Raw genomic sequence first — 144,179 nt, forward strand, 5'->3', positions numbered from 1 at the left:
TAGTTCCCATATACTGTTTAATACACTGTTATAATATCAGTTTAATCCCCACTATTTTCTCCCTGTGAGGAAAATCTGATCCTTGTAAATAAACCCTTTAACTGTTGATCTGTCTCTGTTCCGTGGTGACATACTCAGTACCTGCTCATTATTACACTTGGTGTAGTCGGCAGGATGTCACACGGACGGTAACGCGGAAAGGGCACATCAAGCAGTTGGGGAAGGCCCCAGGTCTAGTATTTCCCTGGGAGCCATGTTGAATAATTTGCCAAAGTTTACTGGGAGCAATGTGATGTTGTGGAGTTGGACGGAGCGTATCCGAAGAATGATGCGGATGCATCCCATGACACCGGCCCTGGAGGCAAAGATTGCATTGATAGCCCTGGAGGGTGAGGCGCGGGATTCTGTTATGCTTAGGTCCTCCCAAGAGAGAGATACCCTGGACAAAGTGCTGTGCATACTTGAGGAGATGCATGGGGATCCCACTGACGAAGGGGACTGTTTCACCGGGAACAAAGAGAGGGGGAAACCGTGACACAGTTTATGAACGCCCTGCAAGAGCTCCATACTGCCATCATACAGAAGGATGGCGTAGGTGTAGGGTCAGTTGACGTTGTGCTCTGGGATCAGCTGGTGACGGGTTTGCGCAATGTGTTGATGAAACAGGCCCTGCGAGAGCGCTTGCAGGTAAAGCCAGATATAACTTTCTCTGAAGTTTGCAGTGAGGCGCACGCATGAGAGCAAGATCAGGGAGTGACAGGGCCAGTGGGGAAGGTACGGAGGGGGAGGTAACCACCACCACGGACACTGTCCCTCAATGCGTGGAAGACCTGAAGACAAAGATTAGACAGGTCCGTGAAGAAATGGTGGCCTCAAGAAGAACTCTGGTGGTAGAGTCCGGCCCTTTGGTACGGGACAGAGAAGTTGCCCCCCGATGGGGGATTGATGCCCTCCTATGTGTTATACCTGTGGAGAACCCAGCCACGTCGCCCGGTGGTGTCCTCAGCGGACCATCCCACCAGCTGTTAAACTAGGTGGCTCCGAGCCTGAGGGACGCTGCCCAGAGCGTGAAGATTGGAGGAAGAGTAGCATAAGTCCCACCAGCCTTGTTTCCACGTGCCCCCTGGTCTGGGCTGAAATCAATGGAAGAGCAGTGCGGTGCCTGGTAGACACCGGCTCACAAGTGACCACCATGCCTGAAGGATATTTCCGCAGTCTCTTCACAGAGGCACTACGGACAGAATGGGGCCCAGTTATCAAACTTATGGCGGCCAATCACTTAACTATCCCGGTCGCAGGGGTGGTATGGATGAACATAGAGGTCTGCGGTAAAGATGTGGGGAGAAGAGGACTAGTACTGGTGGATGAAGAACCAGCCAAGGACCATACTGTGACCCTGGGCATGAATGTGCTTAAAGATCTTGGGAGCCTTCTTTTCAACGAGTCCCCGGAGCAGTTCCTGCAACAATGGAGTGACCAAACCCCTCAGAGAAGGGTCTTCTAGCAGCTGATATGGACAACTCAGATCCGGGAAGCATACAGTTATGGTAAGGAACTCGGCAAAGTCATCGCACCCGCCTCCGTTAATCGAGTGTTGCCCCCTGGACGGACTGTGCTTCCCCTGCCTATTCGAGATGGTATTCCCCTGGAGGGGGTGGAGGTCCAAATTGAAACCAGCCGAGTCTACCAGCTGCCGAATATTGGTCGCATGAACGCTGGCTGGTGTGCGGGATGGCACTGTCCTTGCACGCTGTATAAATTTAGGGGAAACCGATGCAACTTTATCCCTCAGCAGTAAATTTGCCCACGTCTTGGGTCTCCCAGACGAGCTGATTCCATTTGAGACTGTACAGCTGATTGCAAGGCCAGAAGATCCGTGGCTGGTGACCGTCAAGGCGGAGGCAGCCCCGGATCCCCAATTGCTGCAAGAAGGGCGATGGATACTGGAACACATGAGGGCAGAGCTCTCAGAACTGACCCCACAGCAGGTGCCCCAGGTGGAAACCTTAAGAAAATACCAGGAAGTGTTCACCAAAAACGAAGACGACTTTGGGCGCACCACGGCCATCACCCACGTGATACCCACTGGGGATGCGGCACCAATCCGGGAACGGTACCACCAGATACCCCCACAGATGTACTAGGAGGTAAAGGGGATGCTGTCACAGATGTTGAAGAAGGGAGTCAAATGTGAGAGTCAGAGCCCGTGGGCTGCCCCCATAGTTTTGGTGAGGAAGAAGGACGGGTCCCTACCCTTCTGTGTGGACTACCACCGGCTAAATGCTTGCACAGTGCGAGACTCGTATCCACTGCCAAGGATAGAGGAGTCCCTGTCGGCACTAGGGAATGCCAGGTACTTTTCCACGTTAGATCTGGCCAGCGGTTACTGGCAAGTACCAATGTCTGAACAAGATCGAGCCAAGACAGCTTTCATCCTTCTGATGGGATTGTATGAGTTTGACCGCATGCCCTGCGGCCTAGACAATGTCCCAGGAACGTTTCAACGCCTCATGGAGAGATGTCTGGGAGACCTGAACTTTGAAGCCACTTTGATTTACTTGGACGATATCATCGTCTTCGCCCCCACCTTTGATGAACATCTGCAGAGACTGGAGCAGGTTCTGAGTCGGCTACAGAAGTAGGGGTTGAAAGTAAAACCCCAGAAGTGTCACCTATTCCGGACTGAGATTGAATACTTGGGTCACGTTGTCTCTGCTGAAGGAGTGAGGCCTTCCCAGGAGAAGATCGCTGCGGTACAAGAGTGGCCGACCCCAAAAACTGTGAAAAATGTGCGTGCATTCTTGGGACTCACAGGATACTTCCGACACTTTGTAAAAGACTTTACCAGCATTGCAAGTCCTCTTCTGGAGTTGTTGAGGGGAATACCCTCTTGTGCCAAAACCAGGAACATGCAGTGGGAAAAGCGTCAGGAAGAAGCATTCCTAGCCCTGAAGAAGGCTTTGACGGAGGCCCCTGTGCTGGCCTATGCTGACTTCTCGCAGCCGTTCGTATTACACACCGATGGGAGTCTACAGGGGCTCGGGGAAGGGCTATCATAAATGCAGGACGGAAAAGAGCGCGTCATAGCATACGTCAGTCGGTCTTTACATGACTTGGAGAAAAATCCAGAAAACTACAGTTCATTCAAGCTGGAGCTGTTGGCGCTGGTGTGGGCAATGACTGAGAAGTTTGCAGAGCATTTGACTGGCTCAGAAGTTCATGTACATCTGGATTACAATCCGTTGGCTCATCTCGAGACCGCCAAGTTAGGGGCTCTAGTGCAACGTTGAGTAGCCCGGATGGCCAGGTTCCGATACAGGATCTCCTATAAGAGAGGAGCAGAGAATGTTCCTGCTGATGCCCTTTCTCGAGTGAATTATCGCAAACCAGTGCCCAGTCAGGATGAAGAGCTGGAGGCCGTAGAAGTCCCAGACTTTGAGACTTTGGAGAGACTGCCAGGACGGTGGCAACTACGTGGGAAACTGGTCAGCAGGAGGCCAGTGTGAATTTGCTGGAGCAGTCCTGCGATGAGTGGGTCTGAATGCAGCAGGAGGATCAGGAGATAGCCCAGTTGAGACTGTGGATCGCTTATAGACAGGTGCCCAGCCATCGCGAGAGGAGGTCTGCCTCACCTGAAATACTGAAGATGCTGCATCAGTGGGAAAGACTTCGGTTGCGGGATGGTATCCTGTACCGAAAGATGTTCCTCCAATCACAACTCAGCCTTGCCTGGCAGATGATTGTTCCCTCGACCCTGGTAGACCAGGTGGCTACAGAAGCGCATGAAAAAGGAGCACACTTTGGGGCAGAAAAAACCTTCCAGTGGTTGCAATACCTATTTTGTCATCCCAATCTGAGGAACATCGTGGAAAGGGCCTGCCAACAGTGCCGGAGTTTTGAACTGGTCAAACCACCAGAACAACTGGCCCCCACAGAGACGGTGAAGTCCTCTGGCCCTATGGACCTACTGGTCATAGATCACCTGACGATTGGATCAGCGCACCAAGGCTATGAGCACTGTTTAGTGATGATAGACCACTACTAAGTTTGTGGTAGTGACGCCTGAATGGGACCAGACTTCCGAGTCTGCTGCTCATGCAATCTGCAAACACTTCATTCAGGTCTACAGGTGCCCCAAACGCATCCATTCTGGTCAGGGGGCCTGGTTCCTCAGAAAGGTGATGGAGGAACTCAGGGCCGCCATCAGGGAATTACTGCCCTGACTGGCGTATGGGGCCTGGTGGGCAGAGGGGGCCCGCATCGGGCCCGGTCTCCTCTGGTCACCGGGCCCCTACGCGTAGGTATACCGGGCCCTCGGCACTGCCGCAGCTAAACGCTATTGACAATGCGGGTCCGCCGGCCCGCACGTCAATAGTTAACATCCACCAGCCAATAGGAGGCTGGCAGCTGTCACTGTCACGTCACTGTCAGTCGCCGACTGGGATGCGCTGCAGTGTGGAGGGAGCATGAGCGTCGCCCGCCGCTGGACCGCGGCCAGGTAAGAAGAACTTTTTACAATTTTTTAAAATTTTTAAAGAGTGGCAATCTGGGGGGCCCGGGAGAGACTGAGACATGGGGTCAGAATGCTGGACATGGGCAGAATGCTGAACGCTGGGGCAGATTGCTGGACATGGGGCAGAATGATGAACACTGGGACAGATTGCTGGACATGGGGCAGAATGCTGGACATGATGTGGCAGATTGCTGGACACGATGGGGCAGATTGCTGGACACGATGGGGGCAGATTTCTGGACACGATGGGGCAGATTGCTGGACACGATGGGGCAGATTGCTGGACACGATGGGGCAGATTGCTGGACATGGGGCAGAATGATGAACACTGGGGCAGATTGCTGGACATGGGGCAGAATGCTGGGCACGATGGGGCAGATTGCTGGACACGATGGGGCAGATTGCTGGTCATGATGGGGGCAGAATGCTGGGCACGATGGGGCAGAATGCTGGGCATGATGGGGCAGATTGCTTGACATGATGGGGCAGATTGCTGGTCATGATGGGGCAGAATGCTGGGCACGATGGAGAAGAATGCTGGGCATGATGGGGCAGATTGCTGGACACGATGGGGCCGATTGCTGGTCATGATAGGGGCAGAATGCTGGGCACGATGGGGCAGATTGCTGGACACAATGGGGCAGATTGCTGGACATGATGGGGGCAGATTGCTGGACACGATGGGGGCAAATTGCTGGACATGATGGGGCAGATTGCTGGACACGATGGGCCAGATTGCTGGACATGATGGGGCAGATTGCTGGACACGATGGGGCAGATTGCTGGACATGATGGGGCAGATTGCTGGACACGATGGGGGCAGAATGCTGGACACGTTGAGGCAGATTGCTGGTCATGATGGGGGCAGAATGCTGGGCACGATGGGGCAGATTGCTGGACACGATGGGGCAGATTGCTGGGCACAATGGGGCAGAATGCTGGAGACAATGGGGGCAGAATGCTGGACACGATGTGGCAGAATGCTGGACACGATAGGGGCAGAATGTGACAGTGAGACACAGGAGGGGGCTGAATGGACACGGGGGCAGATTGTGACAGTGAGACACAGGAAGGGGCAGAATGTGAGGCACGGGGACAGAATGTGACAGTGAGACACAGGAAGGGGCAGAATATGAGGCTCGGCGGCAGAATGTGACAGTGAGACACAGGAAGGGGCAGAATGATATACGGGGCATGATTGGAGATATGGGACATGATTGGAGACACGGGGCAGGATCAAAGACATGGGGGCATGACTGGAGACACTGGGGGCAGGATTGGAGACAGATGGGGCAGGATTGGAGACAGATCGTGCAGGATCATGGGGCAGGATGGATACGGTGGAGACAGATGGGGCAGGATGGGGAGATCATATGGAGCAGAATGGATACTTATGAGGGCGGGATGGGAGAACGGATGGCTGAAGCCAGGAATGAGACACACGGGGGCTAGAATGGGGGATATTATTACCACAGGGTCTAATTAAGGGATATTATTACTGCAGTGATGTATTTATTTTATTTTTTGAGTATACTTTTTTAAATGGGGGGAGGGCGGTCCTGTTACTGTGTAGAGTGACACTATGTTGCCTTTTTTTCTTCATGTGATGTAATGTAGAGGTTGGGAAAATTAAGTAATATGTTCTGCAAGCGGAGCTCTAGGTAACTGTTTTATTTCCTGCAGAGACGAACCCTAGCTGGAAGACGTGATGGCGGTCTGTGCTGGATGAAAGATGAAAAGCAAAGATGAAGGACTTCACCTAGAGACGTCACTGGTGAGTTAGTGTGTCACCTATACACCGACACTATACACTGTATAGAGGCCTTGTGTATAATGTCATTGATCACTGTATTACCTGTACACAGACTATGCATACTAAGTACAGATCTCCTGTGTATAATGGCACTTATGGTGATAGTATCGTGTTTTTTTTATTACTGTTCAGTATTGTAGTATTCAGTCACTGTGGTGGTAATATCTGGTCTGGTCATGGTGCGGTGCTGTTCCTTGTATGTGATATTATTCGGTCACTGTGGTGGTAATATGTGGTCTGGTCATGGTCTGGCGGTATTTGCTCCTTGTGTGTGGTATTATAGGTCACTATGTGGTCTGGACATGGTGCGGTGGTATTTTTCCCTTGTATGTGATATTATTGGTCATTTTAAAAATTGAAAAATAGAAAAAACCTAAATTGTATCACATATTTTAAATATTTAATAGGCTACAGTAGAATAGAGCTCGGCAAAAAGAGTCTACCCTGTTATGGTGACGGCTTAAAAAATCTTTTGGCCAAAACAAAATCTGCAGGCTATATGTGTGATCTGGTGATGGGAACTGTTAATGTGTGATTGGTGAGAAGTGGAGTTTTTCCAAGAGAGAGCGGTGGGACTTTGGACAGTTCAAGGGGTGGAGGCGGGGCTGGGGTGGAGCCTGGGCGGAGTCTCAAGGGGGCCCCAAAAATTTTACCAGTATGGGGACCCAAAATTCCTAGTGGCAGCCCTGGAGGAACTGCACCAGCTGTACAAGATCAATAAGTCTCGAACAACTCCTTATCATCCACAGGGAAACAAAGCTTGTGAGAGATTTAACCGCACCCTGATCCAAATGCTGAGGACTCTGGAAGAGGACCAGAAGGCACGATGGACTGAGTTCTTCCCAGAATTGGTGTGGGTGTATAACAATTGGAAACACAGCACCACTGGCTTCACACCCTACTCTCTGTTCTTTGGGCGGTCCATGAAGGAGTTGGCAGAGTTGGAGTTGGAGCCCAAGGAGGACTACCCACGGACGGGGGTGTACTCCTGGGTCAAAGAACACTGTCATCGGCTATGGACCATCCATCGGCTAGTGCAAAATCGGCTGCAGAAATTGGAACATCCTAAGTCACTCCTCAAAAGGGGTCAGCTATGCGGCCTGGAGACTGAGTCTTGGTGAGGGAAAAGCGCCCACACAACAAATTGGAGTATTGGTGGGAGAAAAGGCCATACAGGGTTAAGCGACGGCTTGGCAACCAGGGTCCCATCTACGAGGTCCAGCCGGAAACAGGAGAAGGGACCCCCATTCGCATACTGCATCGGAATATGTTGCGTCCTTGTTTGTCTCGAGATCCTGAACCAGTTCAATTGGCTCCAGTGCCCCCACTGGCCGTACCAGTGGTCAATGTTGATGTTGAAGATGAGGAAGACTTCCAATTTCCTCCAGGGAACCCAGAAACAGGGCTGGTGCCTGAAGCTACCAACATGCCAGGAGTGGCTCCGACTCCCGTTCCTCCCACAGCAGCTGACACCGCTGCCCCTGTTGATTTGAGAGGCTCTGAACGTTCAACAGCTGGTGTACCACCGTTCGCTACAATCAGGATCAGTTCATCTGGCAGAAGATTGTGCAGGGATTGGCAGATTGTCAGCAGGAACTTCAGAAACTCTCGCCCGTGCAATGGCGAGCAAAAAGAGAGTGGGAATGTAAGGGGGTGAAGCACAAGAAGAGACAGAAGGGGGTTACCTCCTCCGCTCTGTGTCCGGAACCATTTAAATGTACAGCAGGTTGCCTGGGGGAGGGAGACTTTCAGACCGGGACAGGAAGCAGGACAGACTGAGGATGGGAAAGCCGGGTGCGCGGAGCCCAGAGCAGCGTGTGCAGCAGACAGAGCAGGACACAGCCGCGCACAGGAGACGAGAGCGAACTCCCGGTCAGAGGGCAAGGACAGGAGGACGTGACATACAGTAGATATTGCTGTCTGTGAGTACATGGAAGCAGAATCCTCAGTGACAGGAGAAGTGTGCCCTATTGACCGTACAGAGACAGTGACCCATGCATGCAGCCCCGATACCCGCGGTGATAGCACAGAGCCCCTGATTCCTGCTGTGAGATTTATCAAGAGACTGAGCATCATACCTGTGGAGAGACTGTTCGTTTTAAAGCAAAGACTCAGAGCAGGGGAGTCCCAGTCTGCCTTGTGTCCCCCCTGCTTACCGCTGTAACCCCCGAGACCCCGGTTGCGGGTTAATAGAGTCATCAGAGCCTACAGAGACTAGAGAGACTACAAGTGCCGCTGCTGATGGCACCTATGTTGGAGAAGACGACCCTTCAAGCAAGATTTCATCAGACTGATAAGTTCCAAGAATTCCCGTTCATTACTGTTATTCTGCTTGACTGTTTGATTACTTGTTCTAGTTCCCATATACTGTTGAATACACTGTTATGATATCAGTGTAATCCCCACTATTTTCTCCCTGTGAGAATCTGATCCTTGTAAATAAACCCTTTAACTGTTGATCTGTCTCTGTTCCGTCGTGAGTACATGCTCATTATTACACTGTATACAGACAGTGGATGGGGTCCTGTGCTGTAAACAGGCAGTGGATGGGGTCCTGTGCTGTATACAGGCAGTGGATGGATACAGACAGTGGATGGGGTCCTTTGCTGTATACAGACAGTGGATGGGGTCCTGTGCTGTATACAGGCAGTGGATGCGTTCCTGTGCTGTATACAGGCAGTGGATGGGGTCCTGTGCTGTATTCAGACAGTGGATGGGGTCTTGTGCAGTATACAGGCAGTGAATGGGGTCTTGTGCTGTGTACAGACAGTGGATGGGGTCCTGTGCTGTATACAGGCAATGGATGGGGTCCTGTTGTATACAGACAGTGGATGGGGTCTTGTGCTGTATACAGGCAGTGAATGGGGTCATGTGCTGTATACAGACAGTGGATGGGGTCCTGTGCTGTATACAGGCAGTGAATGGGGTCCTGTGCTGCACAGATAGTGGATGGGGTCCTGTGCTGTATACAGACAGTGGATGGGGTCCTGTGCTGTATACAGGCAGTGAATGGGGTCCTGTGCTGTATACAGGCAGTAGATGGGTCTTGTGCTATATACAGGCAGTGGATGGGTTTTGTGCTGTATACAGGCAGTGGGTCTTGTGCTGTATACAGGCAGTAGATGGGGTCCTATGCTGTATGCAGGCAGTGGATGGGGTCCTGTGCTGTATGCAGACAGTGGATGGGGTCCTGTGTGGTATACAGACAGTGGATGGGGTCCTGTGCTGTATACAGACAGTGGATGGGGTCCTGTGCTGTATACAGGCAGTAGATGGGTCTTGTGCTATATACAGGCAGTGGATGGGTTTTGTGCTGTATACAGGCAGTGGGTCTTGTGCTGTATACAGGCAGTAGATGGGGTCCTATGCTGTATGCAGGCAGTGGATGGGGTCCTGTGCTGTATGCAGACAGTGGATGGGGTCCTGTGCTGTATACAGACAGTGGATGGGGTCCTGTGCTGTATACAGGCAGTGGATGGGTCCTGTGCTGTATACAGGCAGTAGATGGGTCTTGTGCTGTATACAGACAGTAGATTGCTCTTGTGCTGTAAACAGGCAGATTTAATTGGTGTGCAGGCCATTCTTTGCTTGGTCTTTTTTCTCTTACATTTCATGGTTCTCTCCATGCAAGGCTTTTGCACCCTCATATATAGAACCCATTGATTGTTTGGTGCACCCCACACCTTTTCATACAACACACTGTGCTATATGTAGGCAGTGGATGGGTTTTGTGCTGTATACAGGCAGTGGGTCTTGTGATGTATACAGGCAGTAGATTGGGTCCAGTGCTGTATACAGGCAGTGGATGGGGTCCTGTGCTGTATACAGCACAGCACAGGCAGTGGATGGGGTCCTGTGCTGTATACAGGCAATGGATGGGGTCCTGTGCTATATACAGACAGTAGATGAGGTCCTGTGCTGTATACAGGCAGTGGATGGGGTCCTGTGCTGTATACAGACAGTAGATGAGGTCCTGTGCTGTTTACAGGCAGTGGATGGGGTCCTGTGCTGTATACAGACAGTGACTGGAGAAGTGTGCCCTATTGACCGTACAGAGACAGTGACCCACGCATGCAGCCCTGATACCCGCGGTGATAGCACAAAGCCCCTGATTCCTGCTGTGAGATTTATCAAGAGACTGAGCATCATACCTGTGGAGAGACTGTTTGTTTTAAAGCAAAGCCTCAGAGCAGGGGAGACCCAGTCTGCCTTGTGTCCCCCCTGCTTACCGCTGTAACCCCCGAGACCCCGGTTGCGGGTTAATAGAGTCATCAGAGCCTACAGAGACTAGAGAGACTACAAGTGCCGCTGCTGATGGCACCTATGTTGGAGAAGACGACTCTTCAAGCAAGATTTCATCAGACTGATAAGTTCCAAGAATTCCCGTTCATTACTGTTATTCTGCTTGACTGTTTGATTACTTGTTCTAGTTCCCATATACTGTTTAATACACTGTTATGATATCAGTGTAATCCCCACTATTTTCTCCCTGTGAGAATCTGATCCTTGTAAATAAACCCTTTAACTGTTGATCTGTCTCTGTTCCGTTGTGAGTACATGCTCATTATTACACTGTATACAGACAGTGGATGGGGTCCTGTGCTGTATACAGGCAGTGGATGGGGTCCTGTGCTGTATACAGACAGTGGATGGGGTCTTGTGCAGTATACAGGCAGTGAATGGGGTCCTGTGCTGTGTACAGGAAGTGGATGCGGTCCTGTGCTGTATACAGGCAGTGGATGCGGTCCTGTGCTGTATACAGGCAGTGGATGGGGTCCTGTGCTGTATACAGGAAGTGGATGCGGTCCTGTGCTGTATACAGGCAGTGGATGGGGTCCTGTGCTATATACAGACAGTAGATGAGGTCCTGTGCTGTATACAGGCAGTGGATGCGGTACTGTGCTGTATACAGGCAGTGGATGGAGTCCTGTGCTGTATACAGGCAGTGGATGGGGTCCTGTGCTGTATACAGACAGTGACTGGAGAAGTGTGCCCTATTGACCGTACAGAGACAGTGACCCACGCATGCAGCCCTGATACCCGCGGTGATAGCACAAAGCCCCTGATTCCTGCTGTGAGATTTATCAAGAGACTGAGCATCATACCTGTGGAGAGACTGTTTGTTTTAAAGCAAAGCCTCAGAGCAGGGGAGACCCAGTCTGCCTTGTGTCCCCCCTGCTTACCGCTGTAACCCCCGAGACCCCGGTTGCGGGTTAATAGAGTCATCAGAGCCTACAGAGACTAGAGAGACTACAAGTGCCGCTGCTGATGGCACCTATGTTGGAGAAGACGACTCTTCAAGCAAGATTTCATCAGACTGATAAGTTCCAAGAATTCCCGTTCATTACTGTTATTCTGCTTGACTGTTTGATTACTTGTTCTAGTTCCCATATACTGTTTAATACACTGTTATGATATCAGTGTAATCCCCACTATTTTCTCCCTGTGAGAATCTGATCCTTGTAAATAAACCCTTTAACTGTTGATCTGTCTCTGTTCCGTTGTGAGTACATGCTCATTATTACACTGTATACAGACAGTGGATGGGGTCCTGTGCTGTATACAGGCAGTGGATGGGGTCCTGTGCTGTATACAGACAGTGGATGGGGTCTTGTGCAGTATACAGGCAGTGAATGGGGTCCTGTGCTGTGTACAGGAAGTGGATGCGGTCCTGTGCTGTATACAGGCAGTGGATGCGGTCCTGTGCTGTATACAGGCAGTGGATGGGGTCCTGTGCTGTATACAGGAAGTGGATGCGGTCCTGTGCTGTATACAGGCAGTGGATGGGGTCCTGTGCTATATACAGACAGTAGATGAGGTCCTGTGCTGTATACAGGCAGTGGATGCGGTACTGTGCTGTATACAGGCAGTGGATGGAGTCCTGTGCTGTATACAGACAGTGGATGGGGTCTTGTGCAGTATACAGGCAGTGAATGGGGTCCTGTGCTGTGTACAGACAGTGAATGGGGTCCTGTGCTGCACAGCCAGTGGATGGGGTCCTGTACTGTATACAGACAGTGGATAGGGTCCTGTGCTGTATACAGACAGTGGATGGGGTCCTGTGCTGTATACAGGCAGTGAATGGGGTCCTGTGCTGTATACAGGCAGTAGATCGGTCTTGTGCTATATATAGGCAGTAGATGGGTCCTGTGCTGTATACAGGCAGTGGATGGGTTTTGTGCTGTATACAGGCAGTGGGTCTTGTGCTGTATACAGGCAGTAGATTGGTTCCTGTGCTGTATACAGGCAGTGGATGGGGTCCTGTGCTGTATGCAGACAGTGGATGGGGTCCTGTGCTGTATACAGACAGTGGATGGGGTCCTGTGCTGTATACAGGCAGTGGATGGGTCCTGTGCTGTATACAGGCAGTAGATGGGTCTTGTGCTGTATACAGACAGTAGATGGCTCTTGTGCTGTAAACAGGCAGTGGGATGGATCTTGTGCTGTATACAGGCAGTGGATGGGTCTTGTGCTCTTTATAGGAAGTGGATGGGTCCTGTGTTGTATACAGGCAGTGGATGGGTCCTGTGTTGTATACATGTAGTAATGGCCCGGATTGGGGGGTAGTCCACTGCTTACCACGACCAGACGATGCAAAGACGAGACGGAGGCAGATTTCAGTTGTAACAGGTCCGAGTTTATTGGCTGTCCTCCTGATGACCGTTGCCATACACCGCAGCACCATTACAGCTCTCCGTATCCAGGCTCGGGTACCTTCACCTTTCCTTCAGTCGAAGTGACGTTCCTCGTGGATCTTTCGCTGGGGCTGTCCTAGACCAATCTAACGCCAGCGATTCAGCTGCTTGAGGTCGTCGTCCAATCGGTACCCCCGGGGCCTCATCTGTCCTGCGGTGCTTGATATCAGGGCCACCCCACTGACTGTCTCTTCCTGTCAGTCCCCCTGGTCAAGCTCTCCACCGCTGTCAGTCTTCTGCTCCTGAGCTTCTCCTGGGACTAGACTAGCCTGGAACCCTGTCCTGTCCTATTTATCCCTTTCCTTGGGAATTCCCCTCCTGGGTTCCTATCTCCCCGCCCCCCATGACTAAGCGGTTTCCTAAGCCCTAAGCTGATGTCAAGTCCTGAACTACACTCCCCCCTGCCATCTTGTGGTCAAATCTAGGTATTGCACTCCCTTTTCTACCTTCCCCAGCTGTAACCCTTCTGTCATTGCCAATCTCCGTCTATTGTGCACAAGCCATCCCCACTTCCCTCAGTCAAGTCTGTCCGTCAAGTCACCTTCCCCATATACACGCAACGGATAGGGTCCTGTGCTGTATACAGGCAATGGATGGGGTCCTGTGCTGTATACAGGCAGTGGATTGGGTCCTGTGCTGTATACAGGCAGTGGATGGGGTCCTGTGCTGAATATAGGCAGTGGATGGGGTCCTGTGTTGTATATAGGCAGTGGATGGGGTCCTGTGCTGTATACAGGCAGTGGATGGGGCCTGTGATATATACAGGCAGTGGATGGGGTCCTGTGATGTACATAGGCAGTGGATGGGGTCCTGTTCTGTATACAGACAGTAGATGGCTCTTGTGCTGTATACAGGCAGTGGATGGGTCTTGTGCTGTATACAGGCAGTGGATGGGTCTTGAGCTGTATACAGGCAGTGGATGGGTCCAGTGTTGTATACAGGCAGTGGATGGGTCCTGTGTTGTTTACAGGCAGTGGATGGGGTCCTGTGATGTATACAGTGGATGGATCTTGTGCTGTATACAGGCAGTAGATGGGTCTTGTGCTGTATACAGGCAGTGGATGGGTCTTGTGCTGTACACAGGCAGTGGATGGATCCTGTGCTGTATACAGGAAGTGGATGGGTCCTGTGTTGTATACAGGCAGTGGATGGGGTACTGTGATGTATACAGACAGTGGATGGGTCTTGTGCTGTATACAAGCAGTAGATGGGTCTTGTGCTGTATACAGGCAGTGGATGGGTCTTGTGCTGTACACAGGCAGTGGATGGATCCTGTGCTGTATACAGGCGGTGGATGGGGTCCTGTGCTGTATACAGGCAGCGGATGGGTCCTGTGCTGTATACAGGCAGTGGATTGGTCTTGTGTTGTATACAGGCAGTGGATGAGTCTTGTGCTGTACAACGGCAGTGGATGGATCCTGTGCTGTATACAGGCAGTGGATGGATCCTGTGCTGTATACAGGCAGTGGATGGGGTCTTGTGCTGTATACAGGCAGTGGATGGGGTCCTGTGCTGTATACAGGCAGTGGATGGGGTCTTGTGCTGTATACAGACAGTAGATGGCTCTTGTGCTGTAAACAGGCAGTGGATGGATCCTGTGCTGTATACAGGCAGTGGATGGGTCTTGTGCTGTATACAGGCAGTGGATGGGGTCCTGTGCTGTATACAGGCAGTGGATGGGGTCTTGTGCTGTATTCAGGCAGTAGATGGGTCTTGTGCTGTATACAGGCAGTAGAAGGGTCTTGTGCTGTATACAGGCAGTGGATGGGGTCCTGTGCTATATACAGGCAGTGGATGGGGTCTTGTGCTGTATTCAGGCAGTAGGTGGGTCTTGTGCTGTATACAGGCAGTAGATGGGTCTTGTGCTGTATACAGGCAGTGGATGGGGTCCTGTGCTGTACACATGCAGTGGATGGGGTCCTGTGCTGTATACAGGCAGTGGAGGGGTCTTGTGCTGTATATAGGCAGTGGAGGGTCTTGTGCTGTATACAGGCAGTAGATGGGTCTTGTGCTGTATACAGGCAGTGGATGGGGTCCTGTGCTGTATACAGGCAGTGGATGGGGTCCTGTGCTGTATACAGGCAGTGGAGCGGTCTTGTGCTGTATACAGGCAGTGGAGGGGTCTTGTGCTGTATACAGGCAGTGGATGGGTCTTGTGCTGTATACACGAATAGAAAGAACACCGTGAGCACAACTCAAGATGATGCTAAGGTTAGGTTCCCAAGCAACAAATATAAACCTAGCACTCAACTTAAAGGTATTTGCAAAGAGGTTTATTGTAGTACACGAAAAAAGACGTTTCGGTCAATGTGACCTTCAGTTATGAGGAGAATAATCTCTCTAAGGTAATGAGCTTGTCAGAATATAGGAGAGGGGCAAACGTGCCTCCAGATGCGGTGTCCAGATGGCCGATGGATGCCGCATCTGGAGGCACGTCTGCCCCTCTCCTATATTCTGTCAAGCTCATTACCTTAGAGAGATTATTCTCCTCAAAACTGAAGGTCACATTGACCGAAACGTCTTTTTTCGTGTACTACAATAAACCTCTTTGCAAATACCTTTAAGTTGAGAGCCAGATTTTATATTTTATATTTATATTTGTTGTGCTGTATACAGGCAGCGGATGGGTCCTGTGCTGTATACAGGCAGTGGATGGGTCCTGTGCTGTATACAGGCAGTGGAGGGGTCTTGTGCTGTATACAGGCAGTGGATGGATCTTGTGCTGTATACAGGCAGTGGATGGGTCCTGTGCTGTATACAGGCAGTGGAGGGGTCCTGTGCTGTATACAGACAGTGGAAGGGTCTTGTGCTGTATACAGGCAGTGGAGGGGTCCTGTGCTGTATACAGGCAATATATGGGTCTTGTGCTGTATACAGGCAGTGGAGGGGTCCTGTGCTGTATACAGGCAGTGGATGGGTCCTGTGCTGTATACAGGCAGTGGAGGGGTCCTGTGCTGTATACAGACACTGGAGGGGTCTTGTGCTGTATACAGGCAGTGGAGGGGTCATGTGCTGTATACAGGCAGTAGATGGGTCTTGTGCTGTATACAGGCAGTGGATGGGTCCTGTGCTGTATACAGGCAGTGGAGGGGTCTTGTGCTGTATACAGGCAGTGGATGGATCTTGTGCTGTATACAGGCAGTGGATGGGTCCTGTGCTGTATACAGGCAGTGGAGGGGTCTTGTGCTGTATACAGACAGTGGAGGGGTCTTGTGCTGTATACAGGCAGTGGAGAGGTCCTGTGCTGTATACAGGCAGTGGAGGGGTCCTGTGCTGTATACAGGCAGTGGAGGGGTCTTGTGCTGTATACAGGCAGTGGATGGGTCCTGTGCTGTATACAGGCAGTGGAGAGGTCCTGTGCTGTATACAGGCAGTGGATGGGGTCCTGTGCTGTATACAGGCAGTGGATGGGTCCTGTGCTGTATACAGGCAGTGGAGGGGTCTTGTGCTGTATACAGGCAGTGGATGGATCTTGTGCTGTATACAGGCAGTGGATGGGTCCTGTGCTGTATACAGGCAGTGGAGGGGTCCTGTGCTGTATACAGACAGTGGAAGGGTCTTGTGCTGTATACAGGCAGTGGAGGGGTCCTGTGCTGTATACAGGCAATAGATGGGTCTTGTGCTGTATACAGGCAGTGGAGGGGTCCTGTGCTGTATACAGGCAGTGGATGGGTCCTGTGCTGTATACAGGCAGTGGAGGGGTCCTGTGCTGTATACAGACACTGGAGGGGTCTTGTGCTGTATACAGGCAGTGGAGGGGTCATGTGCTGTATACAGGCAGTAGATGGGTCTTGTGCTGTATACAGGCAGTGGAGGGGTCCTGTGCTGTATACAGGCAGTGGATGGGTCCTGTGCTGTATACAGGCAGTGGAGGGGTCTTGTGCTGTATACAGGCAGTGGATGGATCTTGTGCTGTATACAGGCAGTTGATGGGTCCTGTGCTGTATACAGGCAGTGGAGGGGTCTTGTGCTGTATACAGACAGTGGAGGGGTCTTGTGCTGTATACAGGCAGTGGAGAGGTCCTGTGCTGTATACAGGCAGTGGAGGGGTCCTGTGCTGTATACAGGCAGTGGAGGGGTCTTGTGCTGTATACAGGCAGTGGATGGGTCCTGTGCTGTATACAGGCAGTGGAGAGGTCCTGTGCTGTATACAGGCAGTGGATGGGGTCCTGTGCTGTATACAGGCAGTGGAGGGGTCTTGTGCTGTATACAGGCAGTGGATGGGGTCCTGTGCTGTATACAGGCAGTGGAGGGGTCCTGTGCTGTATACAGGCAGTGGATGGGTCCTGTGCTGTATACAGGCAGTGGAGGGGTCCTGTGCTGTATACAGGCAGTGGATGGGTCCTGTGCTGTATACAGGCAGTGGAGGGGTCTTGTGCTGTATACAGACAGTGGAGGGGTCTTGTGCTGTATACAGGCAGTGGAGAGGTCCTGTGCTGTATACAGGCAGTGGAGGGGTCCTGTGCTGTATACAGGCAGTGGAGGGGTCTTGTGCTGTATACAGGCAGTGGATGGGTCCTGTGCTGTATACAGGCAGTGGAGAGGTCCTGTGCTGTATACAGGCAGTGGATGGGGTCCTGTGCTGTATACAGGCAGTGGAGGGGTCTTGTGCTGTATACAGGCAGTGGATGGGTCCTGTGCTGTATACAGGCAGTGGAGACGTCCTGTGCTGTATACAGGCAGTGGATGGGGTCCTGTGCTGTATACAGGCAGTGGAGGGGTCTTGTGCTGTATACAGGCAGTGGATGGGGTCCTGTGCTGTATACAGGCAGTGGATGGGGTCTTGTGCTGTATACAGGCAGTGGATGGGGTCCTGTGCTGTATACAGGCAGTGGAGGGGTCCTGTGCTGTATACAGGCAGTGGATGGGTCCTGTGCTGTATACAGGCAGTGGATGGGTCCTGTGCTGTATACAGGCAGTGGAGGGGTCCTGTGCTGTATACAGGCAGTGGGGGGGGGGGGTATTGTGCTGTATACAGGCAGTGGAGGGGTCCTGTGCTGTATACAGGCAGTGGATGGGTCCTGTGCTGTATACAGGCAGTGGATGGGTCCTGTGCTGTATACAGGCAGTGGAGGGGTCCTGTGCTGTATACAGGCAGTGGGGGGGGGGGTATTGTGCTGTATACAGGCAGTGGGGGGGGGGTCTTGTGCTGTATAGAGACAGTCAGACACTCAGGACATAATTTTTGCAAACTGATCACAGGGAATGTGACAGTGCAGCCACCTGGTGGTCTGAGGGCAACATAACATCATGTACATTTCTTATATTACACGTAAAGGTGCAGGCAGGGAGCAGCCTCTGACTGCAGACATGCCTCCTTTCTCTGTACCATGGACTGTGGGAGGAGTCATCACTTCACCCCGGAATCAGTACAATACAGCAGAACATGGCACTGCACGGGTTGTTTGCCAGGCTGAACTGCAGGGAGTACAAGAACTGGATGAAGGCCGGGCACTGCCTGCTGCTGCTGCAGAGCCGCCTGCAGGGATACATAGACAAGGAGATGCAGGCATTTCACCGGCAGCTGGCCAACACAGTCACTGCATCAAGGCAAAGGAGGTGCCAGTGCAGGGCGAAAGGCAAGCAGGTAGGAGATGGCGGAGGTCCAGGTGGCAGGGGGTCAGTAATGTAGTGGTGCCAGGACAGCCAGCCTGCCCTCCTCTAATCACTGGTACCCAATGTATGGTCAGCAGCATTTCTCCCTGACGTCAGATACTGTCTGTATCTGTAAGTGTTGGATTGTGCTTGTATGTCATGTAGTATCAGTACCATGTATGACAGGTAGTATCAGTACCATGTATGTCATGTAGTATCAGTACCATGTATGACATGTAGTATCAGTATTTTGTATGTCATGTAGTATCAGTACCATGTATGACAGGTAGTATCAGTACCATGTATGTCATGTAGTATCAGACGTACCATGTATGTCATGTAGTATCAGTACCATGTATGTCATGTAGTATCAGACGTACCATGTATGTCATGTAGTATCAGTACCATGTATGTCATGTAGTATCAGACGTACCATGTATGTCATGTAGTATCAGTACCATGTATGTCATGTAGTATCAGTACCATGTATGACAGGTAGTATCAGTACCATGTATGTCATGTAGTATCAGTATTTTGTATGTCATGTAGTATCAGTACCATGTAAGTCATGTAGTGTCAGTATCTTGTGTGTCATGTAGTATCAGTACCTTGTGTGTCATGTAGTATCAGTACCATGTAAGTCATGTAGTGTCAGTATCTTGTGTGTCATGTAGTATCAGTACCTTGTATGTCATGTAGTATCAGTACCATGTAAGTCATGTAGTGTCAGTATCTTGTATGTCATGTAGTATCAGTACCTTGTGTGTCATGTAGTATCAGTACCATGTATGACAGGTAGTATCAGTACCATGTAAGTCATGTAGTGTCAGTATCTTGTGTGTCATGTAGTATCAGTACCTTGTGTGTCATGTAGTATCAGTATGTGGCACCCCAGAGTCTGGATGCCATGGTGACATTGCCTCCCTCTAAGGCCTCTTTCACACTTCAGTTCAGTTCAGTTTCACTTTCACTTCTTTGTAGGTGCCGTCTCTCTCTCTAGTAAAACGAAAAAAGTGGTTTGGTACCGTGTTAGCCAGTAGAAAAAAATATATATAAAGTGCTCTCAGTGAGAGAAACAAAATAGGAATCTTGTGGGTATGATACCTTTTAATGGCTAACAAATAATAGTGAATGTTGTTACAAAGCAAGCTTTCGGGACTGCTTATGTCCCTTCATCAGCCTGATATCCATATCATATCAGCCTGATGAAGGGACATAAGCAGTCCCGAAAGCTTGCTTTGTAACAACATTCACTATTATTTGTTAGCCATTAAAAGGTATCATACCCACAAGATTCCTATTTTGTTTCTCTCACTGAGAGCACTTTATATATATGTCTCTCTCTCTCTCTCTCTCTCTCTCTCTCCTGCGATTCCTTTAAAATTGTTCATTTGTCGGATCCGTCAAAAAAACGGACGGGTGCAATCCGTTATTATCAGTACTAAAACGGATCCGACATCCATCCTTTTGGCGGATTATGACTGATGCAAAAAACTGAAGTGTGAAAGAGGCCTAAGGGGTAATGTCATGTCTGGAGGCAGGAGGGGGGTACCCATGCCTGCCAACACAGTGTACATGTCAATTCCTGCTCCATGCCAGAAAGGGGAGCTTCCTTATAAATTCTGGCCAGCAGGTGGGGTTAGTGAGTCAGAAAGAAGTCAGCTGAGAGAGTAAACAGGAGAGTTGTCATGGAAACGGGAGCCAGCTGGAGCTCCTGACAGGACAGTGAGAGAGGAGAGTTGGCAGTTGGTCTGTGGAAAGGGACAGGAGCAGAGACAAGAGCTCAGGGGAATAAAAACTGCGTATAGCTGACCCCAGAGCGGAGCGCTGACAAAAGGGGACGCCAGAGTCCTTGGCTGGGCGGATGCTGTACACCTTGACAGCCGAAACTGGAGCACAGGGGACTGCATGCTTCCTGGCCACACAGAACACCTGAAGGTACGGCAGCAGACCAAGAGCCCGGGGCTGACAGTGAACAAGACAGTGCCCGTGATATAGGCTCACGCTGTCTGCCATACAGGTTAGAAATCATCACGCAGGAGAGGGCCGCAGCTTAGCTACAAGCAGCAAGGACCCGAAAAGAGAGCAGAAGGAAGATTCCCAACCCCACCTGGCAGGGTGGATCCCCTGAATGCCTCCAGACGAGCCGGGCTTAATCCATCATCTGTATGTGGTATCCCAGATTGCAACTATTTTCAAGTAAAAGTTAAAGAAAACTGCACCTCTCTGTGTCCTTCACTTATTCTCTGCACCACAACGTTCACCACCATCTGAACAATCAAATATATTTGTCCTGGGGCCCCGCTCTACCCGTGGGTAGTTGAACCATCCTCGCTGCATCACCATCAGCCCCAGTGGACCAAAACCGCAGCGTCGGCCACCCATTGCCGAACACCACAGGTGGCGTCACGATTAAACACTACATAACTATCCTCTATTTTATGACATGGCCAGGGTCACGGAAATGGATCACGGCCCCATGACCTCCGCCATAGATCTGTCCGGTCCGATTCCGGGTACCCCACGGCCCTGGTGGGCGCGTCAAGTACCTTGTATGTCATGTAGTATCAGTACCTTATGTCATGTACTATCAGTATCTTGTATGTCAGGTAGTATCAGCATCTTGTATGTCAGGTAGTATCAGTACCTTGTGTGTCATGTAGTATCGGTACCTTGTATGTCAGATAGTATCAGTATCTTATATGTCATGTGGTATCAATATCTTGTATGTCATAAATAAAAAACTGGAGTCTGGAGTGGACTCCTTTATGCATTATTTGCAGTTTATTTTTTACTTTTTAGTTTAGGATATTTGTGTTTTTTTGCTTTTTGTTTTATCTTGTATGTCATGTAGTATCAGCATCTTGTATGTCATGTAGTATCAGTACTTTGTATGTCATGTAGTATCAGTACCTTGTGTGTCATGTATTAGCATCTTGTATGTCAGGTAGTATCAGCATCTTGTATGTCAGGTAGTATCAGTACTTTGTATGTCAGGTAGTATCAGTACCTTGTATGTCAGGTAGTATCAGTATCTTTTATGTCATGTGGTATCAACATCTTGTATGTCATAAATAAAAAACTGGAGTCTGGACTCCTTTATGCATTATTTGCAGTTTATTTTTTACTTTTTAGTTTAGGATATTTGTGTTTTTTTTGCTTTTTGTTTTATCTTGTATGTCATGTATTAGCATCTTGTATGTCAGGTAGTATCAGTACCTTATGTCATGTACTATCAGTACCTTGTATGTCAGATAGTATCAGCATTTTGTATGTCAGGTAGTATCAGCATCTTGTATGTCAGGTAGTATCAGTACCTTATGTCATGTAGTATCAGTACTTTGTCATGTAATATCAATACCTTGTATGTAATTTAGTATCAGTACCTTGTATGTCATGTCGTATCAACATATTGTATGTCAGGTAGTATCAGCATCTTGTATCTCAGGTAGTATCAGCATCTTGTATGTCAGATAGTATTAGCATCTTGTATGTCAGGTAGTATCAGTACCTTATGTCATATAGTATCAATACTTCGTATGTCAGGTAGTATCAGTACCTTGTGTGTCAGGTAGTATCAGTACTTTGTATGTCATGTAGTATCAGCATCTTGTATGTCAGGCAGTATCAGTACCTTATGTCATGTAGTATCAGTACCTTATGTCATATAGTATCAATACTTCGTATGTCAGGTAGTATCAGTACCTTGTGTGTCAGGTAGTATCAGTACTTTGTATGTCATGTAGTATCAGCATCTTGTATGTCAGGCAGTATCAGTACCTTATGTCATGTAGTATCAGTACTTTGTACGGTATGTCATGTAGTATCAGTACCTTGTGAGTCAGGTATTATCAGTGCCTTGTATGTCAGGTAGTATCAGTACCTTGTTTATCATGTAGTATCAGTTTTGGTCTGTTTCTCATCTATATCTGGTGCCAGGAAACCTGGGTGTCTGATTGCCCAATGGGCTCTAAATGGTCACATTTGTAAATCCTTTGGGGGGGGGGTTTCACGTTCTGTACCCTCACCGCTCCATATCAGATGTGATAGATTTATTAAGGCTGTGGTCATGACACATCTTTGTTATTAATGTTTGGTGTCAGCTCATAAAGTATTCACAAAACATATCCCCTTAATGCAATACAGTGGCTTGCTAAAGTATTCAGCCCAACCCTCCTCCCCCTCCCATTTTCCAAGTTTTGCTATCTCACAACCTGTAATATTTTTTTTTGAGGGTTTGTATTATTTCATATAAACGACATGCCTACATCTGTCAAGATTTGGTTTTCTTGTGATTGAGAACAAGCAACTAATCAGACAAAATATCTGAAAACTTCACTGTGCATAACTATTCACCCTTCAAAAATGCTCTGTAAAGTCAGTCGCTTTGGATGAGTCTCTGAGTTTCTGATATTGTGCCCCTTGGATTTTTGCCCATTCCTCAAGGCAAAACTGCTCCAGCTCCTTCAAGTTTGATGGTTTTCCCTGGGGAACAGCAATCTTCAAATCTGACCACAGATTCTCAATTATATTAAGGTCTGGGCTTTGCCTAGGCCACTCCAAAACATTTACGCATTTCCCTTTAAACCACTCGAGTGTTGCTTTAGCAGTAAGCTTTGGGTCAATGTCTTATTGTAAGGTGATCCTCCGTCCCAGTCTCAAATCACTCACAGCCTGAAACAGGTTTTGTATTTTCCTCTCCCTGCTGCCGAAAAAGATCCCAGCTAGATGCTGTCACCACCATGTTTCACTGTGGGGATGGTGTTCTTAGGGTGATGAGCTGAGTTGGTTTGGCCCCAGACATATTGTTTACCTTGGCGGCCAAAAATTCAGTTTGTTCTCATCTGACCACAGCACCTTCCTCCATACATTTCGGGAGTCTCTCACATCTTTTTTGAAAAATTCAAAGCGAGCCGTACAGTTTTTATGTGTATGCTATTTTCTGCCATAAAGGCCACGTCTATGGAGTGTACAGCTTGTTCTGGTCGTATGGACAGAAACTCCAGTCTCTGACTGAGAACTCTGCAGCTCTATCAGTGTTACCTTTGGACTGTGTGCTGCCTCTCTAATTAATGCCCTCCTTGCCCAGACTAAAAGTTTGATGAGCGGCCCTTTCTTGACAGGCTTGTTGTGGTACCATGTTCTTTCCAATTGATGATGATGGATTTGATGGTGCTCTGGGGGATCATCAGAGATTGGGATAGTTTTTATAACCCAACCCTGACTTGTACTTCTCAACTTTGTCCCTGACTTGTTTAGAGAGCTCTTTGGTCTTCATGATGTTGTTTGGTTAGTGGTGTATCTTTCTTAAAGGGAACCTGTCAGCAGGATTGTGTCAGGTCGGGTCCGTTATACTGATTAAAATGATACCTTGGTTGATGAAATCCGTCTTGTGGTTGTTTAATCTTTATTTTCAGTTGGTGAAATTCTCGTGCTTCGGTCTCTGCTTAGCTATTCATGTGTATGGCTTCTGACAGGTCAGTGATCCTTCACTGACCTGCCACCTGCCCCCTATTTTACATACTGAATATTATAGGTATTGAAAAAAAATATCACATTGAGCAGACAGGCGCTGGTGGCAGCATCTGCACTGCAGCATGATCGCATGTATAATAATTTATTCAGAAAAAAAAAATCAGTCTCAGTGATATGATAAATGCTGTTGCGCAGCAGTAGCACCTGTCGGTGATCTGATTGATGCTACTGCGCAGGCGCTGCCAGCGCCATGTTGCTACAAGAAAAAGAATTGTTTCCACCAAGATGGTAGCACCTGCGCAATAGCATCTATCATATCACCGATAGATGCTACTGCGCAGGCGCTGCCAGCGCCATTTTGAGACAGATTTTTTTTAACCCACGAAATGCTGTGATCGAACACTAGGCAGCATTTCGGGAGCAGGCAGAGGGCTGACAGCCCCTCTGCCTTTGGATCGGAGACCGATTGTTGCCAAGGTGACCCGAGGTCATCATGACAACATCCGGGTCACCAGAGCCTGGAAACGTGCTGATCATGCGCAGTGCATGATGAGCAAAACTCTGTCAGTGCAGCGCTGACAGTTTCTATAGCATGGAGAGGCTGCTTCACCTCCATTCTGCAGAAGCGATCAGCCTGCAAAAAATGATTGTCCCATAGTGGGACAAAGTAAAAAAAGAGTTAGAAAAAAGTAAAACCTTTTTTTAAATAATTGTAAAAATCTTTAAAAAAAATAAAAAATAATAATAAAAAAATCAAAAGATATTGTTTTTCAAAACAAATATTTGAATGTAAAAAACCCCCAAAACATAAAAGTACACATATTTGGTGTCACCGTGTCCACAACGTCCCAACCTATAAAACTGTCCTACTAGTTAACCACTTTAGTGAACACCATAAAAAAAAATAAAAAAGAAGGCAAAAAACAATGCTTTATCATCATACCGCCAAACAAAAAGTGGAATAACCCACAATCAAAAAGAAATTCTCACCTTCCCTCGCCAATTTGGTTGTTGCAGTTTGGGAGGAATTTTTTTTATTTTCTGAAAATAACATTTTTCATGCTAATGTTTATTTTTATGGGCGTTATATTGATGATATTATAATAATATGAACAGGCAGTGATGTAGAGGCCAATGCATTTATGAAGTACATTAATGACAATAAATTTAATCTGAAGTTTACACATCAAATTACCCAAACACATGTTAATTATTTGGACGTTACCATTACAGGTGATGATGTGGGGAAAAAAATGTTTTTTCATGCCATGCAAAAAACCGACGGACAGCAACTCTATTTTGAATGCTAAGTCATGCCATCCCCCACACATCTTGCGTAATATTCCTGTAGGAGAATTAATTAGGATAAAAAGACATTGTTCTTCTGATGAAATTTATTTTTCTGAAAAAACTAAAACTATTAGTAGATTACAACAAAAGGGATATACAAATCGACATTTAAATAGAGCGACATCGATTGTGGACAATATCAATAGAAATGATCTATTATTGGATCGATCTGGAACCGCAGACAATAATTCTTTTATGATGTTTTCCACTGAATATAGCCCTCAATATAGGAATGTTATTGAAATTATAAAAAAATATTTACCTATATTAAATGAAAATGAAAAATTGTCTGAGGTTCTAAAACGATCTCATATTCGGTTTGTAGCTAAAAAAATCGCAAACTCTGGGAAACATTGTTTCGCCCATTTTTTTTCCTGAACCGAGTGCATCCACACAGCCCACATGGCTTTTGCATAAAGGTTTTTATAAATATGGACATTTAACCTGCAAAGCTTGTGAATACGCAGATGATAATAAACGGAATTTTTTTTCTTCAGTTACGAAAATACGTTTTTTGATTGGCAGCTATATTAATTGCAATACTACTGGTGTAATCTATTTGGTTGAGTGTGTTCAGTGCAACTTACAATATGTGGGTTGCACTACTGGTCCATTAAAAAAACATATTAGGAGACATACACTCACTGGCCACTTTGTTAGGTACACCATGCTAGTAAGGGGTTGGACCCCCTTTTGCCTTCAGAACTGCCTCAATTCTTCGTGGCAGAGATTCAACAAGGTGCTGGAAGCATTCCTCAGAGATTTTGGACCATATTGACATGATGGCATCACACAGTTGGCGCAGATTTGTAGGCTGCACATCCCTGATGCGAATCTCCCGTTCCACCACATCCCAAAGATGCTCTATTGGATTGAGATCTGGTGACTGAGGAGGCCATTTGAGTACAGTGAACTCATTGTCATGTTCAAGAAACCAATCTGAGATGATTCGAGCTTTATGACATGGCGCATTATCCTGCTGAAAGTAGTCATCAGATGCCTGTTCTTAGCTGAGAGGAGTGGTACCCAGTGTGGTCTTCTGCTGCTGTAGCCCATCTGCCTCAAAGTTCGACGCACTGTGCGTTCAGAGATGCTCTTCTGCCTACCTTGGTTGTAATGGGTGGCAATTTGAGTCACTGTTGCCTTTCTATCAGCTCGAACCAGTATGCCCATTCTCCTCTGACCTCTGGCATCAACAAGGCATTTCCGGCCACAGAACTGCCGCTCACTGGATTTTTTTTCTTTTTCGGACCATTCTCTGTAAACCCTAGAGATGGTTGTGCGTGAAAATCCCAGTAGATCAGCAGTTTCTGAAATACTCAGACCAGCCCTTCTGGCACCAACAATCATGCCACGTTCAAAGGCACTCAAATCACCTTTCTTCCCCATACTGATGCTCGGTTTGAACTGCAGGAGATTGTCTTGACCATGTCTACATGCCTAAATGCACTGAGTTGCCGCCATGTGATTGGCTGATTAGAAATTAAGTCTTAACACACAGTTGGACAGGTGTACCTAATAAAGTGGCCAGTGAGTGTATATCAGACACCAATAGTCCGACTGCGCTAAATATCTCTGCGGTTTCCAAACATTTTAAGTATTTACATAATGGAGATACTAGGTGTCTTAAATTCAAAGGTATAGAGAGGGTGTTCAGACCCATGAGAGGAGGAGATCACAAAAGAAAAATCCTCAATAGGGAATCTTATTGGATCTTTAAACTAAATACTAGGGTCCCATTGGGTATGAACTTTAGACAAGATCTGATATTGCAATATTAATATATGTTTTTTCGGTGTCTTGTTTTTATTGTATTATTTTCCTCGTTGTTATACGTATGTTTATTTCATTTTATTTTTCTGTTTATTTTTCTTTCTTTACCAGGAAGGGTTAATTTCTCGAAGTGTGATTTGAAATTGACCTTCCACCTGATGCACTCTATGGCAGAGTATATAACTCTGATGACTTTGTGTATGTGTATACCATGATTAAGGCTTAATTGCTGAAACGCGTTGGTCATATCGCTGCTTCTTGTGTTACCCACATTGTTTTTTCATGTTTTTAAGAAGCAAATAAAAAACCTTTTTTAATACATTGGTGGATTGTTTCATCGCTGGAGCACATTCTTCTTCTTTTCTGACAATCAAAAAGACGGATATAAATAAATATGGAACCGCTGAAAACGTCTTTTTCCGCAAAAATCAAGCCGTAATACAGCTCCGTCAGCAGAAAATTAAAAAAGTAATAGCTCTCAGAATAAAGTGAAGCAAAATTAATTATTTTTTCTATAAAATAGTTTTTATTGTATAAAAGCGCCAGAACATAAAAAAAATATAAATGAGGTATTGTTGTAATTGTACTGACCCAAAGAATAAAACTGCCTTATCAATTTTGCCACACACGGGGACGGCATAACACCCCCCCGGCAAATGAAATTCCTGAATTGCTGTTTTTTGTTCGTTCTGCGTCACAAAATTCAGAATAGAAAGCGATCAAAAAATGTCATGTGCCCAAAAATGGTACCAATACAAACGTCAGCTCGTCCCACAAAAAACAAGACCTCGCTTGACTCCGTGGGCCAAAATATGGAAAAATTATAGCTCTCCAAATGTGATTGTGCTAAAACTATTTTTTGCAATAAAAAGCGTCTTTTAGTGTGTGACAGCTGCCAAATATAAAAACCCAATATAATTCTGGTATCGCTGTAATCGCACCGACCGAAAGAATAAAGTCACCTTATCACTTATACCGCACAAGGAATGGCGTAAAAAATAAATAAAGCTAATTCTTCACATGCTGTTGATTTTTTCATTCTGCCTCCCAAAGATCGCAGTAAGCCTCGGTGCACATTTATCCTGCGCTCTGCGCCGAGCGCTTACACCGGGGTTTCCGTGTAAATCACTGAAATATGTGATTCAGACGGAACCTCTGGCAGAAGATTCCCTATAATGAGACAGATGGAGGAACTGTGGAAGCTGTGTGACCTGTGATCCGGCGGTGTCTCGTCTTTTTAGAATTGCATAAAAGTGCCGTCGGCCACAGTTTTATGCACTTCTGAAAAGAACACCGCTGAACAGAGGCCAGACGGAGTCCAGTGTAACTCTGATGCCTCATTATAGTGAATGGATCCCTCAGGGGTTTCATCTGAATCACGTCACTTGGATAGTTAGGGCAGAGACACACTGGCGTATTTTTCGTCTGAGAATCGCATCGTAAAACTCGCACTGGCTGTCTCCTGACCTGAGCTTGACAGCTGCATAGTAATCCATCATGCTGTCATGCTCAGGTCAGGATAGGTGCCGACCAGTCCGTGCTATGCGATGCGATTATCGCATGAGAAATTCGACAGTGTGACTCCAGCCTTAGATGGAAACCCCAAAGTTAGGCTAGTTTCACACTAGCGTTCGGCAGGGCTGCGTACTTCCTCCTTTCTTCCTCTGTTAAGCCCCGCCCACTGCCACACCTCTTCCATTCAGCTTCACCTACATCGGCATGTGTCCTGCGTACCTATCTTTAACATTGGGTACGCAGGCCATGCGAATGTATGCGGATTCCTCCATTTGCGTCAGAGCGACGCATGCTCAGGCATCCGCATACATTCGCATGGCCTGCGTACCCAATGTTAAAGATAGGTAGGCAGGATGCATGTCGACGTAGGCGGAGCTGAATGAAAGAGGTGCGGCAGTGAGCAGGGCTTAATGGAGGAAGAAAGGAGGAAGTACGCAGCCCTCCGCAGCCCTGCCGAACGCTAGTGTGAAACTAGCCTAAGTGGCCAGCTTAGAGCGCCAGATAACTGTGATCCCAAACGTTATGTAAAATGTTCCCATAATGCTTCAACTCAATCCACATAAAAGCAAGCCCTGGCTCAGGTCTGTCATCTGTTAACGGAAATATGGGGGCCTTCACGTTACTAGTAGCACAAAGGCTCTGGAAAAGCGAAATGGCTCCTCAGCCGCCAAAAGAAATTCAGCAAACCCTCCGCTCCAAAATCCAAATGCTCCCTGCTCCATTCTAAGCTCCACAGTGTACCTAAACCACATATTGCGTCCACCTTTGGCATTTCTGAAGCGAAGAGAGCCCGCCTAACTTACATGTGCTTGCCTCCAGAAGCATGAGCTGGGCATAACGTACTGGTGACTGCAAAGTGCTGGTCACTATAGCGGCAGTTTGCAAATTCCACTCAGCAACATTCATTGCTGCTTGTTTCTGGAAAATACCCATGGAGTCAAAATCTTCACTACATCTGTAGATAAATTTCCCAAGGAGTATAATTTCCCAAATGGGGTCACTTGAGGGGGATTCTGCTCTTCTAGCAATTATTGGCTCTGTATATTGAGTCCGCAAACTGTTCTAGGAAAATCTGCGCTCCAGGAGGCAAATAGCGTTTCATTCCTCCTGAGTCTCTCCGTAGGGCTAAGTAGTACTGTACAGCCACATATGGGGTATTGCCACGTTCAGTAGAAATTGTGGGACAAATATTGGTGCCATTTTTACCCTCTTTTTGTGTGAAAATGTAAAATCTGGAGCTAAGGCCTCTTTCACACTTCCGTTTTTGACAATCAGTCAAGATCCGCCGATTTTGAAAAAAAACGGATCCAAAATGTTGCTGTCCGTCAACATCCTCAAAGGTTTCCAAACGGAGCTTGCAACGTTTTTTTGGCTGGCGGATCCTCCAGACACTGATTTAACCCGAAATTCTGTCTGGGTGCCGGACAAATATAAAAAAAATTCTCTCTCTCTCTCTCTTCCTTTAACATTCTTCATTTGGCGGATCCGTCCAAAAAAACGGACGGGTGGCATCCGTTGTCATCAGTACTAAAACGGATCCGCTATCCGTCCTTTTGGCGGATTTTAACTGACACAAAAAAATGAAGTGTGAAAGAGGCCTAAAACTAAATTTTTGTGGTAGAAATGTAGTTATTTTTTTCTTCACTGCCCAAAAGTATAAAATTCTGTTACACACCCATGGTGTCAATGTGATCACTGCACCCCTAAATGATTTCATTGAGAGGTGTAGTTTGTAAAATGGGGTTACTTATGGGGAGCCCTGCTGTTTTGGCACCTCATGGACTCTCCCAGTGGGTCACGACACCCGCAAACCATAAGGCTGTGTGCCCATGTAGCGTTTTTAAGCGTTTTTGCGGCGATTTTAAGCACGCTATTCTGAGGCGGAAAAAACATTCCATGCATTCCTAATAGAAAACGCACATGTTGTGCCAATGGTGCGTTTTACCGCTGCAGAATCGCTTAGGCCTGTTTCACACATCCGTTTGTCACCATCAGTCAAAATCCGCCAAAAACGGATCCGCCATTTTTCTTGGCGGATCTGTTTTTTTCCCCATTGACTTGCATTATCGGCGGATTTTGACTGATGGACGTCCGTTGCATCCATATGTCTGCGGATCCGCCAAAATTTTGGCGTCTGCTGACATCACCGAACGGACCATGAAACGTTTTTTCTCTGTCCGGATCCGCATTTTGTGTTTATCTACAGATTTAACCCGCAATTCCTTCTGGCTGCTGAATCTCTCTCTATCGCGCGATCTCCTCGCCTGCCTCCATCGCGCAATCTCCACGCCTTCCTCCATCGCGATGACGTCCTCCATCGCGCGATCTCCTCGCCTGCCTCCATCGCGCGATCTCCACGCCTTCCTCCATCGCGATGACGTCCTCCATCGCGCGATCTCCTCGCCTCCATCGCGATGAAGTCCCGGCTCCTTTAAATTTCATCCTACCGCGGATCCGTGATCCGTAGCGGTCCAGTGCCACATGTTTAATCGTACCCAGGCGGATCCGTTTTCCGACATATTTAGCGGATTTCAACGGCCAGAAAAAACGTAAGTGTGAAACAGGTCTTAGCAGTAAAAAACGCAGCATGTTCATTAACTTTGCCGAATCGCCCGCGATTCCGCATACCATCAGTTGTATGGCCAAAAACGCTTAGGAAAACGCAAGCATAAACGCTTGACAAACACTTAAAAAAGCGCGTCAAAAACCGCATGCATTTTTCCGGGAGCAGGGTGTGCGATTCTGCTCAGGTATATTCTGCATGAGAATCGCTACATGGGCACATAGCCTAACAGTAAAATTTGGTACTCCTTGCCTTCTGAGCTTTGCATTGTGCCCAAAAAATATTTCCTGATTACATGTAAGTTCTTGGCGCACTCAGGAAAAAATGGAGCTCAGTTTGTTGTTAAAAAAATTCCTATTAGCCCTTAGAAAAATTAAAAACTTTGGGCTTAGGCTGGTTTCACATTCGCGCTTTTTAAGCGCACGCACGGCCGGGGGTAGCTCCGCCCCCGAGCTGGCTCTCTGCCCGGCGTGCCCGCCCCTTCCTTGTAGCGCCGCCTCCTAGCGCACAGCGGCGCCTGCGATCGGCGCACCCTATCTTTAGCATAGGGTGCGCAGATCGTGCGCAGGCCGTGCGCTAGTTGCGCTTTGACCTGCGCTGCGCACTTTTGACGGTGCGCCGTGCGCGCCAAAATCCGAAAAGTTTGATTTTGGCGTGCATGGCGCACCGTCAAAAGTGCGCAGCGCAGGTCAAAGCGCAACTAGCGCACGGCCTGCGCACGATCTGCGCACCCTATGCTAAAGATAGGGTGCGCCGATCGCAGGCGCCGCTGTGCGCTAGGAGGCGGCGCTACAAGGAAGGGGCGGGCACGCCGGGCAGAGAGCCGGCTCGGGGGCGGAGCTACCCCCGGCCGTGCGTGCGCTTAAAAAGCGCGAATGTGAAACCAGCCTTAAACAACATTTTAGTGGTAAAAATGTACCGTAATTTATTCTTTCTTCACCGCTCAGTGGTATAAAATTCTGTGAGGCACATGTGGTGTCAATATGATAACTGCACCCCTAGACAAATTCATTGGGGAGTGTACCGTATTTTCCGGCGTATAAGACGACTTTTTAACCCCTGAAAATCTGCTTAAAAGTCGGGGGGTCGTCTTATACGCCGGATGTCGTCTTATACGCCGAGTGCATGTGGGGGGAGTGGTCCCGATGAACAAGGGAGGGTGTAAGTGGTGTTATCATCCCCCTTTTACCTCATTGGTGGCAGCGGTGCGGCGGCTCCTTCTTCAGCAGTGTAGCGGCGGCTCCTCTTTGTCCAGCGTGGGGACGCTGTGCTGGGGGGCGGCTGTCGAGGCTCTCTGTCCAGCGTTGGGGCTCCTCCGGCATTTCCCAGAGCCCACGCGAGCTCAGATTCAGATCTCGTCCCGAGATCTCGGGAGACGAGATCTGAATCTGAGCATACATGGGCTCCAGCGGCCATTTTCAAGGAGGCCACCGCATCGCAGAAATGGAGCTGCCTTGGCCTCCGGGCATTGGGGAAATGCCGGAGGAGCCCCGACGCTGGACAGAGAGCCTCCGCAGCCGCCCCCAGCACAGCGCGCCCACGCTGGACAAAGAGGAGCCGCCGCCGACCCCCAGCACAGAGACCCGCAGACAGCATCGCTGCCACCAATGAGATAAAAGGGGGATGATAACTCCACGTACACCCTCCCTTTGTCATCGGGACCACTCTCCCGCACCCGGCATACAGTGGGGAAAAAAAGTATTTAGTCAGTCAGCAATAGTGCAAGTTCCACCACTTAAAAAGATGAGAGGCGTCTGTAATTTACATCATAGGTAGACCTCAACTATGGGAGACAAACTGAGAAAAAAAAATCCAGAAAATCACATTGTCTGTTTTTATTTCATTTTATTTGCATATTATGGTGGAAAATAAGTATTTGGTCAGAAACAAGCAATCAAGATTTCTGGCTCTCACAGACCTGTAACTTCTTCTTTAAGAGTCTCCTCTTTCCTCCACTCATTACCTGTAGTAATGGCACCTGTTTAAACTTGTTATCAGTATAAAAAGACACCTGTGCATACCCTCAAACAGTCTGACTCCAAACTCCACTATGGTGAAGACCAAAGAGCTGTCAAAGGACACCAGAAACAAAATTGTAGCCCTGCACCAGGCTGGGAAGACTGAATCTGCAATAGCCAACCAGCTTGGAGTGAAGAAATCAACTGTGGGAGCAATAATTAGAAAATGGAAGACATACAAGACCACTGATAATCTCCCTCGATCTGGTGCTCCACGCAAAATCCCACCCCGTGGGGTCAGAATGATCACAAGAACGGTGAGCAAAAATCCCAGAACCACGCGGGGGGACCTAGTGAATGAACTGCAGAGAGCTGGGACCAATGTAACAAGGCCTACCATAAGTAACACACTACGCCACTATGGACTCAGATCCTGCAGTGCCAGACGTGTCCCACTGCTTAAGCCTGTACATGTCCGGGCCCGTCTGAAGTTTGCTAGAGAGCATTTGGATGATCCAGAGGAGTTTTGGGAGAATGTCCTATGGTCTGATGAAACCAAACTGGAACTGTTTGGTAGAAACACAACTTGTCGTGTTTGGAGGAAAAAGAATACTGAGTTGCATCCATCAAACACCATACCTACTGTAAAGCATGGTGGTGGAAACATCATGCTTTGGGGCTGTTTCTCTGCAAAGGGGCCAGGACGACTGATCCGGGTACATGAAAGAATGAATGGGGCCATGTATCGTGAGATTTTGAGTGCAAACCTCCTTCCATCAGCAAGGGCATTGAAGATGAAACGTGGCTGGGTCTTTCAACATGACAATGATCCAAAGCACACCGCCAGGGCAACGAAGGAGTGGCTTCGTAAGAAGCATTTCAAGGTCCTGGAGTGGCCTAGCCAGTCTCCAGATCTCAACCCTATAGAAAACCTTTGGAGGGAGTTGAAAGTCCGGGTTGCCAAGCGAAAAGCCAAAAACATCACTGCTCTAGAGGAGATCTGCATGGAGGAATGGGCCAACATACCAACAACAGTGTGTGGCAACCTTGTGAAGACTTACAGAAAACGTTTGACCTCTGTCATTGCCAACAAAGGATATATCACAAAGTATTGAGATGAAATTTTGTTTCTGACCAAATACTTATTTTCCTCCATAATATGCAAATAAAATGAAAAAAAAAACAGACAATGTGATTTTCTGGATTTTTTTTTCTCAGTTTGTCTCCCATAGTTGAGGTCTACCTATGATGTAAATTACAGACGCCTCTCATCTTTTTAAGTGGTGGAACTTGCACTTTTGCTGACTGACTAAATACTTTTTTTCCCCACTGTATAAGATGACACATGGCATGTAAGAAGACCCCCGACTTTTAAGAAAATGTTCTATTTTAGCTGGAAAAGTTGGGGGGTCGTCTTATACGCCTGGTCATCTTATATGCCGGAAAATACGGTAGTTTGTAAAATGAGATCATATATAGGGGGTTTCTGTTGTTCTGGCACCTCAGGGGCTCTGCCAATGTGACATGGCACCCTCAAACCATTCCAGCAAAATATGAACTCCAATATGGTGCCTCTTACCTTCTGAGCTTTGCACTGTGCCTCAAAAATAGTATTCCCCCACATATGGAGTATCGACAAAGTCAGGAGAAATTGTACAGCAAATTGTATGGTGCAGTTTTTCCTGTTGTCCCTATGAAAATGCAATATTTTGTGCTGAAAACATATTTGTGGGGAAAATTAGATTTTTTTTTTATTTTTACGGCTCAACGTTATAAACTTCTGTTAAGCACCTGAGGGTTCAATGTGCTCGCTGCACATCTAGATCAATTCCCTGAGGGTTCTAGTTTCCAAAATGTCACTTGTGGGGGATTTTCACTGTTTAGGCACATCAGAGTCTCTCCAAATGCAACGTGGCGTCCGCCAAATGTTCCAGCAAATTTTGCATTCAAAGTCAAATGGCGCTCCTTCCATTCCGAGCTCTGCTGTGTGCCCAAACAGTGGTTTTCTCCCTCATGTGGGGTATCGGAATGCTCAGGAGAAATTACACAACAAACTTTGGGTTTCCTGTTACCGTTGTAAAAATTAAAAAATTGGATCTAAAGTAATTTTTTTGTGAAAAAAAAGTTAAATGGAATCTTTCACCTCATTTTTCGCATATAATCTGCGGCCACCGCCATTAGGGGCTTATCTACAGCATTCTGTAATGCTGTAGATAAGCCCCCGATGTAACCTGAAAGATAGGAAAAACAAGTTAGATTATACTCACCTAGAGTGGGGGCGGTCCGGTCTGATGACGTCGCAGGTCCGGGTCCGGTGCCTCCCATCTTCATGCGATGATGTCCTCTTCCTTGCTTCTGTCGCGGCTCCTGCGCAGTCGTACTGATTTGCCCTGTTGAGGGCAGAGTAAAGTACTGCAGTGCGCAGGAGCTGGGCCTCCCTGACCTTTCCCGGCACCTGTACACTGCAGTACTTTACTATGCCCTCAACAGGGCAAATCAGTATGACTGCGCAGGAGCTGCGACAGAAGCAAGGAAGAGGACTTCATCTCATGAAGATGGGAGACGCCGGACCTGGATCTGCGATGCCCATCAGACCCAGTCCGCCCCAGACTGCCCCTGGGTGAGTATAATCTAACTTATTTTTCTTATCTTTCAGGTTACATCTGGAGCTTGTTTACAGCATTACAGAATGCTGTAGATAAGCCCCTAATGGCGGTGGCCGCAGCATATATGCGAAAAATAAGGTGACAGATTCCATTTAAATGTTAATTTTTTTTTTCAAAAAATTCCTATGAAGCACCTGAAGGGTTAATAAACTTCTTGAATGTGGTTTTGAGCACCTTGAGGGGTGCAGTTTATAGAATGGTGTCACTTTTGGATGTCTTATTTCATATAGACCCCTCTAAGTGACTTCAAATGTAATGTAGTCCCTAGATAAAATGGTTTTGTAAATTTTGTTGGAAAAATGAGAAATCGCTGTTCAACCTTTAACCCATATAACTTCCTTACAAACAAAAGTTTTGGTTCCAAAATTGTGCTGATGTAAAGTAGCCATGTGGGAAATGTTATTTATTAACTATTTTGTGTGACATATCTCTGTGATTGAAGGGCATGAAAAACTACTGTTTTTTTCACAAATAAACACAAGTCATACCAAAGAAATGTTACCACTATCATAAACTACCGTACAATATGTCATGAAAAAACAAGGTCAGAATCAACAGGATCTGTTGAAGAGTTCCAGAGTGATAACCTCATAAAGTGACAATGGTCAGAATTGCAAAAATTGGCCTGGTCAATAACGTGCAAACCACGCTCGGGGGTAAAGGGGTTAAAATGGCTCAAACTAGTGCACGTTGCAATTTTTTTTCCACGTGCACCAATGGTCTATAATGAGTTTGCGTGGGGTCCATGGTGTACATTCTCAGCACTTAGACCAGTTATACGCTCATCCGAATGAGCCCCAAAGGGTGTTCTACACCATATTGTGCATTAGCGGCCAAGTGATGGGGTCCACGAAGCCGATAGGGAAGAATTGAGAGGGACAGCTCTCTCCTTTATAGTCTGGTGATAACTAAAATCTTGTTTTTCTTTCAAGTTCGTACCAAGTTGTCCTGTTTGTGCTCAGTGGAAAAATATCATCCTAGCACATCATAACAACAGAAATGGAGAAGTACACTGGGGAAACAGCGATCCGTCATTGTGGTCTACGCGTTACTGGGAAGTAGCTAAGGTAATGTGCCTGCTGTCACCAAGGAGTGAATTGCATACTGATATTAAGATTCTATATAACGCCAAGGCCACATGACAGTATGAAAAATCGGGCTGATTTTCATCCAAAAAAAACTGGACGTTTTTGTTTCTCACTTGTCTGTCTACAAGCCTTTTTTTTTTTTTTTTTTTTTTTTTACTCAGCAGCTATTGATCATTTACAGGACCACTTAGTTTCCTATGCCACAGAAATGCAATGTATGGCGACGGTCACGCATTCAGCTTTTGGTTAGTATTTTACATCAGTATTTGTAAGCCAAAATCAGAAGTGGAACAATCAGAGGAAAAGTATTAGGGTATGTTTCCATGGTCAGGAAACGCTGCGTGTTTGACGCTGCGTAACAGCTGCAGCGTCAAACATGCAGCATCCAGATGTTACAGCATAGTGGTGGGGATTTCATGAAATCCCGTCTCTACTATGCGATAAAAGACACAGGCGCCAGACCCGCGTAAACGGACATGCAACGCGTCTTTCCAGAACGCAGCATGTATGTCTACAATGTGGCGATGCTCCGTCGCCGCACCGTAAATTTACCATAGACTATCATTAGATGCGGTAAAAACGCATCTAATGATTAGTCACATGCATAATAACTGTTTAAACGCAGCTTACTACGCATGTGTACTAATTTAAATAATATCTTACCTCCTCCCACTGCCGGAAGTCCCCGTCCACTGCAGTTCTCGCGATAACTTAGCTTACCGCAAGAACTGCCATGTTACCACGAGAACTGCCATGCCCGTGACCGGGGGTTATCTCCGGTCACTAGGCTAGTTCTTATGGTCAGCTGACCATGAGAACATATAGTGTTAGGTGACCGCCGGAGATCTCTGGATGTCATGCATCCAGATGTAGCAGAGCTAGACTCATCGTGGGACACTCGTTATTAAGGACTACGTCAGACAGGAAGCACTTGTGTGTGTGTGTGCAACGTTTCGACCTCACAGCATGGTCTTTGTCAAGCACCAGACCGTGCTGTGAGGTCGAAACGTTGCACCACTTGGTGCTGGATTAAAGTCCACAATTTTCCCTTGAACTGGAGTGCTGCCTGATTTTTACTCAGGAAGTGTTGCACCCAAAATCTGCTCAATTTTATGCTGCTGTCTGTTTTTTCTATCTATCTATCTATCTATCTATCTATCTATCTATCTATCCCATATCTATCTATATGTGTAAACATTCTTCAATGGAGCATGTAAAAGAAGAGATTTGACAAGGAAATGACATCACAATTCTTTTTTTTTTGTTAACAACAAGAGCAGAAAAAAAGCAGTCACAAAGTCCGAGAAAGATACTAACAACTTTATTAGGAAAAATAGCCAAATATACCAAACAAGCTGAAAAAAAGTGGGGCTAAAAGATTGAATCAGATGAATTCCACCAAATGAAATTGCCCAAGGTGGGCAGACCCTCATACAGGAACACCTGCAAGGTATATATATATCTCAATGTGGTACAAAAAGCGAGACAGTATGTGCTTACAGATAGCATGTGTATATAGGGCTGTATGAGACACCCCCATGTCAGTAAACATTATCATCATCAAATCATATATTATTAGATAAAAATCCCCCAGAATCATCCAAGTATAGCATACCAGGGTAAACACAGAGCCTAAGCACATAGAGCAAGTATCATAACAGTAAATACCTTATGCAGAGTGGAACCCCGTACAGGACCAGCCCACCCGCCCCGATGCGCGTTTCGGAGCTTCCTCAGGGGGCACAACATGGCAGTACACAAGCGCCTGTATATGTATGCCACATACCGGAAGTGCCACACCACCGCGCAAGCGCGGTCCACGCACAGCGCCGAGCGAGCCGCCTCCCCCCACATGACGTCGCCGGAAACACATGGGGCCCCATGTGATCCAGCGGCGACCAATAAGGACAAGGTGCCAGCACAGACAGAGAGCGGGAGCGCGCATGCGTAGCAATGAAGCACACCGTCAGCCATATTGGAAAAGGGCAGATTTAAGGGCATATATTGCACAAAAACATAATAAAAGCGGATTTGGAGAAATCACATAGCGCATAGTTAAATAACACGAGAATGAGTCTATACATCTTTGGTGATACAGGGAAATAGGATATTCGATATCAAACACAGTATGTGAACATGTATCACTGATGGAATACATATATATGTGACAACAAGGGCATGAACACATATGCACACAGGAAATGAGGGACCATTCTTGCAGAACCAAAAGTACAATGTATACACATACATATTATATATATATATATATATATATAATAAGGATACTACAGTGTACACATATATATGTGAAAGCAAGGGTATGACCACATATGTTCATAGGAAATGAGGGACCATTCCTTCAGGGCAAAAAGTACAATGTATACATGTACATATGTATAATCATGATAATACATTACAGTATAGGGAAAATTAAGGGATTAAAGAGACCCCAATTCAGGTCCGCCATTTTGTAGTCCTTCAAAAAAATATGCAATAAAGCACATAAGGTATCCATATTTCTATATGTAGAATCCATAGAAAATCATCCCAAGAAGGAAATGCAACCCGTAACCACTCTCCAATGTCCATAGTATAAGAAGCAGAAATGGAATAGTCCATTCCAAACACATAGACAGACGCGATCCTCCAAAGATCCGGAAAGTAGACATGTGTGAAAAGCAACTCCAAGCATCTACATAAAAAGAAGAAAAAAATTAAAATCAAGTAAAAACAGAAAATGCGGAATTACATCATGACACAGTGCACTAGTGACTACAGGAACGGCGCAAAGCTGGTGTTTTCATTAGGTCCCCGAGGCTGAATGGTATCGAGGGTCCAAATCCAGTGGGATTCCAACTGACCAAGGCGTTTCAACAAATTACCTCCCCTAATGTTAATATCCACGGCATCAATCCCCCGTACCCTAAGAAGAGTGCTATCACATTGGTGAACAATTTTAAAATGTTTAGGGAAAGTTTTAAGGGTGGCCATATCCGTGTGATTCATAGCTGCTTGGATACCCAGGACATGTTCCCGGATACGAACTTTAAACTGTGTTGTCGTCATCCCAACGTAGATAAGCCCACAGGGGCAAGTTGCATAATATATCACATAACGGGTAGTGCAAGTGATCTGCTTCTTTATTTTATAATTTCTTGTACCTCCAGAGTTGTGAAAATCGCTGCATCTATCTACGTTGGGACATGCGACACAGCGACCACAAGGAGTACAGCCACCCCCAACCGGGATATTATCCAAAAACGTTCTGGACAGCTGTCCCACATAATGACTATTAATTAAATGGCCCCGTAAATTTTTAGCGCGCCTGAAAGTGATCAAAGGGCGCTTAGGGAGAAACTTTCCAATGACCGAGTCCACCTGTAAAATAGGTCAAGCCTTAGTAAGTGCTGATCGTACCCGCTCAGAATGGGAATGAAACGTGGTAATAAATCTACACTGACTTCCACTATCTGATTCATCACTACGCTGTTTAGACAGCAGATGGTTGCATATTGAATGTTTCGCCCTGTGATAGGCTTTTTTCACAATCCGCCGCTGTAACCACGTTCGTGAAATCGTATCCTCAGCTCCTCCGCCCGCCTCTCAAAATCAGCATCATTGGAACAAATCCGACGAAGGCGGAGGAACTGTCCCACTGGTATAGAGGACACCATGTGGCGGGGATGACATGAAGAGGCATGTAAAAGTGTGTTTGTAGAGGTAGGCTTACGAAAAATGTCTGTATATACATTACCACTGCCATCCTTACAGATGGAAACATCCAAAAAATTAATCTTGGTCATGTCACACTCAAAAGAGAGAGTAATATTCAGATCACTACTGTTGAGACATCTCATGAATTGCGCAAGGTCGACAGCCATGCCCTGCCAGACAAACAAGATGTCATTGATATACCGCGCCCAAAAGGGGACGCGGTCTATCGACAACATCCGGTCCGACATGAAGAGGTCCCTTTCCCACAGCCCCTGGAACAGATTAGCATAGGCCGGCGCGAAGGCCGCCCCCATGGCTGTTCCCTGGAGCTGAAAAAAAAGACCCCTTAAACACAAAGAAATTGTGGGTGAGGGTGAATTCCAATAGTTCCAGCAGGAGTCCCCTCAGGCCAGTAGATAAATTCGATGTTTGAGGAAAAAATTTGACTGCAGCAATGCCATATTTATGTTTGATATTGTATAAAGGGACTCCACATCTGCTGAAACTAAAAGGGATTCACCCTCAAGGCATAGGCCATCGACATTGCGCAATAAATCTCCTGTATCTTTCAAATATGAGGGAAGAACAGTCACAAGGGGTTGTAGGTGGAAATCAATCCATCGATTGACATGTTCTAAAAAGTTACCCCTCCCTGACACAATAGGTCGTCCAGGTGGTGACTCCAGATCCTTATGAACCTTCGGAAGTAAATAGAAAGTAGCCACAGTGGGCTCACTAACAAGTAGTGCTGAAGCCAGCTCCTTAGTGATAATGTTGCTCTGTGCTGCCCTTCGCACAATGATCTCCAGTTGAGCAGAGTAAGCACTCAAAGGGTTATATGTTAGTCTCTTATAACATACATTGTTATTCAATTGACGAAAGGCTTCCCTTTCGTATAATTTTTTTCGGCCACAGAACGACATTACCACCCTTGTCAGCCGTCTTCAGCACCACATCCGGAAGATTTTGAAAGTATTTTAATCTAATACGTTCTTCCTTAGTTAGATTGTCGATCTTAGAGAATCTAGGAATCTGAAGTAGTCCCTGAGTCAGCACCTGGACAAAAAGTTTAACATTAGAGCAAGTAGCCAGGGGGGGAAACTTCGTTGAATGAGGACGAATTGAGGGAGGGAACTTACCCCCTTCATGGACATGCTCCACCGCCAACTCCTCCAGCGTTCTCAAAGCTTTTTGCTCTTCCTCTGTAGGAAAAAGAGTATTACTATCATTATTGAAGAAATGACGTTTCAACAGCAGTGATCTAGCAAACAAGTGTAAATCTTTAACCATGGTAAATGTATCAAACTCAGACTTTGGTGAAAAAGAGAGACCCCTACCCAAGAGTGATATATCAGAGGGAGAGAGCGTATGATGACTAAGGTTAATTACCCTGTTGTCTCTTCTCCCAGAATCCGATTGATAAGCATGTTGTCTCCTATAGGGATGATATGAATGATCCTGCAATCGTGAAGGGCCCGAAGAGACAGAAATGTCAGACTGCTCGCTCAAAGATGAAAGCGAGGCATTAGATGTACGAGGCAGATTAAGATTATTCTTCCTCCACAGATACACTCTGTTATTCTGATAATCCTTAAGGTCTCTATTGTACTTTGAGACCTTATTCTCCTGAATTTTTGCCACCAGCGTATCCAGGGATTTCTCCAAATCGCTATCAAATTTTTGAATTTTCTCTTTTTGACAGTCAGTCATCACAGATGCTTGCATATCATCAATTAATTTATCAAGATCATTGATATTGGTGGTATTCAAATTGATCAAGAGTTGCATAAATGTGACTGAACATACATTATAGGCCTCTTCCCATTTCTTAATAAGCTGATCATCTTCCACTGGGAAAGTTGGAACCACGCAGACCCTCAAACCTCTGGGAATCATTTTATTTAGGATATATTTTTCCAAGAAATTATTGTTCCACCACAATTTAGAACGATTAATAACAGCATTTTTAATGGCCACCAGCTTATCGTCACACCCGGAGTCACCAGTACACTGTGCATTAACCCCACTAGTACCGAAGGTCTGGTCCAATTGATTGAGCCACACTTTTTCTTTGGCTCGGTAGTCCATTTCATCAGAGAAGCAACCTGTGCATAACACAGCAAAACATATATATGAGAGAATTCTGATGAACATTATGGGTGCAAAAAATCAATATCAAGGTAAAAGTATCCCTAATAGCCACCCAGATTTAGGGCAAATATGGAAAATTGCATATAAATAGCAACAACAGCAGAAAAAAAACAGTCACAAAGTCCGAGAAAGATACTAACAACTTTATTAGGACAAATAGCCAAATATACCAAACAAGCTGAAAAAAGTGGGGCTAAAAGATGGAATCAGATGAATTCCAACAAATAAATTGCCCAAGGTGGGCAGACCCTCGTACGGAAACACCTGCAAGGTATATATATATCTCCATGTGGTACAAAAAACGAGACAGTATGTGCTTACAGATAGCATATGTATATAGGGCTGTATAAGCCACCACCCATGTCAGTAAACATTATCATCAAATCATATATTATTAGATAAATATCCCCCAGAATCATTCAAGTATAGCATAACAGGGTAAACACAGAGCCTAAGCACATAGAGCAAGTATCGCACTATCATAACAGTAAATACCTTATGCAGAGTGGAACCCCGTACAGGACCAGCCCACCCGCCCCGACGCGCGTTTTCAGCTTGTTTGGTATATTTGGCTATTTGTCCTAATTAAGTTGTTAGTATCTTTCTCGGACTTTGTGACTGCTTTTTTTCTGCTGTTGTTGCTATTTATATGCAGTTGTCCATATTTGTCCTAAATCTGGGTGGCTGTTAGGGATACTTTTACCTTGATATTGATTTTTTTCCACCCATAATGTTCATCAGAATTCTCTCTTTTTTTTTTTTGGTGTAAACTGTATCTATTTAGCTTGCAAAAAAAGGCATACAAATCCGCATGAAAAAAACGCATCAAAAACGTATGTAAAAAATGCATCAAAAACGCAGGTGACCTGCCAGTGACCTCTGATGCAGATTTGGTGCAGATTTTATCTGCGTCGAATCCTGAGCAAATACTGAGCCAATCCTGACCATGGAAACATACCCTAAACATGTCACCACTTCTGTATTTCTCACCCATTTTTGGTTTTGGTTACAAATAGTGATGTAAAATACTGAGTGTGTGAATGCGGCCTATCTGTAAAAATTGGATGCTTTACTGTGGCTCCGTTTCACATCCAATTTATTTCTCACACCCATAGACTTGAATGGGTGAGTCTCATCTGATTTTTGGAGCAAAATTGGGAATGATGTGATTTTTTTTTTTCACATGCAAAATGAGTCAGTTGAAAAAAATTGTTCATTTACACCTTGGTCCAAGTATGATCTGTTTTTGTAAATGGATGGCACTCGGACCGAAAATAGTCATGTGCACAAGCCCTATTAGCGACATATTCTGGATATTCAGCAAATATATTCTGTAAGAAATAGCATATCTTATCCACACAATGCATAAAAAATGCGCTCGGAATCAACTCGATAATTGAACTATAGTGCAGATTTTAAACAGTTATTTCAATCTCTGCCTTTCATGGCCAACATAGTAATATAACTGCTTCTAGGTCCCGGCATCCGGGAGCTATAAGTCGTTGTTCTGGTCTTGGTTATGTAGAGATGGGAATAAATCTTTTAATTTGTATTTGAAATCTCCCCCAATGTGAAAATCATTGCTGTAGTATCAGTCCACAGCAGCTTCTGAATCCACAACCGTCTTCTGCTGTGATTTGTGATTCAGCCCAGTTCATGGTATTTTGTAGGTCTATATGCCACGCGGACAAGCCCACTTCAATGGACCCCAGGAGTGTGATGCAGCAGCTCTACTCAACTTGATAAATAATTGTGATCATTTCAGAGTATCAAACATATCGAGGGTCAGAGAGGTAAAATTTACATTTATTACAACTGTCGTTTGCTTCCTAAACAAATGAAAGCTACTAAAAGAAGACCTGCAACAAATTTAAACATGTTAAGCTTGCCGCATCATGAAATAGTGGCCAAAGACTTGAAAAAAATATTAGTTTTCATTTTTTAATTTCTCATCTCCATTACAGAGATATTAGCTTGTAAGGCCAGAGTCAGACGTGCGAGAAACTCGTACGAGTCTCGCACGTCAATACCCGGCACTTCACCGGCACTCGGGAACGGAGCGTTCAGCTGCATAGAAATACATGCAGCTGAACGCCCCGGTCTGAGTGCCGGCGGCAGTGCCGGATATTGACATGCGAGACTCGTGCAAGTTTCTCGCATGTCTGACCCCAGCCTAAAGGTTAGGATTTAATTTTAACTTTGATGAAGGGAGCATTACCAGAGACCTCAGAGAATGTCAGACTTGGCTTTCTCTGTGTGAGATGTAATGACACAGGTAACTGCAAACATCTACTGCGATTACACGCAGGGCATGGGGATTTGAGCAGAGCTTTGTGTCCTTACAAATACCTCTTAATCTGCAGCTCACATCTCACAGCACTGTCAGTGTAGTTGGAGAGGAAATAGATCTAAACTGTGTGCCATTACAAACACTTCTTCAACTGTCATAAGACACTGTTGGCCCCACTTTACTCCTCATATCCCTACACTGACTGTATCATGGGATGAGAGCTGCGGATGCGGAGATGTTTGTAATGACACCCAGGTCTGCTCTACTCCCCTCCCCCGCTTGTAATCACAGTAGATGCTAGCAGTGGATTCATGAGGAGAGCAGGTTTATAAACTTTACAAGCTAATGCTGTATCTCCGCAACGGAGAAGAGAAATTAAAAATCAATCTCTTGTCTTATGTGTATTACAGAGTTACAATACGGATAGGCTACGTCCACCTCTGCATGAAAAGAGACAGATTAATGCATTAAACTTGAGAAAAAGAATAGTTCAAAGGGCACCAAGGTTTTGGTAATGGTGGTTTATAAAAAATGATGGCAGGCTCCATTGTAAACCATATTACATTGTTGTTTTTTTTACATCAGGAACTTTTAGTACCGCCGTGTGGTTACTTTTATTGTAAGGCCATTTTCACACGGTATTTGGTCAGTAATTTTCATCAGTATTTATAAGCCCAAATCAGTCATATTACATTATTCTTACATACGGTATATTATTTCTCTTCGCAGGTAATAAAGTGCAGAAATGAGTTGTTTCACTCTTATGATATGAAGGTCTCATCTTCTTGGTTGAAAACATTTGAGCAAAAAATGCATAATTTAATTTCTGAATTCACACATGTGCCTGGCCTTGTAGGGGACGGCAAAAAAATGCAGAAGGTAATAGTTTGCTGTTTGGTATTTACATTTTTTTTAATGAAATGGGTTATCTCATAAAAGAATAGTATGATATATCTAGATACAGCATACATGCAAGATTGATGAGATTGATCTTGAGGAAGAATGACAAATTTTTTCTTGAACCATACATTTCTATAAGAGATAAAACTATTATTCCAATTGCCCCCACTTTGGGGCCACATATGCTGTTCTTAACAAAAGAGAACAATGGTGTGAATAGGAGAATACTAAGAGTAGCCATTTCCATACATAACTAACAAAGTTGCAGTCTGTATTTTTTAATGCTCAAGCATGTAAACATGAAATATATGAAATATCAATTTTTACCCTTTGCCACAACAGCACCCACTGGAGAGAGGGATCCGCCCATAGGAACAGGAAATCTACAGAAATAAAAGGGGAGGTCCGCCTCTCCTCCTCAGCTTGTTTCCTGTTCCTATGGAAACTGCAGGAAGAATTCCTACAAAGAAGAAAATACCTGGGCCAGCATGCCGCCTGCACAGTATCCGTGAGAATGGCAGGGGCTGCGGTCTGGATGCAATGTCGGGGGAGTGCTGTATTCCGGCTCCCCCCTCGTCTGAGGAATGGCTGAACACTGGGTCCGGGGGAGGCCGCCCGGGGTTCAAGCAATAGACGCCCCGTCGGGGTCCGGGTAGAGCCACCCCGGCCCACGTAGGAGTGCGGGGCCGGAGGAGGTGTCCGTTCTCCCCACAACACTGGCATCGGCACTGTCCCGAGGGCATCGGGGGACCGCGCATGTGCAGGACACCACAGGCGCTTCTGCCCCGGAAGTAGTAGAGGAACTTCCGGGACAGACCAGAATGAGTTCCTCTGTGAGCAGTCGTGGACACATGAAGCCAGGCCGCACACGCGCAATACACCAGATGCGCTCCTGCCCCGGAAATGGACTGTGGACTTCCGGAGGAAACCGGAAGAGGCGGTACAGGTGGCGGGGGCCGCGAAATTTGAATGATGAAGGGCTTCTTAAGACCCCAGCGATGCTGGGAAGAACTGATGCAAGTATGTCTTCTCCAGACAGAGTACGCATCCCCCGGCAGTTGACACTGCAGTCACAGGCACATCCAGGGACCGCTCCAACAGGGGCTCCACGGACAGAAGCCGCAGGAGTGACACCAAGGACGCCACCAGGACTGTACCCCGGCCTCTTGATCCGGTACCTACAGCTTCACTCGGTGAGTGTATAATCTCTGCCTATTTAACTGACCCTCTTTCTCTCACTATGTCTCCCTTCTTTCCAGACCAAGAAAAAGCAAAAAAAACAAGTATAAGGAGTGTGCCCTATGCAAACAGCCTCTCCCTGACTCCTACCCCAAAAAGTTATGTCAGGGGTGTATCAGTGAGACCATGCAGGAGGCAGCGGTGTCCGCTATGGACATACGCGCAATGATCAGGGAGGAATTACAGGCTTTAAGTCAGTCCAGTATGCCTACAGAAAGTAGGAGCAAAAGATTGGTAATATCCAGCTCAGAGTCTGATAATGACTAGGGAGAAGCCTCCGATTCCTCACTGACGTCCTCATCACCATCCTCATCAGATATGGAAGGACGCTCATGCTTCCCCATAGATAGTGTGTATAACTTAGTTAAATCCATCAGAAACACTATGGGTGTACAGAGACAAAGGGAGCCCAAACAACGCAGGACATAATGTTCGCAGGATTGGCAGAGAGAAAGAGGTGAGCCTTCCCTGTGATTCCGAAGGTCAAAACCTTAATTAAGAGTGGGAGAAACAAGATCAAAGAGGCTACTTCCCTTCAACCTCAAAAAGGAGGTATCCATTTAGCGATGAGGAGCTGCTAACATGGACGAAAGTCCCTAAGGTGGATGCAGCAGTTGCCTCTACCTCAAAACAGTCAGCTTTACCAGTAGGGGGTGCAGGCATGCTGTTGGATCCACTTGACTGCAAGACGGATGCCTCTCTAAAGAGATCATGGGAGTCAGCTACGGGCATATTCAAGCCAGCAGTAGCCAGCACATGTACTGTGCAATCTATGCTGGTATGGATTGACCAGCAAATAGATCAGAAGGTCTCCAGAGACAAATTGCGAGCCGCTATTCCCTTAATCCGAGGTGCAGCAGCATTTTTGGCCAACACTTCGGCGGACTCTTTGCGCCTAGCAGACAGGACAGTGGGTTTAGTTAACAATGCAGGCGTGCCCTATGGCTCAAGAGTTGGAAGGGGGACACGCAGTCCAAATCAAAGCTCTGCGCTATCCCATGTGAGGGTGAGTTTCTCTTTGGGAAAGCCCTAGATGAGATTCTCACTTAAGGAAAGGACAAAAGGTTTCCCTAACCCCTCTTCCATCCTACAGGAGAGCATTCAAGAGATGGCCATTTGGCAAGGGAAGGCCAGCAGAAAGACAAGCTCATTGGTCCACAAAGGAGGACAAAAACAAAGGTGCTATATTTAAAGGATCCTCCTTCCGAAAGGATAGATATTGAGAAACCAGACCCTCCAGTAGGAGGTAGACTGAGGTTTTTTTTCCAAGAATGGGAAAAAATAACAGCTAGTTCTGGGATCATGAACATAGTCAAAGAAGGGTTAAAATTAGAATTCCATCATGTTCACCATGACTCATTTATTATTACATCTCTAAACTCTCCAATACAGCAGGAGGCCCTCGAGGTTGAGATTCGACGCTTATTAGCCAAGAATGTATTAATTCTTGTTCCAAGTGAACACGAAGGAAGAGGATTCTATTCCCCCTTATTCCTGGTTCCCAAGCCTGATGGCTCGTTCAGAACGATCATTAATTTAAAAAAATTGAATACATTAATTTATAACCATAAATTTATACGATGTACAATACAAAATAATATTGTGGTACCGTGTTAGCCAGAAAAATCGTTGTAAATACTTAGGTCCCAAAAAAATGAGAAAGGTATTCAAAGAGTGATACCTTTATTGGCTAACCAGAGAAATTATATTTGCAAGCTTTCAGGGCTCAGAAGGCCCCTTCATCACGCTACATTACAAGTGAATTACTGAGATGGCAACATTTAAATAGGAATTACAACAGGACATGACTCATTAGGTGATGCTAGCTAGAGACAGGCCAAGGAAATCAAATTAAGGTTTTTGTTACACATGCAGATGAGGTTCAAGTGTTCTATTAGAGATCTGAAGACCTTCTTGTGGAGGTGTGAACTGTGTCCATGTAATGAGTCATGAATCCAGGTGTCAAATTGAGTCCTATGGTTAGAGATTGAAACATATTTATAAATTTGAACTCCCAGATTTTTCTTTCACTGTTACTATTAAAATGACCTTTCAATATTAGGACTTTTAGATCTGCCAAGCTGTGTCCAGATCTAGAGAAGTGTATCCCGACAGGCGTGTCCATCTCATTTTTAATAGTTTTTGCTTAGTTTCCCCAATGTATGTCCCTGCATTTCACCTTGTACACTGTATCATGTACACTACATTGGGGGATGTACACGAAAAAGAGTCCATGATCTTATAGTCCTGATTTGTGTTGGGTATGGAGACTTTATCTGTTTGTGATATGTGGGTGCTGGTTTTGCATTTCTTACTGTTACAGGGGACTGTGCCCTTCTCTGATGGTGATGCGAGGGCACTTCTGACAAGGATATTCCTTAGGTTGGGAGGCTGTTTTGTAGGAGAGCAGTAGCAGTTCTGGGAATATTGCTTTCAGTCTGTGGTCTCTGTGGAATATGGGTTGGAGGTCAGCACCAAGTTTCCTTAAAATGCTCATGCGAGGATTGTAAGTGACCACAAGGGGCACCCTGATGTTGTCCTCCTTCTGTTTGTAATCCAGGAGGCTGCTTCTTGGTATCCTTGTAGCTCTGTGGATCTGTTCATCAATTACAAGAGGATGGTACCCTTGTGTTTTCCTAAGTGATAGGTGTAGTTTTTTATCCTCATTGTCTGAACAGATCCGAATATACCTTAGAGCTTGACTATAGATTATTGATTTTTTTGTGTGTTTTGGATGAAAGCTGTTCCATCTCAGGTATGCCGGACGTCCTGTGGGTTTATGGTAAATAGTCGTTTCTCCAACATAACTATTTTTCCTTTGGAAACAATATATACCAACAGTGTATGGGCAGCGCCATGGGAAGCAAAATGTCACCACAATATGCTAACCTGTTTATGCCTAAACTAGAACAAGACTTTTTGGCATCCTGCACTATCAAACCTCTAGCATACTTCTGCTACATTAATGACCTACTAATAATCTGGAAAGGCTCAGAGGAGGACTTGCTGACCTTCCACAAAAACTTCAACAAATTCCACCTGAACCATCAAGCTCACCCTCAACTTTTCAAAGTCCCAAAATCATTTTCTAGACATGACCATATACATCAAAGACAATACCATACAAACGACTATTTACCATAAACCCACAGGACGTCCGACATACCTGAGATGGAACAGCTTTCATCCAAGACACACACAAAAAAATCAGTAATCTACAGTCAAGCTCTAAGGTGCATTCGGACCTGTTCAGACAATGAGGATAGAAAACTACACCTACTATCACTTAGGAAAACATTCCTACAACAAGGGTACCATCCACTTGCAGGGTCGGACTGGCCCACCGGAGAACCGGAGGATTCTCCGGTGGGCCCAAGCATAGGCAGCTGCTGGCATACTGGCCAGCAGTTGTCTAGGGCCCCCACTGCTCCAGGGGCCCCCAGCCAGTGGCCAGCTGCTATGGGGGCCCCGTGCCAGCGGAGCAGCAGGGGGTGCCAGGAATCAGAAGCCGGCTTCTGCTGTCCCCGCTACTAAAGAAAAATTAATATTCACTGCTCTGTGGGAGGAGCCCAGAGCAGGACTCCTCCCAGCGTGACGTCACCACCACTACTCCCAGCTCCGTGCTCACTGCTCAGAGCTGCTCAATAGAGCAGTGCGGGCGGGGTCACATGTTCGGCTGCTGCAGACTGGGGAGCCCTATTTATAAGCAGTAAGCGCTCTTGTGTCCTGATGACTTTTTGTGTTACTGCTCTTCCCTGCGATGAGCAAGCAAAGAGAGTGAAGCAGCTCTAGGCAAGGCTAACACTGATTGGCTGCAGCACAGCTAATCAGTGTTAGCTTAAGTTTGTGTCCTCTTCTCCTCAGCCATACAGCACAGCTCAGGTAATGAGCTGTTGTCATCTATAATGTCCCTCCCCCACAGTGTAAGCAGCAGAGGGAGATAGATGACTCCCTACTACAGCTGCAATGGTTGAAGGAGGGCCCCTTGCCAGCCTGAGAGTAAGTGTAAATGGGGGGCCTTTAGTCTGGGGGGAGAGAGGGGGATGGGCTAAGTTACTTAGGGATAAATCAGGGCCCCATTACCTCATCTCTCCTTTCACTCCTGACTGACTGCACCCCTCACTCTATCACCCCTGACTGCACCCCTTCGCCCCTGAATCAACCCTGACTGTACCCCCCTCCCCCGGAATCACCCCTGACTGCACCCCCTCGCCCCAGAATCACCCCTGACCGCACCCCCTCGCCCCGGAATCACCCCGACTGCACCCCCTCGCCCCTGAATCACCCTGACTGTATTCCACCAGAATCACCCCTGAATCACCTTGACTGTACCCCCTCCCCCCGGAATCACCCCTGACTGCAGCCCCTAACCCTGAAATCACCCCTGACTGCACCCCCTTCGCCCCGGAATCACCCCTGACTGCACCCCCTCGCCCCAGAATCACCCCTGACCGCACCCCCTCGCCCCTGAATCACCCTGACTGTACCCCCTCCCCCGGAATCACCCCTGACTGCACCCCCTCGCCCCAGAATCACCCCTGACCGCACCCCCTCACCCCGGAATCACCCTTGACTGCACCCCCTCGCCCCTGAATCAACCTGACTGTACTCCCTCCCCCGGAATCACCCCTGAATCACCTTGACTGTACCCCCTCCCCCGGAATCACCCCTGACTGCAGCCCCTTACCCTGAAATCACCCCTGACTGCACCCCCTTCGCCCCGGAATCACCCCTGAAGCACCCCCTCGCCCCTGTATCACCCTGACTGCGCCACCTCCCTCTGTATCACCCATGCTGCGCCACCTCCCCCTGTATCACCCTGACTGCGCCACCTCCCCCTGTATCACCCTGACTGCACCACCTCCCCCTGTATCACCCTGACTGCGCCACCTCCCCCTGTATCACCCTGACTGCACCATCTCCCCCGTATCACCCTGACTGCACCATCTCACCCTGTATCACACTGACTGAGGCCCTCTCTCACTGTATTACTCCTGACTGACTGCACCACCTCCCTCTGTATCACCCTGACTGCACCACCTCCCCCTGTATCACCCTGACTACGCCTCCTCCCCCTGTATCACCCTGACTGCACCACCTCCCCCTGTATCACCCTGACTGCACCACTTCCCTCTGTATCACCCTGACTGCGCCACCTCCCTCTGTATCACCCTGACTGCGCCACCTCCCTCTGTATCACCCTGTCTGCGCCACCTCCTTCTGTATCACCCTGACTGCACCATCTCCCTCTGTATCACCCTGACTGCGCCACTTCCCTCTGTATCACCCTGACTGCGCCACCTCCCTCTGTATCACCCTGACTGCGCCACCTCCCTCTGTATCACCCTGACTGCGCCATCTCCCTCTGTATCACCCTGACTGCGCCATCTCCCTCTGTATCACCCTGTCTGCGCCACCTCCTTCTGTATCACCCTGACAGCGCCACCTCCCCCTGTATCACCCTGACTGCACCACCTCCCCCTGTATCACCCTGACTGCACCATCTCCCCCGTATCACCCTGACTGCACCATCTCACCCTGTATCACACTGACTGCGCCACCTCCCTCTGTATCACCCTGACTGCGCCACCTCCCCCTGTATCACTCTGACTGCGCCACCTCCCCCTGTATAACCCTGACTGCGCCACCTCCCCCTGTATCACCCTGACTGCACCACCTCCCTCTGTATCACCCTGACTGAGCCCCTCACTGTATTACCCCTGACTGACTGCACCACCTCCCCCTGTATCACCCTGATTGAGCCCCTCTCCCCCTTTATCTTGCCTGACTGTGCCACCTCCCCCTGTATTACCCTGATTGAGCCCCTCTCCCCCTTTATCACCCCTGACTAAAACTTTTCTTTCCCTACTACTAACAAAATGAGGCTCTTCATAAAACGTTATGGTCTTATAGGTGGCAGAGAGCTTTCTGTAAAAACTATATGGGGGGGATGTGAGGGAAAACTCTTTTGATATTACTCCAATGTCAGATATAAGTGATTTAGGACCCCCCACCACTAGAAGAGGGGGCATTCACATAATGTATTTGCTGCAGAAATCAAACAGCAAATTAACAGCAAAAACATCCACACAGACATTGTGCAGATATTGCTGCATTTACTACTATGTAATGTCGCACCTTTACCACTGACCTGATTCTTTGTATTGCAAAGGATGAAATCGGTGGTGAATTTGTTAAAGGGAATCTGTCACCCCATTTTAGCACTTTAAGCTGCGGCCACCGCCATCAGGAGCTTATCTACAGCATTCTGTAATGCTGTAGATAAGCCCCCGATGTAACCTGAAAGATAAGAAAAACACGTTAGATTATACTCACCGGGTGCGGGTGCGGTGGGTGTCGCGGTCAGGCGACGATGATGTCCTCCTTCTTGCTTCTCCCTTGGCTCCTGCGCAGGCATACTATATCTGCCCTATTGAGGGCAGAGTAAAGTACTGCAGTGAGCAGGCGGTGGGAAAGGTCAGAGAGGTCCGGCGCTTGCGCACTGCAGTATTCTGCTCTGCCCTCAACAGGGCAGAGAAAGTACGCCTGTGCAGGAGCCGAGGGAGAAGCAAGGAGGAGGATATCATCATATGAAGATGGGGATGCGCCGGACCGGACCGCGACACCCATCGGACCGGACCGAATGCCAGGGTGAGTATAATCTAACTCTTTTTTCTTATCTTTCAGGTTACATCGGGGGCTTATCTACAGCATTACAGAATGCATTACAGAATGCTGTAGATAAGCCCCTGATGGCAGTGCTGGCAGCTGATAGGGCTAAAATGGGGTGACAGATCCCCTTTAAAACTGCATCGGTCAATTCCCACCGTGGATTTTCTCAGCGTATAGATGAGATGAGATGTCATAAAATCCCCTCCACTACACTGGTGCTATAACACATTGGCCTAGTGGTTAATAAACACCAGGGAACATTTATCATTGCGTTTGAACCAAAATGTGGGCGCCAACCCTTGCTATATCATTAAGACATGTACTACCTTATGTTATACCCTGATATTAGCTTGTTATATCGCACAGTTGGTGGCCTTGTATTTATTTCTATGTAGCTACATAGTGGGACCCAAGAATGATTTTCTCTGGTGGGCCCAAGGTGCTCCAGTCCGACGCTGACTTGTAATTGATGAACAGATCCACAGAGCTACAAGGATAAAGGATAAAGTCCCCATACCCAACACAAATCAGGACTATAAGATCATGGACTCTTTTTCATGTACATCCTCCAATGTAGTGTACATGATACAGTGTACAAGGTGCAATGCAGGGACATACATCGGGGAAACTAAGCAAAAACTACAAACAAGGATGATTCTGCCTAGACACACTATTAAAAATGAGCTGGACACGCCTGTTGGGATACACTTCTCTAGATCTGGACACAGCTTGGCAGATCTAAAAGTCCTAATATTGAAAGGTCATTTTAATAGTAACAGTGAAAGAAAAATCTGGGAGTTCAAATTTATAAATATGTTTCAATCTCTAACCATAGGACTCAATTTGACACCTGGATTCATGACTCATTACATGGACACAGTTCACACCTCCACAAGAAGGTCTTCAGATCTCTAATAGAACACTTGGACCTCATCTGCATGTGTAACAAAAACCTTAAATTGAGTTCCTTGGCCTGTCTCTAGCTAGCATTACCTCATGTCCTGTTGTAATTCCTATTTACATGTTGCCTTCTCTTCTCAGTAATTCACTTGTCATGTAGCGTGATGAAGGGGCCTTCTGAGCCCTGAAAGCTTGAAATTATAATTTCTCTGGTTAGCCAATAAAGGTATCACTCTTTGAATACCTCTCTCATTTTTTGGGGACCTAAGTATTTATAACCATAAATTTAAAATGGAGTCAATCAGATCTACCATTAAGCTTCTCTTTCCTAGATGTATGATGGCTTGCTTGTATCTAAAGGTTGCATATTATCATCTTCCCATCCATGGCAGATATCAGAGATACCTCAGAGTGGCAGTCTCCCTCGCCGGCGACATCCATCATTTCCAGTTTACAGCAATGCAATTTGGCCTCTCTATGGCACCCCGGATCTTCACGAAGGTGATGGCCTTTCTAAGTCAGAAGGACTCTTTAATAATACCTTATCTTGACGACTTTTTGATAGTAGGGAACTCAGCTATACAATGTAGTAATCGTGTAGCTGACACGGTTTCATCTTTACAGGCCCTAGGGTGGATTATCAATTTCAAGAAGTCCAGGATTGTTCCACAAACCCTCCAGTCCTTCTTAGGTCTTCATCTAGACTCTACAAGTCAGAGGTATATGCTGCCGCATGTAAAAATTTCAAGGATAAAAGCGAAATTTAGAGCAACAATGGACAGACCATGCATGTCTTTGAGAGAAGCCATGTTCCTATTAGCATCCCTTACTTCTTCTATCCCGGCGGTCCAGTGGGCCAAATTCCATACACGGAGATTATAACATCAAATTCTCCTAGAGGAGACACATATACATGGTCATCTTGAAAAAAATATAACCTTGTCTCAAATAGTCCTAACCTCTCTAGCGTGGTGGCTAGGTGACGATCACCTATCGGGAGGGGTTCCATGGATGATAACACCATCCCGTATAGTGACTACTGTCGCTAGCCCTAGGGGATGGGGTGCTCACATGGGGCATACCTTCTCCCAAGGTCGGTGGAATAGAAAAGAGCTGCAAGATTCTTCAAACTTAAAAGAGTTAAATGCGGTTAGTTATGCATTATACCATTTTTTTCTGCAGCTTCGAGGAGAGCACGTGAGAGTCTTATCAGACAACACCAAAGTGGTGGCATATCTGAACAAGCAAGGCAGAACTCAATCGGAAGGTCTAATGTCTTCCGCAAGCAAAATTTTTGTTCTAGCATCAAAAAGCATCTACTATTCCTTTCTGCTCTCCACATCAGAGGAAAGGACAATTTGAAGGCGGCTTTCTTGAGCCGGCATTCGTTACGGCAAGGAGAATGCTGTCTTAATCACCAGATATTCAAATAGATCGTGTATTATGGGGCCTCCTTCAGATAGACCTCTTTGCCACGAGGAAAAACAGACAAGTGCGAAGATTTGCCTCCCTCAGTATGGCAGACCACCTGGAAATAGTGGATGCCCTTTAAGCTCCATGGCAGTTTGAACTGGCGTACGCCTTTCCTCCAACCATACTGTTGCCACCAGTCATCAAGAATATCAGGGAGGGGAAGGCAAGGATAATCTTAATAGCACCATTTTGGCCCAAGAGGCCATGGTTCTCGTGGCTATGGACCATGACAGTGTCAGACCCTTGGGTCCTCCCTTCAACCCCCAGTCTGCTCTCTCAGGGGCCGTTCTTCCATCCTCAAGTGGACAGCTTCCACTTGACGGCTTGGAACTTGAGAGGCAGATGCTAATATCAAGGGGGTTTTCCGATGTGTTAGTCAATACGCTCCTACAAAGCAGAAAGCAATCTACCACAAAAATCTACACCAAGATATGGAAGAAATTTCTAGAGTTCCATGCAAAGCCTGACTCTAGAGAAGTTCCGATTGCACCCATCCTAGAATTCCTTCAAAGGGGAAGGGATTTGGGGCTATCTGTTAATACATTAAAAGTCCAGGTATCTGCTCTAGGAGCCCTTTATGGCTATAATGTAGCAGGTAACAGATGGATATCCAGATTCATCAGGGCCTGTGAACGTGTTAACCCAGTCCACATATCTAGGGTTCCCCCTGGGACTTAAACCTGGTCCCAGATGCCCTAACAGGACCCCCCTTTGAACCATTAGATTCAGTGTCACCTAAATACCTATCACTAAAAACGGGCCTTTTAGTGGCACTGACATCAGCAAGGAGAGTCAGCGACATCCAAGCGCTATCCATAGATCCACCCTTCCTATTAACATTCCAGGATAGGTTGAAATTAAAGCCAGATCCCTCATATCTTCCAAATGTAGCAGGAAGATTTCACAGATCGCAAGAGATCCTTCTCCCCTCCTTCTTTAATGACCCCTTCACTCCAGAAGAAGAAAAATTCCACACCCTAGACATGAGAAGAGTAGTGTTAAAATACATTGAGAGGTCTAGGAGCTGGAGGCAGTGTAGAGCTCTGTTTATATCCTTCCAGGGCCTAAAGAAGGGGTATGGATTCACGAGGGGTACCCTGTCCTGATGGATTAGGGACACAATCTGTCTGGCATATTCCGCGAGAAATGAAGATCCTCCGGAGGGTATCAGGGCGCATTCCGCTAGAGCTATGGCATCCTCCTGGGCGGAAAGGGGAGATGTCCCAATCGAGTCTATATGTAAGGCTGCATCTTGGTCGGCTCCATCCACCTTTTATAACCACTACAGGCTCGATCTTTCATCCTCTTCTGACCTAGCCTTTGGTAGCGCTGTCCTCAACACAGTGGTCCCTCCCAGGTGAAGGTCTCTGAAAGTCTTTCCAGTGGGTGCTGTCGTGGCGAATGGTTAAAAGCTGGATTACTTACCGGTAATGCTCTTTTAGTGAGTCCACGACAGCACCCACTCACTTCCCTCCCTGAAATTAATAGAGCATGTACTAATAGAGTACATTTACTTAGATATACAGTGAATAAGTTTAAACATAAAAGGATAGTGTTTGCCTAATATTTGGAGGTTCTCCTGGTACTCTGAAATCCAACTGAGGAGGAGAGGAGGACCGCTCCTTTTATTTCTGTAGGTTTCCTCTTCCTATGGGCGGATCCCTCTCTCCAGTGGGTGCTGTCGTGGACTCACTAAAAGAGCATTACCAGTAAGTAATCCGGCTTTTATTGCTGCTCTAGAAAATAGGAAAAAAAATGCAGTTCAGACTGACCCCCTAGGTGATTGTAGGATGTGCGGCAATTAAAGACTTACTGCATAGTTGGTTTCGGTAATGATCTGTAATGTCTGCTACCAAAAATTAGGGATACCGGTGTCCACCAGTTCGTTCTGTAGAAAGTTCTAAAAAATGTCCAGTCCAATGTCAGATAAGATAACCCCATATTCCTCGTACAGACAATTGAATTTGATCTCTTTCCTGACATGTAAAGTTTATGTATATCACATATTAAGTGCTGGTGTATTTGATGCCTCAAAACGTAAAAACCTACAGTATTTCACCGTCCTTTTCTCAACCTGTATGGAAAAAAAATGCAAAAATGAAGGGGAAAAAAAAATCACGTAATAAATAATCTGAGAGCCATAACTTTTTACGGCATGTGATCAGTAAGTGGTGTGTACTCTAAAATCGTACCAATAAAATCTACAGCTCGTCTCACACAAAAAAACAAAAAACAAAACTGAGGACTGAATTATAAATCACCCCAAAAATCAATGTAAAAAAATTGAAGTCACAGAGTGATCCCGTTTGCGTGACATTTCATCATGGTGACTCGGAAGGAAAAAAAATGAGGAGCACAGATTGCAGTATTAAATTAATACGCAGATCAAAGTAGCTTGTGGCTGAAATACAAACGTACATGTGCAAACGCTATCTCTATATATAAAACTGTATGTATGTATGTGGCTGTGTACCCACATAAGCATTTTTACCGGCAAAAACTCTTAAACGCTTAAAAGAAGCATCCCATTCATTTTAATGAATTCTGCACTTTGTGTATATTGATGCGTTTTTTTCCGCGAAAAAAACGCATCGCGGTAAAAATCGCAGCATGCTCATTAAAAATCCGCATTTCTAACTATTTTCCATGAGACTGGGGACGCTTCAGAAAAAACTCATAAAAAACGTGCAAAAATTGATGCCTGGAGATTTCTTCATCCTACTGAACGAGACTTCTCTCATTTCTCACAAGCACAATCGTCCTATGGTAGAATTGACTATCTCTTTATCCCATTCCAAATATCCTCGTATCTAAAAGACTCACAAATAATCCCGAGCGTTCACTCTGACCACTCCATCTTAATAAATAAACTTGTGATAGGTCATAGACCAAACAATAACCCTTGGAGGCTGAATGAAACTTTAATTGCAGATGAACCTTCCAAAAACAAAATAAAAAAGAAAATTCAGGAGTTCTTTGAGATTAATCTGAGTGACAACATCCAATTCGCAACTATTTGGGAGGCCCACAAGGCCGTAATAAGAGGTGAATTGATTTCTATGGCTTCGCATAAGAATAAAAGTAGAAAAAATAAAAGACACTCTTTATAAAGAGACCCAAACACTAGAACAAGACCATAGAACGACACTTGACCCCAATATTTTAAATCTGCTCTCTCAGAAGAGACAATCTCTTAGAGACTTACTAAACAAAGACTCAATTAAAATTTATACTTGATGGAAACACAGGGTATTTGCTCATGGAGACAAAATGACAAAATTTATGACATCCATGATTAGAAAATGTAAGGCTAAGTCTCTTATTTAGGGTGGTTTCACATTAGCGCTTTTTAAGCGCACGCACGGCCGGGGGTAGCTCCGCCCCCGAGCCGGCTCTCTGCCCGGCGTGCCCGCCCCTTGCTTGTAGCGCCGCCTCCTAGCGCACAGCGGCGCCTGCGATCGGCGCACCCTATCTTTAGCATAGGGTGCGCAGATCGTGCGCAGGCCATGCGCTAGTTGCGCTGCGCACTTTTGACGGTGCGCCGTGCGCGCCAAAATCAAACTTTTAACCAGAGCTGGTTAAAAGAAGCTGAGCTGTGATTGGTTGCTATGAGCAAGTTTTCCCACTTGACAACACCTCAGCAGACACTGACATGATGGGAGAAATCTAGCATCCCTGGGAACATAAGCTCCCAGCCATTGTTTGCCCCCCAGAAAGGAGCACAGAGCACATGACAGAAATGAATCCCCCCCTCCCGTGCCCATATACGTATCACACATCCTCCATTCCATAGGCAGATCTTCCCTCTTAAAGGGGTCTCTGGCCTGGAAGTCAGGGCAAATCCATCCAGCGCTTTCGTTTTGACCCCAGGCCCCTCTTAAAGGGATCCCCGGTATGGAAGTTAGGACTGTTCCACTCAGCTCTGTTGTTCTGACCCCAGGGTCTCTTAAAGGGATCATTGGTATGCAAGTTAGGGCAAATCCATTCAGCGATTTGGTACTGACCCCAGGCCTTTCTTAAAGGGATCTCCGGTATGGAAGGCAGGGCAAATCCATCCAGTGCTTTGGTTCTAACCCCATGCCTCTCTTAAAGGGATCCCTGGTATGGAAGTCAGGGCAATTGCCTTCAAATGCTCTGGTACTGACCCCAGGCTCTCTTAAAGGGATCTCCTGTATGGAAGTTAGGGCAAATCCCTCAGTGCCCTGATTCTGACCCCAGGGTTCTGTTAAAGGGATCATTGGTATGCAAGTCAGGGTAAATCCACTCAGTGCTCTGGTTCGGATCCCAGGCTTTCTTAAAGGGATCCCCGGTATGGAAGTTAGGGCAAATCCACTCAGCGCTCTGGCTCTCAGCCAAGGCCCCTCTTAAAGGGATCCCCGGTATGGAAGTGAGGGCAAATCCACTCTGCACTTTGGTACTGACCCCATGCCTCTCTTAAAGGGATCCCTGGTAAGGAAGTCAGGGCAATTGCCTTCAAATGCTCTGGTACTGCCCCAGGCTCTCTTAAAGGGATCTCCTGTACGGAAGTTAGGGCAAATCCCTCAGCACACTGATTCTGACACCAGGGTTCCATTAAAGAGATCATTAGTATGCAAGTCAGGCCAAATCCACTCAGTGCTCTGGTTCTGATCCCAGGCTTTCTTAAAGGGATCTCCGGTATGGAAGTTAGGGTAAATCCCTCAGCGCTCTGATTCTCACCCCAGGCTTCTATAAAAGGGATCATTGGTATGGAAGTCAGGGCAAATCCACTCAGCGCTCTGGTTCTGACCCCAGGCTGACGGGATGATGTGGGATATTAGGGGTAGTAATCCGGTGGCTCTGGCTGACGGGATGATGCGGAATATTAGGAGGAGTAGTCCAGTGGCTCTAGCTGACGGGATGATGTGGGATATTAGGGGTAGTAGTCTGGTGGCTCTGGCTGATGGGATGATGTGCGATATTAGTCCGGTGGCTCTGGCTGACAGGATGATGTGGGATATTAGGGGTAGTAGTCCGGTGGCTCTGACGGGATGATGTGGGATATTAGCGGTAGTAGTCCGGTGGCTCTGACGGGATGATGTGGGATATTAGAGGTAGTAGTCTGGCGGCTGTGATGGGATGATGTGGGATATTAGTGGTAGTTGTCTGGTGGCTCTGGCTGACGGGATGATGTGGGATATTAGAGGTAGTAGTGCGGCGGCTGTGACGGGATGATGTGGGATATTAGTGGTAGTTGTCCGGTGGCTCTGGCTGACGGGATGATGTGGGATATTAGGGGTAGTAGTCCGGTGGCTCTGGGTGACGGGACAATGTGGGATATTAGGAGTAGTAGTCCGGTAGCTCTGGCTGACAGGATGATGTGGGATATTATAGTGAATGTGGCTATGCGGAGTAGACGGGGCTCTACACTCAGCTTTATATATATAGATATAATCATTATAATTTGTTATAACTAACCGTAGTTAGTTACTATGCCCGGGCAGCGCCGGGCTCTTCTGCTAGTGCAACATAAATCTGAAATTAAAGGGAATATGTCAACAGGTTACGTGTAGGTGTTGCTTTCTCAGCCTCTTGATCTAGTTTTAAACAATCAGTGTTTTGTCAACAGGAGATGATCATTAAAGAGGACTACGGTATGTGTTGTATGGAAGTCATACCAGCTAATCTGTGTAACCCAGCCCCCACCACTGATTGTCAGCTTGCCGTAGTATAAGGGTCCCGTTAAATTTAGCAATGCACCAGCGATCCCGACAATGATACGACCCGGTCAGGATCGCTGGTGCATCATTAAATGGTCGCTAGTGAGCTGCCAAACAGGCAGATCTCAGCAGCGACACAGCACCGGTCGTTACTTACCTGTCACACGCAGTGATGAGTTCTTCTTCCGCCTGCGTCCACGCGTCGCTCGTCGGCGCCAGCACGAAGCCCAGCAGGAAGCTGCCGACGAGAAACGGCCCATGACATTCTCGCGCGATCAGCGATAACCAGTGGGGGAGCCAGTCGGAGGTAAGTATCACACATAGCGATATCGCTAGCAATATCGCTGCTGCGTCACAAAATCGGTGACGCTTTAGCGATATTGCTAGTGATATCGCTATGTGTGAAGCCCCCTTAAGGCTATGTTCACATGTCCAGTAATCATCAGTTAGAACGGATCCAACAGCAGTCTGTTCCGAAAAAAAGTTGTGCAGATGCAACTTTTGTATAGCTAACAAAAAATGATTTTAACTGGATCCATTCTTTAAACATTGAAGTCTGTGGAAAACTGATCAGTTAAATTATCCCTCAGTTTTGTTGCAATTGTATCTTGTCCAGTAAGTAAATAACGGATCCTTCTCAAATGAAAGAAAACTGATGTATATTTAGCCAATTTGTTTCCCACAGACTTGAATGGTAAAAAAAAACAAAACCAAAAAAAACAACTGGTTGGAATCATTTTTTTTTTTAGCTTGACAAAAAAAAGTTGCGTCTGCACAACTGGCTCCTGTTGGCCACGTGAGTAGTTTCTCAAAGCCAGGGGCCTGTTGAAGACCCCCGTCGCTATAATCTCAGTCCTCCAAAGGCTGAGCTCAATAGGAGATTGTGATTTTCACTGTATATTGTAGTACACAATATTGGTGTCAATAAAAAACATCAGCTCACCCCGCAGAAAACCAAACCTTAAAGCAAACCTGTCATCTGTTTTGGCCTCTATAAGGGCATGTGCACATGCTGCGGATTACCCTGTGGATTTTTCCTTGCGGATTTTGCTAAATCCGCAGGTAAAATGACCTGTGTTTTACATGCGGATTTAGTGCAGATTTCCTGCGGATTTTCTGCAGATTTTGTGCGGATTTCGCCTGCGGATTCCTATAATGGAGCAGGTGTAAAATGCTGCGGAATCCGCACAAAGAATTGACATGCTGCGGAAATGAACCTGCAGCGTTTCTGCTGCGGATTTTTCCGCAGCATGTGCACAGCGTTTTTCATTTTACATTGCCTTTAATGGTACTGTACAATGCAGGAGAATCTGCTGCGGATTCACAGGGCCAAATCCGCTGCGGATCCGGAGCAGAATCCGTGTGCACATACCCTAAGATGCTGTCTACTGCTGTAGATAAGAACCCGATCTGACCTGAAAGAGAAGAAAAATAAGTTTAATTATACTCACCGGAGGGGGGCGGGGTGGCAGTCCGGTCCATTGGGTGTCACAGGTCTGGGTCCAGCACCTCACATCTTCTTGCAACGCCGCCCTCCTGCTTGATTCATAGCTCCCCGGCATAGCACTCCTGCACAGGCGTACTTATCTGTCCTGTTGAGGGTAGAGCAAAGTACTGCAGTGCGCAGGCGCTGGGAAAGGTCAGAGAGGCCCAGCGCCTGTGCACTGCAGTACTTAAGAAAAATAAGTTTTATTACATTTATGATTATCTTTCAGGTCAGACCGGGGGCTTATCTACAGCATTATAGAATGCTGTAGATAAGCCCTGAAAAGCAGTGGCCGCATCTTATAGCGGCAGAACGAGTTGACAAGTTCCCTTTAACTCAGGACCTTCAACAGAAAAGTAAAAATGTTACAGGTCTCTGAAAATGGCCATGCAAACCAAAAAAAAATTTAAAAACTTCTGGATTATATTTCATCACTTAAACAAATAAAAAATCAATGCATGTCTAGTATCGTTGTAATCGGATTGTCCTGAAGAGTCATGTTTCCTGGTCATTTTTGGCACACAATGAACGTTGTAAAAACAAAAAATTATGGTGGAATTTGCATTTTTATCTCACCATTTTAGCCCACTTCCAATTTTTTTCTCATGTTTTTAGTACATTATATGGTAAAAGGAATTAGTAAAAATCCAAATGACAAATTATCCTGCAAAAAAAACAAGCCCTGATACATGAGAACATCAACAGAAAAATAAAAATTATGGCTATTGGACTGGGGAGGAAAAAATTGTAGGACTAAAACAAAAAAAATCCCTTTTAAAGGGAATCTGTCAGGTGGTTTTTGTGTAGTATACTGCTAGTATCCTGAAGTAGTGTTCCTCTAAGCCCCAGACAAATTTATAGTCGCATGCCGGAAACTCAAGCATATGTAAATGGCAAATGTTCACCCCTTCCTCCACCCATAATCCCGACCACCCCTATGCACTGGCATCTGATTCAGTCAGACTGCTGTTTGTCTGAGGATCACATCGCAATCATTGGACTGGCTGGCGGCTTTCCCGCCCTGAAAGTGACTGCTGCATAAAATACGTGTTATCACGCTCATGTCAGGAGAGCAGACGGTCAGTCCGAGGTTTGCGATATTATCCTTGGGCAAATAATACAGCAATCTGACTGCAACCAATCAGTGACATCGGCTGGGATGGGTGGGCAGGATTACGGACAGGGAAGGGGTAAACATTTATTTGGCATTTACGGTAATTTTCAGACTATAAGATGCACCTAGGTTTTAGAGGAGGAAATTAGAAAAAAAAATTGAGGCAAAAATGTGATCAATTCTATACTTAATATGCCCCATCCTGGTATCATGGCTCCCTTATCCCTACCCTGGTATACAGGGCCTCCAACTCTGTCCTGGTATGCATGGCCCCATCCTTATCCTGGTATGATTGGCCCCCTTCCCCATCCTGGTATTCATGGCCTCCAGCGGAAAAAAAAACATTCTTACCTTCCCTGCGCTCCCTCGCAGCGTTCTGCTCTGGTGCCAGCAGCTGCTTTATGCTTGTAAGCGTGTACTTGGAGCGCAGTGAGTATTCATTGCTCTTTAGCAAGCACAGTGTTAGCCGCAGCACCCAGGTTCCTGCAGCTGCCGGGCTTTCACTTGTGCCGCTACTAAAGGGAAGGAATATTCATTGCCCTCCACACCTATGGGAGTGGAAAGCAGTGAACATTCATTGTCTTAAGTAGCCGGCATACTAGAACGCCCGTCAACTGCAAGAAGCCGGCTGCTGCGGATAACGCTGTGCTCGCCATTTAAAGAGAAATGAATATTCACTCCTTTCCACGCCCATGGATGTGCAATGCAGTGAATAGTCATTTCTCTTTAGCAGCGGGCACAGGAGTTAGCCGCAGCACCGGCTCCTGCCTCCTGTGACCCGCTGCTCCGCCACCTCTCCATCACAGCCATATTAGGGAAATCCGGACTATAAGACGCACCCCCATTTTCCTCCACATTTTTGGAGGAAAAAAAGTGCATCTTAGTCTTAAAAATATGGTACATACACTTGACTTGCTGGCCTGCATGTAACTGTAACATAAATATTCACTCCTTCCCCTGCCCATAGTCCCGCTCACTCCTCCTGGCCGGCATCACTCATTCAGTCAGACTGCTGAGTTACGCAATCCTCGGACTGGCCATCTGCTCTCCTGACCGGAGTGTGACATCATGTATATCTATGCAGCAGTCACTCTTAGATCAGGAGAGCAGACGGTCAGTCCGAGGATTGCAATGCGATCCTCTGGCATATGGCAGTCTGACTTAATCAGTGATGCCAGTAGAGACATGGGCGGGATTATTGGCAGGGAAGGGTTGAATATTAATTTTTCATTTACATAGCCTTGACTCTTCATAGCTCAACAATACATTTGCCCGCTGCTTACAGGGACACAACAGGGCCACGTAGAGAAATAAAAGTTACATATCCTGAAAGGGCTGCCCAGGCCTTATTTCAGGATACTATTAGGCTACGCACAGCTCACCTGACAGATTCCCATTAAAGGGATAATAGCATATGAAGTAAGAGGTGCATGTTACCAGTTAGTAAGGCTAGAGTATACTAATATCATTTCTGCATTTACACACTAGGTCCTCGTGTCGGATTGGAATGTAGAAGATTCAGGCATATATGAGGTGGATGGACCTCAGGTCACTTTACAAAGCAGGCTCACATCTCATCAGCCTTCCAGCACTTATGATACTAGTTTGTCCTCACATATGGTTGAGAGACTAATGATACAGCAACTAATCCAAGACCTGTATCTAGAGATAGAGGAACACGGTTCACTGACTAAAAAGGTAAGACACAAAATAGACAAGACTGCATTAAAACGAGCACACGGATGAAAGATACAGAACTATGTATTCTCCTGCAGGATATAGAGAAGGTCGGCAGCTTGAAGGCCTTCCTCGCTCAAAATCAAGATCTCCAATTTGTTTTTCAAGAAGACATAGAGAACCTTGACAGATTGTGCAAGGATCATGTTGCAATTAGTGAAGAAGGTTAGTTCCTTTCTCATCTATCCAAGTTCACAGAAATTATTGGCCGTAATGTTTTCTAGAAGGTAAGGTTTTCTATAAGGTGCATTCTTTAGGCACAATTTTTGCATGCCTCTTTACTTTTGTTTTTTCCCCCCGATACATTTCAATGGGTGAAAAATGCTGAAAAGAAATTGACATACTGCCAATTTGAAAAAATGGTTTGATGGTTCAAATCCGGAAGGAAAATACAAGCAGCATGAGTTTTCAGAAATCTCATTCGCTTTGCTGGTACCATAAAATGCAACGTTTTTTCCACAGCAAACGCAGCGTATGAACAATCCCTTAGAACAGTTTTTATTTTACCTGCATATTGTTGGAGTAAATCAGTAAAATGAGAACGTACAACTTGAAATGTTAACTTTTATTTTTCTTTTCCTTCTTCAGGCTGGATTCACACCCGACGTGCTGCAGTGTTTTTCGTAGTGGTGCTGTTAGCGTATCTAACTGCATTTTTTTTAAGTCAAGGACACTGAGACTAGATGTTTTGGTAAAATGATGTGAATGGTATTTTTGTTTTGACCTTTTTTTTGTCACTTGATGTTAGAGTACGGTACTTAAAAATGTAATGTTTGACACGGTCCAAATAATCTGGTACTATTTTTTTTTCTGTTCCTGTACCCCTCTACGCCCCGTTTTTCCTCTTTAATATAGGAATAGATTTACATATACAAAGTGGGCGTGATCACCAGGAAAATGCCCACAGAGAAAACCACACCCCCTTGGCTAACAAGACAAGATTTACATAAAGGAAGAAGCCACCATACAGTTGTGGCCAAAAGTATTGACACCCCTGCAATTCTGTCAGATAATACTCAGTTTCTTCCTGAAAATGATTGCAAACACAAATTCTTTGGTATTATTATCTTCATTTAATTTGTCTTAAATGAAAAAACACAAAATAATGAAGCAAAAAGCAAAACATTAATCATTTCACACAAAACTCAAAAAATGGGCCAGACAAAAGTATTGGCACCCTCAGCCTAATACTTGGTTGCACAACTTTTAGCCAAAATAACTTCGACCAACCGCTTCCGGTAAACATCAATGAGTTTCTTACAATGCTCTGCTGGAATTTTAGACCATTCTTCTTTGGCAAACTGCTCCAGGTCCCTGATATTTGAAGGGTGCCTTCTCCAAACTGCCATTTTTAGATCTCTCCACAGGTGTTCTATGGGATTCAGGTCTGGACTCATTGTTGGCCACCTTAGAAGTCTCCAATGCTTTCTCTCAAACCATTTTCTAGTGCTTTTTGAAGTGTGTTTTGGGTCATTGTCCTGCTGGAAGACCCATGACCTCTGAGGGAGACCCAGCTTTCTCACACTGGGCCCTACATTCTACTGCAAAATTTGTTGGTAGTCTTCAGACTTCATAATGCCATGCACACGGTCAAGCAGTCCAGTGCCAGAGGCAGTAAAGCAACCCCAAAACATCAGGGAACCTCCGCCATGTTTGACTGTAGGGACCCTGTTCTTTTCTTTGAATGCCTCTTTTTTTCTCCTGTAAACTCTATGTTGATGCCTTTGCCCAAAAAGCTCTACTTTTGTCTCATCTGACCAGAGAACATTCTTCCAAAACGTTTTAGGCTTTTTCAGGTAAGTTTTGGCAAACTCCAGCCTGGCTTTTTTATGTCTTGGGGTAAGAAGTGGGGTCTTCCTGGGTCTCCTACCATACAGTCCCTTTTCATTCAGACGCCGACGAATAGTACGGGTTGACACTGTTGTACCCTCGGACTGCAGGGCAGCTTGAACTTGTTTGGATGTTAGTCGAGGTTCTTTATCCAACATCCGCACAATCTTGCGTTGAAATCTCTTGTCAATTTTTCTTTTCCATCCACATCTAGGGAGGTAGCCACAGTGCCATGGGCTTTAAACTTCTTGATGACACTGCGCACGGTAGACACAGGAACATTCTGGTCTTTGGAGATGGACTTGTAGCCTTGAGATTGCTCATGCTTCCTAACAATTTGGTTTCTCAAGTCCTCAGACAGTTCTTTGGTCTTCTTTCTTTTCTCATGCTCAATGTGGTACACACAAGGACACAGGACAGAGGTTGAGTCAACTTTAATCCATGTCAACTGGCTGCAAGTGTGATTTAGTTATTGCCAACACCTGTTAGGTGCCACAGGTAAGTTACAGGTGCTGTTAATTACACAAATTAGAGAAGCATCACATGATTTTTCGAACAGTGCCAATACTTTTATCCACCCTCTTTTTTATGTTTGGTGTGGAATTATATCCAATTTGGCTTTAGGACAATTCTTTTGTGTTTTTTCATTTAAGACAAATTAAATGAAGATAATAATACCAAAGAATTTGTGTTTGCAATCATTTTCAGGAAGAAACTGAGTATTATCTGACAGAATTGCAGGGGTGTCAATACTTTTGGCCACAACTGTATCTCGGGAATGGAAACGCAGGAGCTAAAAAAGAAAATCCACCAAATTCCTGGTAACAGAAGCATTTAGACCAACCATGTAAAATATGAGCCATTTACAAGTGACCGGTCTAGATGCAGTGTGCTTTGAAACACCTTTCCCATAGCCTCCTTGTTTGGTATTAGTAACTGCCAGAATTTTTTTTTCTTTAATTTACAAAATTAAGAAAAAAAAAACACCAAACCAGTAACAAAGATGTTTGTAAGAAAATGGTATAAAAATGATTAAAACTCATGATGTTTTTTCTTTACACGCATTAACAAATGATAAAAAAGTGTGTAAAGGAGCCCTTGTAAAATATGATTTGCAAACTCCAAAATGGACTGTAACATCAATAGGGTGTATTTTACTAATTCAGATATCAATAAATATTCTTTTTAGTTTATGATAAATGTTTTTTTTTATTTTTGTACATCAATATTTCACCTGCCATCTTGTTGTTGACATCTTCCATAGGAAAAAAAAAACAATACTGGAGATAGCTCACTGACATATTTGGGAGTTTTCTTAACATATTCTGTGCCCTGTGCAGAGTTCATTATGCAGGGAGTGGGAAGAGGTGAGCTGTATCACCATTGTCAATGGTGGATCACGTTATCTACTGTATACAGAAGTGGAATCTGTTGTTAGATTCGTGCTGGCCGAACCACGGGTAGCTTGGGTCATACACCCTGGCTCAGCGATCGTGGCCGGGTAGATCTTTCTGTGAAACGCTATGGGATAAGCCTTCTGGGGACCATAGAAAGAGACCTGACTAGTTCGGTGCGGGCCCCTAGCCAGCTTCTACCACTCCAGTTGTTTAGCATGTTTCCCCGCCTTTTTTTAGTCTATTTTATCTGTTCGCTCGTTTCTTTTTTGAAGACCCCAATGCAGGCAGGAAATTGTGGTGTCTGGATGTTTTCACTTGATTCATCATTTGCAATGGTGGCTCAGTGGTTAACATTGCAGCCTTGTCCCACCAAGGACAACATCTGCAAGGAGTTTGTATGTTCTCCCTATGTTTGTGTGGGTTTCCTCCGGGTACTCCAATTTCCTTCTACATTCCAAAGATATACTGATAGGGAATTTAGATTGTGAGCTCCATCGGGGACAAGGATGATAATGTATGTAAAGTGCTGTGGAATAAGATAGGGCCATATCAGCAAAACCTGATAAATAATAAAACTTCTTCCAAATGTTGTACACACCTGGTCCACTCAAGATGATTAGCCAGATTTTTTTTGCATCATTTCACAAATATTTTTGCACTAAAAAGAACAGTTCAGGATAAAAAACAACAAACAACAATTTGAGTTTGCACAAAATGAATGAACTGCGCGCGCTTTTTGATTTGTTTGGCCAAAAATGGCAGTGAAAAGTACAAGACATAAGAAACAGAAAAGAACTTAAAGGGAATCTGTCACCCCATTTTTGGCCTATAAGCTGCGGCCACAGCCATCAGGGGCTTATCTACAGCATTCTGTAATGCTGTAGATAAGCCCCCAATGTAACCTGAAAGATAAGAAAAAAGAGTTAGATTATACTCACCCCGGCGCCTCCCATCTTCTAGCGATGACGTCCTCCTTCTTACTTCTGCCGCGGCTCCTGAGCAGGCATACTTTTTCTGCCAAGGTGAGGGCAGAGTAAAGTACTACAGTGCGCAGGCGCCGGACCTCTCTGACCTTTCCTAGTGCCTGCGCACTGTAGTACTTTACTCTGCCCTCAATAAGGCAGATAAAGTACGCCTGCGCAGGATTCGCAGCAGAAGTAAGAAGGAGGACGTCATCTCTTGAAGATGGGAGGCGCCGGACCGGACAGCAACACCCACCGCACCCCCAGGTAAGTATAATATAACTCTTTCTTATCTTTCAGGTTACATTGGGGGCTTATCTACAGCATTACAGAATGCTGTAGATAAGCCCCTGATGGCGGTGGCCGCAGCTTATAGGCCGAAAATGGGGTGACAGATTCCCATTAAAAAACAAAAACACAACTGATGAACAGAATGGGGCTCTTATCATGGTTTCATTTCCCAGCCCATTTCCAGTGAAAATAGGGTTAGTGCTGCAGCATACAGGGACATTTGTTTGCTTTCAACTTTGTGGCCAGAATTTGGAGAATACTCTGTTTCTTTTAAAGCATGACTGTGGCCTTCATCCAGGTGAGGACCATATACAGGTGGACTAGCGAGTTTGGTGGCTGCACAGAGCCCTGACCTCGAATTGAGCCACAAATACTAGTTTGGTTGAATAGTCACAAAATACAAGGACACTCCAAAATCTGTAGAGAAGCCTTCCCAAAAGACCAGAGGTTGCTATAGTTGTAAAATTGTGCTAAATCCCAGATTTATGCCTATGCAACCTGATGGAGCTCATTAAGGTGTGATAGGCAGGTGTCTACATACTTCTGGTTATAAAATGTACCTAGAACTGACTTTATGGAAAACAATCATAGGTTCACATTTTATATAAGATCTACGAGGGGTGTTCATTAGAGATTTCCCCTGACCCACATCCTGTGGACTGAGGGCTATGAAACTTGGCACAGTTATTAGTCCTTCTCTACATAGGTGCCACCTAGGGACACACATTTCTCCCATCTCTTTAAGTAACTGTAAACACCTCGCTTGTAGATGTCAACAGGTCGCTCCAAAAGCCACGTTGTGACTCAGGAAATCAGTGTCTCATAATCTGGAAAATGCTTGCCCTTCAAAAATAACGTCATTGTTGGCAAGAGGTGGAAGTCCGATGGTGCGAGGTCAGGTGAATAAGGAGGATGCGGTAGAATTTCAAAGCCACAGGAGCATGCTTCCATTTGGGCAACATGTGAGCTGTGAACTGGTGCATTGTCTTGCAGAAGGCGGACATCTTTGTTGAGTATGCCACATCTCTTGGTTTTGATGGCCTTCCGCAATTTCCACAGCAGTGAAGCATAATATACCCCAGTGATCATTGTACCCTTTGCTAGGAAATCCATCAGTACTACTCTGTGCTGGTCCCAAAATACTATGAGCATGTCGTATATGTATAGGCCGAAAAAAAGTAACACTTTCAGGATAATGGCATGCTGCAATCTGGATTGCATTAGGTAACAACGTTATTAGTTTACCCTCCCCCCCCCCTTTGAAGAAGCAGGAACTCAAAACGCGCATCAGGGGCCACAGAGAGGGCTGAGAGAGTCATGACTAATTATGGGTAAGCAGAATTCATCTATTATGGCAGCACATGTTTCTGGTACTTAGGACATACATTCCGTTTACCACTTTCTACCAGCCTTTTGCTGCTTTTGTTTATATATTGGTTATTTCTTGTCTTTCCTGCTCCCCTTTGTCATACTTAAGCCTGTTTCACACATGTTTTTTGCTGTCAGCTGCAATCCGTGTGCCACCGGACCGTTGTTTTGACGGAACCGGCGAAGGCTGAATTTTTAAAGGAACCACTGGAGAGAGAGAGAGCTGCCGGCCATGCACAGTGGAAAATAGCGGACCGTCAACAACAAAAAAAAAAAACGTTGCAGACTCAGTCTCATCCGCCCGGGAGACGATAAAATATTGGCGGATCTGTCAAAAACCGGGTGTGACGGACGACCGTCAGTCAAGATCCGCCACTAATGTAAGTCTATGGGGGAAAAAAAAAACGGATCCGCCCTTTTTGGCAGATCCGTTTTTTTCGGAAATTGGCGGATTTTGACTGACGCCAAAAAACTGATGTGTGAAACAGGCCTCAGACTCTCACTCCCTCCTTTTCCTACGTTCATGTCTCCTCCATATTTTCCTCAATGTTTGTCCTTTATTGTTTGCTTGATACAGCTTTTATGTAATATTCTAATAAAATTTAGTTTTATTTGTATCATCCTTTCTTGGATTCCTATGTACTCCATTTTTTTGTTTGTTTGCGACTTTATTAGTTTGTAGACACAGAATTCTTTACAAGGGCTCAATCAGGTGAGAATCACATCCATTGTTCTAGATTGCGAGTGACCCAATATAAGGACAGCGTCCATTTCCTGCAATATCTTAAATGACTTTCTTCACCTCATTATATGTGCAACAATTACCTAATACAGATCTTTTCTCACTGATACTATAATAATCTGTGGTTAAGGCCGAAGTCACACTTGCGAGTGCGATGTGAGAAACTCGCCTCAATACCCAACACTGCCGCAGGCACTCGGGACCGGAGTGTGCAGCTGAACGCTCCGGTCCGAGTGCCGGCGGCAGTGGCGGGTATTGAGGCGAGAGACTCGCACAAGTTTCTCGCATCGCACTCGCAAGTGCGGCCTTGGCCTTATATTTATTTTGCTCTGGCTAAAATAGAAATGAACTCTTCGAGCAGAGGCAGCGATGGACTGGTGTCTAAAACTTATCGAGACCAAGCTGCAGGGGGAAGAAGAGAGCAGCCATTCATGAGTCGGGCGGTGTGTCTCAGACTACCTCAGCCATCGCCAAGTGTGACTCATTTAGAGTCTGGCCGACTCCTAGTCATAGATATTTTTCTCTGCCCATGCTGCTATTTTAATGAGATCACTAAGAATTTTTTGCTTTTAATTGGCTGTGCTGGATTGAAAAAACTTAATCATCATGTCTGAATGTGTAATAGTACTACTTATATTAGTAAAACAACACAAACATCCTCAAGACTTGTTAAAAAGTAGACAACCCCTTTAACCCCTTCACCCCCAAGGGTGGTTTGCACATTCATGACCGGGCCAATTTTTACAATTCTGACCACTGTACCTTTATGAGGTCATAACTCTGGAACGCTTCCATGGATCCCGGTGATTCTGACATTGTTTTCTCGTGACATATTGTACTTCATGTTAGTGGTAAAATTTCATTCAAATAACTTGCGTTTATTTGTGAAAAAAACGGAAATTTGGCAAAAATGTTGAAAATTTTGCAATTTTCCAACTTTGAATTTTTATGCCCTTAAATCACAGAGATACGGCACACAAAAAACTTGATAACTAACATTTCCCACATGTTTACTTTACATCAGCACAATTTTGGGACCAAAATTTTTTTTTGTTAGGAAGTTATAAGGGTTAAAAGTTGACCAGCGATTTCTCATTTTTACAACACCATTTTATTTTTAGGACCACATCACATTTGAAGCCACTTTGAGGGGTCTATATGATAGAAAATACCCAAAAGTGACACCATTCTAAAAACTGCACCCCTTAAGGTGCTCAAAACCACATTCAAGAAGTTTATTAACCCATTAGGTGCGTCACAGGAATTTTTTTGAATATTTAAAAAAAAAAAAATGAACATCTAACTTTTTTTCACAAAAAAAATACTTCAGGTTCAATTTTTTTTATTTTACCAAGGGTAACAGGAGAAATTGGACTGCAAAAGTTATTGTGCAATTTGTCCTGAGTATGCTGATACCTGATTTGTGGGGGGGAACGACTGTTTCGGCGCATGGCAGAGCTCAGAATGGAAGGAGCGCCGTTTGACTTTTTCAATGCAAAATTGGCTGGAATTCAGATCGGACGCCATGTCACGTTTGGAGAGTCCCTGATGTACCTAAACAGTGGAAACCCCCTACAAGTGACCCCATTTTGGATACTAGACCCCCCAAGGAACTTATCTAGATATGTGGTGAGAACTTTGAACCCACAAGGGCTTCACAGAAGTTTATAACATAAAGCCGTACAATTAAAAAATCATATTTTTTCCACAAAAATGATCTTTTCACCCTCAATTCTTATTTTTCCAAGGGTAGCAGCACCCTAAAAGTTATTGTGCAATTTGTCCTGAGTACGCTGATACCCCACATGTGGGGGTAAACCACTATTTGGGCGCATGGCAGAGCTTGGAAGGGAAGCAGCGCCATTTGACGTTTTTGGCTGGAATTGAGATCGGACACCATGTCGCGATTGGAAAACCCCTGATGTACCTAAACAGTGGAAACCCCCCACAAATGACACCATTTTGTAAACTAGACCCCCCAAGGAACTTATCTAGATGTGTGGTGAGCACTTTGAACCCCCCAGTGCTTCACAGAAGTTTATAACGCCCAGGTGTGAAAATAAAAAATTCGTATTTTTTCCACAAACATGATCTTTTAGTCACCATTTTTTTTTTATTTTCCCAAGGTTAACAGGAGAAATTGGACCCCAAAAGTTGTTGTCCAATATGTCCTGAGTATGCCGATACCCCATATGTGGGAGAAAACTACTGTATGGGCACACGTCGGGGCTCGGAAGGGAAGTAGTGACGTTTTGGAATGCAGACATTGATGGAATGGTCTGCAGGTGTCATGTTGCCTTTGGAGAGCTCCTAATGTACCTAAACAGTGGAAACCCCCCACAAATGACCCCATTTTGAAAACTAGACCCCCTAAGGAACTTATCTAGATGTGAGGTGAGCACTTTGAACCCCCAAGGGCTTCACAGAAGTTTATAACGCTCGGACGTGAAAATAAAAAATCATTTTTTTCCACAAAAATGATATTTTTGCCCCCAATTTTTTATTTTCCTAAGGGTAACAGGAGAAATTGGACCCCAAAAATTGTTTTGCAATTTGTCCTGAGTAGGCTGATACCCTACATGTGGGGGTAAAACACTGTTTGGGCGCATGGCAGAGCTTGGAAGGGAAGGAGCACCATATGACTTTCAACTCAGAATTGGCTGGAATTGAGATCAGACGCAATGTTGCATTTGGAGAGCCCCTGATGTGCCCAAACAGTGGAAACCCCCAATTCTAACTCCAACCCGAACCCCAACACACCCCTAACCCTAATGGAAAAATGGAAATAAATACATTTTTTTTTATTATTTTTCCCCTAAGAGGGTGATAACGGGGGGTTTGATTTACTATTTATGGCGGTTTTTATGTTTGGCAGCTGTCGCACGCTAAAAGACGCTTTTTATTGTAAAAATAGTTTTTGCATCACCACATATTGTGATAGCTATAATTTTTCCGTATTTTGACCCTCCGAGTCATGTGAGGTCTTATTTTTTACGGGACGAGTTGACGTTTTTATTGGTACCATTTTCGGGCACGTGACATTTTTTGATCGCTTTTTATTCCGATTTTTGGGACGCAGAATGAACAAAAACCAGCGTTTCATGAATTTCTTTTGGGGGAGTGCGTTTACACCGTTCCGCGTGCGGTAATATTGATAAAGCGGTTTTATTCTTCGGGTCAGTACGGTTACAGCAATACCTCATTTAGGTCGTTTTTTTATGTTTTGTCGGTTTTATGCAATGAAAACTATTTTATATAAAAAATAATTATTTTTGCATCGCTTTATTCTGCGAGCTATAACTTTTTTATTTTTTCGCTGATGATGCTGTGGCGGCTCGTTATTTGCGGGACAAGATGACGTTTTCAGCGGTACCATGGATATTTATATGCGTCTTTTTGATCGCGCGTTATTACACTTTGTTTGGCGGTATGATAATAAATCATTATTTTTTGCTTCATTTTTTATTATTTTTTTAAGGGGTTCGCTAAAGGGGTTAACTAATGGGACAGTTTTATAGGGCGGGTCGTTACGGACGCGGCGATACCTAATATGTGTACTTTTATTGTTTTTTTTTATTTTCAAAAAATGAATTTATTGGGGAATATATATTTTTTTTTTTTTTACACTAATTTATTTAGCGATTTTTTTAAAATTATTTTCACTCTTTTTTAATTTTTTTTTAACTTTATTACATAGTCCCAGGTGGGACATCACTGTCCTGTGACAGATCGCTGATCTGTCACATCACAGATCACTGTGACAGATCAGCAATCTGTCACAGGCATTGAAGACTTCCTCTTGCCTGCGCTTTGCAGGCACTGAGGAAGCCAGCTTCCTGCAGGCCCCCGTCGCCATCTTGGATTCGGGGGCCTGCAGGAAAGGAGCCCCCCGCAGCAGCGCTGCACATTGTGCTGCTGTGGGGGGCTCAGGGAAGCACGGAGGGAGCCCCCTCCCTGCCGATGCTTCCCTTTAACTCCCGGTACACCGCGATCGTGTTTGATCGCGGTGTGCAAGGGGTTAACGTGTCGGGGGCGGTCCGTGACCGCCCCTGACACATTGTGCCGGGTGTCAGCTGTGATAATCAGCTGACACCCGGCCGCGATCAGCAGCGCTCACCACGTGGGCGCCGCTGATCGCGGTAGACGTACTATCCCGTCCATGGGCATAGGGGCCCGGGTCCCATGGACGGGATAGTACGTCTGATGGCAGAAAGGGGTTAAGGCAGCAATGATATTGTCAATAAAATTACAGTAAAACACAAGACACGTGACTTTATACATTCTGGATGGTTTATTTCAACATAAATCTTCACTTATTACCAGCATTTAGAAGACAGATAAGGAAAATATTCCTCAGGATAAGTTAGTCATTTGTACAATTCTTGGTATAACAGACATAATAAATCTATAGATCATGCCCACTTAAAGGGAATCAGTCAGCAGGTTTCTGCTATTTAATCTGAGAGCTGCATAATATAGGGGAACAAATCCCGATTCCAGGTATGTGTCACTTATTAGGCTGTGTGCTGTAGTTTTAATACAGTCAGCATTTTAAACAGTAGATTATCACTGCCTGGCTAGGTGTCATGTGCACAGCAGTCAATCTAACCTCTACTAACTCCACCCCTTACAGTGCACACAGGAAGCTGCCAATCAGTAGTGTGGGCAGGGTTATACACAGCTCAACAATTTGAGCACTACAAGAAGTCCACTAAGTGTTACATGGCTAGAATCAGGCTGCATTACTTTATGCTGCTTTCAGACTCCAAAGCAAAAACCCGCCAACAGGTTCCTTTTCATGGGAACTTGTCAGAAGCTTTATTGTGAATGGAGTGGCTTCAGATGAATGGGGCAGCTGTAGACCTCTCTGTAACAAAGTCTGCAGAGTGTGATCTTCACCTTTCAGGTCACCAAATGTAAGAAATTGCTGGGTAGGGAGGCAATAGGCAACTTCATACATGAATGGCTAGTGCAGCAATAGTCTGCTTCATTCCCCACCCAAGATGTATATGTCAATCATGTACATAAGGGACACAGTGAAAAGATAGCTGGGAGACTAGGTGGTCTAGTCAGGAATCGGCCCACCCTCGGGGAACAGCCTCAATTACAAAAATCCAAGTTGATATTTCCAGCTATAGAAAATCTATATATGGCCAGGAAGCTATAGATGAGCCTGTTTTACTACAGGGGTAATTAGTTTGGTGACCCCAATGCTCCAGACAAATCTATTAAAAACTTTTTTTTGTAATTGGAGAGGATCTCGATATCTTAATAACTGAGAGGTCTCCCATTTCCTAGAGGAGAGATGTCATCTGTATCAGATCTCAATACCACAGTTTCTTGTATTCACACACTGGATCCGATTTCCTTAATCATTGTTTTAGGATGGTTTCATTCCTGCTAGAGTAAGCAAAAAGATTTGCAGGACCCTGGTCCGGTAGCCACATCCATGGCCGCTGGATCATACCACTGCGAACCTCCTACTCCACCGCCCTGTGGCGTCATTACATTGCAGTACAATGCAGGTGTCCTACTAATCAGAAGAGGTGCCGGAGATGCTGCAGGTAGGAGGAGGATCGTAGTGCGCTGTCCCAGAGGCCATCAATGTGACTATTGGTCCAGAGTCGTGCAAATCTTTTTGCCCAACTCTACTTGTTTTAATACATCTTTTACATTATATAAAACCATGGCCATTCTTTAGTGAATAATGGAAAAATGTAACTAGATTTAGGCGAAACCTAGCGCATTTAATTGGGATCCACCACAGTTTGATAGCTTTCATTTTGCCTGATGAGCTTCTACTACTCGTTTCACCTAAACAGGCCATGAGAACAAAGATGGCATCACAAAACTGATGCAATTAGTGGTAAAATGCATGGATGAGGTTGCACCCTTAGGGCCATCTGTAGCCGGCCAGTTGGAATTATTTACCCACAATGTAACCTGAATCACAGATATGCATTAGCACAGTTGGATAATGAGAAAGCCATGAGACCTGTGAACATTACAGGAAATAAACGTGGACATATACAACTTCATTCATATTTAAATTCACATCAGTAGAATAAAACACTTACAGCCATGTCTAGAGGAATGTGAGGGGCGCGCGCCGTCAGGGGTCCTAATATACAGATACTTAGCAGCGGCACAAATTATTTCTACACAAATATAAAATCACATTTTCATCAAATCTGGATTTCTAAAACTGAACACTAATGGATATTACAGTACCGTGATCGGTGATGAGCCAACATGAGATCACTAAGCAGAGGGGCAGGTTACCATACACAATTTATACATTTTATGATATATCATACAGCTGTACTTCCCACGACCAGACAACCTATTACTCCAATATACAAGGGGGTATAAAACAGACCCTGCATCCAACCATCAGGATCACAACAGATTGCCATTACCATGGTAGTTTATGGAATGGTGCCATGTACAATTTACCATAGTAGCCCACCGGAGCTTGTGTGAGCATCAGTGCCAGTACGAGGCATTAGCTAGTGTGAGACAGTGAAGGATCACTTATTCCTAGGGGGAAGTCTGGTCTTTAATGATCATTTGTCTATTCGAGAAAAAAAACAAACAAAAAAAAACAAAAACACAATAATCAAATCTTGTGTAACGGGAAAGAAAAGTAGCAGGTACATCCTCAGGGGATTTTTTTTTTCTTGTGTCTTTATTGAGGTCACTATGGATGGCACCTAGATTTCCCAACGCCTCCCTTAGTGACAGGTTCATTTTTGGAGAAAAAAGAAAAAATTTGTTATGTTTAAATAATTTACAACATCTCAACATCAGTCCATCCTGATCTTCTGGTTGGTCATTCTGTAGATGATACTGTCGTACCCAGGGTCCATGTTCCAGAGGTTGTACGAGATGGCAATAACTGCCAGAGCCAGGCCAATCATAATCCACAAGATGATGTTGAAGATGACGGCATAGTCAAAATTATAGTCATAGGCCAGGTTGTATGGATTGGTGGACGTACTCTAAAGAGACACAAGAAAAGGTTTTGTTAATAACAGGTAAAGCATAGTAATAGTGAACTTCCAGTGGGGGTAGTCTTCTCCAGACCTTCCACAACCACCAAGGCAGACTGCGTCACAAGCCTGTATCTCAGTATTGAACCTGGTAACAGGTCCGACTATTATACGGATTTGATCCTCTATATCTGAACTTTATTCCTATAACAGCACTTACATCAGTTGCAGTTTCCAGGATTGAACGGCTCTTTCTTGTCACGGGAGTCTCAAATGTTTCTACCGCAACAACTTCCACGATGGCATTTCCCCCATAAATACTGTACATGTCATCTGCAAACTGTAAAAGATGGAAACAGCCAAGATGTCACATATAGCCACAAGAATCTAGAAGATGGAACTTCTTAGCTTCCCAGAAAGACTGTACAGGTAATCAATGGGAATACAATATTCAATGTGAACAAAAGCCAAACTTTCACCCAGAGGTTATTACCGGACTGGGTTTGTGTTAAAATAAGTGCTTAAATTAAAAATAAATAAGTACAAACTAACGTGTTTCAGACCTGTGGGGCTCCGAGTCCTGACACCCCCTTCAACCACTCAAAGAGCTGCTCAGCAAGCAGAAGCTCCGAGTGCGGAGCAAGTCACAGGCTCATTAGGAAGTCTATCAGCAAGTATGCACCGTGACGTACGGGTCATAATCTGGCTATTGAGCACATACCCCAACTATGTGCACACGAGCAAGGCTTCTGCTGGCTGAACTATGCACTAGGAGAATGGCTTTTAAGAAATCGGTGAGGGTCTCAGGACCTGGAGCCCTAGCACGTACTACATATTTCGCTCTTTATGATTTTAGAACCTTCCCTTGGACCATGCTCTAAGGAGAAAGGCATCATAAGAACATGCAGGACAGAGCTGGAATTTCATAAAAACTAAGTCTTTAGCCCCCCCACCCCCAGATTCTGGAATTTCCTTTCCTCCACACATGATGAATGTTCCCTGGTCCTTAGTATGGTCTTTGGAAGGAATAGGTCACGTGCCAGTCTTATACATTGACCACGTATGTATTGTACATATGAATGAGATCTTCTCTGAGGCGTTTTTTCTTCTAAACTAAACAAGCCCAACTTTTCTCAGCTCTCACTATAGGGGAGTCCTTCCATCCCATGTAATAATCTAGTTGCCTGCCTTTGAACTGACTTAATTTTTAAAATAGAATCCAAAACTGGGTCCTATATTCTATATGTAGCTTTACAATCGATTTATAAAGGATACATTTGGATCACAGGATTTTCTCTCTTTATACTCCCTAAAATCTTATTTGCTTTTGCAGCTGCTGATTGATATTGAGTACTGCTGATCAGCTTACTTGTAACCAGAATACCCAAGTCCTTCTCGTTTTCTGTAGTCCCGAGTATACTTCCATTTAAAGAGAACATGTAATGCCCCCAAATGGTATTAACCTGCAGGTTAATAGTGTTGCAATGCTGCCCGGCCACCTTACTGAAAGTGCGGCTACTGGGAAAAATTAACTTTATTCCTCCCAGAAGCTGCCGGCTTTCAATCAAGGAGGCGTGCACAGAGTCAGTACACAGCGAGTGGCAGCTGTAAGCAAACCCCGGTACTCTGACTGACAGCTTGTGGTGCAAGGCATCTGTGCAGAGCGTTCTTACAGCCACCACTCACTGTGTATGGAGCAGTGCCGGAGACCCTCTGGGCACATCTCTATGACAAACTCAATTTTCTCCCTGCAGCCACACTTTCAATAAGGTGGCAGGGTAGCATTGTAAAACGGTTTACCTGCAGAATAACACTATATCTGCAGGTTGATAGTGTTTGGGGACATGACAGGTTTTCTTTAATGTAAATGCTGCGACACAAATACTGCGGCAGAGACAGCGGCAAGTAACCGCTCTACCTGTCCCCAGGTCCACCTGTAAATATCAGTCACTGATTCCGGTGTCAAGCACTGGCTGTGATCGGGCGTTCTGCCCACACCGGAAGAGCAACTGAGCTCACTGATTGGTTGCCGACATCAGTGTCGCAATACACCAGGAGCATTTTTTTACCCCCATATCAAACTGCGCCGGGGAATGAAAAGTTCATGAAAGTGGACAACCCCTTTAATGTAAAAGGACTCTAATTTTTCTCTGCTAGGTCTCTTTGAAGCAAAGGATGTATACAATGGAAAAGTAATCTTACTTTCTGTAGACATTCTGACAGAATTCTGGTGGCGTCTTTAAACTTCACAGAGTCCTCCCCATAACGTTTCTTAATCTCTTCTAGTCCAGTAAATTCCAGGGCATAAATATCTGGAACATTGTCTTTAGCAAGGTGCTTATGCCGAGAAAGCTGTTTTGAAATACAAAGTGATTAACACGGAAAGATAGAATAGGAAATATGCATGTTAGCACAAAAGAGGCACGTTTGATAAATATTAGGTCTAGGGTCCCATCAAAAGGAAGATCGCGCCTTGGAGTGGCCGATGGGCTCACGTGAATTTGCCAATTTATGTGCGAAGTACATTCATTTTTCTAAGTATATTCTATATAGCAGTAACACAGTTCAAATTTCATGTTTCCATATATTCCTTACAGAGGCTGCTGTATTCTTATTTGTATGTATGCATTAGGTATGTGTGTGCATAAAAGGGGTAGTAATGCCAAGCTGTGGTTCTTCAGTGGAAATGGATTATTATTCCAGTACAGAATCCTCAGTTTTTCACTCTCAAAGTTTTAAAACAGATACAGACGTGGTGCATTTCAGAAATTCAAAGTGAATAGTAATGGTATTTGGAGGAAAAAAAAAAAAAGGGGGAAAACAAAGTCTCAGTGTTGTGGGGATAAAAACAGTATACCGATGTATAAAAAATGACAATTGAAAACGTAAAAGTTCTTCTCTGTAATTTTACAGACCAACGTGTTGCTTAGGCTGGTTTCACATTTGCGTTTTTTAGCGCTGGAAAAAAACGCTAACCTGCGCATGCGTTTTTTCCCCTATATTTAACATGGGTGCGCATACCTGCGCGCTTGTAAGCGCATGTATGCAATTTTCATGCGCTGCGTTTTTTTGGGGTGTGCGATTGGATTTTCCAGACGCATCATGTTGCATTTTTTGGCCCTGCAAAAAAGCGCATGCGCACATATGCGCACGTTTTGCGCTAAAAATGGCCATTATAGCCTATGGATGCGCATATGTGCGCACTGGCATGCTCATGTAAGCGTTTTTTTGCATATGCGTTTTTTTTTTTTTTAACCATGGAATTTAGGGGGGCGTGGCCTGGACCTCATGTAGGGAGGACGTGGAGTGAGAGAGCTCCTGCCCGGATCCGACAATAAATCCTGATTACCGGCACTGCTGACGAGTCCCACTGACCTGGAGGGCTGCAATATCTCCCTGGGCGTTTAGACAGCGGAGGATCCTTGGGCCATGTCGAACCGCAGCAGTAAAAAAGATAAGGAGACGCCGGGGCGCGCCTCTGCTACATCCAGGATGGCACCAGCAAACAACAAGTCGGCTGGTAGTGGAGCGATGGGAGCTGCTGGCAGGCTGGAACGATATGCAAGGGTGCCTCCTGCTGCTGCTCGATCGCCCAGTGCACAGACTGAGGCAGACGCTGGATGCAGCGTGGAGCTGGAGGATCATCTCTCCAGGGAGGGAACAGTGAGTAAACTGGGCCCCCCTTCAGCCCAACACGTGCAGACACAGGGGCCTGTGCTGGAGGAGGAAGGAGTGGGGGATGGGGAGCAGCCGGAGTCTGTGACTGCTGAGCCCACACTGGGAGAAATCCTCGCAGCAATTAACTCCTGCAATACCACACTGGCCACTCTAAGTAATCAAATGGAGATTGTCACCAAGGACATGGCCTGTATTAAACAAGAGCTGCGAGGGGTGACTGCCAGGGTGGGGGAACTGGAGGAGCGTGTTGGTGCGACGGAGGATAAATTGCCACCAATAACACGGGAGCTGGGAAAAGCCACGCAAAATATTACAATACTGCTGAACAAGGTGGATGATTTAGAGAACCGCTCCCGTAGAAGTAATCTGCGACTGGTGGGGGTTCCGGAGAGGACGGAGGGGACTGACTCACTTGGCTTTTTTGAAAAATGGCTAATGGACACCTTTGGTAAAGATGTTTTGTCCCCATTCTTTACTATTGAGAGAGCACACAGGGTCCCTACGCGTGCCCCCCCGCCGGGAGCACCCCCGCGTCCCATCTTGCTTAAGCTCCTACACTTTAAAGATAGAGATGCTATCCTGCGCAGATCCAGAGACATTAAGGAACTTGCTATTAATGGGAGGAAAGTCTCCATTTTCCCTGATTTTTCCCTGGAGGTGCAGCGTAAAAGGGCGCAATTTATTGAGATTAAAAAACGCCTACGTGACTTACAGGTGACATATTCCATGATGTACCCTGCTAGACTGCGGATTGATGTGAATGGAGAAACGCACTTTTTTGATACGGCGGGAATGGCGCTGTCCTGGCTGGATATTAATGAGAGGTCCATGAGGAGGAAGAATACTTGAAGTTCTCCCTTTTTTCGCCACCAGGTGTTGTTACTCCTTTTTGTCTAGGACGCTATGCTGGTATAATTACTACTGTTCATTCCATTTCGGATTCAGGGCGGGAGCTGACCGGATTGCTGTGGACACTCGTTACAGTGACAAGCTGTGGACCCTTCTCCCTGCATGGACTCTGGGCGAGTTTTCTAGCCCTGATTCTCTCTATTTGAGAGAAATGTGCAAGTTACACTTGTGTTTGGGGGTAGGGGCGCTGTGCACTGGTGTGCAGTGCTCCCTCTCCCTCCTTTGTTTTTTTCGTTTGTTGTTGTATTCCCTAATTGTTCTGTGGGATGTGATGTGCGTCAGCCGTGTCGCCCAATTCATTGTACTGAGGGATGGTGGAGATTGCCTCTCTCCCTCGGGAGTGGAGTATGTTCCGATTTCTCATTTTTTAGTCTGCTCTTATGGCGATATCACTTAATATTGTAGCGTGGAATGTTAGGGGGCTTGGGGATGCAAATAAGAGATGTGCTATATTTACTAATATGCAGAAATTTCTCCCGGCTATCCTGTGTATGTCTGAGACCCACATGGTGAAAGATAATATTCATTGGCTAAGAAAGGGATGGGTTTCACATGAATATCATTCCACGTACTCGACCCATGCGCGGGGTGTCAGTGTGCTGGTGCACAGGTCCATCCCCTTCTCATGTACTAAATCAGTGGTTGACCCTGGGGGCAGATTTGTATGTTTGCTTTGCACGTTATACGGTATACAATTTATTTTGGTTGCCATATACATCCCCCTGCCCTATTCAGTCGAACCAGTAAAAAGAATCTTGTCTATTTTGGGTTCCTTTCCCCCTGCGCCGACTCTTCTAATAGGAGATTTTAATACATATTTGCATCCCTATTTGGATAAGTTGCATTCGGGAAACATATCAGAGGATGCAGCCTCAACCTCATTTGCTAGAACGTTAGTGGAGCTGGGTATGGTAGATCTTTGGCGTGTCCGAAACCCCACAGCCAGACAGTTTTCCTGCTACTCTAGCTCCCACCACGCTATGTCACGGATAGACCTGGCCATTGGGAATACACTCATGACCCCATATGTACGAGGGGTGGCCTACCTGCCTAGAAGTGTATCTGATCACTCGCCGCTACATGTCACACTTTCATGGGGACACCCCCTCACCCTATCTAGACCTATCTGGAAGCTTAATCCCTTCTGGATCCAGCTTATAGGGGGATCTTTGCATGATGCCATTCTAGAATATTTTCAACTTAATGAGTACTCTGCATCATCACACATAGTCTGGGATTCCATGAAAGCCTATGTCAGGGGCTTATATATTAGAGAAATATGCACACGGAAAAGCCAAAATAGACGCTACACCCAGAGTCTGATCCAGGAGGTGTCTGTTGCGGAGGCTGCGGTGATACTCAACCCGACAGAGGAAACTAAAAAAGCTTTGGAGAAGGCACAGGGGTCGCTCAGGGAAAACCTCATGTCGGCGGCAGCAAATAAACGTTATTTCCTCAAACAAAAATATTTTATAGAGGGGGAGGGAGTAGGACATTTATTGGCCACGGTCATTAGAGCACAGGACGGATCTTCATATATCAATAGGCTAAAAACGGACTCGGGTGGTCCTGTGACAGACAGTGCGGACATAGTGAGTGAGATAAGGAGGTATTATATGCGACTATACACATCAGATTGCAGTCTCACGGAGACTGAGATTGAGCAGTACCTGGATGCGCTCTCTCTCCCTGCATTGGCTGATAGCGATAGGGATTCATTGGATCGGGACATCCTGTTGGAGGAGTTGGAGGAGGCGCTTGGTCAGATGCAAAATGAAAAGGCTCCAGGAATGGATGGCCTGCCTGGCGAGTTTTACAAAACCTATGCACCCTTACTGCTACCTAAGCTACTTAAGGTATTTGAAGAGGCTGAAAGGCAGAGGGTCCTCCCGCCATCTATGAGGGAAGCTTTGATAGTTTTAATATTAAAGCCCGGAAAGGATCCAGAGGTTCCGGATTCATATCGCCCGATTTCCCTATTATCAACAGATGTTAAATTATTGGCCAAGGTACTCGCCAATAGGATGTCCCGAGTTATCTCATCTGTTATACAGAAGGATCAGACAGGATTTATCCCAGGCAGAGCCACATCTATGAACCTTAGGAAACTATACTTGGGGATTCAACATAGTTCTGGGGAGTTGGGGGGAAGAGCAATTTAGTCCTTAGACGCCGCTAAGGCGTTCGATAGTTTGGAGTGGGGTTTTTTGTGGGCGGTACTTCGGAAAATGGGCTTTGGACACAGATTTATAAATTGGGTGAGGCTGTTGTATGGCTCGCCGGTGGCGAAGGTTGGGGCTAATGGCAGGGTCTCTGAGTCTTTTCCTCTTGGGAGAGGTACTAGACAGGGGTGCCCGCTCTCGCCCTTGCTATTTGCTACTGCGGTGGAGCCATTGGCAGTTGCAATTCGGAAGTCCAGAGAAATAATGGGATTCAGATGTGGAACTGTGGAGTTGAGGATATCATTGTACGCGGATGATTTACTTCTATATTTAGATAAGGTACATTCCTCGATTTTGCCGGCAATGGAGGTCATTCGAGAATTTGGGCTGAGGTCTGGTCTTCGGATTAATTGGTCCAAATCAGCTTTAATGCCGATAGACCCTCTCCCGGCGGATTTCTCAGATTTGCAGATACCGGTCCCTGTAGTTCGGAGGTTTAGGTATCTGGGTATAATTGTTAGTCCTGCCCCGAAGGATTTTCGGGCTCTGAATCTGGAGCCCCTGTTGCAGCGATTTAGAGCAAAAGTACATACTTGGTGTCGCCTGCCGTTGTCGAATATTGGTAGATCTAACTTAATCAAAATGGTAATGATGCCACAATTATTATATTTGATACATAATTCTCCGGTGTGGATCTGTAGGGACTTTTTTGCAAAAATAAATACATTATTCCGGCAATTAATTTGGAAGAAAAAACAGGCTAGGATTCGCTTGGAGATACTGCAGCGAGGGAAGGAGGAGGGAGGATTGGCGGTGCCAAACCCATTCATATACTTTATAGCCTCCCAGATGCAACATCTTAAGGGTTGGGGTAGAGACGGGGCGTGTGACAATGGTGGTGATATTGTGAGGGAAGGATCGGTATGGAAATATCCAGGGTGCCGGTTGGAGGTGGGAAGACGGCAGATAAATGGGGCACGATACCCCACGTTGGCTATGATTTTCAAGGTGTGGGATAGGGGTAAGTCTCTTTTGAAGATAAATGGGCCTACGGAATTGTGGCCATTGTGGCGAAATCCGGATTTGCAAGAGATCAAAAAGCTGGTGGGGTTCGGAAGATGGGAAGATAAAGGGATTTATCTGGTGTCACAAATTTTGCAAAATAATACTCTTAAGAGTTTTGAACAATTGAGAACAGAATTTCACCTCCCGCACGTCTTCTTTTATCAGTACTTACAGCTAAGACATGCATTGGAAAAACAGAGAAGGACAAATCCGGTGATAGTGACACATAATCAAACACTACATATGCTACTTACATCTGAGTCTTCTAGGGGACTTATCTCTGAATTATATAAAAGATTATTACCTGCCCATCTGGAGACATATCCACTGACTGCTGCTAAGAATAAGTGGGAACGGGACGTTGGCCCCCTGACGGAGGACCAGTGGTCCGATATTCTAGAACAGGTCCCTAAAATGGCGGTTTCTGAGTGCCAGCGGCTTTCGCAAATATATCTCATTCACAGGGTATATAAAACACCCAGCTTATTATTTAAAATGGGACTTAGGCCCAATACACAATGTGTTAGGTGTGGGCAGGATGATGCCCACTTGATGCATGTTATGTGGGAGTGCGGGCACATTGGGGATTTCTGGAGGCAGACCCTGGGACTCATAGCCCAAGTATACCATATCACAATACGACCGTCACCTCGTCTATGTTTGTTGAATTTGTGGGAGGAGGGGGTTGACCCGGACTCTGCAGTGGCCCTGGGAATAGCACGCATCCTGTATCAGGCAAGAAAGATACTTGCATATCATTGGTTGGATCCTATGCCACCAACATTGTCAGAGCTTAAAAATAAACTAAATAATGTCATCAGATTGGAAAGGGGGGCTTATTTAAAAAGAAATGCATTAAGAAAGTTTTACAAAATTTGGCAGCCATGGATGGAGTCACCGGGTCTCCCCTCAGGCGCACTGGTACGGGATGCGATGTTGGACCAGTTGCTGTTGTGCTTGCGATGAGGGGATGCTTGGGGGGTGAAAATAAAGTCTAGTGCCCTTTGTGGCGAAGTAGATTTTGAGTGGCGCGGTGGGAGGGAGCTGGGGTGGATTGGACCTGATATCCGTGGGGGGCGGGGGGGGCGAAATATGATGCGGAGTGGCGCGGCTGGCGGGGATGGTTTTCCCGCTGAAATGAGGCACTGATGTATAATTTTGATTTTTGTTTATTTGTGGAGCCATGTTGTTTATAGGCTCAATTTTATGCAAATATCTGTGTTTTGAGATTTCTTCTTTTTATTTATTCTTACACAGGAAGAGTTTTACCCTTTAAATAATATTTGCTCTCAATGTAAATTTTACTAGCTATATAAGATGTCATATTCTTTCTGTATTGATTCCTGAATGTTTAATAAAAAAGATCTGATTCAAAAAAAAACATGGAATTTAGGGGTTTGAGTTAGAGTTAGGGTTAGTTAAGGGGGTTTAGGGTTAGGGTCAGGGTTAGGGTTGGGTTTTGGGTCAGGGTTAGGGTTTAGTATGGTTTGGTTAAGGGTTAGGGTCAGGGTTAGGGTCAGGATTAGGGTTAAGTATGGTTTTGTTAAGGGTTAGGGTCAGGGTTAGGGTTAAGGTCAGGGTTAGGGTTAGGGTCAGGGTTAGGGTTAAGTATGGTTTTGTTAAGGATTAGGGTCAGGGTTAGGGTCAGGATTAGGGTTAAGTATGGTTTGGTTAAGGGTTAGGGTCAGGGTTAGGGTCAAGTATGGTTTTGTTAAGGGTTAGGGTTAGGGTCAGGGTTAGGGTTAAGTATGATTTGGTTAAGGGTTAGGGTCAGGGTTAGGGTTAGGGTTAGGGTCAGGGTTAGGGTTAGGGTCAGGGTTAGGGTAGTGTGAGGGGCCACCTAAAAATGTTGGAAAAAACGCAAACGCGGTAAAAACGCGCTAAAAACGCATACAAACGCATAAAAACGCTGCGTTTTTTTCATGCATGCTCATAAAAATGCTTGAAAAAAACGCAGCAGTTGTATGCTTATGTATGCGTTTTTTCAATGCGTTTTTTTGCGGGAAAAACGCGCTGCAAAAAAAAGCAAGTGTGAAACTAGCCTTAGCTTTTTTTTCTGACATCGGATTACAGAATATTAGTGTTGGAGACACTTACCAGATTTGGGATGTCTTGAAGACATTGCATTTCAGAGAGAAAAAGTCTGTCAATCTGAAGAAGATGAGTTGGGAAAGTAAGCACTAAGTATACAGGCAAAGAGATGAAAGTCATAATTTGTGGCATTAACCTATAGCTTTAGGCCACGTTCACACGTTCAGTATTTGGTCAGTATTTTACCCTAGTATCTGTAAGCCAAAACCAGGAGTGGAACAGTCAGAGGAAAAGTATAATAGAAACACGTCACCTCTTCTGTATTCATCACCCACTCCTGGTTCTGGCTTACAAATACTGATGTACAATACTGTCCAAATACTGAATGTGTGAACGTGGACTAAGGCTACTTTCACACATCAGTTTTTTGCCGTCAGGCAGGATCCGGCTATTTTTAGAAAAAACGGATCCGGCATAAATTTTGGAGAACTGTAGAAACGGATCCGTTTTTTTGCTGGATCCGTCTAGCAGGTTATATCTGTTCCTGGGGGCTGGCCAATTGGATCTGAGCATGCGCAGACTTAAAAAAACCGGATCCGGTGGCTGGATCCGTCTTTTTCTGGATCCGGCGCATTCCGGCGCCCATAGACTTTCATTGTAGCAAAAAGCTGGACGCGCCGGATCCGGCGCTTCCGGCTTTTTCGCCGGAGACAAAAAACGTTACAGTAGCCGTTTTTTCCAGACGCCGGAATGAGACAAGTTGCCGGATCCGGCAAAAAACGGATGAAACGCAATGCCATCTGGCACGATCCGGCGCTAATGCAAGTCAATGGGGAAAAACTGGATCCGGCATTGCATTTTGCCGGATCCGGTTTTACAAAAAAAAGCCGGATCGCGCCTGAAGGCAAAAAACTGATGTGTGAAAGAGGCCTAATATGTAATGCACTGTGCCAGACATATATGGCGTGGAATAGCTTTTATACCTTGCTCTCATACGGTTTTAAATGTAGACCATTATTTTTTACTATAAGCAGTACAAGTGATCAGATGATTGCAGGTTCAAGTCCCCTAAGGTAACTAAAAGACAGTGTGATTTAAAAAAAAAACCAAACACATCGGGTATTGCTGCGCCCTCACACAGCTGTATCAACTGAAAGATGAAAATGTTGCAGGTCTTGGTAAAAATGGTAACACAATCAAAACCCAAAATATATTTATTTTTCTCAAACTTCTGATTTTTTTTTCATCACTAAGTTGTAAAAAAAAAAAAAAAAATATGGACAATTTTTCGCTGTACATACTGATGATGAAAATCATATTGCCAGGTCATTTTTACCACAATGCACACTGTAAAATAATAATTAATACAACCCCCAACAAAGGGAAGAAGAGTATGTGTAGTGAACATTTGTGTTCAGGGCGCGAACTTACTTCATCATTTTTGTATAATGACCCTAAAGACAGAGAGGCCAGAATGGAGTTCTCCTGCTCCAAGCGGCTTCTCAGCTGTCGTAAGGTGACTGCAAGGTCTTCAAACACGCTGTTGGCCTTTCCAATCATGTACACTCTCTGGGGAAAAAAAAGTGGGAATGTGAAAACACAGCCAGACCCTTACTGGAACAGCAGCCTACATAGGGAAATATGCCGGTGACCATTTACAGCACTGTGCAAGAGCTTTAGGCAGATATGGAAAAAATGGTGCAAAGTAATACTGCCTAAAAAAGGACAGGTGGTCACACTAAATATGGACTTCATTTAGATTCTTACTAGGAATGCGACCACGTTAGTTAGTCTCCGTTTCAAATAGAGACTTTATTGTGGCGATGTAAGTTTGAACGGCCCAGCGACCTACAGCAGTCCAGAAACCACTGGAGCCATAGGCGGAGGACAGGACTTGGGGATGGGTGGACCTTTACTCCTGCAGCTTTTTTGGTATAGTGGTGTAGATTTTAAGCAAGAGTGATGTTGCTTTCAGAGGAAGAAGCACAGTATGTCTGTGCCTGGTGGGTTACTGTGAGGAGGGGGGGGGCTTATATAGAACAGGAAATCTGTCTCTCTCCCTCTTTCATGCACAGGATGAACAGGAGGAAGCATGTCTGCAGTTTCAGGGAGTATAATACTGGGGTTATCACCTCACATTACAGATGATAGGAGCACATTCACCTCAGACATCATGTACTAGTGTAGTATCAGCTCCTACATTATGTATGGGATCAATATTACCTCAGCAATTCATGTAGCTGCCATGTCCCTCATGTGCATGCTACATTTTCCTCACAGACTGTGAGACACCTTCTGTGTGACCTCCCTGCAGACATGTTTGATATACTACTCTGTATTCACCTCAGACATGGTGTAGTGTGTACTAGGGTAGTATCGGCTCCTACATCATATCTGGGATCAAGATTACCTCAGAAATTCATGTAGCTGCAATGTTCCCTCACTTATTACAGAGGCAGCTTTTGTGTGTCCTCCCTGCAGACATTTCTGATATACCACATTGCTGCTATATTATACAGAGTCTTCATGAGTTCTGGGTATATGTATGATCGGACAGAGCAGGGACACATACAGTGTCTGCCATTACTATGGTGGAGCTGGGCAGTCACATGTATTAGAGACACTGGTGAGAGGAGCAGTCGGGGGATGGTATATGTATGATGATGAGAGGCTGCACTGTCAGTGCACTGTATACTGACCCTGCTGTGTGCTGATTATCCCCCCTTCCCAGTTATGGAGTCTGATGATCTGTATGTGACCTCATCTGTTACATACTGTGATGCTGGGTGTGCAGATCCAGTGTAACCAGGTTACTCACTATATGTGGTATATGTGTAAAGGCTCTATCCTGTGCTGTATACTTAACCTGTACCACAGGTCTGTATACATGATATCACTCCTCACTCTGCTATATACGGATCATGCTGGGTATAGACATCCTGGGTCTCCAGGTTATTTTCCTGGCTGTACATATAATCTGGACATGACTTCCAGCTTAGTGCTTAACTTCTGTAGCTATTGCTGCCTTTATTCCTCTTATGTTACATGCTGTCCTGCCGGGTATATCCATCCTCTTTCTGTATATTGTCTCCCTCGTATGTTGCATGATCAGAGTATACCCACCAAGAGCTTACTTTATATTACCTAAGATGGTGGATAGCACAGGCCTGAATGGTTTATGTTTTATCATGTGTAAAATAAATAATCGGGGAGTAACTCGGCACATTTGAGTGGGCACCAATAACTCAGCTCATGGCGGGCAGTGAGTGGGCACTCCTAGTGTGATGCTGCACATTGCTCTGGAGGACACATCATGGGCCCAGTTTTCAGCCCTGTCTCTCGTCTATTGTAAGTGTATGTAGTAGTGACTGACTGGGATACAGAACTTGCAGTTTTCTGCTCACACCCCTATGGCTGCAGGCAGCTTATATTAGACCTACATATTATATTTCTTACAATTTATGCGCAGCTGGTGATTAGAGTATGTCTGTAACTGCTGTAGAGGAGCAGGCGGCTTCTCATTTATTGTTACAGCATATAACACAGCATTGCCCATCTCTGTCTATTTCCGGACCTTACGATGGGATATTTTCCATTATTAACCTGTTGTATACCTTGGTTGTAAACCTGCATGGTTTCACCCTCACTTATCCCACATCTTGTGCGGTTGGAGGGGTCCTTGAAGTTGGTTAAATATGGTCTAGGGGATAACATTGGGATATGGTTTCCTCCTTTTGGAATTTAATATGGTTATGGATCTGGTGAAAGGTGGAGGGGAGTTTCGGCAAGGGTTGTCGGATCCCCAAGAAATTCAAGTGAACATTGGAACCCTTGTGGCTATGGTGCTCCCGAGCTAGTGGGGTAACGGCTGGGAGTAATTGTTGGTACATTTTATGTTTGGTAATTACAAGATTTGGGAGCTTCAAGGACTCCCCCCAGCGTGTTAATGTTATTTATGCTTTGATGCTTATTTTATGTTTATTTTAATAAGAACATGAATTAAAAATTTAAAAAACAAAACAAAAAAACAGTTATTTGTTTTCCTTTTAGTGGGTCCTTGAAGTTATTTATAAATTGGTCAGTTTTGGGGGGGTCATGTTCATCACAGTATGACCCCCCCCGGGTTTGGAAGGGTAACCATCTCGGGTATGGCCCCCTGGTGTGGAGGGGGTAACCATCTCGGGTATGGCCCCCTGGTGTGGAGGGGGTAACCATCTCGGGTATGGCCCCCTGGTGTGGAGGGGGTAACCATCTCGGGTATTGCCCCCTGGTGTGGAGGGGGTAACCATCTCGGGTATGGCCCCCTGGTGTGGAGGGGGTAACCATCTCGGGTATGGCCCCCTGGTCTCCAGAAGCATTTATATTTTATAGGACCCTGTTAGGGTAAAGTCCCTGGGGTCATGGCAATCATATTTTGCATGCCTACAGAATAAATTGGCTTCTCTGAGCCAGGAACAGCGGCTGAAGGGCAGAAGAGAACAAGGTAGGCATTCTTTTCAATACAATCTATAGCTTCAAGGACCATCTCTCTTTTTTCATGTGACTTGAGAATGCCGAGGCACGGTTTTTGACTGTTTATATTGACTAAATCATGTTTCTTTCAAGGTTGTCGTCTGGACAATGCAGTTATCTAGTGCATGAAACTGAAGAGCAATGTACCTAATCTGTGTGCTCTTGAGTCAGTGGAAGTGACTAAGGGTAAAGTAATCAAGTACATTAACACGAAGGGCAATATACCTATTCCCAATGCCTATGACCCAGTTGGAGAGGTCAACAGTAAATGTTATCAAGTGCATGAAAAACAATTAACAATGGCATGGCAGGGTTATTAATAATGCCTTTGTAGACTTTTTCTACTTTAGGTTTATTTAAATTACTACTTCCAGATATTCTGAATGTTATTTTATGGTCGGTTATAATGTTGATGTTATATTGCGTATAGTTTTTAATTACTCCCCATTTATAATATCTTTCTATTGATATGTTCATCACTTTTCGGGTAGTGATAGTAAGTGGGTTTAAGAAATTTTACTGCACAGCTACTGTAAATAATGGTGGTTTCTAGAACTAAAATCTGTGAATTATTAGAGCTGGCTACAATGCAGGCGGTATAATAGTTTGTTGAGGCATGGCAGATGTCATTATACAGGTATTCAGATTGTAGCTACGACCTTAATTATGGTTTACTTTCCACATTCCCCATTATGGAATCCTCATTGCAGGATGTTTAGCAACTGTTATTTTGCTGTAGTTACCGTATTATCGATCATAACTTGGTAGCATGGCATTGATAAAATAAATCTGTCGGAGCTCTGGAATTTTTTTTTTTTTTTTTTTTTTTATTTCTTGTGTGCACAGTCTTTCCATAGCATGTAGAAATGGTTGATGGCTTTATTAGGCATGGTTGATGGGGGTCGAGTCCATTTAAGGTGTCAAATGGCCTCTCTGGTGGCGGTTTAGGAGTCAGGTGGAAGTTTAGGAGTCAGACAAGTTAAGGTGGACTCATTTTAACTAATAGAGGATGTAAAACCTCATGGTGGTGAACAGGCTCGGCTTTGGTGGCCAGCCTCAAGGACGTTGTAATGGTAACGTCAATCAGGGGCGGGCACAGTGGTTAAGCACAGGAGTGAGGATAATAGGGTCATCGGTGCCCTGAAAGTTTACTGGCTCTGCTTGAATGGCAAGCCAGTGCGTGCCGCCCCTTTATGGCTGTCTGTCCTGGTTCTGTATGTCAGACAGCTGGGGATATCACAGTACTTGTGAATCCCAATGTACTAGCACTTCACCTGACTCCTACTGTGCTTTAATCCTGTGATTTAAATAAAGCTGTGGCCATTTTGACAACCAAAATAATGTGTTGTGTATTTATTCTAGTGCCTAAGTTTACTGTAGTTATGGTGGTTTTAAGATGGAGTAGGGGTCCGTCCCATATCCAAAAGTCAAGCTGTTGTGGTACCACAAATCTCAGCATGCCCCAACAATCACAGTGTGTCAGTGGATGCAGAGAGCTGAAGGTCGCTAATCCATGAAGGAGAAACCAGATTCTCTCTCCATGACAAATGTTGAGAAAAAAAAAAAAAAAAGCACTCTCAGCCATGCAGAGCGTACATGTTTATATGGTGATAAGAAATTAGCTGTTGGCTTTTATTGTGGGTTTCTTTATATGCAGATATAGACACTGACTTATGCTCAGTGGCACCAGCACCTTACATTCAGAGGAGATTAATAATGAGCGAGTATACTCGTTGCTCGGGTGATCTCCGAGTATTTTGGCGTGCTCGGAGATTTAGTTTGTCGCCGTAGCTGCATGATTTGCGGCTGCTAGACAGCCTGAATACATGGAGGGAGATGCTCGGGAAATCTCGAGTAACGAGTATATTCGCTCATCACTAGAGGAGATCTGACTTTGGGTCAGATTAAAGGGAATCTGTCATCAGTTTTTAGCTACTCCTTCCGAGAGCAGCATGGTGTAACGGCAGAGACCAATGATGTGTACTTACTGGGCTGCTTCCTGTAGTTTTGATAAAATCACTGTTTCATTTACTGTAGATCTCTGAATGCTGTGCTCTGTGGGACCCCACCTACACCACCAATTGGCTGCTTGCTGTGTACATCGTGCATAGGCAGAAATCTGCTAATTAGTGGTGGAGGAAGAGCTATGCAGAGCTGATGCATACAGAGGACCACAAGTCAGCAGGGTTACTAGTTCAACAGTGATACTCTATTGCTGATAAACCAGTTTTATGAAGTCTACAACACCAGCCCAGTAAGTGAGACATGGCTGGAATCAGTATCTCTACCCTTACATAATGTTGCTCCCAGATTAGCAGCAAAAAACCTGGAGACAGATTCTCTTTAATATGATGGCTGTTTATACAGAGATGATAGACATTCTGACAAAGTCACTGGTAAAGTCCTGGAGGGGAGATGTGTTTCACTGGGGTTAATGGCGTCAGTGATATAAAACCCAGAGATTTTCCCCCAGCACACTAAAGGCCCTTTTACATTTAGCGATATGACCCGGTCAGGATCGCTGGTGCATCGCTAAATGATCGCTAGTGAGCTGCCACACAGGCAGATCTCACAGCGATGCAGCAGCGATACAGCAGACGATACTTACCTTTCAGATGCGGCGAACCGGACGTCCTCCCGTCCGCGTCTACGCGTCGCTCGTCGGCGCCAGCAGGAAGCACCCGACGATAAATGGAGCCGGCCGATCTCGCGCGATCAGCAATGGACAGCGGGGGAGCTGGTCGGAGGTAAGTATCACACATAGCGATATCGCTAGCAATATCGCTATAACGTCACTAAATCGGTGACGTTATAGCGATATCGCTATGTGTAAAACCCCCTTAAGTGTGGTGAGGCGTTAACAGTCAATTTGTATAATGTGCTGGCTTTTATGTGGACATCCATAGAGAGGATGGGAAGATGTCCACCTTATCTCCACCCCAAGGTGTGGTCTGGGGTTTAAGTTACTGTCCTCCAAAAGCAGTGGTTGTCTGTGTCCATGACTGTGTCCAGAGAAGTGTTTGAGCTGGAACCAACCTAAACCGTGTGTGTTCTGCTAGCATCGAGTGGGAGGAACTCTGCTCTCAGAAGGACTGTGCTTTGTGCTACCATTTTGTTCTGTTTGCCTGTTTTGCCCAGAGGGCTGTACTTGTTTTACTACACCTTGAAATATGCTGCCTATAATAAACCAAAGGAGGTTCCCATATCTACCTCCGTGTACCGCCGAGTGAGCCGATCTACCACAACATATATACACTTACTTCTTCTATGGGGGCCAGCTGTAGAACCAGGGGCATCTCCTCGGAGAAAATGGAATGGATGGAGTTCACGACGAAGTCAACACTGTAGGGAACAGCCTGGGGACAAAAATAGCAATTATGTAAGAGGCGACAGCTGAACCTGCACATGAAAAAACATTTCACACTAAAAATAAAATAGAAAAATTCATAGCAATACAACGTCAAGCTCTTTGTCTTAAATGGACAGAAATAAAGAAGCATGACAGGCGTCACCTACTTTACTCTGGGGTTTCCTTCTCAAGGTTCTCTTACTTACAGTGCTATTGTCACCCAATAATCTATTATATAAGAGTTTTCTGCAAATGTCATTACAAGACACTAGATTTCTTATTAGATGGTTGTACACACACTTCTCTACCAAAGGATAAAATAGGTGTCCCCAACCCCATGACTGCACCCATGCGTGTAGGCTGCAGGCATCAAAACCTCCTCACCATCCAAAATTCTCCATTACAATAATTGGTAGATGAACAATGAACACAGTCTCTCATATCTCAGAGAAAGATGCAAAATTGCTTCATGGGGAACACCAAGGTCTCGCTGCCATCATGAGAAGTATTTGGCTGTCTCTAAATGCACTGAAATACTCACATTTTCTAATGGGTAAGAAATCTCATTGTTTGATAGAGGAAGTTTGTCCACACCGGTCACAGATACCAAAACCGTGGCACGCGGACGCTGAAATATATTGCCAACACCAAGCCCGGGCCACGGCAAATCCTGAAAGACAAGAGAAACTTATAGTTCTTCACACACAAGCTGTCTCCACTACAATGTAGGTACACATACACAGCCATGACAGAAATGGAACAGATAGAAAAAGTGAGGACATAACTATACGATAATAGGACCCACGAGGTTAAAGTAGAAATACAGGGTGTGTATAGCTGCACAGACCCACCTCCTCTACAGAAAAGCCCATAGACAAGGCAACCACATCGGGAATCCGCTCTCCAGGAATCGGCCAGTTTCCTGGGGTGAAGATCTGGCTTTGGGGGGACTTCAAGATACTAAAGTCAGCAACTGCAACTGAAAGACACACACACAAAAAAAAAAAAGAACATTCTTACAGTATACGAATCATATATTACATCATTGTGAGAAAGAATTAGACACACGGATGAGTGACACCGGCCGGAGTACGGACCGGCCACAGGTCTCCTGACCCAGACTCATGTATGCCTATGGGGAATTCAGGCCAGGAGACGTGTCACTGGTCCATACTACTAAGGACTAGCGGGTGAAACCAGCCTATTAGTGAAAGTAGTCTGCTTTCTCATCACAAAACCTATACTATAGTAGATCGCCACGTCCCTGACAATACCAGCTGATTAAGGCTATGTTCACACACAGTGATTTTGCTCCATCAAGTTTCTATAAGCAAAACCTGCTCACTTGGCAGTAAAAGTGCTGTGCTCAAAGCGCATGTTTTGTGGTGTTTTACCACGTTCTTGGAGTCCATATAATGTGAGCTGTGTCCACCTTGCATGTTTACAGTTCTTTTTATTCACCAAAAAAATGTGTTGCTGCGTTTTTCCCTCCTTTCTCATTGCTTTCTACGGGTGAAAAAACAATGCAAATATACTGAAAAAAGTGACATGCTGCAGATTTAAAAACAAAAAGCACAACAGTTCTCATGCAAGAAAAAAAAAAAAAAAACAAGCGCCTGTGAGATTTCTGAAATCTCATAACTTTTGTTTTGCTGCTACTGTAAAAAGCAACTGTTAATTTGTATATAATAAAATGCTGCAAAAACCCTACATGTGAACATAGCCATAGCGAGGTTTGCCGGGCAGTTGTCTTCATTTAAAAAAAAAACAAAAAACGAATGATCTTTATAAAAACGACTCCTGTAAGAAATGACTGAAAAGCTGCTCATGTTCCGGAGAACAAAAGGATCAGCTGCAAGAACTCAAACTTGCCGGATTCTTCTCATGTGCCGTAGGCCAGTTGGGTTGACGTTAGTCTGATGTGTATGGAGGCCCTCAGGAAAAACAAGGCATGCAGGTTATTACCACGGCAGTCAGAATCCCTCTATGAGAGTGGTGGTGCAATGTGTGACCCCTGCAACCATCCACTTCTATGGGAGCAGTGGGGGGTAATTTGTGACTCATTACCATGTGACCCATGTGTCACACATTATCCCAGCTCCATCCACTTCTATGGGAGCGGTGGGGGTAATGTGTAACCCCCGCTCCATCCACTTCTATGGGAGCGGTGGGAGTAATGTGTAACCCCCACTCCATCCACTTCTATGGGAGCGGTGGGGGTAATGTGTGACCCCTGCTCCGTCCACTTCTATGGGAGTAATGTGTGACCCCTGCTCCGTCCACTTCTATGGAAGCGGTGGGGGTAATGTGTGACCTCTTCTCCGTCCACTTCTATGGGAGCAGTGGTGTAATGTGTGACCCCTGCTCCATGGTGCAATGTGTGACCCCGATCTGTCCACTTCTATAGGAGCAGTGGTGCAATGCGTGACCCCGCTCCATCCACTTCTATGGGAGCGGTGGGAGTAATGTGTGACCCCTCTCCATCTACTTCTATGGGAGCAGTAATACAGTGGACATAGCAGGGTCACACATTACATCACTGGTCACATAGAAGTAACAAGAGCAGAGTCACATCTTCCATACATTAGAGTATCTGATCCCATCCTGTGTGATACGCTCCGCTGAGCTCAGTGTCCTGCTCACATAGCAGCTCACAGGGCACTGTACACGTGGATAAGAGAATAATAGGGCTCCGTCCTTTCTCGTTTCTCCAGACTGAGTGTCAGGGACACAGAGGCGGTTTGGGACATCTGATTCTGGTAAATCCTGGCCGGACCTGAGGCGGTCCGTCTGTTTACTGTACACTCCTGCAGACCGGCTCTCCCTGACCGCTGCCATAATCACAGTGCTGACAGTAAACACACAGATTTACAGACAACACAGACAGTCACCATCTGTGCAAAGTCCTGGGAGGAAACCAGTGCATCCTATTCCTCCCCGCCCAGCACTCATCACCTGTACACCATGCCACCATCCATGAGAAATGTCACCTCTGCATTGATTTTCGAATATATTGTTAGTACAGGCGTCACCCCGTTAATAGTCTGATTACTGCCGGCACCATACAGGATCACCAGTGTGGGGAGGGGGCCATGACTGTTACCAATCCTCAATAAAATCTCTTTTATAACACAATTCCGTATTTTTCTACAGTCATAAATTTGGGGGAAGAACTGAGCCAGAGATATAGAACCGCCTCAGCAGTCACTCTCCAATGATTACTTCTGCATTCCCCCTTAGGCTATATGCACACGTGCGGAATTGCCACGGAAATCAACTCCCTGCCGCGGGAAAATCACGGGAAATCCGCATGCGGAATTCCCGCGAAAAACTAGCATTTTGCAAGCGTAATTAGCTTGCAGAATACTAGCGTTTTCCAAGTGATCTTTAGCATCGCTTGGAAAACTGATTAACAGGTTGGTCACACTCGTCAAACATAGTGCTCGACAAGTGTGAGCAACTTTATACTATTGAGGCTGCCTATGCTGCATCAATAGTAATAGATAGAATGTAAAAAATAATGTTATTCTCGCCTTCCGACGGCCCCTGATCTGCTCTGTGGCGCTCCCCGCATCCTCCGGTCCCAGTAATGCTTTGCGCGAAGGACCTGCGATGATGTCACGCTCGCGAAAACGCGATGTCATCGCGGTCATTCGCGCAAAGCATTACTGGGACCGGAAGATGCGGGGACCGTGGTGAGAGGAGGGAAGGACTCCGGTGGCCGTCGGAAGGTAAGAATAACATTTTTTTATTTTTATTCTATTTTTTACAGGAATATGGTACCCAGGGCCTGGAGGAGAGTCTCCTCTCCTCCAGACCCTGGGTACGATCCGCACATGAAGCGCTCACTTTACGCATGGTGGGCATAGCCACATGTGAAAAATGAGCGTTTCAATGCAATCCTATGGGTGTGCAATCCCCGCGATTCCGCAAAAAGAATGGGCATGCTGCGGATTTTTCCGCTATGCGATTCTGCAGCGGAAAAATCCGCAGCATTAGCACAGCATTGTGGAATCCCATAGGATTGCATGGGATGCGTTTTTTTGCGGCGATTTCCACGCGTAAAAAAATGCCGCAAAAAAAAAAACGCACCGTGTGCACACAGCCTTAGAGTACGATCACATGGGGTGGATACGCTGTGGATTCTCCAAATGGATTAGTGGATGATAAATCAGTACCGGCCCGACGGGAGGACAGTCACCAAATCTCATCTACACGATCAGGAAAAATAACGGCAGTGGAAACTGATCGGAGCTGCAGATTTTATTTCCATGGCATGTGACAACGTAGGTTGCAGATTTTTGGCCATTCATTAGGGTAAAATCTGTAGCAAAAAAATCGTACGTGTGAACATGTCCTAATAAATACCTACCAAGCCTGTGTTATATGCAGAATGTTTCGCATCGCGGGGAGTAGGCGCGGTACACACTTTGTGTATGCACTCAGCCTCTTGTATATGTTGGGGGCTTCTCCTGGCTTATACTACTACGTCCCGACCAGACAGAGGGTTAAAACTGTTTTTCCTGCCTCCACCTGGCAGATACGTGTCTCCATACTGTTTATCATAGAGGAAAGCGCTGAAAACTGGGATTTCCTATACAGAGGGACACTGGGACGAAACGCTTATATATCATGTGCAATATATTACAGTGTCTCCTTATGGTGGACGGATACCACGGCGTCCATCCTGACTGTTCACACTGATACCTCCTGGGTCTACGCGTCCAACAGTGTGCACAAACATAGCATAGACACGTAGCCGAGAGGTCTCCCAGTCCGCAGGAGGTGCCGCTGGTCTATAGAGCGCGGCCATCAGAGGGCACAGTGCTGTTATTTCCACAACCAGTCACAAGCTCCTGATATTTGTAGCTCGCCTTATAGAATTTTCCAGGACAAAAATGGGAAGAATAGGAAGCATGTAAGGAAACCAGGATGGATGAACACAGAACTTAAGCACATGCTAAAAAGGAAGAAAAAAATGTTTATAAAATGGAAAGAGGGAGGCATATCTAAAGAAGAATATAATGCTGTCTGCAGAACCTGCAGGGCACAAATCAGATTATCTAAAGCTGAAAATGAATTGAGACTTGCAAGAGATGTCAAAAGCAATAATAAAGGATTTTGGGGATATGTCAAAAGTAAAAGAAAAGTCAAAGATGCTATAGGATTTTTACAGGATGAAAATGATGAAATGGTAAGACAGGATGTTGAGAAGGCTGAACTTTTAAATTCCTATTTTGCATCTGTTTTCTCTCAGAAAGGAAATGTAACATCAACTGTTATTCACTGTCCTATTAAGGGAATAGAAGAATCCAGGATATCTATAAACAGAAAGATAGTGAGGAAACACTTAGCTAACCTAAATGAATTCAAGTCTCCAGGTCCAGATGAATTACACCCCAGAGTACTGAAGGAGATAGCAGAAGAAATTTTTGAACCCCTCTCCATAATCTTTGAAAATTCTTGGAGAACAGGAGAAGTGCCAGAAGACTGGAGAAGAGCAAATGTTGTTCCTATCTTCAAAAAGGGGAAGAAGGTGGACCCAGGCAACTATAGGCCGGTGAGTCTGACTTCTATACCAGGAAAGATCTTTGAACAAATTATTAAACAACATGTATGTCAATACCTGGATAAGAATGAAGTGATTAAACAGAGTCAGCATGGGTTTGTAACTAAGAAGTCATGTCAGACTAACTTAATTTCCTTCTATGACGGTATCACTGATTGGGTGGATCAAGGAAATGCTGTAGATATAGTATATCTTGACTTCAGCAAAGCATTTGACAAAGTCTCTCATACAATCCTTATTGAAAAACTGACTAAGTATGGAATGGACAAGGCAACTGTTAGGTGGATTCATAACTGGCTTAGTGATCGGACCCAAAGAGTGGTTGTAAATGGCTGCACATCCAGTTGGAAGAATGTCTCAAGTGGGGTACCACAGGGCTCTGTCCTGGGCCCTGTATTGTTCAACATCTTTATCAACGATTTAGATGAAGGAATTGAGGGTAAACTGATTAAATTTGCTGATGACACAAAGCTAGGAGGGATAGCTAATACTAGAGAAGAGAGAGAGAGGATTCAAAAAGATTTAAATAAACTGGAGAAGTGGGCAGCAACTAACAGAATGGTTTTTAAGAGGGAGAAATGCAAAGTACTACATCTGGGCAATAAAAATGAAAAAAGCATATATAGAATGGGAGGAATAGGGCTAAGTGACAGCACATGTGAAAAAGACTTGGGTATACTAATAGATCACAGACTGAATATGAGTCAACAGTGTGATGCAGCAGCAAAAAAGGCAAATGCAATTCTAGGATGTATTAACAGAAGCATACAGTCTAGATCACGTGAAGTAATTATTTCCCTCTACTCCTCTTTGGTCAGACCTCATCTGGAATATTGTGTCCAGTTTTGGGCACCACATTTTAAAAAAGACATCAACAAACTGGAGCAAGTTCAGAAAAGAGCGACCAGAATGGTGACCGGTCTGCAAACCCTGTCTTATGAGGAAAGGTTGCAGGATTTGGGAATGTTTAGTTTGCAAAAGAGAAGACTGAGAGGAGACTTAATAGCTGTCTACAAATATCTAAAGGGCTGTCACATTGTAGAAGGATCAACTTTATTCTCATTTGCACAAGGAAAGACTAGAAGCAATGGGATGAAACTGAATGGGAGGAGACACAGATTAGATATTAGAAAAAACTTTTTGACAGTTAGAGTGATCAATGAGTGGAACAGGCTGCCACGAGAAGTGGTGAGTTCTCCTTCAATGGAAGTCTTCAAACAGAGGCTGGACAGACATCTGACTGGGATGATTTAGCGAATCCTGCTTTGAGCAGGGGGTTGGACCAGATGGCCCAGGAGGTCCCTTCCAACTCTACGTTTCTATGATTCTATGATTCTTTGTTTCCTTTCATTACTGAACAGTTCTACTGACTGTAAGTTGTGAAGGACTCTGTTTTCCAAGCAGTAACTCACAGTACAGCTCCATCAACAGCGTGGTGTCCACGACGAGGTAGTGCACATACACCCCATTAGTGTAGTGTCTGTGACCAGGTAGTTCACATACACCCCTATTAGCGTAGTGTGTGACCAGCTAGTGCACATACGACCCATTAGTGTAGTGTCCGCGACCAGGTAGTGCACATACGCCCAATTAGTGTAGTGTCCACGACCAGGTAGTGCACATACACCCCATTAGTGTAGTGTCCGTGAGCAGGTAGTGCACATACACCCCATTAGTGTAGTGTCCGTGACCAGGTAGTGCACATACACCCCATTAGTGTAGTGTCCGTGACCAGGTAGTGCACATACACCCCATTAGCGTAGTGTCCGTGACCAGGTAGTGCACATACACCCCATTAGCGTAGTGTCCGTGACCAGGTAGTGCACATACGCCCCATTAGCATAGTGTCCGTGACCAGGTAGTGCACATACGCCCCTATCAGCGTAGTGTCCGTGACCAGGTAGTGCACATACACCCCTATTAGCGTAGTGTCCGTGACCAGGTAGTGCACATACACCCCTATTAGCGTAGTGTCCGTGACCAGGTAGTGCACATACGCCCCATTAGCATAGTGTCCGTGACCAGGTAGTGCACATACGCCCCTATCAGCGTAGTGTCCGTGACCAGGTAGTGCACATACACCCCTATTAGCGTAGTGTCCGTGACCAGGTAGTGCACATACACCCCTATTAGCGTAGTGTCCGTGACCAGATAGTGCACATACACCCCTATTAGCGTAGTGTCCGTGACCAGGTAGTGCACATACACCCCTATTAGCGTAGTGTCCGTGACCAGGTAGTGCACATACACCCCTATTAGCGTAGTGTCCGTGACCAGGTAGTGCACATACACCCCTATTAGCGTAGTGTCCGTGACCAGATAGTGCACATACACCCCTATTAGCGTAGTGTCCGTGACCAGGTAGTGCACATACACCCCTATTAGCGTAGTGTCTGTGACCAGGTAGTGCACATACACCCCTATTAGCGTAGTGTCCGTGACCAGGTAGTGCACATACACCCCTATTAGCGTAGTGTCCGTGACAAGGTAGTGCACATACACCCCATTAGTGTAGTGTCCACGACCAGGTAGTGCACATACACCCCCCCCCTATTATAATGGAGAAGAGTAGACCTGCAGTATCCGGCCACTAGCTTGTATGGAGGTGCACAGCACAGGTCCATTCAGTGGGTTTACACCCAGCCGACACCAGACTCTCACTGTATATCCGATAGTGATTACATATCCTGTCGCTAAGTCATCAATATATTCTGACCAGACAATATTCTGTGAATAAGGAAGTAAGTATACTACTGGAAATATTGGCAAATCCTCCTGCCACAGAATGAGGAACTTAGCAGGGGCCGGGCCCACCACCGGGATGCTTCTCTTACTCGTGGAGCAGCAGATGACTGACACATGATCAGTCGTGTGACGGGCCGCAGCGGTGTCAGCGTTACTGACTTAGCATGGATCTTCCGACCACCACTGATTCCCTGCTGCCGGACATGAGAAGGGGTCACACACTAAATACAAATGTATATTACATCTGGATCTTTCGACCATCACAGAAACTTCTAGATTTACCTGTGAGGACCAAGGACCACCAGGGACAATCCATACACGACATGACCCTGGAAAGGGATCTGTGGACAGACCGGCCCCTACCACAGGCCGTTACTACGCTGCACAGCATTAACCCTGTATGTGGCCATCATTGTCACAGGCCACACTAAGCCCCCATAAGTCTCTAACAGAAGGTGGTCACTGGCCAGGACCGGTGCCGATATTCACCATCTGCAGGTATTTCATACAGAAGTGGGCTGGTTTACACTTTGGGGGAGACCAGAGTATGGAGGAAATTTACCCCCAAACCCACATAGGAATAGCACTCAATGAGAATACCCCTGCAATGGGCGAAACACAGAGCTGCAACACTGCGGCCAAGAAGGGGTTAAGCTAGGCACAATCAAGTCCTGGTCACATGACCTGCCCTCGTGATGAAGAGAATGGACAATCGGACAGGATTAACCCATTCTTTGCCCATAGCTGGAGGCCAGGACACTTCCCTTTCCACGATCGGACCCTCTCAGCAGTGATCACCATATCTAGTCCCACTATACAACGACCGTGAAGTGACAGCCATCACATCCATAGCGCACCCACCACACAAGATGGGGCCCCAGTCAGCTGACCTTGCAGGCTGCAGCCGGGAGGAGGAAGCCATCATTACCTGCCAGGAGCGCAGCGAGGAAGGCGAGCGCCGCTGGACGAGCCATAGTCACAGCCGATCACACCACTACCGATTACCACAGACCGACCGTGCAGATCCGCATCCCCGACTGAGCCCAGCAGAGCAGGACGGAGGACGTCTTCCTGGTGCGAGGCTGACCGACAACACTTCAGCCAATCAGAATGCGGCTTTCCGCCCAGTTCTGTCACGTGATCGTGACGTTTCGGAGGCGGTGACTCAGAGTGATTGACATAGTCGTTGGCCACTCAGGGAGGGGGAAGTAGCGTGGACGTCGTGTGTGGGGTGGAGGGCGATCAGCTCCCCTTCTTCGCAGAGACATTTATATTTTCAGTCACTACAGCTGTACGGGCTTGTTTTTTGCGGGACGAGTTGTACTCTTGAACGACACCATTGGTTTTACCATGTCATGTACTGGCAAACGAGAGCAGAAATCTAAATGAGGGGAAAGTGCCAACATAGAGCAGTTCCACATTTTGTGCCCTAGATGGGTGAGCCTGCCCTCATGACTCTCCAGGTCATTAGGAGCCCGCGGACACTGACATGTCTCGGTTGGTATTATTGAAATGGTGAAAAGGGTCCAGCGTTTGTAAGAAGACGTCGTTCTCCGTTTTTCGGGCGCTCAGGCCGGGTGACTTTCTGGCTGGCGGCTTTGGTGATACCGTTTCGGGGTCGCTCCGATGTTTTGATCACCTGTTGCTACATTTCATTGCAGTGTTGTGGAGACCAAAACACGTAACTGCTGATTTCATTCTGTTCTTTTCTCGCTAAGGCCTCTTTCACACATCAGGTTTTCGCCGTCAGGCGCGATCCGGCGCTTTTGACAGAAACCGGATCCGGCGAAATGCAATGCCGGATCCGGTTTCCCCCCCATTGACTTGCATTTGCGCCGGATCGCGCCGGATGGCCATGCGTTTCATCCGGTTTTCGCCGGATCCGGCAATGTGTCGCAATGTGTCGCGATCCGGCGTCTGAAAAAAACGTCTACTGTAACGTTTTTTGTCTCCGGCAAAAAAGCCGTACCAGCCGGATCCGGCGCGTCCGGCTTTTTCACACAATGAAAGCCTATGAGCGCCGCAATGCGCCGGATCCGGCGGCCGGATCCGGTTTTTTGGTCTGAGCATGCTCAGTAGCTCTGCCCACAGGAGATATATGAAAGCAAGACAATGGGACCCTCAGCCACACCCAACATGCCACCCAAGCCAAGAACCAGGAGCAGGAGAAGGCAGCAGACATCTGCAGCAGCAGCACCATCAGCACCACCCCAAATGGAGCAGCATGCTGAACAACGGGAGGGGAGTCCAGAAGCAGATGAGAGACGGTAATTATCAAATCCCCCATTCCTCCAAACTAGGGCCATGGAATATCAAGATATTCATTGGCCCTTTGTTTCTCTTTATTCAACAGCCGCCAAAGAGATGCAGCAGAAATGGCATCACTGGCAGCAGCAATACCCACAGCCATGGAGTCTGGCCATCAACAGGACAGCACATCTTCTTCTGGGAGCCCTCCCTCGCATCGTCAGCGTTTGACGGTAAGTTTTTATTTCCAAAATCCATCATCTCTGTAATATATGTCTATTCATTGCCTTTTATTTCAAAACAGGAATCACAAGATGAAGAGGAGCTCCCAGAAGAAGAAGGAAGGGGTGGACAGACACCTGGAGTGGGCTCACAATTGGTACGTTTTTTGCATCAAACGCAGAAACACAACATCACACTACACACAACACATAGAAAACAATGTTCTGCAGACCACACACAGCAAACAAATGCCTACATCCAAAGACATAACATTTTTTGTTTTCTTCTCTAGTCTTCCCAATCTGGTGCTCGGCCAAGAGGTCCTCGCAGTGCCTCCCAGGGTCGTCGGCGACAGCAACGCGGCGGTCACCAGCGTGTAAGTATAAATATTTTTGCTTTGTTTTTTTGCACTTTTTATTTCATTTCTTTTGTGGAGGCTAATTATGTTATTTTTGTCTTTTTCTTTAACAGCCTTCACAGCGTGCTCCCGACTCTGACGGTGAGGATGGAGGGATTGATGTGGACCGCCTCATCGATCTTGTCAGAGAAAGGGAGCCGCTCTGGAATATGGCTGACCGCCGCCACGCTGACCTGATCGTTACCCGACGACTCTGGGAGGAAATCTGTTCTCTCCTTGTGGGCCGCTGGGAGGACCTCGAAGCTCGGGCCCAGATTAAAGAGCGTAAGTATATACAGTACCGGTTGCTTGATGTAAACCAGTGTTTCCCGAACTCCAGTCCTCGTGGTCCCCACGGATCATGTGTTCAGGATTTCTATTTACTATGGAAATCCTGAAAACATGACCCCTGGGGACCATGAGGACTGGAGTTTGTGAAACACTGATGTTGTATACTAACCACTCCTTTCTCGTTTCAGGGAACAGAATTGTGAATCGGTGGCGGTCTGTGAGGGATCGTTTCAAGAAGGAGTTCAATAAAGAGATGCGGGCCCCGAGTGGATCTGGAGGACGCAGGAGCAAGTACAAGTACGCACAAGCCCTGTCGTTCCTCCGGGAAACAATGCTCACCAGAAGGTAAATATTACACACCACATGTGAAAAAAAATGTTAGATGTAACTTTTTTTTTTCAGCCAGGGCCATACCATGTCAGTATTTTAATTGTTTTTTTTTCTCTTTATTACACAGCACGGTGAGCAGCACTCGGGAGCCTGCACGATTGGACCCTTCTGAGGCGATCCCTGAGGAGACCGGCACCGAGGGACACTTCGACCGCCCCGGTACATCTGCACCTTCCCAGCCTTCCCACACATTCGACCCATCTGTCCCATCCACCAGCACAGGAGCATCGTGGCCGCCTACATTACATGAAGCTGCTGGTGAGGAGATCGCTTTCCCTTTACCCCACCCTTCTGCCCCTGCCACCTCTAGTACACCTGCGGGTACTGGGCGGCAGCGGCAGAGGGGTCAGGAAAAGAGTTATGCGCAAGAGTTCTTGCATCTGAATGCATCTTTCCAGAACTGTCTCAAAGTCTTGTCAGAGCAAATCTCCGCAGGCTTTCAGCAGATCAACTCCAGCATTCTGGAGGTGAAGACACTTCTGCAAACCATGCATTCAGAAGCAAGATCTTCGCCAAACCACACCTTTTTCAGGTCTGTTGTGGAGCGCATGGCAACACTATCTCCTACCCAGCAGATGCATGTAATGCATTCGTGCCACGGTGTTCTACAGCAGGTTACCTCCCAACCTCCACCTCCCACCACTGTAGTTCCTCCACCTGCACCCCCTCCAGCCACTTTCCATCCTCCCCCTCCTATTACATCTGCACCCCCTCCAGCCACTTTCCATCCTCCCCCTCCTATTACATCTGCACCCCCTCCAGCCACTTTCCATCCTCCCCCTCCTATTACATACCAGCAACCTCACCAGTACCAGCAACCTCCCCAGTACCAGACATCTCCCCACTTCCAGCAACCTGCCCCGTACCAAACTCCTTCCCCGTACCAAACTCCTTCCCCATACAACTTTCCATCAACATCATCTGCTCCTACAGTCCCTGCCCAACCCTCCACTCCACCGCCCACCACCTCTTCTGCCTCCCACATGTCCACCCATTCTGTAGCTTTTTCCACACCTTCACCTCTAACTGTTCCTTCCCCACCACGATCCCAGTCCTCTCTCCACACACCCAGTGTCGAAGTGTCCCGCAGCCCCTCCAGCAGTATTTCCACCCCACAGTACACAGATTTGTAATGTGTGTTTTTTGTAATAAAAATGCCCATTGGGTTTAAAACCTTTATTAAAAAAGTTTTTTGCACTTTAAAAACAAACAAACAAAAAAATGTAAATAAAAGTTAAATTATCGTTTCACAATGGTTGTCTGTCATTTCTTTCTGCGGCGAAGTATGTTTTAAAAAAAGGTTAAATACAGGGTATTTCAAAGGTAAAAAGGTATTCAAAACCAGGTATATAACTGTGGGTAAATTTTAGCTTTTTGCCACAGTTGTGTTCCTGGTTGTGTTTGAAGCAAAGTATTTCACCTAAAAAGTTGTGTTTATTGTTGGTGATTTCCTACCAATGTACACAACTTTTGTTAAAAGGTGAAATACTTTGCATAAAACACAACCAGGTACACACCTGTGGCCTAAAGGTAAAAATAGTAAGACCATGACAAGATAGCCAACTTTGGTTGGCAAAGGTATATACTGTTGGTCCAGAAGGTACACAAGTTTAGGGCACAAATCTTTCACACTCTGTCATCCCAGTGTACTCTGCCTTGAGGTGACATAAAGTATAGTGGAAAATTGTCCCTGAAACCGTCACAGAACTTCTAGTGGTAATATTTCCAATGACAACATCCATCTTCGCCAGTAACTTGCTCTTCTCTCCAACCTGCACTTTCTTCTCTACAACCTGTCAAAGAAGGGCTGTAGGAACATGCTATATCTAGTTTTCCAGTAGCCAATCCCGTTCGGAAGGCCACAAGGGTCAATTTTAAAAACCGGATCCGGCGTAATCCGTCGAAAAACGGATAGAAAAACGGATGAACCGGATGAGACGGATCCGGTTTTGTCTGTCAAGAACAAGACGGATCCGGCAGAAAACCGGATCCGGCACTTCAGGTTTTACAAAACATTTGCCGGATCCGGCATTCCGGCACGACGCCGGATCGCGCCTGACGCCGAAAACCTGATGTGTGAAAGTAGCCTAATCCATTTACCAATCAGATTAATTCTTTTCATGTGTGTGATTTATTTTTATTTTATTTCTTTATCTTATGATTTGAACTTATGTTTTCTTTTAACTTGCTTCAATAGTCCCCCTTAGGAGAATTGAAGCTGCGATCGTCTGATCGCCTGTGCCGTGTAGCCTAAATCGTGATTTCTGTATGCCCATATTAATAGGTCAAATTGCTCAAATGTGGTGACAGCTTCCCTTTAACCCCTTAATGACCAGAGCTTTTTCCTGTTTGGCGTGTTGTTTTTCTCTCCCCATTTTCTCAGAGCCATAACTTTTATTTTCCGTCAATATGGTCATGTGAGGGCTTGTTTTTTGCAGGATGAGTTGTTCTTTTGATCGACACCATTGGTTTTACCATGTAGTGTACTCAAAAAACGGGAAAATATTCCAAGTGCTTGGCTTTTTTGCTAGGTTCACTAAATGCTAAAACTGACCCACCTTTATGATTCACCAGGTCATTACAAGTTCATAGACACCAAACATGTCTAGGTTCTCTTTAATCTAAGTGGTGAATAAAAATTCCAAAGTTTGCTAAAAAGAAAAAACAATGCAATTTTCCAAGACCCGTAGCATCTCCATTTTTTGTGTTCTCATGCCGGGCTGACGTTTTTAATGATATCACTTTTATGCAGATACGTTCTTATGATCGCCCATTATTGCACTTTAATGCAATGTCGTGGAGACCAAAAAAAGTAAATCTGGCGTTTTGATTTTTTTTCTCGCTACGCTGTTTAGCAATCGGGTTAATCCTTTTTTTATTGATAGATCAGGCAATTCTGAACACGGCGGTACCAAATATGTGTAGGTTTTATTTATTTTTTTTTTTACTTTTGGCATACTTCAATAGTGTCATGATCCAGTGTTGGATCTGGTGGTATTAAAAGCACAAAGTGAACTTTTTTTTACTTTGGTTAAGTTTAAAGGTGTTTTGACTGTCCCCAGTGGTGGTTAGCGGTATCGCACCTTAGGTTTAGGTTAATGTTCACTTAATTATTGATCAGGTGTGACTCCCTATAAAGGTGTGCTCAGGGTGTTCACTCTCCGCTGGTGATACTGATTCATTCATTCATTCATTGATTCTGAGTTGGTGAGAGCCTGGTGGAAGGATGGAGCTGAGGAGGAGTCCTGTGCAGCTTAGCCAGGGGGGACGTGTGTCAGCTATGGTGTCTGGACGAAGGGCTGGCATGGCGTGGTGGGGTCGCAGTAATGGTGTCAGCAGGAAGTGTCTGCATGGACTGGTGGAGTGGCGACTATGGAGAGTGGCACTCACCATGTGGGACTTGGCTGCTGAGCTGGACTCAAGCATGCTTTACTTCGTGGCAGAAGCTGAACTCGTCTTTGGGACTCTGTTACTAAGCAGCAGCAACTGGTGGTGGACTCTGCTCCAAGGCAGCACTATGGTGAAGGATCCTGTTACGGTGATGGATCCGGGTGGAGGGGAAGATGCACGCAGGTGGTGGGCTCTGTTGCTAGGAGCGCACGCAACAGAGCAAAGATAAGTGGTGTTTCCCCTGTATTGTCTCTTTCCTCATGTGTGTTATTAGTGCAGTGGTGGAATTAGTCTCCGCACCGACCCATTCCCTAGTGAGGGTTTAGGCTCAGGGTGAGCAAGGGCGTTAAGGTACGCGTGCGGCGACAGGTGCGGAGCCTGTTTAGGGAATGTAAGGAGTGCAGGGACACTGGCTCAGGGGAGTGCAGGAGGTCTCCATTTCCCCATTCCCTATTGCAAGGCCCACCATTGTTAAAGTTACCCAGGTTCCCCCCTTATTATTTAAATGCGCCTTACTGGAGGCGGTGTTTCCAGATATATGTATGCATGGCGTGTAATACCTAAATCCGCCAGGTGGAGGCGGCGTATCCACCTGCACGCTTTATTATTTAAATTCGCCCCACTGGAGGCGGTGTATCCAGGGTCACGTGTTATGGGTTCGCCTTGCGACATCATCTGCGTCCTGACACACGTGAGCATGACATTATCACCAGCCAAACTTTTTTTTTCTGGTGAGCTTCGGCCATGTGGAGACCTGTGGTAATTGCTGCCGGGCCTCACTGAGGAGAGTGGGCAGCGGCATGGTGTGTTAGAGCCGCTGCAGCAGCAGTTATCAGGGTCTGGGGCCTCTGCTCAGATAACCAGAGAAACAAAAATGGCGGCTGCGGTCTGGCAAAAGCCCCTAGAGTCGCTGCTGGGGAGCGGGACTTGCTCATGCACGGGGAGGTACCCAGGCAGGTGGGAGGAATGGTGCCCCACGGAGCTGCCTGGTATTCCCCGAGGTGAAGGGGTACATCCCTGTGGTGAGCAGACTAGGTGTATAGTCGCTGCTGGGGAGCTGGACTTGCTCTTACAGGGGACGCACCCAGGCAGGTGGGAGGAATGGTGCCCCACGGAGCTGCCTGGTATTCCCCGAGGTGAAGGGGTACGTCCCTGTAGGGAGCAGATTGGTGTATAGTCCGCGGGGCTCATGCCAAATCTTCGATGCCGCTCCTCCTGGTCGTGTGGAGGCGACCAGCGAGTGTATATATTTTCCTCCATATTCCGGCGGCTATGGTACTAAAACCCCCTAGAGTCGCTGCTGGGGAGCAGGACTGGTTCATGCAGGCGGGTGCACCCAGGCAGGTGGGAGGAATGGTGCCCCACGGAGCTGCCTGGTATTCCCCGAGGTGAAGGGGTACGCCCCTGTGGTGAGCTGACTGGTGTGATAGTCCGCGGGGTTTTACGCCGAATCTTCATACCATCGAAGAAGCCGCCCCTCCTGGTCGTGTGGAGGCGACCAGCGAGAGTATATTTCCTCCATTTCCCGGTCCCCTTCTCCTCCTGGTGTGTGCAGCAGGTGTGCTGCGGGGGAGTAGGGACAAATCTCTACCCTCACCATTAACCAACCCTAGGAGGCGCAGTCCTCATGGTGAAAGGGTTGGAGGGTGGTGTCCCTTGGTGAATAGTGGGGGTGTGAGTGTGGTGACACAGGGGGACGCCTCTGTTGTCAAGTCCGGAGTGAGTTCACCAAGTTATGACAAATGTATGTGTGCAATAAACGTTCAGGTCCGGACCTGTGTGTGAACGAGCATGTATGGGTGCCACCAAAAAACATCTTGTGGAAATGTGTTGTGGAGTCTGATCAGCTCTTAGCATACATACACATACATAATCTCGTTCCCCAGGTCGGCGCTGTGGAGATGAGTGGTGCCTCCAAAATGAACATGTATTGCCAATACCAGCGGTGTTTGTCATGAACCTGCAGTGTCAGTTAATGGTGGGGTGAAGTCAAGGTCTGGGCATCCCCGCTGTAGGTGTTTCCCTAATGAGGGGTGATCTTGAGGGTCCAGAGGCCCCTCATTAAGGAGGGGGTACTGTCATGATCCAGTGTTGGATCTGGCGGTATTAAAAGCACAAAGTGAACTTTTTTACTTTGGTTAAGTTCAAAGGTGTTTTGACTGTCCCCAGTGGTGGTTAGCGGTATCGCACCTTAGGTTTAGGTTAATGTTCACTTACTTATTGATCAGGTGTGACTCCCTATAAAGGTGTGCTCAGGGTGTTCACTCTCCGCTGGTGATACTGATTCATTCATTCATTCATTCATTCTGAGTTGGTGAGAGCCTGGTGGAAGGATGGAGCTGAGGAGGAGTCCTGTGCAGCTTAGCCAGGGGGGACGTGTGTCAGCTATGGTGTCTGGACGAAGGGCTGGCATGGCGTGGTGGGGTCGCAGTAATGGTGTCAGCAGGAAGTGTCTGCATGGACTGGTGGAGTGGCGACTATGGAGAGTGGCACTCACCATGTGGGACTTGGCTGCTGAGCTGGACTCAAGCATGCTTGACTTCGAGGCAGAAGCTGAACTCGTCTTTGGGACTCTGTTACTAAGCAGCAGCAACTGGTGGTGGACTCTGCTCCAAGGCAGCACTATGGTGAAGGATCCTGTTACGGTGATGGATCCGGGTGGAGGGGAAGATGCACGCAGGTGGTGGGCTCTGTTGCTAGGAGCGCACGCAACAGAGCAAAGATAAGTGGTGTTTCCACTGTATTGTCTCTTTCCTCATGTGTGTTATTAGTGCAGTGGTGGGATTAGTCTCCGCACCGACCCATTCCCTAGTGAGGGTTTAGGCTCAGGGCGAGCAAGGGCGTTAAGGTACGCGTGCGGCGACAGGTGCGGAGCCTGTTTAGGGAATGTAAGGAGTGCAGGGACACTGGCTCAGGGGAGTGCAGAAGGTCTCCATTTCCCCATTCCCTATTGCAGTGCCCACCATTGTTAAAGTTACCCAGGTTCCCCCCTTATTATTTAATTGCGCCTTACTGGAGGCGGTGTTTCCAGATATATGTATGCATGGCGTGTAATACTTAAATCCGCCAGGTGGAGGCGGCGTATCCACCTGCACGCTTTATTATTTAAATTCGCCCCACTGGAGGCGGTGTATCCAGGGTCACGTGTGTTATGGGTTCGCCTTGCGACATCATCTGCGTCCTGACACACGTGATCATGACAAATAGCATGCCATACTTGATCTGCCCTGCTACATATAGGCGATGCTCAGATTGCCTATATGTAGCAGAAATACAGCATTGAGAGTGGCGCTCATAGCAATCTGCCCGCAACAAACATAGAGGTCTCTGAGTCCTCTGGTTGTCATGGCAACGCGTCGCTGACCCCCGATCACGTGACGGGGATCGGTGCTGCACTCATTTCCGGCCGGGCACTGGAAGTACTAGTTAAATGCCCACTATCAGTGTTTGACAGCGGGATTTAACTAGTGGTAAGCCACATAGTGAAGTCTTTTCTAATTAAAGGGGTTGTCCGGTTTTAGACTAGAGTATGTGATTTGTATACATGTGGTCATGTGCTGACTAGGGTTGTTTGATAATATTCTGCATTCCAGAATCCCGCAACCCAGAAGTTTAATCCCAGTTTTTAACCCCTTCACCCCCAAGGGTGGTTTGCACGTTCATGACCGGGCCAATTTTTACAATTCTGACCACTGTACCTTTATGAGGTCATAACTCTCGAACGCTTCCATGGATCCCGGTGATTCTGACATTGTTTTCTCGTGACATATTGTACTTCATGTTAGTGGTAAAATTTCATTCAAATAACTTGCGTTTATTTGTGAGAAAAACGGAAATTTGGCGAAAATTTTGAAAATTTCGCAATTTTCCAACTTTGAATTTTTATGCCCTTAAATCACAGAGATACGGCACACAAAAAACTTGATAACTAACATTTCCCACATGTTTACTTTACATCAGCACAATTTTGGAACCAACATTTTTTTTTGTTAGTAAGTTATAAGGGTTAAAAGTTGACCAGCGATTTCTCATTTTTACAACACCATTTTATTTTTAGGACCACATCACATTTGAAGCCACTTTGAGGAGTCTATATGATAGAAAATACCCAAAAGTGACACCATTCTAAAAACTGCACCCCTTAAGGTGCTCAAAACCACATTCAAGAAGTTTATTAACCCTTTAGGTGCGTCACAGGAATTTTTTTGAATATTTAAAAAAAAATGAACATCTAACTTTTTTCATAAAAAAAAATACTTCAGGTTCAATTTTTTTTATTTTACCAAGGGTAACAGGAGAAATTGAACTGCAAAAGTTATTGTGCAATTTGTCCTGAGTACGCAGATACCTGATATGTGGGGGGGAACGACTGTTTCGGCGCATGGCAGAGCTCAGAATGGAAGGAATGCCGTTTGACTTTTTCAATGCAAAATTGGCTGGAATTCAGATTGGACGCCATGCCACGTTTGGAGAGTCCCTGATGTACCTAAACAGTGGAAACCCCCTACAAGTGACCCCATTTTGGAAACTAGACCCCCCAAGGAACTTATCTAGATATGTGGTGAGAACTTTGAACCCACAAGGGCTTTACAGAAGTTTATAACGTACAGCGGTACAATTAAAAAATCATATTTTTTCCACAAAAATGATCTTTTCACCCCAATTTTTATTTTCCCAAGGGTAACAGGACCCTAAAAGTTATTGTGCAATTTGTCCTGAGTACGCTGATACCCCACATGTGGGGGTAAACCACTATTTGGGCGCATGGCAGAGCTCGGAAGGGAAGCAGCGCCATTTGACGTTTTTGGCTGGAATTGAGATCGGACACCATGTCGCGTTTGGAAAACCCCTGATGTACCAAAACAGTGGAAACCCCCCACAAATGACACCATTTTGGAAAATAGACCCCCTAAGGAACTTATCTAGATGTGTGGTGAGAACTTTGAACCCCCATGGGCTTCACAGAAGTTTATAACATAAAGCCATACAATTAAAAAATCATATTTTTTCAACAAAAATGATCTTTTCACCCTCAATTCTTATTTTTCCAAGGGTAACAGGACCCTAAAAGTTATTGTGCAATTTGTCCTGAGTACGCTGATACCCCACATGTGGGGGTAAACCACTATTTGGGCGCATGGCAGAGCTCGGAAGGGAAGCAGCACCATTTGACTTTTTTGGCTGGAATTGAGATCGGACACCATGTCGCGTTTGGAAAACCCCTGATGTACCAAAACAGTGGAAACCCCCCACAAATGACACCATTTTGGAAACTAGACCCCCTAAGGAACTTATCTAGATGTGTGGTGAGCACTTTGACCCCCCCAGTGCTTCACAGAAGTTTACAACGCCCTGGCGTGAAAATAAAAAATTCGTATTTTTTCCACAAACATGATCTTTTTAGTCACCATTTTTTTATTTTCCCAAGGGTACCAGGAGAAATTGGACCCCAAAAGTTGTTGTCCAATTTGTCCTGAGTATGCTGATACAGTAATTTTCTCCCACATATGGGGTATCAGCATACTCAGGACAAATTGGACAACAACTTTTGGGGTCCAATTTCTCCTGGTACCCTTGGGAAAATAAAAAAATGGTGACTAAAAAGATCATGTTTGTGGAAAAAATACGAATTTTTTATTTTCACGCCAGGGCGTTGTAAACTTCTGTGAAGCACTGGGGGGGTCAAAGTGCTCACCACACATCTAGATAAGTTCCTTGGGGGGTCTAGTTTACAAAATGGTGTCATTTGTGGGGGGTTTCCACTGTTTAGGTACATTAGGGGCTCTCCAAAGGCAACATGACACCCGCAGACCATTCCATCAAAGTCTGCATTCTAAAACGTCACTACTTCCCTTCCGAGCCCCGACGTGTGCCCATACAGTAGTTTTCTCCCACATATGGGGTATGGGCACACGTCGGGGCTCGGAAGGGAAGTAGTGACGTTTTAGAATGCAGACTTTGATGGAATGGTCTGCGGGTGTCATGTTGCCTTTGGAGAGCCCCTAATGTACCTAAACAGTGGAAACCCCCCACAAATGACACCATTTTGTAAACTAGACCCCCCAAGGAACTTATCTAGATGTGTGGTGAGCACTTTGACCCCCCCAGTGCTTCACAGAAGTTTACAACGCCCGGGCGTGAAAATAAAAATTTCGTATTTTTTCCACAAACATGATCTTTTAGTCACCATTTTTTTATTTTCCCAAGGGTACCAGGATAAATTGGACCCCAAAAGTTGTTGTCCAATTTGTCCTGAGTATGCTGATACCCCATATGTGGGAGAAAACTACTGTATGGACACACGTCGGGGCTCGGAAGGGAAGCAGTGACGTTTTGGAATGCAGACTTTGATGGAATGGTCTGCGGGTGTCATGTGCGTTTGGAGAGCCCCTGATGTACCTAAACTATTGAAACTCCCCACAAGTGACCCCATTTTGGACACTAGACCCCCCACGGAACTTATCTAGATGTGTGGTGAGCACTTTGAACCCCCAAGTGCTTCATGAAGTTTATAACACTCGGACGTGAAAATAAAAAAATCATTTTTTTCCACAAAAATGATATTTTTGCCCCCAATTTTTTATTTTCCTAAGGGTAACAGGAGAAATTGGACCCCAAAAATTGTTTTGCAATTTGTCCTGAGTAGGCTGATACCCTACATGTGGGGGTAAAACACTGTTTGGGCGCATAGCAGAGCTTGGAAGGGAAGGAGCACCATTTGACTTTTTCTACTCAGAATTGGCTGGAATTAAGATCAGACGCCATGTTGCATTTGGAGAGCCCCTGATGTGCCCAAACAGTGGAAACCCCCAATTCTAACTCCAACCCGAACCCCAACACGCCCCTAGCCCTAACCCTAGCCCTAACCCTAGCCCTAGCCCTAACCCTACCCTAACCCTACCCCAACACACCCCTAGCCCTAACCCTAGCCCTAACCCTAATGGAAAAATGGAAATAAATACATTTTTTTTATTTTATTATTTTTCCCTAACTAAGGGGGTGATAACGGGGGGTTTGATTTACTATTTATGGCGGTTTTTATGTTTGGCGGCTGTCGCACGCTAAAAGACGCTTTTTATTGTAAAAATAGTTTTTGCGTCACCACATATTGAGAGCTATAATTGTTCCGTATTTTGACCCACCGAGTCATGTGAGGTCTTATTTTTTGCGGGACGAGTTGACGTTTTTATTGGTACCATTTTCGGGCACGTGAAATTTTTTGATCGCTTTTTATTCCGATTTTTGGGACGCAGAATGAACAAAAACCAGCGTTTCATGAATTTCTTTTGGGGGGGGTGCGTTTACACCGTTCCGCGTGCGGTAAAATTGATAAAGCGGTTTTATTCTTCGGGTCAGTACGGTTACAGCGATACCTCATTTAGGTCGTTTTTTTATGTTTTTGTCGGTTTTATGCAATGAAAACTATTTTATATAAAAAATAATTATTTTTCCATCGCTTTATTATGCGAGCTATAACTTTTTTATTTTTTCGCTGATGATGCTGTGTGGCGGCTTGTTTTTTGCGGGACAAGATGACGTTTTCAGCGGTACCATGGATATTTATATGCGTCTTTTTGATCGCGCGTTATTGCACTTTTTGTTTGGCGGTATGATAATAAATCATTATTTTTTGCTTCGTTTTTTATTTTTATTTTTTAAGGGGTTCGCTAAAGGGGTTAACTAATGGGACAGTTTTATAGGGCAGGTCGTTACGGACGCGGCCATACCTAATATGTGTACTTTTATTGTTTTTTTTTTTATTATTTTCAAAAAATGAATTTATTGGGGAATATTTTTTTTTTTTTACTAATTTATTTGGCGATTTTTTTTTTTTTAAATTTATTTTTACACTTTTTTTAATTTTTTTTTTACTTTATTACATAGTCCCAGGTGGGACATCACTGTCCTGTGACAGATCACTGATCTGTCACATCACAGATCACTGTGACAGATCAGCAATCTGTCACAGGTAGTGCACAAGGCTTCCTCATGCCTGCGCTTTGCAGGCACTGAGGAAGCCAGCTTCCCCAGGCCCCCGAAGGCCCCCGTCGCCATCTTGGATTCGGGGGCCTGGAGGAAAGGAGTCCCCCGCAGCAGCGCTGCACATTGCGCTGCCGTGGGGGGCTCAGGGAAGCACGGAGGGAGCCCCCTCCCTGCCGATGCTTCCCTTTAACTCCCGGTACACCGCGATCGCGTTTGATCGCGGTGTGCAAGGGGTTAACGTGTCGGGGGCGGTCCGTGACCGCCCCTGACACATTGTGCCGGGTGTCAGCTGTGATAATCAGCTGACACCCGGCCGCGATTAGCGGCGCTCACCACGTGGGCGCCGCTGATCGCGGTAGACGTACTATCCCGTCCCCGGTCATACGGGCCCGGGTACCGTGGACGGGATAGTACGTCTCATGTCAGGAAGGGGTTAAAGGAGGAGAACGAGGGTTTCGGTGGAATTAGGCGTTAGGTTAGATGTGCCTTTTCTGGGCAGCTGCGGGCTGCTATTTTTAGGCTGGGGGGCCTATATCAATGACCCCTTACCAGCCTGAGAATATCAGCCCCCAGTTGTGAGTTTTAGCAAGGATGGTTATCAAAAATAGGGAGGACCCCGTTTTTTAACATTATTTAAATAATTTTAAAAAACAGCGTGGGGACCCCTCTATTCTTGATAACCAACCTTGCTGAAGCTGACAGCTGGGGGTTGCAACCCCCAGCTGTGAGTTTTCCCAGGCTGGTTATAGAAAATAAGGGGATACCACTCCGGGTTTTTCATCCATTTAGTTATAGCACAGGTGGCATGTGAGGAATACCCCCATCATCTGCTCCTGCAGTCACTGTTCTTAGGCTAGTTTCACATTAGCATTTGGAGGCGCAGCGGACCCTCGCTGTGAAGCTCCGCCCCTGCCGCTCCTCCTTCGGTCAGCTCCGCCTATGGGCACATGCCGCTGCATGCAGCCTGCGTACCCTATCTTTAGCATTGGGTACGCAGGCCGTGCGCGGTTATGCTTCCGCCGCATGCGTCCTTTTGATGGTGCGGCGACCTGCGCCAAACGCAACTTGTCACCACACATACCGGAGACATGGACGTGTAAAAGAGGCCTAAAGTTGTGATTTTTTTTTTTTTTTTATTGGACTGGGATGGCAGACTCCATTTAAACCTACAGTGGCATGTAAACGTTTGGGCACCTGTTATGAATGGGTCACCGAGGAGGAAAACAAGACCAAGTCACAGAAAACCAGAGAGGTTGGTAACTACGCGGATTGCAGACCCCTGATCCTAACCACACAACTAACAGCAGCTGTGGAGCATACCTACGATGATTCTAGATGCCTCGTCAAAGCCGGAGGACTAAATAAGCCTAAAGCAAGAAAAGGGGAAATCTAAACTGCCCCAACTGCCCCAGAGCAGACCCCAAAGGAATGGACAGCCCCCACACATGTATTGACGGTGAGACAAGATAAAAGCACAAACACAGGAAAATAGGCTGAGCAAGCGATGGGGCCCACACTAACTAGAAAGGAAAGATACTGCCTGCAATCACACCAAAAAACCCTGCAAAAATGTCCAACACTTCTGATGGCAAAAAATACCCTGAAGTCACTAGACTTCGACTATATCCGCACTCTGGCATATTCTGAGAACAGAGCAAAAACAGGCCAATCTAATAAGGGACAAAAAGCAAACTGGCACATACAGTGACATAAGAGTGGAAATTCAGCACAGCCCCAGCCAGGGCTGGCTGACCACACAAAAAACTGAATAGACCAAACCAAATCAAATGTGAACATTAGCAAAGACAACTTAGCTTGAGAAGGCAGGAACTGAGCTGGAAACTAAGACCTCAGGAGGCAGGAAAAAATCACCAGCATGGGAATAGGGAGTCGGCTGTCTTAAATCCAGTCTGTGACTCCAGATGTCCACTCCTCTTCCTCATCAGGTGGCAGGTCTCTGTTAATTAGATCAGCTTCACTACCTCCAGCAACCACTAGAGGGAGCCCGGAAAGATAACTCACAACTCCTCTGTCAGCACAACCAGCTCCGTCATCAGAAACCAGAGGTGTTGTGAGCTCATCTGTTCATTCATCTTTTGTGTCCGAGGATCTCCCTCTTCTGGTGAAGGAAGGTAGGTTGATTTAGATGAAAGAAACCAAACACCTGATCAGGTGGATGGCGACTGGGTAACGGGAACTTCAGACTGGATATAAGGCAGCTGACGCCCTTCTGAGTCGCTGGTGATTTCTCTGCTGGATTCTTGGAGACCAGTCTGATTCCTGCTTCCCAAAGATAAGTTATTGCTCTGTGATTTAACTTATTAGTTTTGGTTTTGTTTACCTTGTTTTTTGGAGTTCAGCCATCCCCGGCCGGGGGTGTGCTGGATTCTTTTTCCTTGATCAGTGTTCTCTTTTGCTCTGCTTCCAGAATATTCTGAGTGCTGATATAGGGTTTGAAGTCTAGTGACTTCAGGGTCCTTTTTGCTTATCAGTTGTGTTGGTAATATTTTTAGCAGGGTTTTCTCGAATTGCAGACAGCAGCTTTTCTATCCTGTCCTTTTTAGTTAGGTTGAGCAAACGATGGGGCCCAAGCTATCTTTCTATCTGTGTTAGTGTTTTCATCTTGCTTCACCATCATTATATGTTGGGGGCTGCCTATTGCTTTGGGGTCTGCTCTGGGGCAGTCAGTTTTTTTCCCTTTTCTCTCTTTAGGCTTATGTAGATCTCCGGCTGAGACGAGGTGTCTAGGATCACCGTAGGAACACTCCACGGCTACTGCTAGTTGTGTGATAGGATTAGGGGTCTGCAATTCGCTAGTTTCCAACCTCTCTGATTTTCTGGGCTGAGCTTGTGTTTTGATTTTTCCTCCTCGGTGATTCAATCATAACAGAGGCAGACCAGAAAATGAGTTCACAACAGGCACCCCTATTATTGCGAATAGTTAAGATGAAATGATTTCTGAGAGGCCTAAAGTTAAAGATTAAACATTTCCTTTGATTTTTGGTAAAAAAAATTAATATTTTTCATCTTTTACATTTTAAAAACTAAATTACAAAAAGAAAAATGGGCCTATGAAAAAGTTTGGACACTCTTGAAGATTTATTTGCTCAGATAACTTTGACCAAGGTTTCAAACCTTAATTAACCTGTTATGGTTACAGCTTGTTCACTATAATTGTTAGGAAAAAACAGGCACTGTAAATTTCCCAGCTTTATAAAAATCCAGCCTTCTCTAACCTTGTGCCAAAAAACAGCAGCAATGGGTTCTTCTAAGCAGTTGCCTAGCACTCTGAAAATGAAAATAGTGGAGGCCCACAAAACAGGAGAAGGCTATAAGAAGATATCAAGGTGTTTTCAAGTTGCCCTTTCTTTAGCTTGAAATGTAATTAAGAAATGGCAGTTAATATGATGAGTGGAGGTCAAGATAAGGTCTCGAAGACCAAGCTAAATTTCAGTGAGAGCTGCTCGTAGGATTGCTAGAAAGGCACTTAGAACCCCTTCTTGAATGCACAAGACCTTCGCAAAGGTTTAGCAGACTCTGGAGTTGTCTTGCATTGTTCTACTGTTCAGAGACACCTGCACAAATATGGCCTTCAAGGAAGAGTCATCAGAAGAAAACCTCTTTTTTGTCTTACAGAGTCAAATGTATGCAAAAGAACATCTAAACAAGCCTGATGCATTTTGGAAACAAGTCATGTGGACCGATGAGGTTAAAATAGAACTCTGTAGCCACAATGATCCAAGGTATGTGTGGAGAAAAAAGGGCATAGAATTTCAGGAAAAGAACATCTCGTCAACTATTAAGCACGGGGGGAGGATCAATCATGCTTTGGGGTTGTGGTTCAGCCAATGGCACAGGGAACATTTCACGGGTGGAGGGAAGATAGGATTCAATGAAATTTCAACAAATTCATGATGCAAACATAACAGCATCTGTAAAAAAAAAAGCTGAAGTTGAAAAAAGGATGGCTTCTACAAATGGATAATGATCCTAAACACATGTCAAAATCTATAATAGACTACCTCAAAAGGCACAAGCTGAAGGTTTTTCAATAGCCCTCACAGTCCCCTGATTTGAACATCATTGAAAATCTGTGGCTAGACCTCAAAATAGCATTGCATGCAAGACAACCCATGAATCTCACAGAACTGGAAGAATTTTACAAGGAAGAATGGATGAAAATCACTCAGACAAGAAATGAAAGACTCTTGGCTGGATACAAAAAGCATCTTCAAGCTGTGATACTTTCAGAAAGTGTGTCCAAACTTTTGCATCTGCCCATTTTCCTTTTTGTAATTTTTAAAAATGTAAAAGATGAAAAATATTTATTTTTTGAGCCTGAAGCACAGAGGAAATGTGTCATCTTTAACTTTAGGCCTTTTAGAGATCATTTCATCTTCAACGTGCTTAGCTATTCACAATAACAGTAATTTTGATCAGAGATGCCCAAACTTTTACATGCCATTGTATTTTTCCTGCTTCGAACACATGAAATTCAAGAACTGACTATTCACTTGTCACATTATATTGACCCCCTTGACAGGAGCCATTGTCACAAGGTAATCAATATTATTCACTTCACCTGTCAGTGGTTTTAATGTCACAGCCGATCAGTTTATTTTAACCCCTTCACGAGCTTTGACGCCACATAGGCATCATGAAAAGTCGTGGCAAAACGACCCATGACGCCTGTGCGGCGTCACGAAAAGATCTCCCTCCTGCAGGTCGGGTGAGCGGGTTCAATGAAAGTTCACCCGACCCGCCGTACAGGGGGACCTAGACTTGACCCCAGGGGGGTGGCTTCGCCACCCCGGGGATACGATCACTCCCAGTGACCTTTTTGTCACCCCCCCTCGCATCTGATTGGAGCTAGCATCCATGTGACGCTAGCCCTCCAATCAGATGTGGAGGGGCGGAGTAAAAGTGCCAGACTGCCACCCTGACCTGCGATCGCCGTCACCACTGCCTCCGCTGTCATCGCCGCTGCCACCACTGCCTTCTGGTAGTATAAATCTCTCCTCCGCCGCCTAATTCCATCCCCTCCCACCTCCGCTCACGCACCCCCGATCATCCACCTGCTGTTACCTCTTCTGCCAGCTCCTCAGCCGACTACTGCCTCCTGTGCCTGAGAGCCCCCTCCTGTGCCCCAGTGATCACCCTCATTAACCCCTGCCCCCCTGATTAACCCCTGCCGCTGCAGGTTTTTTTATTTCTTTATCTCCTCAGCCACCTCCTGCCCGCCCCGGTGCCTGACAGCCCCCCTCTGCACCTGGTGATCCCCCAGCACCCTTGATCCTCCCCCAGCACCCTTGATCCTCCCCCAGCACCCCCGATCATCCACCTGCTGTTACCTCTTCTGCCAGCTCCTCAGCCGCCTCCTGTGCCTGAGAGCCCCCTCCTGTGCCCCAGTGATCACCCTGATTAACCCCTGCCCCCCTGATTAACCCCTGTTGCTGCAGGTTTTTTTATTTCTTTATCTCCTCAGCCACCTCCTGCCCCACCCGGTGCCTGACAGCCCCCCTCTGCACCTGGTCATCCCCCAGCACCACTGATCATCCCCCAGCACCCTTGATCCTCCCCCAGCACCCCCAATCTCCCCCAGCACCCCCGATCATCCACCTGCTGTTAGCTCTTCTGCCAGCTCCTCAGCCACCTACTGCCTCCTGTGCCTGAGAGCCCCTCCTGTGCCCCAGTGATCACCCTCATTAACCCCTGCTGCTGCAGGTTTTTTATTTCCTTATCTCCTCAGCCACCTCCTGCCCCCCGGTGCCTGACAGCCCCCCTCTGCCCCTGGTGATCCCCCAGCACCCCTGATCATCCCCCTGCACCCCTGATCACCCTCACTGTTGCTGCCGCTGCTGGTTCCGTCTCCACCTAATTTTCCTCAGCGCCCTCCTGCGCCTGACAGCCCCTTTCTGCCCCCGGTGACCATCCCCCAGCCCCAGTGATCATCCCCTGCCCCCCTGATCATCCCCCTGCTGCTGCCGCTGGTTCCATCTCCACTTCCATCTCCTCAGTCCCCTCCTGCCCCCCGCGCGCCTGACAGTCCCCTCCTGCCCCCCGCGCGCCTGACAGCCCCCTCCTGACAGCCCATTCCTCCAGTAAAAAGTTTCACCAAACACTCGCACATACACACGCACACTATAATAAAGGTTTTTTTACACACGCGCACACACCACACGCACAATGTCCCGCTCATCCCATTCATCCCAGTCCCAAAGGGTCTACTCAGTTGAAGAGGCATATGAAATTATTGCCTCTGATACTGATAGTGAGAGAGATGACCCTACCTTTCTCTTTTCCTCCCACGCTTCCTCTTCCAGCGACACAGACTTGCCACCACCGAGATGTCGCAGGACGAGAAATCGTTCGGAGCCCAGGGAGGAAGAGTCGGAGGCCTTAGAGGAAGAGTCGGGTATCTTGGAGGAAGTCTCACAGCCAAGTGTGAGTTTCCCCCAACCTAGTGCTAGTGACGCCCAATCTAGCACTAGGTCTCCCTCCTGGACCCCCATCCCTGAAAATTTAGCTCCACGGATTCCTGATTTTGTTCCCCAATTAGGAATCCAGTTTGAGACTGCCAACTTCAGGGAAATAGACTTTTTCAAAGTCTTTTCCTCAATCGTCAGTCTCATGGTGGAGCAAACAAACTTGTATGCCCAACAATTTTTGGAGGAACACCCAATTTCTTCATTCTCTACTTGGAGTTCTGTGGACTCTGTAGAAATGATTAAATATTGGGGACTGGTCCTTCACATGGGGATTGTGAAGAAACCAAAAATTCGCCAATACTGGAGTACTGATATTTTATATCAAACTCCAGTATTTGGCATGGTGATGACTCAGAAACGGTTTGAGGCTATTCATAAATTTCTTCATTTCAGGGACAACACTGAAATCCTTCCCCGCGATGACCCGAATTTTGATAGACTGTTCAAAATTCGGCCAGTCGTTGAACACTTCAACAACAAGTTTGCTGAAGTGTACATTCCTGAAAAGGGAAATTTGTGTGGATGAATCCCTCATCCACTTCAAAGGGAGGCTTCAGTTCCGTCAGTACCTGCCCAGCAAAAGGGCAAGGTATGGGATGAAACTCTACAAGCTGTGTGAGAGTACCTCAGGGTACACTCTCAGCTTTAGAGTTTACCAAGGAAAGGACAGTAGGATCCAGCCCCCAGAATGTCCACTTGCCTTGGGGGTGAGTGGGAAAATAGTGTGGGATTTGGTCCACCCTCTGCTTGATAAAGGTTACCATCTGTACGTTGATAACTTTTATACAAGCATCACACTATTTCAATCCCTCTCTGCCAGAGCTATCGTCGCTTGCGGTACCGTGCGCAGAAACCAGAGGGGTCTCCCTTTGCCGCTAATTGAGCAGCCTCTCCGAAAGGGTGAGACTCGAGCCCAATGTAGCGGCAACATGCTTGTGGTCAAGTTCAAAGACAAAAGAGATGTCTTTGTCTTGACCACAATCCATGGTCCCGGCACCACGACCACCACCATTCGAGGTACCCCAGCACTGGTCCACAAACCAGACTGTGTCCTGGCGTACAACCATCACATGGGGGGAGTTGATCTTTCTGATCAAGTCCTCCAGCCCTATAGTGCCATGCGGAAAGCGAAGGTGTGGTACAAAAAACTGGCTGTGTACCTCGTACAAATGGCACTGTATAATGCATGCGTGCTATCACGATGTGCAGGCCAAGACCACTCCTTCCTTGATTTCCAGGAGGCGGTGATAAAGGCCATGATTTTTGGAGAGGAGGACGGAGTGCGCCCCAGCACCCCTGGAACTCAAGTTTCCCGTATGGTACCAGGGCAACATTTTCCCCGTGAGGAGAGGAAAAAAAAAAGGTGCCGGGTATGCTATAAAAGGGGGACAAGAAGGGAAACTCGTTTCCAATGTGAAACGTGTCCCGACAAACCTGGACTGTGTTTGAATGGATGTTTCAGAATTCATCACACGTCCATGGACTAAACACATCCTGACACTCCACTACAGAACTCACCCACACCAGCCTGACATACACAACACCACACACACCAACCTGACGTACACTACGCCACACACACCAACCTGATGTAGTATCAGGTTGGTATGTGTGGCGTAGTGTACGTCAGGTTGGTGTGTGTGTGTGGCATAGTGTACGTCAGGCTGGTGTTTGTGGTGAATACTATACCACACACACCAACCTGACGTACACTACACTACACCACACACCAACCTGACGTACACTACGCCACACACAACAACCTGATGTAGTATCAGGTTGGTATGTGTGGCGTAGTGTACGTCAGGTTGGTGTGTGTGTGTGGTGTAGTGTACATCAGGTTGGTGTGTGTGGTGTGTACTACACCACACACACCAACCTGACGTACACTACACCACACACCAACCTGACACACTACGCCACACACACCAACCTGATGTAGTATCAGGTTGGTATGTGTGGCGTAGTGTACGTCAGGTTGGTGTGTGTGGCATAGTGTACGTCAGGTTGGTGTGTGTGGTGTATACTATGCCACACACACCAACCTGACGTACACTACACTACACCACACCACACACCAACCTGACGTACACTACGCCACACACACCAACCTGATGTAGTATCAGGTTGGTATGTGTGGCGTAGTGTACGTCAGTTTGGTGTGGTGTGTGTGTGTGGCGTAGTGTACATCAGGTTGGTGTGTGTGGTGTGTACTACACCACACACACCAACCTGACGTACACACCACACACCAACCTGACGTACACTACGCCACACACACACCAACCTGATGTAGTATCAGGTTGGTGTGTGTGTGGCGTAGTGTACGTCAGGTTGGTGTGTGTGTGGCGTAGTGTACGTCAGGTTGGTGTGTGTGCGTGTGGTGTGTACTACACCACACACACCAACCTGATGTACACTACGCCACACACACACCAACCCGATGTAGTATCAGGCTGGTATGTGTGGCGTAGTGTACGTCAGGTTGGTGTGTACGTGGCATAGTGTACGTCAGGTTGGAGTGTGTGTGTGGTGTATACTATACCACACATACCAACCTGACCTACACTACACTACGCCACCCTGATGTAGTGTCAGGTTGGTATGTGTGGCGTAGTGTCAGGTTGGTATGTGTGGCATAGTGTACGTCTGGTTGGTGTGTGTGGCGTAGTGTACGTCAGGTTGGTGTGTGTGGTGCATACCCTACCACACACACCAACCTGACGTACACTACATACTTTCCATAAGGCTACTTTCACACATCAGTTTTTTGCCGTCAGGCATAATCCGGCTTTTTTTAGAAAAAACGGATCCGGCATAAATTTTGGAGAACTGTAGAAACGGATCCGTTTTTTTGCTGGATCCATCTCTGTTCCTGGAGGCTGGCCAATTGGATCTGAGCATGCGCAGACTTAAAAAAAACGGATCCGGTGGCTGGATCCGTCTTTTTCTGGATCCGGCGCATTCCGGCGCCCATAGACTTTCGTTGTAGCAAAAAGCTGGAAGCGCCGGATCCGGCGCTTCCGGCTTTTTCGCCGGAGACAAAAAACGTTACAGTAGACGTTTTTTCAAGACGCCGGAATGAGACAAGTTGCCGGATCCGGCAAAAAACGGATGAAACGCAATGCCATCCGGCACGATCCGGCGCTAATGCAAGTCAATGGGGAAAAACCGGATCCGGCATTGCATTTTGCCGGATCCGTTTTTTCCAAAAAAAGCCGGATCGCGCCTGAAGGCAAAAAACTGATGTGTGAAAGAGGCCTAAGCGACCTGGTGTCCGCTAATGATTGGAGCTAACTTTCCATTCAAAAAGTCAAATGGCGCTCCTTCCCTTCAGGGCCCTGCCGTGTGCCCAAACAGTGGTTTATGACCACATATGAGGTATCGGTGTACTCAGGAGAAATTGCCCAACAAATTTTGGGATCCATTTTATCCTGTTGCCCATGAAAAAATGAAAAAATGTAGGCAAAAAGAAATTTTTTGTGAAAAAAAGTACTTTTTCATTTTTACAGATCAATTTGTGAAGTACCTGGGGGTTCAAAGTGCTCACTATGATCTATATAAGTTTGTTGGGGTGTCTAGTTTCCAAAATGGGGTCACTGTGGGGGTGCGCCAATGTTTAGGCACACAGGGGCAGTACAAACACGACATGGTGTCCGCTAACTATTGGAGCTAATTTTCCATTCCAAAAGTCAAATGGCGCTCCTTCCCTTCAGGGCCCTGCCGTGCACCCAAAGAGTGGTTTATGACCACATATGAGGTATCAGTGTATTCAGGAGAAATTGCCCAACAAATTTTAGGATCCATTTTATCCTGTTGCCCATGAAAAAATGTAGGCAAAAATAATTTTTTTTTGTGAAAAAAAAGTACTTTTTCATTTTTACAGATCAATTTGTGAAGTACCTGGGGGTTCAAAGTGCTCACTATGTATCTAGATAAGTTCCTTGGGGTGTCTAGTTTCCAAAATGGGGTCACTTGTGGGGGAGTTCCATTGTTTAGGCACACAGGGGCAGTCCAAACACGACTTGGTGTCCGCTAACTATTGGAGCTAATTTTCCATTCCAAAAGTCAAATGGCACTCCTTCCCTTCAGGGCCCTGCCATGCGCCCAAACAGTGGTTTATGACCACATATGAGGTATCAGTGTACTCAGGAGAAATTGATCAACAAATTTTAGGATCTATTTTATCCTGTTGCCCATGTGAAAATGAAAAAATTGATGCTAAAAAAAAAATTTTGTTGGAAAAATTAAAATGTCCATTTTTTTCCTTCCACGTTGCTTTAGTTCCTGTGACGCACCTGAAGGGTTAATAATCTTCTTAAATGTAGTTTTGAGTAGCTTGAGGGGTGCAGTTTTTAGAATGGTGTCACTTTTGGGTATTTTCTGCCATATAGACCTCTCAAAGTGACTTCAAATGTGAGGTGGTCCCTAAAAAAAAATGGTTTTGTAAATTTTGTTGTAAAAATGAGAAACCACTGGTCAACTTTTAACCCTTATAACTTCCTAACAAAATAAAATGTTGTTTCCAAAATTGTGCTGCTGTAAAGTAGACATGTGGGAAATGCTATTTATTAACTAGTTTGTGTCACATAACTCTCTGGTCTAACAGAATAAAAATTAAAAATTTGAAAATTGCAACATTTTCGCCAAATTTCCATTTTTTTTTTCACAAATAAACGCAAAAATTTTTGACCTAAATTTACCACTAACATGAAGCCCAATATGTCACGAAAAAACAGTCTCGGAATCAGTAGGATGCGTTGAAGCGTTCCGGAGTTATAACCTCATAAAGGGACACTGGTCAGAAATGCAAAAAATGGCCAGGTCATTAAGGTCAAAATAGGCTGGGTCATGAAGGGGTTAAAGACTGCATCTTTTCAGAAAAATATAACTCAAAATGATTGCCAATAAATACATTTATGACCTATCCATAGTATGCCACAGTCGCCCACTCATTAATACTGGACCCTCTTTCAGGGTTTGTGCTGACACCGCCTGCATGCGCAGAGTGGGTGACACTGGAGGAGGAGCTGGCAGTAAGGGGTGGCTACAGGTCCCTATGCTGTCCATAATTAACAAATATATGATGATGGAGAGTCTGATTGCCGGGACCTCCAGGGAATTCCAAGAACAAATGTCCACATTGTGAAGGTGTGCATGTTACCAATTATTCACATGGGATTTCTGGGCCCCCATTTTCAGTATATGATCGCTGGGGTCAGACTGCTTTGTAATAATCGTACCTGTTGGGACACTCACCCCCCCCTAAAAAGTATTTGAGATAAAAATAAAAGCTGTGTCAAAAAAGTCTTAGTAGTGCCTGCAGTGTCAGCGTGTTAGAGTAGGTCCTTTGAGGACTCCTACCTGCTTCCACACTAAAGTGAAGGCAGCAGAATTACAGCGTTCTCGGGAAGTTGGTAGATCTAACATCAGGTGACTGTGCTTTTTCGCTCAGCGTTGTTATAATGAGCGCATTTTTACCCTTTTTTTTTACATTCCATAAACAGGAAACTTTTTGAGCACAATAAGTGGAAAATATAATTGGAACAGTAGGACATATGTTGCAAGGAAAATAATGAACTCTCTTTTATGACTTTGAAATGTTTTTCTTCCGGGTTTTTGTCTAGAGCTTTATTGCACACGTTATTTTATTTCTTGCTGTCGGGATGTGAATATCAGTAGGAATTGATAATTAATTGGTTGGAGATTTTACAATATACAAACACATTGGCAACGTAACGCATCCTAAAACAGATAGCGATGAGTCAGCATATGGCAATATGGCAACTCACGTTCCATTCTATTTAATTTGCACAGCAGCAGTCCGGCGACAGCACAAATAGTCATTAAAATGAAAAATGACACAAGAAGTAAAAGCTATGGTCAGATTTTCTGTTTCAATGAATCTTCATTGCATGAAAATAAAACCAATCAGGCAGGGCAGAAATGGGAACTGACAACGACAGATTTGCTTTAATGTAATAAAGGTACTAAATAAGACTGACCAATATTTTGAACTTGAAGCATCAGTTCACGCTACAATTATTATTTTTTTTTTAAAGAAATAAGAATAGATTTGCAAACGATTTTCGAATGTGCACAATGCATTACATGCAAGTTGTTTTTCAATCTATCCTTTTTTTTTTTTTCTTAGCTCTGACACAAATGAAGAAATGGATCAAGTTTTCAAATAGGCTTTGCTTCATACTGTATAAAAGGACTATGGTAAAAACTTACTATATTGTGTATACAGTTCCTCGCATTCCTATAGGTCTGTATTCTTACAGGCTACAAACGATCCTTATGTTTAGTCTGGTTCTGCAGAGTAGGTCTAAAGCAGTGGTTCCCAAACTCCCGTCCTCGCAGACCCCAACAGGTCATGTTTTCAGGATTTCCATAGTGTTACACATGTGAGAGAATTCCTGATGCCTTGATCATACTTCCATCACCTGTGAAATACTAAGGAAATCCTGAAAACATGACCTGTTGGGGTCCGCGAGGACTGGAGTTTGGGAACCACTGATCTAGAGCAATGGTCTACAACCTTTTTTATCTGGAGAGCCACATTCAGCTTTGAGAGAGGGTTGAGAGTCAAATCCAGAGCTCTCGTCAAAGTGGTGGCACCCAAAGCCCCCATTAGCATTATAACTGAAAGGAGATGAACATACTGCCCACATTCCCCCTTGAAGACACGCATATTGTTGTAAAGTATAATGTGTATTTTGAGGTGCATTGTGCCCGACAGTAGGAAGAGTTACAGTTAATAGCTGGGACCAGCCAAGAGTAGAAGGGGCTAAAGTTAAGGGACAGAGACAGTTTCCTGTCAGGAGGATAGATAGGACTCAGCCTACAGTGAGCTCAGACCTAAGGTATGAGTAGCCTGGATTCTTCCTCATCAGTCAGGCATAAGGCCCCAGTATTAAAAAATTGGCTTATTCAAAATGAATATTATGACACATTTCGCTGCTTTAACGCATCTTCAAGGGAATACTCTCATTATTCGGATGTCCACATGACATCCTCAAGAATTGACCTGATTCTTACAAATATTTTCACACTAATGAAGTTCCAAAGTATTAGAATCTTGAATAAATCCTTCTCTGATCATTCCCCAGTCTTAGCACAATTCTCACTAGGCCCATCCCCAGAGAATACCCATCTCTGGAAAAACATCTCATCACTCTTTAAAATACCTGAATTTAGACAAGAGATTGAAAATCATATTGCCAACTTCTTTAATGAAAACCAATCAGACGAAATGGATATATTCACATTATGGAACGCCCACAAGGCTGTACTATGGGGAACGCTCATCCAGATTTCATCCAGGTATAAAAAGAAAAAACGAGAAAAAATTGCCACATTACAAAAACAGATCAATGAGAGAGAGGAACGACAAAACAATTTGACATGTCCCTCCCCTGTCCTTCAAGGGGAAATTCTAAAATTGAGACAAAGTCTAAGACTCGAAATTAGCCAGCAATTTGAGGCGGTAATCAATGCTTCAAAATTTAAGACTTACACATTGAACAGACCCACCAGATACATGATGGCGAAACTGAAAAGGGAAAGAGTTAATAGAAGGATCAACAGGATATTGTCCCTCTCAGGCGAAACCAAAACACACCCTAAGGATATCACTAAATCATTCGCAGAATTTTACCAGCGTCTGTACAATCTTAAAGATGCCCCTGTGGTAAAGCACAAATCTATTAATAACTTTCTAGCAGATATCAACCTTCCCAAGTTGACACAATCAGACCTGGAACATATTGATAGCCCCTTCTTGGAAAAAGAATTATTGGCCGTTATCAATAAATTAAAGACCCAGAAATCCCTGGGTCCGGATGGCTTCTCCTCTGAATATTTCAGGACCTTTTCTAAAGCCTTGATTTCATGCAGGCCCGGATTGATAATGTACCCAACCGTGCATTTTCCCGCTGGGCCGCGGGCTGCCAGTGCCTGCTCATCTGATGCGGCCACAGGCCTGTTCCTCCTGCCACTGGCCCATAGCTCCTGACCGTCGCAGGATTTTTCCTTCTCGCAGCCCGCACTGCAGGGAGATAAGCCGCCACGCCCCCCCCCACATCCTTACTGAGTCCCACAGACCCACTGCAGCCTGAGCTTCTAACAGCGTCACTAGACTGCTCCCTGCACACAGGACTTGTGATGAGGTCACAGCAGGGGAGGAGTCAAGGGTCACATGATCACTAGCCTCTGTCCCAGGCCCCTGATCATGTGACCCGACTCCTCCCCTCCTGTGACCTCATCACAGGTCCTGTGTGAACAGCCCTCAATGTGTGCAGAGCGCTGCTGTGCTGGTTGTCATGGTGTTGGTGCTGGACGAAGTAAGATTTCTGTGTGAGGTCAGGAGGGGTTTACAGTGTGGATGTAGCAGAGCCGTGTGTGTGTACGGAGCAGAGCCGTGTGTGTACGAGGTGTACGGAGTGGAGCCGTGTGTGTACGAGGTGTACGGAGCGGAGCTGTGTGTGTACGAGGTGTACGGAGCGGAGCTGTGTGTGTACGAGGTGTACGGAGCGGAGCTGTGTGTGTAAGAGGTGTACGGTGCGGAGCCGCATGTGTAAAAGGCGTACACAGCGGAGCGGTGTGTGTACAAGGTGTGCGGAGCAGAGCCGTGTGTGTAAGAGGTGTACGGTGCAGAGCCGCATGTGTGCAAGACGTACAGAGCGGAGCCGTGTGTGTACGAGGTGTGCGGAGTGGAGCCATGTGTGTAAGAGGTGTACGGTGCGGAGCCGCGTGTGTGCGAGGCGTACAGAGCGGAGCCATGTGTGTACGAGGTGTGCGGAGTGGAGCCGCATGTGTGCGGAGCGGAGCCGTGTGTGTATGAGGTGTACAGAGCGGAGCTGTGTGTGTACGAGGTGTACGGAGCCGAGCTGTGTGTGTAAGAGGTGTACGGTGCGGAGCCGCATGTGTAAAAGGCGTACACAGCGGAGAGGTGTGTGTACGAGGTGTGTGGAGCAGAGCCGTGTGTGTAAGAGGTGTACGGTGCGGAGCCGCATGTGTGCAAGACGTACAGAGCGGAGCCGTGTGTGTGCGAAGGTGTACGGAGCGGAGCCGTGTGTGTACGAGGTGTATAGAGCCGAGCCATGTGTGTGCGAGCTGTACGGAGCCGAGCCGAGTGTGTGTGAGGTGTACGGAGCAGAGCCGAGTGTGTGCGAGGCGTATGGAGCAGAGCCATGTGTGTACGAGGTGTACGGAGTGGAGCCGCGTGTGTACAAGGTGTACAGAGTGGAGCCGCGTGTGTGCGAGGTGTACGGAGCGGAGCCGCGTGTGTGCGAGGTGTACGGAGTGGAGCCGCGTGTGTGCGAGGTGTACGGAGCGGAGCCGCGTGTGTGCGAGGTGTACGGAGCGGAGCCGCGTGTGTGCGAGGTGTACGGAGCGGAGCCGTGTGTACGAGGTGTACGGAACGGAGCCACGTGTGTGCGACGTGTACGGAGCGGAGCCATGTGTACGAGGTGTACGGAGCAGAGCTGTGTGTGTGCGAGGTGTACGGAGCGGAGCCGGATGTGTAAGAGGTGTACGGAGCAGAACTGTGTGTGTACAGAGCGGAGCGCGTGTGTATGAGGTGTACGGAGCGGAGATGTGTACAAGGTCTACGGACCGGAGCCATGTGTGTATGAGGTGTATGGAACGGAGCCCTGTATGTACAAAGTGTACGGATCTGAGCCTTGTGTTTACGGAGCGGAGCAGAACCGTGTGTGTATGGAGCGGAGCCGCGTGTGAACAAGGTGTATGGAGCAAAGCCGCATGTGTACAAGGTTTACGGAGTGGAGCCATGTGTGTATAATGTGTACAGAGCATGGCTGCGTGTGTACAAGGTGTACGGAGCAGAGTCGCATGTGTACGAGTTTTGCGGAGTGGAGCCATGTGTGTGCGAGGTGTACGGAGCGGAGCCGTGTGTATATGAGGCATACAAAGCGGAACCATGTGTGTATGAGTCGTGCGGAGCCATGCGTGTACGAGGTGTAGGGTGGGGAGCATTCATACCTCCCAACCGTCCCGGATCCAGCAGGACAGTTCCGATATTGGGAGAGAGACTGCCCCAGCCGGGAGCTTACTTCTCCCGCGGACATAGGAGTACACGGCGGAGCCCCAAGGAGCACTTTAAAACTCGCACGTGACATTCTACCGGAAGTGACGTGATGGAAGCTGACCGGAAATGAGGTAATTTCGTGAGGAGATTGTGACGGGACCATGGAGGGACTTCAGGGAATACTTCAGATCTATCACCTTGTGCTCCTCCGACAGCACAGACAGCGGGATTGCCTTGGAATCGGGGATGTCAGCCATGTGAGTGGATCATGATATGTCCTACATCAGGAGGCTCAGGTGAGCACTACAATAGGAGTCGGGCTGCTATAGTATCTTTATAGGATCTTTCTTTCTCTCTGTTCTTTCTTTCCTTCTTTCTAATCTTTCTTTATTTCTCTCTCTCTCTGTTCTTTCTTTCTCTCTGTTCTTTCTTTCATTCCCCTCTTCCTTTCTCTCTCTCTCTGTTCTTTCTTTCCCATCTTTCTTTCCCATCTTTCTCTCTATTCTTTCTTTCTTTGTCCACTCTTTCTTTCTCTCTCTGTTCTTTTTCCTTCTCTCTGTTCTTTCTTTATTTCTTTCTTTCCCCTCTTTCTTTCTCTCTCCCTCTCTGTTCTTTTTTCCCCTCTTTCTTTCTCTCTCTGTTCTTTTTTTCTGTCCACTCTTTCTTTCTCTGTTCTTTTTCTTTCTTCTTTCTTTCTCTCTGTTCTTTCTTTCCCCTTTATTTCTCTCTGTTTTTTCTTTCCCCTCTTTCTTTCTTTTCCCTATTTCTTTCTCTCTCTGTTCTTTCCCCTCTTTCTTTCTTTCGCTCTGTTCTTTGTTTCGCTCTCTAATCTTTCTTTCTCTAATCTTCCTTTCTTTCTCTCTGTTCTTTTTCTTTCTGTTCTCTTTCTTTCCCTCTTTCTTTCTCTCTGTTCTTTCTTTCTCTTTCTCTCTCTCTCTGTTCTTTCTTTCCCATATTTCTTTCTCTCTATCTCTCTGTTCTTTCTTTCCCTCTTTCTTTCTTTCCCCTCTTTCTTTCTCTCTGTTCATTTTTTTTTCTCTCTCTCTCTGTTCTTTTTTCTGTCCCCTCTTTCTTTCTTTCTCTCTCTCTCTGTTCTTTCTTTCTCTCTGTTTTGTTTTTTCTCTCTCTCTGTTCTTTCTTTCTTTTCCTCAGTACCAGCCACTGTGCCCATAATGCCAGCCACTGTGCCCATAGTACCAGCCACTGTGCCCTCAGTACCAGTCAGTGTGATCAGCAGTGCTAAATGGGTGTGGTTGGGGCATGGACATGGGTGTGACTAGTTGTGAAATGGGTGTGGTCGGGCATGGTCGAATATTTGCCGCGGTGCATGCCGCACCCTTTTTCCCTCTTTCCCTTCAAAAGTTGGGAGGTATGCCCGGTTACACAGGTGCACGCAAGCAGCAGTCATTGCTTGCAGTGCATGTAGCAGGACCGCTGCTGCATGGGTTAAGAACGTGCTAACTTTGACATCAGGACGTTCTATATGAGCGGAGAGCGCGCGCTCTGCTCTCCCGCCCCTGGATGCAGCCTGAAGTTTCAAGGACTGGGACACACAGGACAGGAATTGCGGAGCTCCTACCCGCACCTGTAATCTTCTGCCTGTATTCAGTCTGGGTCTGGGTGAGTGTAATCCCAGCCCAAACACGTTTAAATTAAAATACATCAGCCCCCAGCACTGCACTGGTATATACATCAGCCTCGGCAGCACCTGTATATACACCAGCCCCAGCACCCGTATATACATCAGCCCCAGCACCCATATATACATCAGCCCCAGCACCCGTATATACATCAGCCCCAGCACCCATATATACATATCTATATACAGTAGTCTCAATGTGATATATATTCAGCAGTATGTAACATAATCTATAAATCTAATTTCCTTAAATTGTCCATCATCCACTTCCGTCTGGATGTCCTCGAATCCCACAATCCACCGCGCCGCACCGGAAGTACGCCGACTGCCATATTGGAATACCCAAGTGATGGGTATTCCAATATGGCACCCGCTGGTGGTACCAGGCCCTTGCGCAGTACCACCAGTGGGACAATGCCAGTACCCCCGCCGCCGGACCCCCGCCACCAGGACACCCGCCGCCGGACCCCCACCGCCAGGACCCCCACCACCGGACCCCCGCCGCCGGGACCCCAGCCGCCAGGACACCCGCTGCATCCCGCCGCTGCCTGCCCACCCACCTCTGTGCAGTCACAGCCGGCAGGAAAGACCGCGGCTTGCGGCCAGTGCTGGAGATGGGGTGCGGGTGCCCTCTGGTGGCGCCGCATTCCATCTCCAGCACAGGCCGCAAACCACCGTCTTTCCTGCCAACCCCATCTCCAGCACAGGCCGCAAACCACAGTCTTTCCTGCCGGCTGTGACTGCACGGAGGTAGGTGGGCAGGCAGCGGCGGGACACACACCCCACACACACACACTTCCCTCCCGATGCGATAGAATGGGGCACACCTCTAGTATAGTATAATACTGTCAATTATAATGTAGGGTTGTGTGTACATAGTGTAGAGCTGTTCATATAGTATGCTGCTGTGTATATAGTATATAGTGTGGAATCCCCACTTTATACACTGGCCCATCTCTACACTATATAGTATACTAGCTGAAGAGCCCGGCGCTGCCCGGGCATAGTAAGTAACTGTGGTTAGTTGTAACAAATTATAATTATACTCCATCCCATAGTCCCGTGCCCATATACCCATCATACATATCCACGGTCCCATAGGCCCGTGCCCATATACCCATCATACATATCCTCCATCCCATAGTCGAGTGCCCATATACCCATCACACATCCTCCATCCCATAGTCCCATGCCCATATACCCATCACACATCCTTCATCCCATAGTCCCATGCCCATATACCCATCATACATATTCGCCATCCTATAGTCGAATGCCCATATACCCATCACACATCCTTCATCTCATAGTCCCATGCCCATATACCTATCATACATATCCTCCATCCCATAGTCCTGTGCCCATATACCCATCATACATATCCGCCATCCCATAGTCCGGTGCCAATATACCCGTCATACATATCCTCCATCCCATAGTCCAGTGCCCATATACCCATCACACATCCTCCATCCCATAGTCAACCATTATGACATCATAATGAGCGGGCGGGGCTTGCAACCTATGATGACATCAGCGTCGCCATGGCAACCATTATGACATCACACACTTTTCCCCATTATGTAGATAGGGGCAAAATTGTTTGGTGAATTGGAATGCGCAGGGTTAAAATTTCGCCTCACAACATAGCCTAGGACACTCTCAGGGTCCAGACGTGTGACTGTGCCAAATTTTGTGGCTGTAGCTGCGACGGTGCGGATGCCAATCCCGGACATACACACATACATACATACACACATATACACACTTGAGCTTTATATATTATATACACAGCTCCATTCTATATTCCTTACCACAGTATATAGTGTAGAGCTGTGTACTTTGTGTATACTCCTTCTGTCCTGTATACATGGTGTAAATATAAGTATCTGCTCTAAGTGTGTGTATCTATGAAAATAAAAAGCGCTCCGATGAATTGTGCAAAGTGGCGGACTCTTTAATAGCCCATGTGACAAAGTTTGGATCTATAACAGATCATTTCTCTGCTATGGAATTGAAATATTACCACATGGGCTAATAAAGAGTCCTCCACTTTTCTCTTATTTAATCAGTGTGCTGATTATTTTCTTTTTATAAATTCCTTTGATTTAAGGGTGTGTGTCCTAAAAGCATTTCACCTACTGGTTAATATTTGGTGGTGCTCAATTATGACACATATATCAGGGCTGACATCACCACGTGGCGAAAGATGGCAAGTGCCGTCGGGGACTTGGCATGCTATGGGGCTTGTAAGTAGTGGGGCTCCGGTGCCAGCGCCGACACAGTTGAAAACAATGATGAGTGAGGGCGCCAGCTGCTGATGCTCCCTCTCCCATCATTCCCCCTCTGCGTCTGAGCTCTGTGACGTCTTAGTGCAGGGGGCACAATGACATCACTACAGTGCATCCTCTGTGCCAAGCAGAATACACTGAGGAGACCAGAGCAGTGGGGACAGGGAGAAGTATTATATGGGGTCCATTATACTGTATGAAGTAATATATGGGGCCCATTATACTGTATAAAGTAATATTTGGGGCCCATTATACTGTGTGAAGTAATATATGGGGTCCATTATACTGTTTGAAGTAATATACAGTATGAAGGCCCATTATACTGTATGGAGAATTATATGGGGCCCATAAAACTGTATGCAGTAATGTATGGGGTCCGTAATACTGTATGGAGCATTTTGTGGGCTCATTGTACCATATGGAAGAATATGTGGGGCCCATTTTACTGTATGGAGCAATATATGGGGCCATGGGCCATTATACTGTATGGAGCATTATGTGTTGCCCATAATACTGTATGGAGGACTATGTGGTGCTCATAATACTGTATGGAGGACTATGTGATGCCTATAATACTGTATGGAGGACTATGTGATGCCCATAATACTGTATGGAGGACTATGTGATGCCCATAATACTGTATGGAGGACTATGTGGTGCTCATAATACTGTATGGAGGACTATGTGATGCCTATAATACTGTATGGAGGACTATGTGATGCCCATAATACTGTATGGAGGACTATGTGATGCCTATAATACTGTATGGAGGACTATGTGATGCCCATAATACTGTATGTAGGACTATGTTGTGCCCGTAATACTGTATGTAGGACTATGTTGTGCCCATAATACTGTATGGAGGACTATGTGGGGCCCATAATACTGTATGGAGGACTATATGGTGCCTATAATACTGTATAGAGGACTATATGGTGCCCATAATAATGTAAAGAGAACTACGTCGTACCAATAACAATGTATGGAGGACTAAGTTGTGCACATAATACTGTATGGAGGACTAAGCGATGCACATAATACTGTATGGAGGACTATGTGGTGCCCATAATACTGTATGGAGGGTTATCCAAATTTGGAAGTTCAACCCTATCTTTTGGATAGGGTATGAGTTTCTGTTTATTGTGGATCTGAACGCTGGGACCCCCATGATCCTGGGAAATGTAGCTTTGAAGAGCACCATGTAAATGGAGCTGTGGTCAATCATACACACTGTGACGCCATTCACATGTGGCTCTTCAAATTACTCCTTCAATAGAGTGATGAGGGGACAACAAAGTATAGCAAAAATTCATGGATCAGAGCTGATGAGTGCTATAGTATGTGGGCTGGTGGGGTTTGTGTGGCAGGGCTGCTTTTTTGTCCCAGTCCGGCCCTGATTTCATATATGGTCTCAGTATTTAATGCAGCGTCTTCTCGGGGCTCCTTCCCAAAAGAGATGCTGGAAGCCGTAATTGTTCTGATTCCAAAAGCAGGGGGAGACCCGGAGAAGATACAAAATTACAGGCTTATAAACAACGGCATTAAAATTTAGTCTAAATTACTGGCCGAAAGGTTGAAAAATATAGTCCCTCGTTTGCTTTCCGATGACCAGATTGGATTTGTCGAGGGCCGTCAGGCGGCGGATGGAACGAGGAGAGTTTTGAATTTAATTACCAGGGCAAATCTATCCAATACTAGATTGGCGTTTCTGGCGTTGGATTTAGAAAAGGCCTTTGACAGGCTGAATTGGTCTTACCTGGAAGCAACTTTAACTAAATTTGGTTTTAGCCAAGGATTCCTGTCATCGGGCTTTGTGTTAAACTCTGCTCCCAGAGCCAGAATTTATGCCAATAATAGCCTCTCAAACCCGTTCCCCATTCCGAACGGAACAAGACAGGGGTGCCCCCGTGTCACCCATGCTCTTTGTATTAGCGATGGAGCCACTGGCGGAAAAGATCTGATCTAATTAAAATATTGCAGGATTTGATCTCACCTCCTGTCATTTTAAAATAGGGCTATTTGCTGACGACCTCTTTTTGACCCTATTGGACCCTTTGAATTCCATCAGAGCACTTGCTGCAGACCTGGAAATGTTTTCAAGGGCCTCCTATTGCAAAATAAACTCTCACAAGTCAAAATTCTTGACCCTCAACATGACAAAATCGGAAATCGAAGAGCTAAAGAGAAGTACTGAATTTGCCTGGGAAAAAAAAGGGATAGTCTATCTTGGGCTCTTCTCATGTCAAGGGCATTTGCACTGCATGTGTTCCTAAGAACTCTCATTTGATGATAATTGTGTAGTCTAAACAGCCTGCCAGGCAACCGATGAACAAGCAAAATGGATTGTCTATTAGTTGAAATGATCTTTTGGATCATCTTTTGATCATCAAACCCCTGCTCAATCCAGAGCAGGATTCACTAAATCATCCCAGACAGATGTCTGTCCAGCCTCTGTGTGAAAACATCCATTGAAGGAGAACTCGCCACCTCTCGTGGCAGCCTGTTCCACTCATTGATCACTCTCACTGTCAAAAAGTTTTTTCTAATATCTAAGACAGGGGTCCCCAACCGCCGGTCCGCGGCCCAGCACCGGGCCGTTGCAGTGCCCTTGCCGGTCCGCGGACACAAGGGGAGCCGGGGGGCGGTGCAGCAGCTGATACTCACCCTGCATCCCGCGGCGGCTTCATCCCGCGGCGGCTTCATCCAGCGCTGAGCGGTCACGTGCTACCGCTCATTTAAGGTCATGAATATGGACGCCACTCATCTCCCATAGGCGTGGCGTCCATATTCATGGACCTTAATGAGCGGTATCACGTGACCGCTCCGC

The 144,179-nt window shown here is 46.0% G+C and overlaps 2 protein-coding genes across 2 annotated transcripts; one reads left to right on the forward strand and one right to left on the reverse strand.

Moving 5' to 3' along the window:
• Positions 1-18,328: 18,328 nt before the first annotated feature.
• Positions 18,329-67,363, forward strand: LOC141080634 (uncharacterized protein CXorf38 homolog). Its single transcript, XM_073566004.1, has 7 exons — positions 18,329-18,608; positions 36,849-36,983; positions 44,540-44,662; positions 45,889-46,038; positions 66,110-66,319; positions 66,397-66,523; positions 66,947-67,363. The coding sequence occupies exons 1-7, from the start codon at positions 18,408-18,410 to the stop codon at positions 67,033-67,035; spliced, it is 1,035 nt and encodes a 344-aa protein (XP_073422105.1). The 5' UTR covers positions 18,329-18,407; the 3' UTR covers positions 67,036-67,363.
• A 9,857-nt stretch (positions 67,364-77,220) lies between these two features.
• Positions 77,221-107,106, reverse strand: ATP6AP2 (ATPase H+ transporting accessory protein 2). The gene is made up of 9 exons (XM_073566005.1): positions 106,889-107,106; positions 98,498-98,625; positions 98,188-98,316; positions 97,558-97,653; positions 91,217-91,354; positions 89,852-89,905; positions 82,143-82,292; positions 80,161-80,280; positions 77,221-79,949 (listed from the first exon to the last, which is right to left on the reverse strand). The coding sequence occupies exons 1-9, from the start codon at positions 106,932-106,934 to the stop codon at positions 79,755-79,757; spliced, it is 1,056 nt and encodes a 351-aa protein (XP_073422106.1). The 5' UTR covers positions 106,935-107,106; the 3' UTR covers positions 77,221-79,754.
• Positions 107,107-144,179: the final 37,073 nt, after the last annotated feature.

The sequence above is a fragment of the Dendrobates tinctorius genome, unplaced genomic scaffold (assembly GCF_039654945.1).
Source record: "Dendrobates tinctorius isolate UK_male_01 unplaced genomic scaffold, ASM3965494v1 ptg000016l, whole genome shotgun sequence".
Classification (NCBI taxonomy): Eukaryota; Metazoa; Chordata; class Amphibia; order Anura; family Dendrobatidae; genus Dendrobates; species Dendrobates tinctorius.

Bases quoted from the DNA above. Each gene is read 5' to 3' on its own strand.
- ATP6AP2 (XM_073566005.1), bottom strand. From the start codon at position 106,934: ATGGCTCGTCCAGCGGCGCTCGCCTTCCTCGCTGCGCTCCTGGCAG. The intron at 97,654-98,187 runs GTGAGTATTTCA...TTTTGTCCCCAG, and splicing joins TTTCTTACCCATTAGAAAAT to GCTGTTCCCTACAGTGTTGA. The intron at 80,281-82,142 runs GTAAGATTACTT...CATCTTTTACAG, and splicing joins TGTCAGAATGTCTACAGAAA to TTTGCAGATGACATGTACAG.
- LOC141080634 (XM_073566004.1), top strand. From the start codon at position 18,408: ATGGCACTGCACGGGTTGTTTGCCAGGCTGAACTGCAGGGAGTACAAG. The intron at 44,663-45,888 runs GTAAAATTTACA...TTCTCTTCGCAG, and splicing joins ACATATCGAGGGTCAGAGAG to GTAATAAAGTGCAGAAATGA. The intron at 46,039-66,109 runs GTAATAGTTTGC...TTTACACACTAG, and splicing joins ACGGCAAAAAAATGCAGAAG to GTCCTCGTGTCGGATTGGAA.